Genomic DNA, 144,179 nt, shown 5'->3' with positions numbered 1-144,179 from the left:
GGAACATAACACGTGACTGCGCTCCCACCCGCAAAAGAAAGAAACGCCCTCAAATAAGCTTACTACAAGCAACCACTTTGCCTCTTGTCCATGGAGGACGGAATACTAAGGAGAAACCCTGACGTCACATTCGTGAAGCCTCCACATCGCAAACACCTGCATCGCCTCCTAGCCAAGGCGCAGCGAAACATTTCGCGATTTCCGTCGCGACGTTTGCAAGCGCATGCGCGCATCGCGAAACTTTGCAGCCTTTTTTTGTTTGTTTTTCGCCGTGCAAGCGGTGTAGTCGATTCACGCATGCTGCTCTTTCTGTGTGCTCTTTAGGAAAGCTACGCAATGCCCAGCTGTTGCGTACACCCGGTGCAAATCGCGTGCACTGCAGACAGTACCGGGTGTGACTTTTCATGTGTACGACCGAATCCGGATTTGTCGTGGACGCGGACGGCTAATCCGCGGATGATCCGCCTGCAGGCGCATCCACACGACAGACGGTGTCCTAGGAGTGAACAGCCGGATTACTCTCGACCGCAGACTCGGCGCTCACCTGCGTCCGCTGGCAGCAGACCGGTTTGAGAGTATTCGACAACATGGATGCCGACAAGAAGCGACGCCTGGCTAGAGTGACCTAGAATAGGGGGAGTGTCCAAAGCGCCGGCTCCCGCGTGGGCCCTTTGCCGTGAACTCCCGCGCCGCGCCGCTGCTGCGCCGGACCCGTGGGCTTTCCGCGCTCGGGAAGCGCGCGGAAAGCGAGGGGCGTCTGCTACGCGCCGTAGTTTTTCGCGCCGCGGTTCCACACAGGGCACTTGAAGTCTACTTAACTTTTATAATGCGGTGCGAAATGTAGCTTATCCATCTTTAAGCGTTGTGTTAGTGCTGGGGCAACAACAGAATCCAAAAAATCGTGTGTCAAGCGGCATCAGCGTGGCCTAGTTCCGGTCACAGAGTTCGAGAACGTTGGTGCGTGGTTAAAAACGCGCAAAACGGGCACGCACAAGCAAAGAACAAAAAAAAAACCTTATTCGCACGAGTAATCGGGCAATAGCATCACGCATGCTCTAATTAAGAGGAATAAAAGTAAATTGCACGCGCAGTCAGCTGAAATACTTGCGCGCAGCGACCGCTTCACACTACTAGGTTTTTACTCGTAGTCGCCATGGGCGTCCGGAGGGGGGTGCAAGGGGGGGCGTCTGCCCCCCCCCCCCCCCCCCCCTTGGAATTTCGGATAATATTTTTCTATGCAGTTGCGATAAGCTACACAGCTTGATTAGCACACTCAGGTCCTGGCCTTCAGGTTTGCCATTCAATTTCGCGCGTTACAAACTACTGACTAATCTTGCCTGTCATGTAACGGCAGTGAAAGAAAGGCTGCCAGTGCTGAATGCCCCCCCCCCCCTTGCGTATGCACCCCCCTGCAAAAAGTTCTGCGGATGCCCTTGGTAGTCGCCACTGGTTTTCTAGCCACATGCACACCGCTTTATTCGACAATTCATTAGCCTCCACTAGCTCTTTATTATGGACGGAGCACACCAGGAAGACGCAAGGGAAACAAAAAAAGAAAAAAAAAGAGTAGAGACGGCCATACGACCGCAATGCTGTTGGCTTATTTTCGCTTCTGAGGTAGCGTACAACAAGGCTCACCGTGCGCAAACATTTGAAAGAAAAGCAATGCCAGGTAACTAACCATATTCCACAGGTTTTTTGCATAAAAGGCGTAATATAGAAAATGCTTTACAAATATCCAGATATCATATAAACAAAGTTACAAATGCCCCCATTCTTGCTGTACAAGCTGCCTGAACGAAAATACACTAAGAAATTGACAAATAAAAGTGTAATATCTCAATCACTTCAGAAAATTGTTCAAATGCAGATATCCCTTATGTACCTAGCTTGAAAAAATGCAACATGCGCCTCGTTTGTCCCACAGACGCGCGCAATCAGCTGCTCTGAACTGACAATCACGTTTGTTTTCGGGCGATCGCTCGTAACATGAAGTGAGGCGTACAGGATGTTGCACTGTTATCTATTCATTTACTTTGACTTGTCTTGTTTTTTTTTAAGGTAGAGCCTTAGATGCCTCATCAAACACGAAAATTGACCGTCGGCGTCCCGCGTAGCCAACACGAGTGATGCACAAAATGATCACGCGATGACGTCAAAAGAACTTGTGACGTCACTATGACGTCATTCAACGTGACGCCATATGATGGCGCCATCACACGACATGGTTGCTTTGCATTGCCTCCGTGATCGGGGGCTGATCACAGAGGCAACGTAAAAGCAGGTGAGGTGCAGAAAGCTTGCAATGCCTTTGATCCTGTCGGCAGTCCGAAACCACGTTATGTGCAGAAAGCTTTCGGAGAGGGGCGAGGGAGGATCAATGCATCGACTGACGAAAAAGATGCCTTTCGTTTTCGAGTCATCTCAGGCGAATGCATAAGGGACCATGTTTTTTTTTTTCATGTAATTTTTTCGCATACATTTTACCTATGCGGTCAGTTATTCAAAATGTATGGGTAAGTCTAACATGTTTACATCGATATTGGTGACCACCACGTTTTTTATAACCTTACGGAAACAAATCGTCAGACCACACATCGTCATAATTATTTGTGGCTACAGAAAGCGGGTTTGCGCGCCACACACCATAATATTATTGTTAGTCGTTACGCAAATGGTAAGCATGTCAAGTTAGTGATGCCATGACCTATCGGTCGTGTTGGGCATACATACATTCTGCCCCTCCGTGCCAATTTTCGTGTATACCACGTGAACGAGACGCGAGTAATTTTTTACTTTTGGTAGCGCGGCCACGCCGACTGACACATTCGGCTTCGCATGAAATGCCTTGAAACAGCAGAGCTCCGGAGGCAGCCTTGTAAAACAAGTCAAATGCACGAAATAAAAGATAGGATATGAAGGGTGCAAACGCGTTAGCATGCATGAGCTAGTTACTACGTGCATTATGTGCGACGTTCTCCTGGTTATCTCCAGTTTATTCTCTCCTGCAGCAAGTTTACGTTCGTCATTCCACACGAAAGTAACTTAAGCACCTTTTCTCACGATGAAGTGCGCGCAGGATGCGTTCCTCAAACAGCCGCGGAAGTGTGGACCAATGCGGTGACAAACCAGCTGAAAGGATATATACAAAATCTCCGTTTCACGACACACAAATTAACAAACGCGTTATCTGTGTGATGAGTCGCTGCAGTATTATGTTGCAGTGACGCAGTATTAAATATTGCCCAAATTTCCGCAATTTTAGCTAATAGCGGCCAAAATATGACGCGCGTAGCAGACGCTCGCCGCTTGGACACGGCCTTCGCCGCGGAGAAAGCCCACGGGTCCGGCACGGCAGCGCCGCGGCGCGGAAGTTCACCGCAAAAGGCCCTCGCTCCTCCCATGTATTCGCGCGGCGCTTTGGACACTCCCCCTATTCTAGGTCACTCTAGCCTGGCTGCGATGGCTGTCGCGTTGTGCGAAATTGACGAGGAATGTTATTCCTTCAGGAGAAAACGGAGTTGCTGGCAGAAGGACTGGACGGGAAGGAAATAATTAGGCGTGCAAAATCTTTTGTACAAAGAGCTGTTGAAAACTGACCGCATGAAAACACACGATCGGTTCCTTTAAGGAACCGATCGTGTGTTTTCATGCACTACAGCCGCTACAGTTCGATATGGTTAACTTGCACCAACTCGTCCAATGTTCGGCTTTGCGTAATTGATAACTGCTACTATTATTATCTCACCAACTAATAGGAACAGTTTCTTCGCGCATAAAAGAAGCCTGATTGCCATGTGAAAGAACACATGGCTCTCACTTTGTGGCAATTTCGCAAGTGTTCAGGTTTGAATGTCGGATTTGCTTCCTTAGCAGAAAACTTTTTTCTGCTCGCGCAGCGATCGCGGATGAGCCTCTTGTGCCGCAGTTCGAAATGTTTATCACGCTCCGTATCCACAACGTAAGAACGGCAGCATAGCTATATGATCACGCTCTCTGATATGTAAATGTAACAGGTACGCCGACATTTCAGACTAGCGGAGCAGAACTCGAAATAACAGAGATCGCTACTTACTTGTCGTGGCAAGGCAGCGCATTGCAGCACCTTCGCTCTGTTTCGCCCTCGACGTCCGTCAATCAAGCAAAGGCAGTACTAGACGTTCTCTGAGGCAGTCAGACGAAGTCGCTACGGGACACCGGTTCACGGACTACGTTGTCCAGTGGTTGTCAAGACGAAAGCTGCATGTGCTGCATGACTAGCGGTCATCGTCGTTGGCGCAGAGACAAGTCGACAAGTGACGAACGCGCTCAGCCGACACCGACAAGCGGCGTGGCAGCGTTCGAGAAAGCTCCGCCAAGATGTGACGGCGCCACCATCGAAAATCCCTAGAGATTCTCTACCTAGGTACCTAGCCGTCGAACGCTCGCATGTTTATGTCTCCTGCGCCGCGCGGCGCAGCAGCCAGCCCCACACGGAAGTGGCTCCTGCGCCGCACGGAAGTGACGTCACTTCAAAAATTATTACTTAAAGTTATTTGAATGTGTAAACTATTATTGTATAATACGTTAAATTTACAAAAATATTACTAAACAGGTGTTTCACGAGTCAATTAGCCTATATTTGTTAATTAAGCACATATCACAAGCATTCTAAATACAGGGGGCGCCATGCGCGCTGCGGCTAGAGTGACCTAGAATAGGGGGAGTGTCCAAAGCGCCGGCTCCCGCGGGGCCCTTTTGCCGTGAACTCCCGCGCCGCGCCGCTGCTGCGCCGGACCCGTGGGCTTTCCGCGCTCGGGAAGCGCGCGGAAAGCGAGGGGCGTCTGCTACGCGCTGTAGTTTTTTGCGCCGTGTTTCCACACAGGGCACTTGAAGTGCACTTAACTTTTATGATGCGGTGCGGAATGGAGCTTATCCATATTTAAGCGTTGTGTTAATGGTGGGGCAACAACAGAATGCAAAAAAATCATGTGTCAAGCGGCATCAGCGTGGCCTAGTTGCGGTTACAGAGTTCGATAACGTTGGTGCGTGTGTAAAAACGCGCAAAACGGACCACGCACAAGCAAAGAACGAAAAAAAAAACCCTATTCGCACGATTAATCGGGCAATAGCATCACGCATGCACGAATTAAGAGTAATAAAAAAAGTAAATTGCACGCGCAGTCAGCTGAAATACTTGCGCGCAGTGACCGCTTCACACTACGAGCTGTCGCTCAGGTGTAGGTGTTGGTGACCCCGCGCACTTTTTTACCCCGAACGGCGGACAAGCCACGACAGGTTTGCCTTTCTTCGCTACCTGCTTCGCTGGTTAGACTGCGTTAGCCTTGGTGCTGCATCGCACTGCTCTGAGTCTTCGTCTGTTGCCACGTGTCTTATTTTATTGGTGTTGCATTTCTGAGTATGTGATTACACCTAGATCAGTGCGACATGGGACGTTGTTGTGTTCCCGGATGCCGCGGCAATTGACAGTGGTCCGAAAGTGCGTGTTTTCGCATTCCCCAAGGATGAAGCTCCGAAGAAGTCTTGGATAAAAGCCATTCCGCGAAAGGATTTCGCACCAAGCATACACTCCAAGGTGAGAAACTGCTGAAATTTGCTCTTTTACCGGCTCTATCGCATTACTGGTGTTCTTTCTCTGTTACTGTTGAACGGAGCGAGTATCGTGTGCGGTGATGGTAGTTTTGTCGCGCTTCAGGTAGGGCAGTGCGGTAAAATAGAGCAGAAATACTCAGGGTCGTGTCAAAGTTCCCATTAGCCCGTTTCGTAAGAAAGTAATTAAGTCTGTGTTATGCTTGGCGCAGGTCTGCGAACTCCACTTCCTCGAGGCTGTCTTCATCAGAAAGCTGTCACATTTCGACGCAGCGTCGGGGAGGACTTTGCAGCAGCGTACTCGTTCTGAAGAGCAGGAACATAGATGTGGAAGCTAACACAATGAATGACAGCTTGTCAAGAGGAAGCTTAAAGCTTCCGCAGCCATGTACTGTGCACATGATGCTGGTGACAACGCTTGTTTTCGAAAAGCTCACCAAGGCAGAAAATGCAAAGGCGTTCCTCGCGTCGAACAACCAACGAGGCATTGTCAGCTCCATTTCCACATCACTGCTAGGAGATGTTGAGCTAAAGACTTGCGAAAATGGCCATACCTCTGAGACTATCGTGCGGCATGTAGTGCGTGTTGCAACAAATTTCGCTTTGAACAACTTTCGTAGACTTCGAAACGACACCATCCAAAGTTGTAACAATTGATTCATGGCTGCGCTAAAAACACGGACAACAGAAAAGACGTACACAGGACGTCTCGCCCGTCCTGTGTACGTCTCTTCTGTTGTCCGTGTTTTTAGCGCAGCTATGAATCACGTTACAAGGAAGCACCAACTGGCCCAAATGAAAGCATTGCTGCACCATCCAAAGCACCGCACAAAAAAAAAATGCTGCTGACAGAAAAATCAAAACCTTGAACAAGGAATGAGGTAGGACGGTTTTAGCCTTTCGTCCTAATAAAACCACTTCTACAAATGCATTTCTGATTCTTGTTACAGTTTGATGCCTGTAAGGTGTAAAGGCAAGCGTAAACAAATGCAGACCGCGCAGGAACAAAAAAAGAAACACCGGCTTTCAGAAAGTGCCCATAGCAGATATAACGAGAACGAGTGGAGACGACGGACGGGGTGCGTGCAGGTGGACAACTAGCGTGACGTCACGCTCTCCCTGGAGGGGCCTTGTCAATAGTCTAGGTGGTGTTGCTCATGGTCGCCACTGGTTTGCTAGCCATATGCACGCCGCTTTATTCGACAATTAATTAGCCTCCACTGGCACTTTATTATGGACAGAGCACACCGGGAAGACGCAAGGGAAACAAAAAGAAAAAAAAAGGAGTAGAGACGGCCATACGACTGCAATGCTGTTATCTTATTTTTGCTTCTGAGGTATCGTACAACAAGGCTCACCGTGCGCAAACATTTGAAAGAAAAGCAATGCCAGGTAAGCTAACCTTATTCCACCAAGTTTTTGCATAAAAGGTGTAATATAGAAAATCCTTTACAAATATCCAGATATCATGAAACAAAGTTACAAATGTCCCCATTCTTGCTGTACAAGCTGCCGAAACGAAAATGCGGTAAGAAATCGACAAATAGAAGCGTAATATCTCAATCACTTCAGAAAATTGTTCAAATGCAGAGATACCTTTTGTACCTAGCCGCATGTTGCAATGGATCGCTGAACATCAGTATGAAGCCTTCGCGCGAGATGCGTGCATTGCTTCAAGCCTTCACGATACGAAATGAAAACAGTTTCAAACAACTCATTCTCAACTTCAGATGTTATCACGGTTCTTGGAGGTTAGCCTTTCGCCCGGTCCAGAGACTACAAAAAGATGTGGGCGAGTAGTTACATAAAATACAACTGTTTCAGCGGCAGTTGAGTGCGCGCCAAAAGGGCACCCGACCGCAATTTCCCGCTTTTTCCTGATGACCTCAATATATATATTGAGGCGTCCACCACTATTTCGTGCTGAAGCTCCGGAGTACTTAAATAGTGAGTCTGCTTATCTCTTGAATAAATATAAAGAGGTGACCAGACGAATAAAGCAAGCCTCTTTTGTCCCACAGACGCGTGCAATCAGCTGCTCTGAACTGAGAATCACGTTTGTTTTCAGGCGATCGCTCGTAACGTGAAGTGAGGCTCGTAACGTGAAGTGAGGATGTTGCAGTGTTATCGTTTCATTTTCTTTGGTTTGTCTTTTTTTAAGGCTAAAGCCTCAGATGTCTCATCAAACACGAAAATTGACCGTCGGCGTCCCGCGTAGTCAACACGAGTGATGCACAAAATCATCACGCAATGACGTCGATAGAACTTGTGACGTCACTATGACGTCATTCAACGTGACGTCATATGATGTCGCCATCACATGACATGGTCGCTTTGCATTGCCTCCGTGATCGTTCTGCACCTCACCTGCTTTTACATTGCCTCCGTGATCGGGGGCCGATCACGAAGGCAATGTAAAAGCAGGTGAGGTGCAGAAAGCTTGCAATGCCTTCGATCCTGTCGGCAGTCCGAAACCACGTTATGTGCAGAAAGCTTTCGGAGAGGAACGAGGGAGGATCAGTGCATCGACTGACGAAAAAGATGGCTTTCGTTTTCGAGTCATCTCAGGCGAATGCATAAGGGGGCCATGTTTTTTTTTTTCATGTATTTTTTTGGCATACATATTACCTATGCGGTCAGTTCTTCAAAATGTATGGGTAACTCTAACATGTTGATATCGATATTGGTGACCATCAAGTTTTTTATAACCTGACGGAAACAAATCGTCAGACCACACATCGTCAGAATTATTTCTGGCTACAGAAAGCGGGTTTGCGCGCCACACACCATATTATTATTATTGTTAGTCGTTACGCAGGCGGCAAGCATGTCAAGTTAGTGATCCCATGACATATCGGCCGTGTTGGGCATACGCACATTCGTGCCTCTCCGTGCCAATTTTCGTGTATACCAAGTCAACGAGACGCGAGTTACGCGAGTAATTTTTTACTTTTGGTACCGCGGCCAAGCCGACTGACACATCCGGCTTCGCATGAAATGGCTTGAAACAACAGAGCGCTGGAGGCAGCCTTGTAAAACAAATCGAATGCACGAAATAAAAGATAGGATATGAAGGGTGCAAACGCGTTAGCATGCATGAGCTAGTTAATACGTGAATATGTGCTACGTTCTCCTGGTTATCTCCAGTTTATTCTCTCCTGCAGCAAGTTTACGTTCGTCATTACACACGAAAGTAAGTTAAGCGCCTTTTCTCACGATAAAGTGCGCGCAGGATGCGTTCCTCAAACAGCCACGAAAGTGTGGACCAATGCGGTGACAAACCATCCTGTATACAAAATCCCCGTTTCACAACACACAAACTAACAAACGCGTTCTCTGTGTGATTAGTCGCTGCAGTATTATGTTGCAGTGACGCAGTATTAAATATTGCCAAAATTTCCGCAACTTTAGCTAATAGCGGCCAAAATATCACGCGCGTAGCAGACGCTCGCTGCTTTGACGCGGCTTGCGCCGCGGAGAAAGCCCACGGGTCCGGCACGGTAGCGCCGCGGCGCGGGAGTTCACCGCAAAAGGCCCTCGCTCCTCCCATGTATTCGCGCGGCGCTTTGGACACTCCCCCTATTCTAGGTCACTCTACTGCGGCTGCGAAAGGTAGTGGCAGAGATAATAGCCTAATAGCTGCGATGTGCGGTTGTGGTAACAACCTTATTGAAAACTCCGGCAAATTCGTGGCCTGGGCCTAGGCCGCCCCCAAGGAGGACCGAAGACCCTGTGTCGTCGTTGCCTAGCGCGGCCGTCCACCGCGCCGCAGCTTCATCCGAGTGTGTGCACCATAAAGTTTCTCAGTGTGATGTGTGGATTATTGTTGTTGGACGTACTGCATTTTCTAGATTGCAATGCCAAGCGTGTTGTTGTGGAAGGTGAAAGTGTCCTTGCCGCCGAGTTTGCTTGTCGCGAAGGGCAAGGTCGACGATGAAATAAATGCTTTCGCGTGTGAATGTCCGGACGCACATGCATGAAACCCCACTGCGTCTGCGAAGTGTACTTACGAAGCCTGTGATCTCCGAAGGCCAAAGCTACTGCATTGCAGGCTGTTTTGCAAAGTGAGTAAACGTACGGCCGTTCTCATCCGTTGCTAAGGAAATGCTCCCGTGCTGTCGCAGGCCGTGCGTGTTATTCAGCAAGGCAGACAAGCTGTTTTGTAGGTAGATGGGCTAATGCAGTTGGCACTTGCCCTTGGGTATCGTTTATCAAGTGCTAATCGCCTATAGTATTACTTTGGCACGTCAGTATTTTGAAGCGGCCTGCCGGTTACCTCGTCAGGTGGTGACGGTATGTCGAGCGACATAAAAAAAGTTTCCTGTTGTATATTCGGCGTGGCTACGTTGCAGTCCGCCTTTTTGTCATCAAAACTTTGATAAACCGTGGAAATCAACATTCCTGACTCGTGTGCCGGAGAAACTGATGCAGCCAGCTGCATTTGAACTTTTCGTGTCCTCCTGCGTCTCGCCGATTAAGAGCATTAATTCGCAAAACACTTTATCATAATAAATATAGCCAATTCTGCAAGGGTCATCATCAAAGGGCCTGTGGACAGGCCCACCAGCAGCAAGTCAGGCTGACGGGAGGCCGATGAGGAGGCGCAAATGTAAAAACAATAGTAGCGCGACCAAAAAAAATAAAACAAACTGCGAAGGGGCTCGAACCAACGACCTTACCCGTCCTTTATGTGCTGCGCTAGCTAACTACGCCACAGCTGCCGATCAGTTCGGAGGGTTTAACAAGCCGGTTTTGTATTGTAGTCACACTGGACGTAACTAACATTTTTCAATTTTATGTCTGGACGTAACTTTCACAGCTTCTATTGTTACGTCTAGACGTAACGCTAGACACTCCCGACTATTCAAACCATATACTATTATTCAAACGAAGCGCCGAACCGGAAAAGTGCATGACGTCACATCCGTGCGGCGCAGCAGCCGTTAATCGGCGACACGGTAAGAATGTCGCCTGCAAAAACGAAGTGCGACTTCACCACATAGCTGTGGTTGCTAGCCGGACCTATGCGCCGGACTACGCCGGACCTATGCGCGTCGGGCTCGGGCAGGCCTTCGACAAAGTCAGCGGGCCCGGGCCGGGCTCGGGCTCGGAAATACGGCCCGTGCATAGCTCTAGTCTCCTTAAGCATTTTGTTCGACAGGTGTAACGACGAAAACGAGCCCATTCGGCGATTTGTAGGCGCATTTCGGAGGCTATCAAACTACGTCGAAAAAGGCCGGGATAGTGCAGCCATCGCCGCTAAAAACACACACGAACTATCAAACACCTCTAAAAATGGAACACTAGGTCCATCTAGCGGAAAACATATCAAGCGAATGCCGCCTTTCCAGAGGAGGCGTTGATCAAGCAAACAGCAAACGCTAGATAATGTGCTACCATCTGTGAGGCATTGTGAGATTCTTCATGGCCTCCGAGATGGCAAGCGCGCGGCGTGTATCTTGGAGGCCATGCGACTCTTGCTTTAGATCGAAAACCTGTATGTAAGTACCATTCTCGCGCGCGCGTGTGTGTCTGTGTGCATGTGTGTGTAACAATACACATTAATAAGTATGCACTTAGTGGTTGAGTGCGCACTAGGGGCCGGATTTCGCTATTGCGTTCAACTCTTAAAGGCGAAGCTTAAGGGTCCCCCAATTTTTTCCCTCTCCATAGGTCGTGTTGCATAGTAATATCAGTAAGACTTCTTTTGGGCCTAGTTGGTTCATAATCCTAGAAGTACATTTACAGCGCAAACGCAAAGACGCACCACAGACGCGCTTGTGTGTGTCGTTCCTTTCTTTGTGGCGCGTCTTTGCGTTTGCGCTGTAAATGTACTTAGGTGCATAGTAATAAACAGCGCGAAAAAAAACACAACACGGGACAAGGGCTGTTAAACAAGTACAATACTTATTTGCTTCTGAGATCTACTGGGTAAACGCGAAGGTAAATGAGCACCCGACCACTTTACATATATGGCCCTATGGCTACTCATTGTCCAACTCGTCAAAGTCAATTTCCACTTGCAGAAAGTTCTGCAACTGTTGCACAAGCAGTTCGTGATGAAAATTGCCGATGTCTCCGAGGGACGTACTCATCTTTTGCCCATCTAGATGGACATTCTTTTGCATCTTTGTGACATACCACTCATGGTGGGCAAAGAAAGCTGCACACACCCTCACTCGTAGTTGTTGAGGAATATTCGGTGCGTTTCCGAGCCAGGCTTCCATGTTTCCGCACACGGCCACTCGCACAGTTTCGTGGCGGATGGTGTCGAAGAGGCGGCGTTGTTCACGCGTTCCATGCCGACTGCTTTCGGTCTTTGTCAATTCATACCTCAACGCGCACAACACATCCTTGGGGGTTTTGGGGGGACTCCATGCGCCATCTTGGCCACTTGTCTTCAGGATCTTCAGATCCACTCTTCCGCTGCCTGGTAGACGAGGGTGCAGGCACACGTTTCCTGCGTCTGTTGTCAAATTCAAAAGGCGGGGAGGACTGCTTGGATAGTCAGCCGGAAATTTCACCAATACATGCCAAAAACCCTTCTCAAAGGGCGTTTGCGCAGGCCCTAGTACAACACAGTGTACCCTCGTAAAGTTGGCTTCAACGGGTGTCACGAAAATACCTCTCGCTCCTGGTCGACAAACTCTGTCCGGACGCTGCAGGAAGGTGTCCTCCTGATCTTCGATAATATGCCACGGTACAGCAGCCATGATGTTGCTTTTCTTCGCTTGTGTTCTCGACACAATGATAATGATGGTGATTTCTGTTTAATAATGGCACGCACCCAGTGTAGAATGTAGGCCACGAATTAAAGGAGTACTGACACAAATTTTGAATATTTTCGGATTTTTGCCACAAATAAGAGCACTGGCGTCGTGAACCTTAAAGAGAGTACGGTGATGCATCGAAACGCATTGAATATATTTTTAACACCACTGAAAACCCACTTTCGATTTCGAAGAGGCGGTTATGAGTACAAGAATGGGGTAGTCTGCCGTCTTCGCGGGTCTCCCTTTTCGGAGGTGCACTGAGGTACGGGCTTTTTGTTGTTGTTCGTTTCCTGACGTCACTTCCGTTTCTTTTTTTTATTACTTCTTCTTTTTCGCGTAGAGCGGCCAGGATATCGTAGGAGGCGCGCTTTCCGCCGCCTTGCTGGCGCCGCCGACTTTGAAATCCGTTAGAAAGTTTCGTGGTTTCGTGTCTGGCGTTGGTAAGGCGTGCGTTAGCCGTCGTCGCTCGTCCGTTTCATGGTGCGCGCTCGCTGTGTGCTTGTGCGACTCGATGTTTTACGACTCGCGCTGTTCGTGCATTGTGCTTTGTTGCTCGAATACTTCCAGAACAAGTCCCGGGATATATGTGCCGGCCCCCAAAAGAACGACAGGTGATCGTGCCCTTTGAGTCGCGGTTTTCATTGTGTCAATTTGAATTCGCGTCCATACCGAGTAGCTGTTCTCTGCAGTGGGGCTTCAGTTAATGTTTTCAAAAATGACTCATTTGAAAAGTGCACGACGCTGCGTTTAAATCGTTATACGAACAAACAGCGGACATGAAGCCCATGCTACGTAACTATAGTTACAGGTTTACAACTCTCACAGAACGGCGTGCTTGAGTGTGCGCTTTGCATTTGTCTCCAGTTAATAACTCGCCATCGTCCATAACCACGTTTTTGAGACATTAGGTATATGTATGAAAACTTGTGCTGCTCTGAGACGAACAAACGAGTTCACTTTTGCACGAGTCGGCGCGGCGCTCTTTATCTGTTTGAAACTTGCCTTTTTCTTCAGGGTGTATTTCGGAACGCAACACAGCTGATCGGTGCGTCCAGAGAAAAGCTGAAGAATTGCAGAATCGGCGCACTTCAAGAAGAGATGCCATGAATCATCCGATATCAGCCGTTCATTTTCTCCGCGTTCATTATCACTAGTTATATGAAAATCAACGTTTTTGGAAATGTAGTCAATAAAGTGCGGCCTATATTAGTTGTGTTATATGTGGAGTTCATTTTGACATGTTTAAAATGATCTTTACATTACTATTCTTTTTTTAGGTACTTTCATTGTTTTTGCATTCCAGGAATGTTCAATTTTGTTAGTTATGACAATTTTGTGCAATATCGTGCGCATATATCAGAAGCTGTTCTGGCATATATCAGAAGCTGTTCTGTGCACTTTTCTCAGTATAAAAATTGTGTTTTTGAATATGTGCCCTAGTGTTATGTTCTGTTTCTTATTCCACTATTCTTTAAGTTCTTAACTTTGCCGAGAACTTTCGTGTTGTTTAGTGATCATGAACACGTGTATGTTAATCTCCTGTTGATAACTTCTGTTAATCTCCTAAGCCTGTATCGCACCACATTTGATGAAAATGTTGATTTTCGGAAACGAGGACAATAAAACGAGACCAAAGATATTTTGTGTTGTGAGTGCAAGTCATTCATTTGCGTTCTGGCACATGCTGCACGACTGCAGTGTTTGCAGAATGCCTGATTGCAAATTGCGCACGTTCAAACGCGCAACGAACGCGCGGCGCAGTACGCGCAGCGGATGCAGAAAAAAAAAAAAAAACGCGGACGAGGCACTGACCTCCATTAAAAAGGCTGGACGGCGCATCCCCGCTCTGCGAGGTGGGCGCTTGTGAAGCCACCGGAAGATCCCCTGTTTGTCCCGGAAGCTGGCGTCTTCTGTCCGTCTTAGTCCCGCAATTCAAATATTCTTGGGTGGCAGCTGTTGTTATGATCGTTTTTCTTTTTTATTTTTTCAAACTCTGTGCTTACGCCTCACTTTAGACGCCGACGAACGCTACACGAAAGATGACGAACGCCGTGCCGACGCCCTCCGAATACGGCGGAGCGCGGCAGCGTACAAAATGCGTAAAAAGTAATGCAACATTGAGGTACTTAGCGTGAAATGTCTTTCCTGGCGACTTTTCTGGTCTATTCGTACAGTTTACTGCGCTACAGGCAGGTATTTCTTTAAAAAGAAGAGAAAAACTCTCTTCCGGGACAAAAACAGTGGCTTCCGGTGGCTTCACGCCCGCGTGCTCGATGCGCCATCCAGCTCCTCCTAGTGGAGATCAGTGGGACGAGGGGGTCATAAAAGAAAGGGAGAAGGAGCCAGCGCACGCAAACAAATAAAAAAAAAACGGCGCGCCCGAGGGATCTAGGAGAGGAGGCGCGGCTGGTGTTAGTGTTGCCATGACGACGCATACCGTGTGCGCCGCCATTCTGCCGTTCGAGTCTCTGAATCCCAGCCGCCAGGATATTAACTGAAGGGACGTTTGGCGCTGCCAGCGCTGACGTCATGAATTAAGGCGTCCTATGGGAGGTATGGGTACTCGCGGACAACTTTTCTTGGCAATGAAGGAAAGGCTACGGGGGCGGAGCTACTGCACATGTACTGCTCCGCGAAGTAGTCCGGTTCGGCGCGCGTTTCGAATTTAGTTTTGGTTTGTGAACCTTCCATACCTCCTGTGACGTCCATTTGATTATTCGAGCGGTCATCACAGGCTTACACAGCCATTTGTTAGTGAAATTCGTCACAAGCTCCCTCGGCGAGTCGTCGGAAAAGCTGGAGGGTGACGAGCGCTCACCTGAAGACGAAGACGCCATTTTGACTGTGAGGTGCACGTAAAAGGTGCGACGTTTTCCCAGGTGCAAAAACGTGAAATGACACTTCATAAAGCAAAACAAATACAAATATCTCTTTGGTGCGCGCTGACCCCCTCTTCAAACAGCGCCCCGTAGAAAACAAAGTAGTGTTGTTTTTTTTTATTCTCACGCAGAAAACACGGACGCAATTGTGGGACTATAATCTTCAGCGGTAGCACACGCGTAGTTCGGCTCTCTAGCCTTCCCTTCATTGCCAAGAAAAGTTGTCCGCGAGTATATACGGAGTAACCTAACCTCTCCCATATGGTGGCTAGCCACCATAGCCAGGAGCAGTGGCCAGGAGCGGCTGCATGTTTTCAAAAGTCTTTTTTTCTTTTTGCGCGGGTAGGAACAACACTGTGCAGAGACCTAGCTTTAATCGCGATTTGGCTAACCTCAGAGCCAAACTCGATCCGTGTCGGCCCTGATCGCGATCAAAAGTGTTCGTACGACACGGCTGTTATGACGGTGGATACGCAGGTCGTTGAAGGCGCACGTAATATTTCCAAGGTTATTGTCGTGATCGACTTGAACATAAGCCTCCTGTGTTCCCGAAGAATCTGACCTGGAAACTGGACTCGCTTGAGCGCTGGCCAGACGTCGGCTGAGTTCAGTAACGAACTCTGGAATTGCTGAACGAGTTGGCTGGGTGAGTGGAGCATTAGTTAATGCGCGCTAAATATGTTAATACTTTAATGAGGACGCGTCCAATGTCGACCGCATCCTGGATTATTACGTTGGCCGTCGTTCCAGTACCAAACAGCTACTTGGTGGCCCGTGGGCTGGCCGTATGTCGTATCCAATCTTTACTCGCGCGTCGCAGGCGCACGAACAATAAATCGAGCAATGTTGCAGGAACAAAATCAACAAACCGTGTATCATTGTATCACCATAGAGAAAGGTATCACTGCCACCGTTATAACAGCCGACACCACGATGGCTCGAACTTCTGCGTCTCTGGATAGGTCCCACCCCCCCCCCAGGCCCGTAGCCTGGGGGGGGGGGGGGGGGGGGGGGGGCTGGCTGACGAATTTACGGTTGCTTGCGAGTAGGTGTGTGTGAAGTGTATGTTTGGATGTACAGCGTTGTAAGTGTCGATAAAGTTGAGAAGTTCATCTTCGCTGTGGGTCCAAATAAGAAAGATGTCGTCTATGTATCTTCTGTATAAGAGTGGTTTCAAAGAACTTTGTGCAAGAAATTCGGATTCTAGCTTTCCCATAAATATGTTGGCATAATTGGTTGCCATTTTGGTGCCCATAGCGGTCCCGCTAATTTGTCGAAAATACTCTTGGTTAAATTCAAATGAATTTAATTCTAGGACCATCCTCGTCAAAGTTGCGATGGCAGAGAAATCTGGGGTGTCAGGCTGTCTATGGTCTGTGTACATGTTTTGTAATGCAGCTATGCCGTCATCGTGAGGAATGTTTGTATACAATGAGGACACATCAAGAGTAACCAAGTACGAGTTTTTCGGCACACACAGACCTGCAATATCTCGAAGAAAATGTGTGGTGTCCTTTACGTACGACGCGAGAGTGCATGGAATGTGGCTTATTAATTTGTCCACGTACCCTGATATGGGTTCAGTTATTATACCTATGCCTGATATGATTGGTCGACCTGGGTTACCGGGCTTATGAATTTTTGGGAGGATGTAGAAGCGACCTGGACGAGGGTATGACGCTCGCATTAGTTTGTGGTCAGCGTTGGTTATCCTTTCTGCGTCCAACAGTTTCTTTAGTTCTGTTGATACGATACGTTTGTATTCGTCTGTCGGCTCCCGGATATATATATATATATATATATATATATATATATATATATATATATATATAATGTGTGTGTGTGTGTGTGTGTGTGTGTGTGTGTGTGTGTGTGTGTGTGTGTGTGTGTGTCTGTGTGTGTGTGTGTGTCGAGAATGCCTTGCGGGTAGCACTCACTAAAAAAAGAAAAGATGCCTTTACTAACGTTTCAGCCGTGACACCGCCTACGTAGGTCAGTGTCTTGCGAAGCCCATGCCACAGCACAAACGTTACGGAATGCATTTTTTCCGGTTTTTGATGTGTCCTACCTGGAAGTTCATTCAATGTAGAAAGCGCCGCGCGCATGCGCCGTTGCTCGACATGCGTTCAATAGTAGTCGCGGAGGCAACGCCACCTCTCAACGTCAACTCCTTTTGCTCTTTTATAAGCACAGAATAAATCGAGAATGCCTAATAACGTGCGGATTAATTTTAAACGCATTTTTTTCTTTAGTAAATAGCAGCGGACTGCGTACAGCATTCTGCACATCTCATTCGTGCACTATGAAGGCTTGCCCGTCAGGCAACGCGACATGCCGTTGTGACTTTCAAAGCGCAATTCAACAATACAAATCCTAATCATATGGTGAAAAAAAAGCTCGTTTATGTCACTGTAATTCACAGCCAGGGTCTTGTGACACATTTCGGTCGGTTGTCAGTCCCTTTAAGAAAGCACATCGCGAATACATATAGTGATAGAGTAAGTATTTACTCTAAAAAGGCGTGACCTCACTCATGCTCACCTCATGTTCCACGATCCCAAATATTTGTCCATAAGTAAATATTGAGAATGTTATTGTGTATACATATTTGAACTTTCTCACTATCAAGGAGGTAATTTCCGCGTCACGACAAAATCACGTCACGACTAAATGGTGGCTCTGCTCTATACAGCACACGTGTGCGCTGTACAGCGCAGAGCCACGATTTAGGGCAGATTTAGGGCCTAATCTAAGAAAAAAAATAACATGCTATCAGATTGACAGGAATTCAATTCTGTGACCTATTTCCACTCAGACAAAGCTGAGAGGGAATACCATGTCTAGAGGGTGTTTTCTAAAACGCGTGCGTCTATGATAGCACTGTGCTATCGATGCGCATTAACCAGACTTCACACCTGTGTACAGATATCCCTATTATTAAAGTCGAGGCTACATGCCAGTTATCGTGTCTTCTTAAATATAATTAATTTTTCTTAGTCGCTTTCGCGCATATTTCTATTGCAACTTTTATGTTGCAGTAAACTTTATATTGAATTATATATTTCTTACTATCTATTTTACTATGATTTCCTTATCTACAATAGAGACAAAACTACCCGATACAGTGCAAGGGACTTTCAAGGTGGGCCTGCACGTTTGAGCCAAAAAAGAATCCCAACCAGGAATGTCTTCGCAGCTTTGACATTCCTATCAAGCCAGAAGATTCCAGGATTCAATACGCGGCTGATATTTTGCATCATGAAGTACAAAAAAAGCTCCGGTTTTGAAGACCCTCAAGAGGAGCTGTAATCATTCTATTCGACATGGGTCATTTTCCGTTGGGCTTTCAGAGGAAGGAGACTACTGCTTGAAAAGCAGTAGATATTAAGGGAAAAAGCAGATTTCGCTAGGCTTTATCTGGCTGAAGACTGGTATTTTTCAGTCATTGCTACGCGCGAAAAACTACTAATCAAAATTCCTGTGCGCATAAACACCATTGTTCTTTTAAGGGAACCTCCTGGAAAGAAAGGCTTAAGATTTCCTTTGGAACGCCTGCACATCTTCGTGCCAACAGAAGGAGCTCCACTCACAACTGAAGAAATTTTCATATGCTGAGTGAACGAAAGAAGGGGGAATTAAAGGGTTCGCTTTTCCCTGATGTGTCTTGTGACCCGTTGTTGAGCAAGTCAAATGCATTTTGTATTCTACATCAGGAGTGATACAGAATAAAGAAGTGATTTCGAGAGAGTGTAGGAATAGTTACTATATTATGTTGCATTAACAATCGTTGTTGGCAGCGCAAAAACGCCAAATTTCGCTCTTCTGAATTTCTTTGTGCTGATCAAAGTGGACGATTGGGCCAGTAGGTGATTCATGATCGACTTTGTGCTTGCTGAAGTGCAAAGTTGAAAGAGACTGCGCCTACAGAACATGAAAGGAGAGCTTCAGGAGAGCTTCCAGCCCATTAGAGTAACCTAATGGTGTATCTGCGCCAATAGGATTCAAGACAATCACCTCCTCATACGAGTCAGTCGACCGTGAGAAAAAAAGGAAAAAAAAAAAGAAAGAAAAAGAAGAAATGCAATTACGATATATAAGTGCCTTTTTTAGCGGGATAGACGGCAGATCTAGAGATTATTACACAATACGTCAGTCGTATATGTTCTACATACGTTCATTCCTAACAAAAAAAACTAACGAAGTTCACATTTTCCGGTGTACAAGATCATCTTTCAACGACTGTATCATTTCTGCACACCCGCTTAGACGGCGCCAAGCTTGCCGTGGCAGCCACATTTCAATAAGAACTAAATGAAAACAAATAAAAACTATCTTCAACTTCCTTTTTTTTACTCTCATTCCTAGCGTTCTCAAACTTATCCAGTTCTAATTTGAGGTAACGCAAGGAGCAAACGAGCATCACCCAAGTGGTACACCAAAGGAAATTCGGTTTATTATATGCAACCACAATATCCTGTCCGTACCCAAACATAATGGTTCCCGCTAGCTGAAATGAAAAAAGAAACTCGGAAAGCAGCATGCTGCTCCAATATCCCACCGGTACGGCAGCGCAAGAAACTAAACAAAGAAAGAAAGAAACAAACAAACAAATAAAAACACGATTCTCTTCATGCATCGCGGGCGCGTCTATAACGGCCAGACATTTGGCATGGCACGTCTAGAAAAACTGCCAATTCATTGCCAGTCGTCGCCGTCGAGATAACGCCGACACACAGCGCTCTCTTTTCTGCGCACCGAGGTGAAGCGACAGTCTCGGGGCGTGTGTACTGTTTCTTTTGATTCTCTTTTATTTAGTGCCGCGTCACTGCATACGTCATGGCGGGACTTTTGAATTCTTTAAGGTCGATACGCCACGTGGTGTCGTTCACGCGAACTAGGCCGCCGGTGTCCAGAAAAGCTGCATATGGGCGAACATAAATAACAGGAGTTGTTATAAAAATCATGACACGCATGTCATGTACAGCACGACTTACGTGCCACGCTCATGGTGCGCTGGCGGACGTTTCGCTAGCTTGATATACACCAAAATTGGTATTGCGCGACATGACTGTGTGACGAACATATTATAACGGGAGTTAATACAAAAATCATGACACACGTGTCATGTATAAGATGACTTACGTGCCACGCTCATGGTGCGCTGGCGGCCGTTCCGCCAGATTGATATACACCAAAATTGGTATTGCGTGATGTGACTCTGTGACGAGCATATATATAACAGGTGTGATTTTTGGAACATATGTTACGTGAGAATCATTGCATACCACGCCGGAAAAGTCTGTGCACGTATTCTGGCAGCAAAGCAGAAGATAAAGAAGTGGACGGATTGCGTGCCGGTTCATGATGATGACAATTCGCCACTAACGGGGATTCTCCAAGCTTAAACAGCTCTGCTTTTAAAAGAAACAGAGATACCAGCGCACGTAATTGTATTAAGGCCACAAAAGCGCAAAAGCGGGCGCACACAAGCGGCTTGGGGATCTCGAGCCCTAAAATTCCCTCTTAGAGAATTTTAGTGCCGGGACCCCAAAGTGCCTTGTGTACGTAAGCCGCTTACGTTCCTTTGTATAGTCCATGGGTGCGGCTGAGAGTACAAGGGAACGTAAGAGGGTGAATAAGGAAGCGGCTTGGAGTCCCCGGCACTAAAACTTTCCAATAAGAGAGAAAAAAAAAACCCACAGGGTCCCTTATGCATTCGCCTAAGGCCACTCGAAGGCGAAAGCTGCCTTCCTTTTCTTCAGTTGATGTATTGTTCCCCCCCCCCCCCCCCGAAAGCTTTGTGACCTAACATTGTTTTGCACTGCCTCCAATATCTTTCTACACCACATCTGGTCATGTGCTGATGTCATCGCGTGAAGTCACGTTATTCGACGTCATGACGACGTCGCAATCTTTGGTCGTATAGTCACGTCATTACGTGATGATTTTTGACATCCCTCGTGTTGACGCCGCGGACGCCGGCGGTCAATTTTCGCGTTTGCTGAGGCATCTAAGGTTTTCGTCAGAGCAGGTGCAGGGCCCCCAGTAGGCGCGTGTTAAATGAAAACAATACCTCGTTCGGCTAGTCTGATAGCGGACGTCCTATTGGTTTACATTACAAAATCATTTTTCTGCTCAACTTCTTCGCGCTCTATACTTCATAATCACGAAATTTCATCGAGCACATAAGGGCCCCTTGCTATAGTGGAAGAGCTTCCTGCACTAGCACAGACATCGTGCACTATATACGTGCATGACTAAAGAGCGTAAGGCACATTCGCTTAGCACAGAGGCGCGGATTAATTTACATGCGCGAATTAAACGTGAAACTCGTAGCATGTACACAAGCGGCAACACAGCGGTAAATGACACCATAGGCTGACAGCCGCAGCTGACGCGCGGCGGCACTAACCTGCGATATCGAAATAAATCTTCCCCTCACAACATCACGGTAACATCCCAAGCTCGTGCTCAGAACGCACGTAAACGCAACACATCACGCTTGACACTTATAGCGTGATGGCTGCAAAATTTCAATCTGTCCAAGCGATCGAAACGCGAACCATAAAACTTCTTTTTTTCAGCGTGACAAAAGTATTTTTAAAGTTTGTGCGCCTGAAAGGGCCCCATTCAAATAATAAGTTTGTGTTAATGGTGCGCTGTTTATAATACCAGCAATATTCAAGCGAAATACTCAAGTACGTATTTCGCATAGCACGGAGCAGTCGGTCGGGGTCCATTTTCTGCGTCTGATGTTTCTGATCCAAAGGCGTCGTCGCTTCTTTTCCTTCGGAAGCCTAAAAAGGCGGAAACCCTGCGCGCTGCTGTTTGAACAGCCAACCGCGCAACAGCAGCCCATCGCACGAAACAAATTCACGCTTGAATGCGAGGAGCAGTCGCCATGAATACGCGCGGCTTCGCACAAGAACTTCGGAACCTACGCGTGCTCCTCAGCATATAGAGCGTTTTTGCCGGCGTTTCCTGGCGTTGCGTCCCTCGCCGTCGTCGCATCAGCGGCGCGCCGGCGTCTCTCCGTCGCGGCAGCGCCGGACTCCGCGCCGCGCTGTCGCCACTGCCGCCCGCCGCCGCCGCCGGCGAGGAGAGATGGTTTACGTCACGAGAAGAGGGCGGCGCTGGGGCGTTGCTCGGAGAGCGGCGAGATGAAACAATCGCCAAACTCTCCAGAAGGATATATATATATATATATATATATATATATATATATATATATATATATATATATATATATATATATATATATATATATATATATATATATGGCTCTGAAGCGTCGTAAAAGGTTCGGCCTCGCTCATAGCATCACGCTAATCCGAACCAAAAATAGCTCTGCGACGCGCGCCTCACCTGGCTGTAACACCGCGTTCCCGGCTCACGCGCTCTCCCCGAGAAAAATAGCGACCGGGCTACCGGGGCGGCACGACGCGCTTTGCGTTTCCCTCTTGTCCGGCCGTGGTGTTCAACCACATTTTAACATGCCGCGGAATGGCGACCAAGTTCTGCGTCCAATATGCGACGCTGTTCTGGCATCACACCTCGTTCTCTGATTACGCTTTCACCGTTAACTACTACAGCTACCACAAGGGTTTGTTTAATCATATAACATGCACGTTAGTCGTCTTGATGGAGATGTACCACCAATCATCAAAGTGGGTGCATACACGTTAAGCGTTAAGACATCAGTATACATTGTGCATACTCTCTTATATCAATGTACAGTAAACATTCAGTTACTTCTGTAAGGGCACGCTTTACTTTCGTGTTATTCCGATTCCTATGATGGAGGGTCAACCATGTTTTTTTTTTTTACCCTCCATAGGTCGTGTTGCATAGTAATCATAGGCGTGCGCAGGGTTCCCCACAAGGGGGGGGGGGGATGAGGTTCATCGCAGCGCCCCCCCCCTACTAAGTCAATGTATGAGGCAGATTTTGCGCCCCCCCCCCCCCCCTCTTAGGTGACTAGAAGGGTCGATGTACGGGCAGCTTTTGCGCCCCCCTCTTAGGTGATTAGGAGGGGCGGCCGCCCCCCCCCCCTGCCCACCCCCCTGTGCGCACGCCTATGATAGTAATATCAGTAAAACTTCTTTTGGGCCTAGTTGGTTCATAATCCTAGAAGTACATTTTACAGCGCAAACGCAAAGACGTACCACAGACGCGCTTGTGTGTGTCGTTTCTTTCTTTGTGGTGCGTCTTTGCGTTTGCGCTGTAAATGTGCTTCTAGGTGCATTCGTAATAAACAGCGCGAAAAAAACACAACACGGGACAAGGGCTGTTAAAAAAGTACAATTTATTTGCTTCCACTGGGTAGATGAAAAGTTAATCCTCCAAGTCCTCCTCGTCGACGATTTCCACGTGTTGTTGTATATCCTGCAACGTTTCGATGAGTTTCGCGTGTCTAAAACGGCCATTCTCTCCGAGGCTGGGCGACATCCTGAGGCCATCTAGGTTGACTTTCTCTTGCATTGTGGATATATACCATTGAAGGTGCGTAAAAAATGACAAGCACGTTCGCACTCGTAGTCGGCGTGGAAGATCAGGCGTAGCTCCAAGCCACCTTTCCACGTTTCCGCACACTGCCACCCGAATTGTCTCGTGCCGAATGGTGTTGAACAGCTGTCGTTGTTCTCAGGCTCCATTCGGGCTGCTTGCTGTTTTCGTCAGTTCAAACCGGAAGGCACAAAGCACGTCTTTGAGAGTCTTTTGGGTATCCCAAGTGCCACTCTCGAGAATCTTGAGGTTGACGCACCCATTAGCAGGTAGAGTAGGGTGTAGCATCAACCTTCCAGAGTCTGTTATCATGTTGAAAAGTCGAGGCGGACTTCTGGGATAGTCTCCAGGAAATTTTGCGAGGACATGCCACAGTCCACAGTCCTTTTTCATACGGCGTTTGGGCCGGTCCTTCCACGATGCAGTGAACTCTGGTAACATTGGCTTCGACGGCTTCGATGAAGATACCTCGTGGCCCGTGCCTACAAAGCGCCGCGGACTTCGTTCTCATGGTCCTCTACGAAATGCCACGGAACTGCCATTATGCTGCTTCTGTCGCTTTTGTTCTCGACACAATGATAATGATGGTGATTTCTGTTTAATAATGGCACGCACCCAGTGTAGAACATGGTGTAGAATGTAGGCCACTAATTAAAGGAGTACTGACACAAATTTTGAATATTTTCGGATTTTTGCCATAAATAAGAGCACTGGCGTCGTGAACCTTAAAGGTAGTATGGTGATGCATCGAAACGCATTGAATATATTTTTAACACCACTGAAAAGCCACTTTCGATTTCGAAGAGGCGGCTATGGTGTACTAGAATGGGGTAGTCTGCCGTCTTCGCGGACAACCAATGGGAGAACGGTGGTCACTTTTGCGATGATGCCATCAAGAGGGCGCCACACTCGATTAGTGTGCCGGCGCGCGAAATTTAAATCTACAGTGCGAAACTTTCTAGCTTGAGTAAAATGGTCACATAACACGATTGAAACTAAAGCTGTTTTGCAAGATTTAAATACTTCAACACATTTGGTTGCATTATTACAATAAATAAAGCTGCTTCTGCGTCCTCTGAGCTTGCAGAATCAGTATGCCGAACAGCGACCCGGATCGTCCGCATACTTACCATAGTCCATATGCTCAAAAAGTACTGAGGGACTATGATACTTACTGTTTTGATTGCAAAAGGCATAAAAAAGCACATCGCTGTTCATTTCATGCATATGTACGACTTCTTAGTCATCACACTAACTTGAGATTTTGCGACTAAACCAGTGTGTCGGAACGGAACTAAAAACGAAAAAAAAAGAACGATATTTTTGACCGGAACGAAAACGTAACCGAAACGCTATCTATAATTTCGTTCCGCAGGGAAACCGAAATTTTTGAAATCGTTTTTCGGTTCACGAGAAAACTTGGCGATCCGGAACTACGGTCCCTAGAGTATTCTAGGGACCGTACCGGAACTGCTGAGGTCATGCAACATAAGCATTTAGGCATATCTCATAATACAGTATTAGCGCGTACCTGAGGCAGGAATTCCAAAGCAAAGATATGTTATTATTGTGCGAAAAACGAAAACAGTGGCAACCAGAAATGTTTATATTAACGCAAGTGGACTTTTGCGCGCCTGTCAAGCAGGCCAACAGGGCATTGTCGGCGCCGAAGTTTGTTACAGCTATAGTGTACTAGATATAGTTACAGCGAAAGCTGTTATGAGATCACAACAGCCGATTTCGGCGCCATAGTCGTCCGCCGCCGGCGGCGGACGACTATGGCGCCGAAATCAAGAAAACAAGAAACAAATTAGGCAGATCCCACGCCTTGTGCGAATCGGTTTCATGCGAAGCAGTCAGCGAGTAGTTGTCTGTGCTGCATTTTTTGGCTTTGATCCAAGCGTTACGAGGTGGATCGACGTGTTTTTGTAAGCGTAGTAGTTGTGTGCATATCGCGGCCTTTCCTGGCACGTCAACTACACTGGTGTTTAAAGGGTAACTTAAGGAGCACGGTCGTGAGTATTATCAAAATGAAGGGCACTTTACAGTGTGATCACAGCACTACATATGTAGTCTTTATTGCTTTTCTATAATAGATAGCCAGCACTGCAATCAGAATTGACGCTGCTCCGACATTACGCCTGCATAGGGTCTTTTTCCAAAGCAGTCTCAAGACGTGGCGTGGCTCTGTGGTAAAATACCTGACTGCCACTCAGAATGCTTCGGTTAGATTCCTGCTGGGATCCCGATTTTTCTTTGTATTCATCGGGTCAAAGCTGCCGATGTCAGTTTTTAGATGTGAAGCATCTTATAGCGGAGTTCAATCCGGTTGTGCTTGGTGGTGGTGTGCGGCGTGACCACCCTTACTACGCATGCGCAAGCCCTCCCTAGCAAAAATGCCAATAGGATTTCCTATTGGTCCAATAGGAAATCACTATTGGTTCTATAGGACATCTATTGGAGCTGTATTGGTTGTATAAGACTTCTATGGGTACCAATAGACACCAACAGCCACCACCTATTGGTGTCTTATTAGACCAATAGAAGTTGTATTGGTCAAATAGGGGCTGCCTTTTGGTGTCTTATTGGACCAATAGGAGTTGTATTGGTCAAATCGGTGCTGCCTATCGGTGACTTATTGGGCCAATAGGAGTTGTATTGGTCAAATAAGTACTCCTATTGGTTTCTTAATGTACTAACAGAAGATGTATAAGGCAAACAGGAGTTTATTGTTCAAACAGCTACCGCCTATTGGTAGCTGTTTATAACATCTTATGACTGATTGAGCGCGTCGGACCCGATCCCGATCAAATTTCTTGATCATGATTGGCTATACGCAAGCTGCAGACGGGATCAATTCACTTTTGATAAGTCTGATCCCGATTGAGCTTAATCGTACACCGTGAGACACCGTGTGCAGTTAGCAACTCACGCGACTAAAAGAGTTATATAAAAAGGCTGCGTGTCGACCACGGCGGTACGGTGTCTCCGTACATGCCGTGCGGTAAACGGGCACTATAGTAAAACACGCTAAAGAAGAACTTGCGAAGGAATCGACAACAGAGACACCACAGAATAATATAAAGAAACCGCCATGAGATCACAGCCGGCATAGAACCAGCCAGTTGACGAACAAAAAAAAAAAAAGTGAGACGGTGCGCGGCGTGGCGACGCTGCATGTGTGAACATTTTTTTTACACGTTCCTTGGTTAAGCAGGCTAAGCAATGTGCTAAGCTTTAAGATAAGCTTTGGATTTATGCTAAGCAATATAAGTAGTGCTGTAAAGATACAGGAGAAAGAATTGTGGATCTGCAAACGCGACCGACCGTGCGTTTGGCGCGCCATCCGCGCTCGGCCGATACGAAGACAAGCCCAGCCTGCGGCCAAGCTAAGCCAAAACGTTGTGTCTGTCGCCATAGCGCGCGCTTTGTGTGATCTCGATGCTTCACGTAAGCCTGCTTACACGATGTTTGCTTTAGTGTGCTTCCGCGACGATAACGTGAAGGCTGTGTTCAGCGTGCACCAGATGGAGACGTTCTGAGCCATAAATGTCTTGGATTTCGACCGATTTCGACCGATTTCGACTCTACAAAGTGGCACCAAGAATAATGGCAAGACGAGCAACAAGGCCCATGTGCTCCGATTGTTTGGTGAGTTGAGTGGGCATGGTAGTTACTCCTATTTAGTATTTATTTGATATCACCTTTTTTTTGTATTCAAACTTGGGACGAAGCTGAAAGGTCGGGGAAAGAAGTCCCTCGTCCTTTGTCTCCGGTATTTGATGACAGCGAGACCAGCAACGCCTCGATTGCAAGTCCACACGCTCTCAGAAGTTGAATGATTGAGCGCATATATTATTGCAGTTGTTTTTGTGTTTGTCAGTATGCACAAAAAAACGTAGCATAGATTAGAGGTAAAGGACAGGCGCCCTGCTCGTGAGTGTAGTTGGAGTCTCGCAAGCCCTTTGTAAGTATTTACAACGTGCGTGTTAAGCCGAAAACGCGTTTATCGCCTCATAGTAAAACGCTCTAGTCGATGCTGTTTGTCTGTTGTAGTGCGCGCCAATCGGCTTATCATACTTGTTCGACATAATGTCACAAGAACCACAGAAGGCCACATGATAATTCATTATACAAAATGTGCATAGCATATGTACTGCACTGGTGCGATTTTTTATTTCATATTTTTTTATTTTTTACATACTGCAGCCCAATTAAGGCTATCGCAGGAGTGGGTTTATTAATGTTGTTGGCTTAATTGCATAAGCACGTAACATGCAGCACGTGTGTTATATCCAGCTCATTGCAGCCTGACTGCTGTGTTGGGCTTGCAACGATATGGAATCTAGGCTGCCTTTACTACTGTCTTACATATTACCGTTGCCTCATCGTGAATCTACCCTAGCTTAATTATTTCATGCCATCTTAAGTTGAGATTTAGTGGCATGCTCTAGTATGATAGTCGCACCACCATCGTGAAAAAGAGCACGTCACAGATAGTAAGTGATTATTGAGTTTGCTGTAATTTAAGGACGAGTTTGCAGTTCATTCTTGGGTACAGCTCAAAAAACACAGGACGCAAGCGTGTAAACGGGATAAGGTGCTGCTTAATTTTAAAAAAAATTTTGCCCCTTTCTTTTCCTTCCTTTTTTGCCGCAAAATTTTGCCGATATACTGTTTTCTTCCACGCAATAAGCCACAGTTGGGTGTGTAATATTTCACTCAGTTTTTTGCTATAGTTCAGCTCCCAACATTGTGAACATGTGCAGTGAATTAAGGTCTAGATAATTTCTCACTGTGCCGTCTACTTTCTATACATTGCTTTGAAGGTAAACTTTAATAAACATGTGTTACTGTTTTCTGATTTCATGGCTCTGTTTATTTACAGAATCTTTCAGGCACTTCCTCGAGTGCGGATGAGGCCCGCAAGATCGCCAACATCATCAAGGGCCAGAAGAAGCACTTGTAGTTTTGATTATGAGAATATATTTGAACATATGTCTCATTCATCCACTGTGATTATCATTGCAGGGGCGCTGCCACAGTGTGGGCCTTCTGCATGACGACAAGACACCCATAAAACACTTGCGCAAGACTAATTCTAATGGGGCTGAGAAGTGGGCAAATACAAAGCTAATACAATGCCAGCAGGCAAATACAGAACCAATAGGCAAATATAATTCCAATTGGCTAATAGAGAACCAATACACCAATATAGGTCCAGTAGGCTGATATAGAACCAATAGACCAATAGCCAAATACAGTTCCAATAGACCTATAGAACCAATAGACCAATAGGTGTCAATAACCCAATAGGCTATTGGTTTTTTATTGGGAATTTTTGCTAGGGCTCTCCACACACATCCTTTCCCCATCCTCTCCCTTTCCCCCTCTCCACTCCCCTCTGAAACGCGGGCTCTACATGCCGAAACGCTGCTTCGCATCGCCTCACGCTGCTTCGCATCGCCTTTCTTTACACTCTCACATTTAAATTACCAATTTCTGTTCTCAATGAAGGAAAGAAGATTGCTTTTAAGGGCTCGTTTTTTTTTTTCTTTGTTAGACACAATATTAATGAGAACTAACAGACGATAACGCCAAGGAAAGTGCAGGAGATGTTATTTGTAATAATTGGAATATCTTTTCGTCCACTTTACTTTCTTCACATTTATATTCCAATTATTACACATGTACATGTCACCCTCACTTACCCATACTCCGAGGTACTTTTGTTCGCTCACCTCGGTATTTCTTGGCCTTGTATTGACACCACCTGATCACAGGGATCATTGAATACCATCAATCCACATTTTATTACACTAAATCAGAGTCCTAGATCTCGAACTTCACCTTCCCTTCCGCATATATCCGCCAGCCGCTGTATATCATCTCGACTGTCAGCAAATAAGACAATATCGTCAGCCAGGCCCGTAGCCTGGGGGGGGGGGGGGGGGGGGGGGCGCCTAGGACCCCCCCCCCCCCACAATTTTGCTGAAGTAGGTGTTTTTACCAAAAATAAATCATGAAAATAGGTGTTTTTCTCAAATAGTCAAGGTTTTCAGAAAAGCAAGTGGGCCCCCCCTGAAAAATATTCCTGGCTATGGGCCTGTCGTCAGCATCTCGCCGCCCTGTTTGTGTGACAGATTAAAACCAATGTTGCTACCTTCTAGCGCTTTTTCCATACTCGCCACGTACAGCATGAATAACAGCAGGGACGAAGGACATCCCTGTCTCAGCCCCTTGCTAATCTCAACATTCTCTTTGCTACTCGATCATTCCTTCCCATTCTACGCAAACTGTATTTTCTCGGTATTTTCCCTCAAAAGCTGTATACAGTCGTCGCCTGTGCCCATTTCTTTCAATATATCCCACAAAATTTCCTGATTAACGTAGTCGTACGCCCCAGTGATCATGTCCAGAAAAGCCACGTACAAGGGCCCATTTTCCATTTTAGATATTTCTATACACTGAGTGAGAACAAACAGGTTATTGTCTAACCGCCTGTCCACTCAAAATCCATTCTGAAGTTCTCCCAAAATATCGCTATGTTCTGACCACCGTTTCCATTTTCATTTTTACTGCTTGTATCACCAACCTGTATAGTACCGATGTAATGGTTAGTGGTTAGCGATCAACGATTCTGCCGCCACCTACTTATACACTTCAAGCCAAGTCAAGCCGGTTTTAAGCGGCTATATGGGTGCACCGAATGCTTTACCCACCTTTTGTCTGCTGCCACCTGGCTGCAGCAACGGCAGCCCGCGGTCACACCTAAAGCAAGCCGCACATCCAAAGAAAAAAAAAAAGTGCTTAAGGTCATGACGCCAACCATCGAACGGACCCCCTTTTCATCCCCCTCCTTGCGCAACTTTCAGCGCGCTCGCTAGTACGAAAGGAGAAAGCGCTTTAAGCGTGCGACAAATTCCTGCAACTTCGTACTTGACGGTTCTAAAAATTTTTGTCGCAGTCGATTAGTGAGGCAATGAACTCTTAACTATTGTTACTGCGAAAAGTGTTGCAGGGCCCTGTGCATGTCTTGCCTTTGCATGTTTAGCGTCTATTTTGTCCTTTTGTGCTGTGTGCAAGAAAACGGCAATTTCCACCTTTTCTTTCACTGTGGTGGATGTGGTTCTTGTAGATAGGCTTCTTGCAGCGCACTTTGCTGCTTCTGCAGTTGCAGTACTGACATAGGCTTTGCTTCTCCCCTCCTCACCAGTACATATGGCTGAAGTGATTCCAGTTCTGCTATAAGCCATAAATAAGCTCGAGCACAGTCATGGCCTAAAAAACAAAGAAGCAAACACACTCACACGCAAACAATAAGCAGCCCTCTTGCGTACTTCAAATACATTGTGACAAAAATGTGATTGCAAGTGCTGTTTCAATCACACAAGAATTTTAGAAATGAGCCGCGTAACGCTGACAAGTCACCTAACATAGAATAAAAATGCAGTCTACTGACTACTCCAAGAGCAACAGTTGTGAAGTCCAACGAGCCTTTATTATTCTCAGAGGCACCGAGAAACATCAACAGATTTTCAACATAGAACGGCATGCAGAGAACTTTTGTATACAATGATATGTAAGCTGAATAAATAGAATGTGGCACTAAAAATATTTCACTCATAATGTTATCACAAAATGAGGGACTAACCACAGCAGTTGGCCTGCTGCGGTTTCTGTTGACAGCACTATAAAATGCGGATTAATACTGATGGAAAAGTATCACCGAATGTTTCACCGGTCTACGTATAAACTTTTTAGTTTCACTGGTCTACGTATAAACCTTTCAAACAAATGAAACTCAACTTGAGCAACAAAATATATAGGCTACTAAAAGTGCATATACCGGTGTAAAACGTAGGAACAAAATGAGGAATAAGAACGATGAGTCGCTTCCTTCACACGACCCACTGGTAATTGGTATATTTGCAATAGTTTGCAAAGTTTACACTACAGTTAAAAAACACCAGTCTAAGTAAGTCACGAAGGCACACACATACAAGGCTTGTTGTGTCTTAAAATCTTTGTATTCCCCACCCAACCGGTGCAGTGTGACACATAAAAATGACCTTTAAGTTTCGTGTGGCCGGGCAAAGTGACCTAATAAGGCACAATCTCGCAGGGCACGAATACTAAGTGTCAGTGGCCTCGCAAAAAGGAATAAGGCAAAATGCAAACAGCAGATCTCTCGCTCTCGTCGCGACGAAAAGGCATCGAGGTGTCGACGGCAGTTGTGCATTGTGCAAAACAATTGCATGCGCGAACACATTGTGAGCATGATTGCAGCTAATGCAAGCGTTGAATGATCGTCGAAGGAAACCATGCAGTGTGACATCACACACAAGTTCCTGCATAGCAGGCAAGTCTCAAAGTATGCATCTGCAACATAAGCTAACACCAAGGCTGGTATATAATGTACAGATCCTGTCCTTCAATTATATTCATTTCTTACCATCCAGCCATCACTGCGATTATGATGCAAGTGGTAACATATGCGTACGTCACTCGAACCACTGATGAAGTGCAAAACAAAAATAATTTGAAGAGAATTATTGCATTATCCCGACTCGGGGCTAACTTGTTCTAAGCGATCAATTGCAAAAGTCCTAGATTACATTCACTTAGATCTCAAATGAATATACTCAGTTGTAGGCGGCAATTACCTACGATGACTTTCACAAGGAATATGCCTGTAGCACAACAGTAGGCAGTCATTAAACGACAAAGAAATGTAGAAAATGTGGCCGCAGAATCACCCCAGGGCACCAGTGCGCTCTGAGAATACAAAAATTTTCGTTATATTATAAACCAACAATTCGCCCAGCAACCACGATTCTGCACCTAGAGAAAGTAAACCGTGCTTACCCTGAGGAAAAAGTCATTTCAAAACAGCGCCGTCACAAAAGCTTCCATGGCACAAATGCAAAAATTTCAAATGAAAGGAAAAGCTATGCAGATGTGGATTTATGGACGCCTTGCGCACAGCTAACAAAGGAGATTCGTAATAGTCTGCAAGTCCTAAAAAAATATTGGATGTATATCGCGAACAGGAAAAAAAAATGCACACAAGAAAGAAAAAGACGTAAAAATTAGATCCTACAATTAGAAGACTCGCGCGATGATGACGAGGTCCCGTCTACAACACACAGGAGCGCCGAAGTGTCCAGCAGCTAGGCTGCAGCACGGCTGTGCACATTCAGTGGCGCACTTCACTCGTCGGTGCCTGGATGCCAGACGCCTTCAGCATTGCCGAAAATACTGTGTTGGTGTCGTTCGAAAGGGTGAAAGGGCTGCCCATTTCAATAACCTAAAATTAAAGAAAGATATGGCAGATTATTCACAGATATCACAAACAGCCATCAAGCCAAACAACGATAAAGAAGCATTAAAGTGACATTTTACTCTACTGGCAATGCCGCAAGTGTTATGTAGTAACTCCTTTAATGGTTCCCTATTACAGAGGCCCTGCAGCGCTTTTTCAGTCATCAAAAAACACTGCCAATCAGTAGTCGAGGCTGCTAAGAACATGCGAGCAAAACATTATACCGCAGCCCGCGGCCTAGAATTTACAATTATGTCTCAAAGTCAGCTAGAAATTGCTCGCTCTTCTCTCGACAAATGGTGCCATAAATCAAAATGACCGCATCATAAACACAATGTCCACGGCCGTTGGCTGATTTGAGCATCGTGAGCTGCATGGTTACCGCGGCTGCCGTAACGTGCCCGTGCACTCACTTGCGATCACACTGAAAGTAAGCCGCGTGTTTGAAGGAAACAAAAAAAAGTGCTCGTGGTCATGACGTGCGCTGACAAACAGACGCAGCTTCTTGCCCCCTTGTCATCAGCCCCCCACCCCCCCACCCCCCCGCATAGCTTTCAGCGTGCTCGCTGGTACAAAAGGAGCGAGAAAGTGCTTAAAGGGCCCATAAACAGGCTGCGACTTTTTTTTACACCCCCCAAACAAGCTCGGTAATTCGTACAGTAGACCGCGGCAATCACGTTTTCCGAATATTACAGTGCTGCGCGCCGCGCAGGCCCTTCATTTCGAAAAACAATTCCCGCGCTTCTTTCCTACGCCTGACCAATCCTCCTCGTACGCGCAGTGACGCAAACTCGGCGATCGGCGAGTTGACGTAGCACTAAGCTCGTCGATTGGTCTAAACCAGGTCTCAACAAACAGTTGTCAAGTTAACGTCAGTTCCTGTTCCCACCCACCGCTATGAAACTGCGCCTTGTTTTTTGGCCCTGCGGTGATGCGGTTTCGGCCACGCAGTTGTCACGCGTATATTCCTCGCACTGCATAGCACCTGCATGCACTTCGCCTTCGACATGAGGTGAAGCGTTGTTCAGTTGCCGGCTGCGAATCGAGCGGGGAGAGGGGAATCTCCGGTAGCTCGGACGGGTCGTGCTTGCTCGCGCAGCAAGCGGGGTTTTCCAGGCTTTTCTCTCGCGCCCCTTCGACGTCTTGGAAAGCAAGCACGCATTCCTGCTGCATTGTGAACTGTCACAAAGGTTTAAAAATAGTGAACAGGCGAAAACTGCCCGTCAAGTTACGGAGCACGTGCGACAATATAAACAATAAACAACCAGGAGCCGCAGCAAGCGGAAGTGCATTGCGACTGATCGAGCTCGCCCATGACGTCAATTGTTGACGTCGTGTCACGTTGCCGAAGTGGGCGGAGTCACGACGACGGGCTACGCCGTTCCCTCCATGTGGCGGAGAATGGTGGTGAGGCCGCGCGAAAATGTGAAACCAGCTGAAACGGATGTTCCAACCCCTGTAACTTCCTTTTAGGGGCGAAGCTCCTTAAGGCGGCACCCGTTCGTCCCTCGTAGTCGTAGTCGTAGTGCGTAACCAGTCTTACGTTTTGACTTCCAAGGTGGTGCCGGTGGGAGATTTTTCCTGTGCGTTGTTGAACAATAAAAAATTCGCAGCGTTAGCTAAATGCCGACTTCTTCTGTCTCTCATTCCCATTAGCAGCCATTCTTTACCTCCAAGGTAGTGCCTGGTGAGATTTCTCCTGTGCGTGATTAAACAATAAAAATTTTGTTCAAAACGCCGTGATTGATGAAATAAACCAACGAAAGACGCCAGATGTTTTGTAAAAGCAAAACGGAAGAACGCCAGATGTTTCTAAAGCAAAACGAAAAGACGCCAGCTGCTTAACGAAAGACGCCAGATGCTTTCTAAAGCAATGGTTTTCTAAACAATGAAAAATTCACAGCGTACATGTAAAATTAAAGTGAGCAGCAAGGCGTCATAACTCATCGAACCTTTAGTATAAACGCACCCGATCTCACGTCGGTGATGATGTACTGGGCAGAATTCACGGAAGATTCACGGTTTACCGATGAACCTCCGCAGCTTCGCCCACTCATCGTCATTCACTCCGTGGATATGCTGTGATTTTTTTTATAGCACGTACTCGCAAAATTCTTGCGGCAGCATGTTCACATAGCAAAAGTGCGCATATTTCTCTTCATTACAATTTTTGGACATCGGGGTTGTTTACTGGCCCTTTAAAGCGCGAGAGAAATCCCTGTAACTCTGTTCATACTTGGCGGCTCCTACACATTTTTGCGCCACTCTATTCATAAGGCAATAAACTTCTGTAATGAAGCCATTCGATGATTACTTGGAAAAGTGTCGTAGGGCCCCTTTAAGCAGCTTAGTATAACTAGAGGCAGAGAAAAGAATGTTCCACACTTGCTGCCATGGCTGTGATTGGCGCCAACACTCCTAGGTTGCACATATGCACATATGTACCCTACAAAGTGGACAGGAGGATGACCGCCGTCGTAGCTCAGTGGTAGAGCATCGGCGCGTTATTTGAAGGTCGCAGGTTCGGTCCCTGCCGGCAGCAACTTATCTTTTCGTCCACTTTACTTCCTTCACATTTATATCCTAATTGTTACAAATAACGATCCCCATACTTTCCCTGGCATTATTGTCTGTTAGGTCTAATTATTATTGTGTCTAACAAAGAAAATAGTCAAGAGTTCAGAAGTAGTTTTGCCTGCTTGCCAGAAGTAGTTTTGCCTGCCCTTCATGCTTCTAAGCACTGTAGCAATTATCTTGAACAACAAGTTGAGCTACTTAGCAGGGATGCATCATAGAAAAAAGTTGGGAGACTCCTTTCTCTTGTGTCTGCATGCCTGTCCCAATGTTAAAGTATAAGCCAGCAGTAGTACGAGACACAAAATAAGTTCCAGTTGTGGATACCTAGTTAGCAAACAAACTATTACGTAATTAGGTTCCTACTCAAATACCATCTTACTGTTTCCTTTTTCGTGTGCAAGTGTACTCTCCATGGACAGAAACTAAACTGAACAGGTGGTTCCCATTTTCTTGCATGAGAAACTGTTTGGATATTATGGCAATATGCTTGCAGGATTGGAAGAGTAGCCATTCACTGAAATAAGGCACGACTGACAAAACTTCACGCCTACTTGGTTATATCAGACAATTCCTGTATGAATTGATTACATAGAGGATACACTTCTAGGCTGCACGTATTTTATGGGCTACACCGATCCTCGGACAATACATTTCTAAATGGGGACCGACACAAAATTTCCCGGCCGAGATAGCCTGCGGGATCAATTCGCGTGAACATGCATATATCATCTGCAAAATATCAACAGCGAATATAGCTTGGAAGGCATTTTAAATGAATTTTGAAGTTTGCATGAGCTATCGACACCCTCACGCTATGGACACCTCAAAGATGACCCTCGTTGACCCCCCTACTTTCCTCATGTGACCACGCTGCAACAAGTTATGACGACATCATAGCCGCCATTTTCTTTGCCGCATTCGCTCCAGCTGCCTACTTCTCGGCAGCTGTTGCAAACCGCACGGAAGTGCATCACAGTTCTGTGTGCTGACGTGATCGAGTGCAGCACCCGCTATGTGGTGAGAGTTGCACTCAAAGGCTTGCTTTTGAAACCGAAACTGACACTGACACTGGTCGATAATGAGGAGCCTGTTAATTATCTATCACGTGCTGCAGCAAACGATGTGCCATGTTATGACTAACAGGCCCCCAGCGACACAGTGCAGCAAAAAAATGCTAGGCCAAAATTTTTGTGTCAGTACCCCTTTAATAAGGATACCGAGGGTTGTTATCAAAGACGAGAGATTTGAGCATTCCATGCCAGCACTGCACACTAAACAGCATGCACCTACCTGTCCTGCGTCCAGCACAATCACCATATCACAACTGAGAACAGAGTGCAGCCGGTGTGCTATGGTCAAAACGGTGCAGTCTGCAAAGGTCTCCTGCACCGTTTGTTGGATCAGCCGGTCTGTCTCGGCATCCACTGATGCTGTGGCTTCGTCCAGGACTAAAAGCTGCGGGCAAAGAAAGAAAATGAACAGCTCCAGAGGTGCGTCCAGTTATGTACACTGCAATAAAAAAGACACCTATAAACAAAACACACGCTGGCTGCTGTCATGTTGACAAAATTTAGGTCTCTGAAATATGTACTGTTAATGCAAGGCACTCTGGCAACACTGCTTAAAGGGGCCCTGCAACACTTTTTGAACATGGTCAGAAAGCGTTGCCGATCGGTATCGAGGCTCCTGAGAACATGTGAGCCAAACATTATAGCGCAGCATGCAGCCTGGAATTTACAAGTAATTTTCAAAGCCAACTAGAATTCACTCGCTCTTCTCACAACAAATGATGCCATAATCCAAAATGACTGTTCACAAACAAACTGGCTGATTTGAGCACAGTGAGCTGCATATTTAGCGTGGCCGCCGCAGTGTGGCCCATGCTGCACTCTTAGAGCTAGAATTACGTACAGTATAGGATTACACCGGCACGCGCACGAACACACTGAAAGTAAGCTACACATTCAAAGAAAAAAGAAGAAAAAGTGCTTAAGGTCATGACGTGCACTGACGAATGGACGTAGCTTCTTGAACCTTGTCATCCTCCCTGCGCAGCTTTCAGCTTGCTCGCTGGTACGGAAGCAGAGAGAAAGCGCTTAAAGCGTGCGACAAATCCCTGTAACTCCGATCTTATTTGATGGATTCCAAAAATTGTAGTGGCAGTTGATTAGTGAGGCAATGAACTCCAATAATGAAGTCATTTGATTTTTACTTGGAAAACTGTTTCAGGCGCCCTTTAGAGTGAAAGGGCCGTCAGCATGAAATCGAGAAATGCACACGTAGTTAGAAACAGCGCAAAGTAGACACGGACAAGAATGCACACAGGACTAGCGCTAGTCCTGTGTGCATTCTTGTCCGTGTCTATTTCGCGCTGTTTTTTTAACTATAGATATGTACCAACTGGCTCGCATCCACGAGCTTTTAAGTTAAATGCACACACTTTCATGAGAAAACGCTCAGACTCCCACAAGTGTTCACATGGATAAAATACCGTGCCTCATCTGGTTTCAAGATCATGCGTGCATATTCTCTTGCTTTTACAATGTATGTAGTGAGCTTTAGGATCTGGTGAACATAACAAGCTGCTGCTGCAGCTGCCGTATTGACTGGCCTCTGCTTCGGAGAAACCGCCTCCCCTCCTCATCAGTACATATTGGTGAAGATTGAATATCAGAGCAAAGAAACAAACAACAGCTTTTGAGAAAAATGCACAGAACAAATACAATTCAAAAGATAAAGCCTCTGAAACAGCAAAATGAGAACACTTGGGCAGATTAAAGTCACACTCGACACAGTTTGGTGCAGCGCTCGCTTGCCCACCTTGTTGTGCCGCAACATTGCTCTCGCCAGGCACAGGAGCTGTCGCTCGCCAACGGAGAAGTTGTCTCCATTCTTCTCCACAACACTTTCAAGTTGCTTGTCTTCTTTTTCAATCTACACAACAAAAGAAAAACGATGCGTGTGTATCACATGAATAAAGTGTTTGTCCTTCACTATGAAAACAATCTTCACACTGGCTACACCATTTCAGGAGGTTTGAATGTTCCAGAGTAACATTAGAACGCCGTAACGGTGCACTTTGAAATAATTTCTACAGCTTGGCATAAAGTTCTGAGTGTTCCGTGAACTGCCAACAAATGAATATCTCAGTCAAAAACAGATATCGATCCTGAACGTTCTTTTGAAGCAAACGTCCTGAAACTAGATCTTTTTTATTTTGATCACTTCACGCAGGTTACAATCACCTATGTGCAAGTTGGTTAGGTTAGACAGTATTCTCCAGTCCACAGGGAATGGCTATAGAAGCTTAAATAGTTTGTACTAAACAGATCTCACTGGCATTCATATGGCATCACCATCACACATGATGTCACTCAAGAGTCGTCACTAGATTGGTGGTAACAACAACTCAAGTACAAAAGCATTTTGCAGCTTCCTCATATCAAAATGCAGGTCGTAGGTAATCGAACCCACAACCTCATGTATGTCAGAGTACCATAACAGCAAAGCCACCAGAACAGGTAGTATAGTTAAAATTGATATCACATGTCCCAGATTACTTCAACTCCTAAGCAAGGCCTTAGTGCACATTGTTTGATTAGTGTCATGTGACGGGGAGCCAGGACAAATGTACCTTTGCCTTTAAATGTGCTCTTTCCAGGGCTTCCCAGAGCTCTGCGTCACTTTTCCTGTTTGCAGGATCCAAGTTGTATCTGTGAGAGGTAGGCAGGCAATCGCAGCACAAAATTATTCACGTGCCAGCAACAACTTCTTGAAAAGCTTCACTTTTGAAGTGCTCAGTAAACACCTCTGAAATGTACATTTGGGGCCTTTCAGACAGTTCCATTTAGCTTAAGGGGGGTACACTGCGCCTGAAAATGTTTATTAATTCTGTACCGATTAAAATGAAACTCGGTGAGTTTATGTATATTTGTGCGCTGATTTCTAATATGCAATTTTTTTCCAAGTACAATATGCGGTTTTCAAATTCGAGGTGCCGTTTTGGGAGCCATAATTTGCCTAAATTGAGAGTTGCAAAGTAATTAAGCACATCAGAATGACCTGGAATGAGTACAGAGTGCAAGAAAACAAAAATGGATGTTCTAAACCCATTTGAACAAAAGTTGTGGTATGTTGAATATTTGTGGCTGAAATCCGAACTTGGCGCAGATTCACTTAGAATGTTCAACATCCCATAACTTTCGTTCAAATAGGTTTCGAACATCCATTCTTGTTTTCTTGCATTCTGCACTCATTCCAGGTCATTCTGATGTGCTTAATTACTTCAACTCTCTCAGTTTAGGTAAACTGGGGCTCCCAAAAAGCATATGAAATGTCTGATATTTTAAAAACTACATGTGTTGCTAGAAAAATAATTTCATATTTGAAACCTGCACACAGATATACATAAACTCAGCAAGTTTCATCTCAATCCCGATGAAGAATTAAAAAAAAAATTTCAGGACCCATTTCTCCCATTAAGCAAAGTTCAATGCTGCCTCGCCTCGAATGTACTTATGGGCAGTAGCAGACTAAGGTTTCCTTCCAAGAGTCTGACACTGAGATGGTGAGTGGTGATAATTATTACGACTACACAGACACGACTGATGGTAAACAAACTTACCTATAACCCACTGAGCATTCTAACGACAAATTTCCTGTTTAAGCAAGATGTACTGACATTCAGGCATGCTGCTCTAATTCTCTGTTGGCCCCTACACAACTGACTCCTGAACGGATATGGAGGTAGCAAAGATCCAGCTCTGTTAAGAGTGTACATGAAAGGATCGAAAATATTTTAAAGGTTAAGGAATGCTGGTCATCTGTGCGTGCTCCAATACTTGTAATATAAGTATGACATTTTAATATGGTTCTTTCCAACAATAATTACGCCTATCTTGTCTCTCCAGGGCAAACCTGAAAGTAACAGGTAGCAAAAATTGGTAAAAGTTAAAGCTGCACTCACGAGTCATGCAAAAAAAAATGTAAAAATTAGAGCTGTGCGAATGGCAAGATTTTGGGCGCGAAACGAATTCGAATATTGAAGTGTGAGTGCGAATCGAATCGAATATTTTTCGAATATTTCTCGAATATTTCTAAAATATTTTTCGAATACTTCGAAGCGAAATTGAAGGAAAAAAAGTTAGAGAGGATTGCTAAGCATATTCTTATGAGATAGCAACATGAAAGTGTTTCTTTTCGCTAGGTTGATGAAGCACTGGCGGGGTGGTGTTTCATAGTTGTCTTATCAAGAATGAGGCAATGTAGAGGCCGAATTCTATTTATGTACATGATTTGGTGCAACCAAAGTATTGCCGACAACACTTTACACGTGATAGGCAAAGATGCCATTTCCTCAGCCTCTCCCCCTCTTTCAACTTCTGCAGAAGCCCAACTGGTGTGGCGGACAAGGGTGTGCTCCCTTCAAGTCCAGAGTTCTAAATCTGCCGCGTAGACGTCAATATATAAAAACATCTGAAATTATGGAGGCTAAAAAGCTTCGGCGTCCGATTTTTCGGACTTCCTGCCCAAATTTCAGGTCCAAAACAGCATTAATTGAGCCGCCACCTCTGCCACATCTTTCATCTCCATGTTAGAACCAGCGTTTTCTTGAGTTAATACATTTGCGACCGTAGCGGAGCTTGAAAGCCAGCTTTGCCGCAATACCGGGGTGTGATGAGGTAAAGAATACTGAAAATCTAGGGACCACTTCCAATCGGACGTTGACAGTGTCTTGGCAAAGTTCGACCGTAACGGAGCTTGAAAGAAAGCTTTGCCGCAATACCTGGGTGTGATGAGGTGCAGCATATTGAAAATCTGAAGGGGTCACTTTCAATCAGACGTTGACTGTATTTGTTTTTGGGAAGTTCGAATAGTCCGAATAGTAAAATTCCAGTGCGAATCGAATCGAATAGCAAGCACTATTCGAAAAATATTCAAAATTTCGAATATTCGAACACCCCTAGTAAAAATATCACGAAGTACTCTACAGGGTGACAATGAAAGCCAGCTGAAAATCTGTTTCATCAGAACTTCACCTTGACAGAAGTGCTGCAATTAATTAGTGGCAGACCAAAGAAAGTTCCCCAAAATGCTCAGTTTAAAATAAGCATGTAAGCTTAGAATGAGTTCCTCTTTAACCCCTTCCCCGTTTCGGATGAGCATAGCTCTTCCTTGCCGTACTGTCACTAAGCCATTTCGGACGAGTGTAGATCATCCGCTTAATGGAAAAGCTTCTAGTTATTGTCAGAGTGACGAAACCACTCTCAGAATTCTGCAAACTTCTAACAGCGTTCTTGTTATTGTTTTGCTTTTTCTTGTTAATTATTGGCAGGTAGCCGGCCTTTTCCTCTACGAGTAACTCATACGTAATGAACAGTATACATGAAAAGCTGAATCTTAAAAAACTTCCGGGCGACACATTACACATGCATACCTGACTGTGCCCTGAAAGAGCACAGGCTCCTGCGGGATCACAGCTATCGAAGAACGCAGCTCGTGGAGCCCCAGAGAACTGATGTCGACACCATCCAGCATGATGCACCCAGATTCCAGCTCTTTCATTCGCATCAACGCAACCAGGATGGACGATTTGCCTGCATTGACACAAATGCGGTGCCTTTTCAGTGAAGTATGAAACTCCTGTGGCACTGTAACCTCATGTAAGGGTAATTTTGTAGAAAGAATAAAATTTTTTCGATAGGTATTTATTCACAACTCGTCCACAATTTGCAAAAAAAAATCATTATATTAAACTCCTGTATCACTGTAACCTTACATAAAATTGATTTTTTTAGAAAGAATGAAATTTTTTAGGTATGTATATAAAACTGGTCCACAATTCGCACAAAAAAAAAAAGATTTTATCTGGCAGGCAAATATTAATGTGTTCACAAATACATCCTGTGCCTCCATTTTGTCAAAGCTGCAAGACAGACTGGATAAAAAGATGTAAAATGCCTAATAAAAGAACTTGTTGTTGGACTAGTTGGTAGATCATTTTCAAAAACTTAATTAGAGCGCAAACACATGACACATTCACGCACACACCCACACACCCAGACAACGTGGTTGTACATGGTTGTTGCCTGGGTGTGTGGGTGTGTGTGTGAATGTGTCGTGTGTTTGTGCCTAATAAAGATTAATACAAGGGGGGGGGGGGAGTATGTATGTTCAATATCTGCACTGCTCACTATGACAGGCTTGTGACTGCAGTGCAAGGAGAATGAATTACCGGTTCACGAGGCAGCTTAAAGTGTAATCTTCATGCCACAAAAGAGTCTTGCAGTTCATTCAAGGATGCTCATTCTTAGGCAGTCAGCCTGAAGCAATGTTTTACTTTGACGAGATTTTGCATGACTAGCACCATACATGTAGCATTTTACAGGTCGACAATGTTCCTTGCACTGCGCTATAACGGCACATTTGACATGGTGCCAGGAATGCAGGAACTGCTAACGCTAGCCACGCAACTTTCTTTTTATTTATTTATTTAATGATTAGGCCTGAAGGCAATGAGTAAGTGGGGTTACAATGAAATCACAAGTTCACTTGTAAGGAACAGGATTACAATGCAAGTGAATAATAACAACCAAGAAAAATACAATGCAACATAATTAACAGTGCACTGCGTTAGTGAAATTCAACAGCAGATATAACAGCAGATTACAGCACGTATAGAAAAAAAATGCAACACTTCGCAAAAATAAAACAAAGCTTGAAAGTTAGATGATAAAACAATCTTACGAGGTTATTGTAAGAAAATGCACCTAAAATTTGTGCTGAAACATATTAGTGTTACTATCAGAGGCAATATCATCAGGAAGATCATTCCACATGCGGATGGTTTGTGGTAGTAATGCTGATGTGTTAAACAAGCTTGTGCTACCAAAGATGTGTGTGCAGGTGAGGCGATTATTAGGGGTGTATAAATAGCGAAATTTCATCTCGAATCAAATTCGAATCAAAGAGTGCCAAATAGTGCCCAAAAATATCGAATATCGAGTACAAAAAATTTTATTGAAAATTGAATGACAGAACGGCAATGCTGTGCCTCATCGTCATGACTGCTCCGGGCCCAAAAATCTTTGGCCGTCCGTTCACAGGGGCGTTTTAACAGCGCGCTGGAATGATGGGAGTTTCTGAATGAATGGTGCGGTGCGGCAGTGGCGACTGCACAGCGTGAACAAATTTTCACATGTGAAACCCATCATTGAGGGCTTTGCATGGCAAAGGCGGAACGTTTCACGGTGCTTGCGGCATGCGTGACCAAACTACGCAAGAAATCCGTGCCTTTGTTTCGGACGCCAAGTTGTGAAGGGCTTGACAGTTTTCTCATGTATTTTTTTAACGTGTGGAAATGACATAATGTCCTTTAGAATACACACGCGCTCACTTTTGAACTAGAATATCGGTGAAAGTTTTAACGAAAAGCCTACTGTAACGATGTTAGTGTTAGTTTTAGCCACCCCACCCTAACCAAGTTGTGCCATTGGCCTTTGTCGCGTTTTACGTATTCGTCTTGTCGAATTATTTGAAACTTCAAATACTAGCTATTCGAAAGTCGAATCGAATTATTCGATTAGGTATTATTTGATTCGAATTCGAAACTCGAATATTCACACACCCCTAGCGATTATGCAACCTACATGACATGTAAAGGGGGTGTTGAAGGTGTAATGACAATATTTTGTTACTGTAAACGTACTTGTGAAACAAGCATACCAAAGGCATTTAATTTCGCAAAAATGAAAGCGCTGCAACTCCGAAAGCGATCGTTTGAGACCACCACTTCAGGTCTCTGCAAGAGGCAGCCATCAATTCTGAAGCCAGCTCTGGGAAGTAATCGAAAGCAGCACGAGACCTTCGGCTCACCTGCGCCAGTGCGGCCGACGACGCCCACTTTGTGACCGCCGCGTGCGTGGAAGCTGATGTTTTGCAGCACCAGGGGTAGCCCGTCGCGGTAACGCAGGCACACCTTGTCGAAGCGCAGGTCCCCCTCGGTGGGCCAGCCTTTCATCTCTCCACAGCTCTGCACGTGCTGGGGCGCCTCCTCAGTCAGATCCTGCAACAAGGCAACACAGGCTGCTGGTTGGTCACACCCTCGCGAACAAGCGTTAAACTGAGACCAGTTTTGTAAAATCAGTGATGCTACCGAGGACCTCCGATTGGGAGAAATTTCTGAAGCAGCAAAATTTTCATTTGGGAGCACTTTGGAGAAGCTCTTTTTATCTTGTAGTACTTTGTAGCGGGTAATTTTGCGTCTGGGAGCACCCTGGAGCAGCTGGTTCCACTATCTGGAGTACACTGGAGAACCGAATTGCATATGCATTCAGACACCCAAATAATTATTGTGAACTCTCGGGAAGCGCTATATAATAGAGCTGCGCACGGGCCGTATTTCCGAGCCCGAGCCCGGCCCGGGCCCGCTGACTTTGTCGAAGGCCCGCCCGAGCCCGACGGCAAAGGGCTGCGAGCCCGCCCGGCCCGGCCAGGCTTTTTCAAGGTTCGCTGCGAAAACAAAACTTCGTTTTCCCGTAATTTGGCATTTTATTGAGCATATCAAATATGATCAAACGACACACGACGAACAGTCTCTAATAGAGACTGTTCGCGGCACTTTTGCTATACAAGTAGACGGCCTCATACCAGCAACAATGGAGTTCACTCGCCAAAGCCGTCACGTGTATGGGGTATGTCCATGTAAGCATCAGCTTGCACAACACCGTGGCTTGCACGAAGGCGATCTACGTCGGGTCGCTCGTCGCTGTCGCGTGCATTTTCACTCATATGGGATTTGGACTTAAATCTAACGCGAACAGTTGCGTGGCACCGTCACTAGCTCAGGTGGTGTTGCTTCTCTGTTTGTTGGAGTGCAACAGAGGCAGTGCTTTACCTGCTCCCCTTTTGTTTAAAGTAGCGAATGGAAAGAAAAAGCGGTAAAGGGCGGTCGCGGAAAAGGCGCTGTGTGCGTGCTGGAAAACAATTCCCGTTCCTTCTCTATATTTCGGGCTTGAGTCGGGCTTGAGTCGGGCTTTGCGCCAGGCCCGAGCCCGGCCCAATAAAACTCCAAGTAGTCCGTGCCCGGCCCGTGCCCGAGGTGAAAATACGTCGGCCCGCCCGAGCCCGGCCCGCGGGCCGGGTCGGGCTCGGGCTTTCGGGCTACCCGGAGCCCGTGCACACCTCTACTATATAAATATTAAATACATATCTTGATTTGTTGCAAATCTCAGAAAAATGCTCTCCAGAGTACTCACCATGTCACTCGATTATGCAAAAATAAGGGCGTCATGCAGTTGGATGTTGTGCGATAACCTCTTCAGGTATTTTTTTTTTCCACACAAGCATGATAAGCAGAATAGTGGATCTATAAAATTGCATATTATGAAATAAGACTCTAAATACAACTATGCAGTCATCAAATTGCAGAGCTCCTGTCATGAATCGACATGTTAATAAAATCTCGCACTTTAAAATCAGCAGAAGTGGCAGACAAGTGCCGCAACATACAACAGTGCCTCAATGCTTGGGTGTCGGCAGGATTTTGGGGTTGGGCACCTGTGTTCAGGTCAGCAAACTCACTCATGAGTCGACTCACTCAAGACTTGGACCAAGTTGGGAGTGAGTGAGTCCGCAGGAGTAATACTTTGGTGAGTGAGTCCACGTGAGTCCAGTTGAGAAAAATCTTAGCGAACCTATGTCCGAGTCAGTCCGATTGAGGAAGATTTTTGTGAGTCTGAGTTTGGGTGAGCGCTAAGTGCAAAAATATTTCTTCAGTGAGTCTGAGTGAGCTCCACCCTTTTGCCGACCTATGCCCGTGTTACACTGGGGCTCTTCGATTTTCGGACTTCTGGCAGTTCTCTGGCAGCCAGAGATAGCCAGAGGGTCAGCCAGCTAGTTCCGGTCGGGACAGGAAGTAGCGTCTTGGTCACGTGTGTGGGAAGCCCGAGACCATGGCCCGTGCCCGAGACAACCCGAAGCTGCCCCAAGATTACAAAATCGAACGCTGGGACAGCCAGCGTAAACGTAAACAAACGCTGCCGCCGTGGCAGCAAACGAAACTTTGTGCCGCGTGCGCGTTGGTTTTTCTACATTGCCCGCTTGAAAATATGTGGCTAGGTTCGCTGAAGAGCTGAAGCGATATTCTCGAGCATACGGATTTGGGATACGATCACGTACGTTCGCAAAATCGTGCGCAACTCGCACCGTCCGCGAACAAAACAGCCAGCTGGCGCACGGCGCCACGAAAGCGATGCAAGGCGCGCCGCTAACGGCTTAACCAGCTCACGTCTGCTTAGTACGTGTAACAGTCGCTGCACAACACGACGCGAAAATCTCGCGAAAGTGATCGTGTCCCCAAAAGAGCTCAAGGATCTATCGCGTACTACGTCGCACGTGCACACGCGTTGACCAGCTTGCGTTTTGTCATAACTTGAGACATGCGGCGGTATGGGTGCCACGAGTGCGCGTTATATCTAAAATAAACTTCTGTGTGACGCGTCTTCGACTCGTTTTGGCAGATGTTGCCTGAGCCTCTTTTCCAGTCCTAAGTGGCACTCCAAAAATCTCATGTACTAGCTCAGCTTTTATTTGAGCTACTGGGTGATAACCGCGTACATACTGCATGGAATTATTACTAAGAAGTGGAAAAAGACAAAGCCGACGATGAAATAAGCAACAAAAGCACATCGACGCGTCGTAGCATAACATAATACCATATACCTCATATACTGGCCCGTAGATCGAAGTACGCTCGCACGCCGTTCGCGACCAACGAGGATCACACAAAAAACAATGTCGCGATCGCATTTATTCGATCAGTGCATTTTATCAACATCGAAGACCTAGTTGAAATAGTTAAGTTCTCACGGGGTTCACGCACGCAAACATACGACGGAGCGAAATAGCTAGTTCGATCACAATCGTCTCAGCTAAATGCACATAAAGCACACACGTACGACACCACAATCGAATACTACTACGAAAAAATAAACTCGAAAGGGGTCTCCATGCGTTCGTACGAACGTGTACATAACTTTTGGGACATATGCACGACGCAGTTAGAATGGTTAGAACGGGACAGTTCGCCGCGTTGTTCACGGAACACGGGACACATAAGAAAAGCAATAAACATTAGCTCCAAATGCTCGACGCCACTCGTAATCGCGCCATCTCGCACGGCGGAACGGCGCCGAGCGGCCCGAGCGTAAGGACAAGCAAAGGTGTAGTCCGCAAGCGCCCGCATTGCAATCCGTCGAGTCCTCACAAAGATGGCGGCGAGCGCGTATCGTCTCTTTTCGGCGTCTGCTAGCCCGAAACCTTCCAGAGAGATTCCACGACTAAATTGTCCTGGAAGGTTCTGGCGACCCTCGGGCTCCCCGCGGGTCGCCAGAACCGTCCAACCCGAGAAAACGAACGCCAACCGGAAGTGCACCGCGGGGGGGTCGGAGCAACCCGAGAAAAACGAGCGCGCTCTGGCTGGCTCTGGCAGCCCGCGGGTAGCCAGAAGTGGAAAATCGAAGAGCCCCACTGGCGGGGTGGGGGGGGGGGGTGCTGGTCTTCGCATTTCCTTGCCGACGCCCATGCCTCAATGCTAAAGACAGTCAAACTGAGACTCTGACAGTTTCATGCAATTTACGTCAATTTTATCAGGATGGCGCAGTAAATACAATTTGGCACGCTTTGGTGCAGTTGGTGCAAGAGTGGAAGCACTGTAAATTGAGTTGCTGAGCCAGCTGGTGCATAGATATTTTCCAAGAAAGTGGGGCACCGAAAAAGACAAGGACAAGAGACAAGGCAACAAGGACGTGCGCGCACACTACCAACTGGTTTGTTGCTTGAAGAACAGCTCTGTATCCGCCTCGTGCGCTGCTGTTTCAAATCGGATATGCAGCGCCACTGCGGCGGCTGCTGGCAAAATGTCCCTGTTCCCTCCGTACCGCCGCGCTTGGCCGCAGCAGGTTGGCAATGACCCCTAGCAGCGCAAGCGTGTGTACGCGGCGAAAAAAGTCGACTTCTATCTGCTCTTGCGAGTTCGCATGTCATAAGAGCTACAAGAACATGGCCGGGAAACTGCCGAATGTGCAATTTTATCATTTTCCATGGAATTCGTACGAGGCTGATCGGCGAAAACGTTGGATCGCAGCCGTTCGGCGCGCCCGATAAGCAAACTGGTCCTGTCTTCGCACAGTTTCTTTCGATTTCTATCAAGTCACTGGCTATTGACACCCTTCCTCGCCCTTACTCCCGAATTTTTTTAAAAATTTTGCATGTGTATGTATCATAGGTCGGCAAACTCACTCATTGGGTCGTGAGTCTGTCTGGGTGAGTAATATTTTGGTGAGTTTGAGTCCGAGTGAGTACGGTTTGAAGAAAATTTTAGCGAGTCTGAGTCCGACTGAGTCCAGTTGAGGGAAATATTGGTGAGTCTGAGTTCGAGTGAGCCCTAAGCGCAATATATATTTCTTGAGTGAGCCCGGGTGAGCTCCACCTTTTGCTGCCGACTTGTGGTCCTATCTACTCATCTTCAGCATTACTATCAGCCTTATATCGGCTTAAGTTGATACTCAAGTCTATTCACACATATCTCAACACACCAGGATTCACGTGCCACGTTAATATTTATTGATCAGAGGTATGAGTTAGAGGAAGGGGTGCTATGACCTCCCCCAGCAAACTATTTAATGGGAAGCTCTTGATAAACATATCTCTTGTGAGTTGCATATTTCATAAAAATATCCTTACTGGATTGATATACGATAATGATGATATATGATAACTCGTATTTGAAGGTGCTAGATCGAAAGGCGTATCGTAGAGCACCGATCATGTGAGATATTGGCGTTAAAAAGGATTGACACTATGATCCAAAAAGCTAATTTTACGGCAACGGACCAATGAGTCAACTCACTCAGGCTCACTCAGAATAAGGTGAAGCCATGAGTGAGTCCGGCTGAGTAATGTATAGGTGAGTTTGAGTCTGAGTGAGCCCGGTTGAGAAAAAGTTGAGTGAGTCTGAGTCCGAGTGAGCCCTCAGAGCAAAATATATTTATGTATACACGCACACATTGAAACGCGCACGGACGAAGATACATAAAGTATGATTTAACCCCCACCGAAAAAAAAAGTTCTGGCTGCGCTACTGCCCCAGGTAATATTGACACATTGTTGGTTCCCTTGATCCTCTTATTTACTGTTCGCCCGAACGGAGATTTGTGGCAACGATTGCGGCGCAAGACTCTGCAGTGCCCAATTTGTCGGCTGTGCACGACAGTAGGACTGAGGGGCCTCAGGATCGGCTTCATGATCGCACGACCTAGACAAAAAAACACAGTTGCACATGTTCAAAAATATAATTTAGCAAAGTGTTTGACGTACCAACAACGCTAGAAAACTAAAAGGCGGGAACTTCATGCGGTCTCTATCTTTTTATCGTTGCTAATATGTCATTTCAACTATCCCCGCTTTCTGCTAATGCGCGCCGGTCACAGGACAAGCGACGCGCGAGGCTGCCGATAAAAAGTATTCTCTATCGTACGCCAAGAAAAAAGTTTACTCGCTTCTAAACGCTCGTCGTACTCCATGCTTTTTATTTGTGCGACGCATTTTCCGAATATTTTCGACGGACCGACGGCACTTGGAGTTCTTACCTCACGCAGTAAACGTGATTAGCGGCGTACAAGTCGCCACGCCGAAGCGAACTACTTCGTTTCAAGTATTCCTGAACGTTTGCTATCCATCCGTAGCCGCAAAAAAGCAAGCAGGGCTTGTTTTGCGTCCACATTTTCACGCATCGGCGTTCGCCACACACAACTTCGAGGTACGCGCCGGGAGGAGAACAGGGACAAAATGCGCGAAGTCGCCGCATTGGCGCTGTGCACTCGGGAGAGCGGTGGCGCCATCAACTGAGCGCACGAGGACTATACCCAGGTGTGCAGCACATGCGCAAAGGACAATCGAAGGCGATCTCCCAGAAAAACACCTTCAAGCTGTGCAGCATGATAGAGCGCTCACTTACGCACCTGTCAACATATACATTTATAAAGTATGCCTCAGCCAGCTCTCTTGCGATAGGTTCATGGCTTCGCTTCAGTATCTTAGTATAGCAGATAATTTGGGCTCACATGTGCACTGATTACAGTGAAGTGGCCGGTGCAAACTAGTTCCATTTTGTTATGGACAGTGCATGCTCACATAGGCGATCACCTCATCTTTTTTTGTCTTCTGGTGCACCGCTTTCCGAGAAAATGATCAGTTTTACTTTGTGAGCAAAGCATTGACAGGAAATGGCTAGCACAACCCTGTGGAACCACTACTTAAATATCCCGAGTTTTCCTTATTGCCCGGATTAGTGTTTGGAAAATTGAGCAGGGCCTTTGCTTCTGGAGGGTCCCAGTGAAAATTTTGCTCACAGGTACGTGACGTTGCAAAGTTCTGTCCATGAAGCACCTTATTGCAGGAATTCTAAAGGAAGGGCTGAGAGAGCAGAGGCTTTTCTCCCACTGTTTCGATCCACACCCAGAAGCAACATCTCTCCCACAACTTCATTTCATTTTCACACCCGAGCTGACTACCCACATGACGTTTTCACCATGACCGACGACTGTCTCCTTCATTTTCCGGGTCCTTTGTTTTTTTTTTTCTTACTTATTTTTTTCGTGCGCAGTATATTTCCAGAGGAGGTTCTGCATGTTCTACATTACACAGGGATCCACAAATTATTGGGGGATCCAAAAGAATACACCTTTAAGTTTAATCATTGACACAGCCCTTATTACCATTCAAAACGAACAATCCACAGCAAATTCCAGCCATGAACAATGCTACTGCGCCCCGAGAAGACCACAAAAGCTTTCTTTTATAGTGGTAATCACTCACCTGACAGTACTCGTGAATTCTTTCCATTGAAGTAAGCCTGGCTGACAGTTCAGACTTCAGCCTCATAATGAAAGGTATAAAAGTGCATACCTGCAAAGAAAAAAAGAAAAGCACAAACAGATATTTTAATAGCATGCAGCACTGCTCAAGTTACACACTCCATACGACTCGGCAAAGAGCACTGTTGGGTGAGCTGGTACTACATATTGTCACAACGGGGACGGTGATAATTGAGCTGTAGCCGAACTGTTACGTGAAGATTATTGCCCAGAGAAATAAAAAGACAACAGGTGCGAGCACAGTCGTCGATTGTCAAAAACCTTACCTATGGGTGAAATGCGCCAGCTCCTTATACATTTTATGCTGGAATCTACATTCTGCTGGAATTACATTCCATTATGCTGGAATCTACACTCCAGCATAACTGCTGGTGGTCACGTAAGTTGTAGAATGTATATTGCTATAAATTTAGCACACACAATATGATTAGAATTGGCGATAACATTCAAGAAGCGCGTGTCGATATGTGGAGGTGAACAAATTCATACATAATATTAATGAGCGAAAGGAGCACAACCACAGGAATTTTTTTGCGTCTACATTACTTTTCAGTTGTTTTATATGTGTTCACAAGATCACACATTGCATAGTTTTCATAGCTGTAGGTCATAATCTTCTGTTACTCCGACACAAACAGGAAATGGTTGATGCAGTTTGAACATTACCTATGTTACAACGGGCAGTGCAAAACCAAGGCAAAAGCTACCAAGCTTGCCTACACAACGTGGTGGAAAAGAAAAAGCCCCATGAAACAGACAGGCAGTGCAATGTACAGCAATGAAGCGCATTGCTGTCAACACCTTCAGGAGTCGCGCACACATTTGAGTACGTAATCAATTAGTTTTTTGTCAGTTTTGAGCAGTGACGGCAAATAAACATTTAAAAGAAAACAAGCCGAGTTTCGGGTGCATGCAACCTCCTTCCATACACAATTTGTAATCATTTAACTTGGAGACTGTATCATTAAAGATGTCCACTTCGGTAGACACACCATTACATTTGACAGGGTGATCGTCATGCCGCTAATGACAGCTTGGGTGAAGAAAAAAAAATTTTTTTTTTCACTTCTAGTAGTGCTTGCAGCCAATAATTAACCTGAGCATGTACTTCTGCGTCAGTCATTAAATATCTCTGATGCAAAACGACAATCATACCCTTGCTCAAAAAAAAAAGATGCTAGTTCTCCGCAATTAGTATGGCTCATTCAAGTATGTACAACACAACATCCTATCACCCAACTCGCTTGCAACAAAGTGCCCGGCTATGCGTTCATCAACAGAACACCAGAAATAGCACATGAATGACTTAAAAGTTCAACATTAGAATTGCAAAGGGTCAAGGTAACAATGAAAGTGAGCTGCGTACAGAAAAGACGGAGGCCAGCATGAGGCCTGCAAGCCCGGTGCTGACGCTCTGCCGCATGATGACCACAATGAAGGCTGCAGCCGCGACCATGCAGGTGCCGACAAACTCCATGCGCAACGTGAACCACCGAGAGGCCAAGTGGAACACCACGTGCGCTACAGAGTGCTTGTTCACCAACTCGTACATCCTATAATGCACAAGCGTGTAGGTGACGGTTAGTGTTCAGTCAAGCTACTAATAAGGTGTTGCTTTACAGTCACGGTCATCAAATTGAATTCTGAGGTTGTCGATGACAACCTCAGAATAAAAATACAAGCTCCGTCCCCAGAACAGCGGTGCACCTGCCATTCATCTGTGCACAAGTCGTGTTAGGTGGTTTCCGTACTAACAGTAAGTACTTTTTTGCTGATAATGTAAGTACTACACATAAAAAGTTTGTCGTCCCTACATAAAATATTACATTTGGCTGAGCAGTGGTGTCAGAATCATTGCTCAAATTTGCCAGGAAGTTCAAGTTTTTACCGAAAATCAGCGACATGTACATGCGTCTGTACGGGAAAATCACCTACCTGAAATACACGAAAGGTGTTTGATGTCCCGCTATTGAGCAAATGTGATTGGATTGGGCATCTATGCGAATTCTCTTTGGGTGGGACAGTGACGGCTGTGGCCGGAGCTTACATTTATTCTGAGGTTGTAAGCGAGTACAGGTACCGTACGCTGTTGGAATTTCAGTCACCATTTGACATGTTTCTGTGTAGTGTGGTCTCACGGAGAAGTCCACATGATTGAGGAGGTCTGAAAATTTGGTCGGCGCCTAACCTTTTTTCCTGCGTCCATTTGGACAGCCCTCGAATGTTAACCTTTAAACATTCAAGGATATAAACGGAATGACACATCCGCGATCGCATGCCTCTAGTCAGCCCATCAAGCCAGCACCTTTGAAATTTACGTAAGGCTACCTTCGATTCCCTCGGCCGGACTGCTGTCCAACATTCAACAAGGGGAAGGGACAAGGAGGGAGAAACATCGAAGTGGTGCCCAAGCATCTCACTTGTTGGTGAACCACTTGTGGCAGCCGAAGACTCGGATGACCGCGACACCCTGCAGGGTGGTGGAGAGGTGCACGATCACTGCTGAGCGGGCCACGTTGTCCAGCTTCTTGACCTCGCGCACGCCAACGTTGAGCCAGCGGTCCAGCAAGAGGTACACAACCACAGCTGCGCCCAGCACGATGCAGAACACCTGGTACACGTACACCGAGATGATCAGCTGCAGCGCTATTGAGAGCAGGCTCTGCACCACCATCTCCAGGAAGAACGGCACCCGGATGTCCACTGCGAGCAAGAGAGAAACAAACAAAAACATTAGGACTTTTCAAAAAAAAAAGATAAGCGAAGAAATTCTGCCGCATGAACAACGGGACGAAAGCTCGTCCCGTTTTCGTGCATCTCTTCTTGTCCTTGTTTGTATTACAGAATTTCTTTGCTATGAGCCAACTAGCCAATTTCAGGATTCTTCTGCAAGATAAGTACCTGTTTGCTCTTTAGAGTGCTTTAGACCTAAAGAATGTTGTCGGCTTTCAGAATATTGTGTGTCGATTGGATTAATGTTTCACATTATTAATCCTTTATAAACAAGTGTTGAAGACACTGCAGAATCTCTTTTCAAATTTTTTTACAGAGTTTGTTTCGGTTCTGAGCATAGATTCGGGTTAAATGCCTTTGGCCAACACAGAACGACAGGCAGCATGCATAACTTGCTGGGTTAAAGCAGAAACAGAGGATAGGAAGCACGAACTGAAGTCATGAAGGAGCGCTAAGTGAAGTCGGTTCATGACTTCAGGAGACATGTTGTGATGGCAGGATTGAAAATCAAGCTGTGCCCAACATTACGCCTTGAACCAGTTCTCAAAAATATGCACTCAAGGTCCATTAACATGCACCGATGTTCCAATAATACGCTTCTGCACTATGGAAAAATGAAATAGGAGCAAAACTGCTAACAGGAGTGACTATGCATCCTATAGCACATCCTTAGTCCATATGTATTTCTCAATATTTGGTGAGAGGCATAAAGCATTTAGAAAAAGTTATGCTTTGGGCACTGGCCGATTTCAATTCTGCAATCACAGTATGGCCTCCTCTATAGCACATAATTAAAAGTTATGCATTGATTTTTTATTGATAACTGATTTTTATCAAAAGAATTCTTATGCTAGGAAGCTTGGTCAGCAATCAAGCATACAGAATACAGTTTCCATAGAAACATATTTTCACATCCAAAGCTGTGTGACATCAGTGCCGAGCTAATTGAGCACTCACTCTCATCCATGTCCTTGGAAAATCGGTTGGTGATGCGACCCGATGGAGTCACATCAAAGAAGCTTGTTGGGCTTCGCAGTATACCATGGAGCATGTGGTTGTGAAGCTTGCTGGAGGCACGTAGCAAAATCTGAAAGCGCAGTACAATGTACATGAAGATCCAGATGCAGGGGGCACGTAAAAATGCCAATTGCCATTGCGGTATATATGCATGCATGCACGCACATAGAACATTCCCACAAGAATCTTTTAAACAATGCACAAAAGGATCGTTCGGTCTTTCATATTGCAACAAACGTGCTTGCAGTATCAGTGCACACACAGTAACTGCACGTAGGCAGGCATCGTGCAGTGTTGGAAACCTCTTGTAAAATAAGTTAGATGCAACAGAATGGCACCGAGTCCGTGAGAACAAAACAATGGAACAAAACAATGGAACCTGAATTGTTGAGCCCACCAGGACAGCAGAGGTACCCTATGGTTTTTTAAACACAAAACTGCCGTGTGAAGAGTGAGCAGCACAACTAAAGGTCTGCAACACATGGGTACATGTATGTCAAAACCTACACTCTAAAATTTAATTTTCCTAAAGCATAAGTAAGATCTTACCACAGTGCACGCAATTCCTTTTACAATGCCGCAAAACAGCATCACGGGCACAGCAACACCGTAGGCAATGTAGTAGATGCTGTCTGAGTGGCCGGGCGCATCCGTAGAGTTTTTGTGAAACGACTGGTTGTGAGCAGTCGAGACACCTGCGTCAGATTGATGGGAAAGACAAAGTGCGCAATGATAAAAACTATTCTCAGAATGCCACTAAACACACCCAGCAGAATTCCGTACCTGTGAGTGGTGACTGCATGGACGTCTCATTGGCAAAGGCAGGTTTACGGGCCTGCATCTGAAGTGATAAAGAATTAAGTTTAAGACTTTGCTCATAGTTCAGACGTTATTGATGAATATAAATTACAAGAATGCATGGTTGTGCAGCTGATAACTAAGAGCTAGTTAAGTGCATTTGCATAAAAGTGCAAGAGAAATCACATTTTGGTGAACAGATTAAACAGCTAAAACAACGCAAAATGAAGGGAAGCTAAAGGAAATTTAAGAACTTTGTAGATTTGCTACTGAAAAATGTGTATACAAATTCTCTACATCGTACTTCACAGTCTCTGCAGTGATTTCAATGCATATTTCTTGAGAATGCAGCTTACAAAATGTAGGCCACTTGTAAGCAAGCCAATCTAAGAGACAGTATCATTTATTTGTTCAGTAGGTGCATGAGGTGACTTTGCAAAACCTGATGCATGTATCAGAACATGTTCATTGCCGAAACTCAACCTGTTCCAGCTATTCAAGATGCACGTGTTTTCGTACACTTCCCTCGCTGAATGCAAACTATGCACATGCAGTCTTGCCTATAAAACTGCTGCAGCCGCGATCATTAGCTTCTCTGTTCTCTACGAAATTACACCATGAAACAGCAAACCTAAATATATCCTCGCTATAAAAAATGTACAGCGTCATAACACAATTTTAAGTTGATATATAGCCAATAGCTTTGTTAAAGCGTATGGTCATTCACATGCAACGATAGTAATCGCCAACACTTTCTGCATGTAGTTTTTGTGCTCTGGTGCTATGTGCAAGCCATAAGAAGTAGGGGTGTGCGAATATTCGAAATTTCGAATATTTTTCAAATAGTGTTTGCTATTCGATTCGATTCGCACTGGAATTTTACTATTCGAACTATTCGAACTTCCCAAAAACAAATACAGTCAACGTCCGATTGAAAGTGTCCCCTTCAGATTTTCAACATGCTTCACCTCATTACACTCTCGTATTGCGGCAAAGCTGCCTTTCAAGCTCCGTTACGGTCGAACTTTGCCAAGACACATTCAACGTCCGATTGAAAGTGGTCCCTAGATTTTCAATATGCTTCACCTCATTACACCCCGGTATTGTGGCAAAACTGCCTTTCAAGCTCTGCTACGGTTGCAAATGTACTAACTCAAGAAGACGCTGGTTCCAACATGGAGATGAAAGATGTGGCAGAGGTGGCGGCTCAATTAATGCTGTTTTGGACCTGAAATTTGGGCAGGAAGTCCGAAAAATCGGAAGCCGAAGCTTTTTAGCATCCAAAATTTCAGATGTTCTTGTATATCAACGTCTATGGGGCAGATTTGGAACTCCGGACTTGAAGGGAGCACACCCTTGTCCGCCACATCAGTTGGGCTTCCACAGAAGTTGAAAGAGGAGGAGAGGCTGAGGAAATGGCATCTTTGCCTATCTCGTGTAAAGTGTTGTCGGCAACACTTTGGTTGCACCAAATCATGTACATAAATAGAATTCGGCCTCTACATTGCCTCATTCTTGATAAGACAACTATGAAACACCACTCCGCCAGTGCTTCATCAACCTAGAGAAAAGAAACACTTTCATGTTGCTATCTCATAAGAATATGCTTAGGAATCCTCTCAACTTTTTTTCTGCAATTTCACTTCGAAGTATTCGAAAAATATTCTAGAAATATTCGAGAAATATCCGAAAAATATTCGATTCGATTCGCACTCACACTTCAATATTCGAATTCGTTTCGCACCCAAAATTTTGCTATTCGCACAGCTCTAATAAGAAGCCAACTGGCCTCATCATCATCATCATTGGCCTGACTATGCCCACTGCAGAGAAAAGGCCTCTTCCATGTTCCACCAATCAACCTGATCGTGTGCTCCCCACAACCTTCTTAATCTCATCTGCCCACCTATAACTTCCTGCCTTCCCTTTGCGCACTTGCCGTATCTTGGAATTGCTACTCTTAATTAATGACCAGTGGTTATCTTGCCTTCACGCTACATGCCCTGCCTATGCCCATTATTTCTTCTTGATCCCAACTAAGATGTTTTACTGAGCAACCCTACGAGAATGCCTACCGAGTCGACCCAGTACTGCAGCCAGATGTTGGCGAACATCTGTGCGCAGACGAACACCAGGAAGGCCAGGGCCAGTAGGATGACCACACAGGGGCCGCCCGCAGCCCTAACGTACAGCCAGATGGCACGCTTCGACAGGCCCCCGACTGCCTTCTCTTCGTCCTTCACCAGTCGGCTGCTGCCTTCCATGCTGCCGTCCACTGCTCCGCAAGTTCGAAGCATCACAACTCACGCTGACAACCGCTGACAACCAAACGGTTCCTCAGAAGCAAGAAAGTGTGTGATAAGTGACCAAGATTTATGAAGAGATGAAAAATTCATGAACACGGGGGTGTCGCTGGAGCCAATGTTTTTCAACAAGTGGACTTTTCTTCAAGGCTGCAACTGCCTACCTTAGTGCATGCATGTGCATGTTTCGTACCCTTCTCCTCCAACCCAAACAAAAGAGGAGGAAAAGGCAGGTGCCCAAACGGGTGGGGGAGAAGGAGGGGTAGCCGTGCCGAATTGGGCGAGTGAAAAGACAATACGAAACAGATAGTAAAAAAAAAGAAAAAAAAAGCGTGAGGGGAGGGGGGATATGCATCAAAAGCATGGAAGGGAAGGTACATGCTTCACTGAATTAAATTTGTCAAAAGTGAGTACCACCTGACAATGACAATATTGCAGTGATAAAAATGGTTAGAAATTCCTAGAAGAAAGGCTTAACCACTACTTTTCGTTGTGTATCTACCATGTTAGATAGATTCAAGGGCCTCCTATTGGCTGGAGTGTACTAAACTTGTGAGTGAGGTATGACTACATTTTCAGTCTCTCGGGGACCGGGAGTTCGACTGAAGCGACACCCCGTCCGTGTTCATGAATTTTTCCATCTCTTCGAGCTTCCATCTTACCCTGAACTTCTGCCTTTTTTCGAGCTTTATGAAGCGGTACTAAAGCTTTTCACTACAGTGAAGACAACGCAATGATGGTTTCCATTAAACTTTGATATCACTTTTATACTAGTTATTACGAATTTCAAGTAAGCGATTATACTATAACCTAAACATTTTAAGACTTCCCACGTTCTAATTTTTTGCCATTCATTAAAATATCTTATACACACTTTCTAGTAAGTTTCCAGCAATCTACAGTTGGTGTGGAGAAATCTGAGCCATTACTGGCTCATAAATACCGAAGTTCAGTGGCAGAAAAAGAGAGTCCACAATTCAGTGGTAGTTCAATGGCAGTTCAGTGGCAGAAAAGTGAGTGCACATTGTCATGACAGAGAAAGAAAACTATGCAACTCACTATAAAACTGATTAGATATTTGAAATCAGCATTTCATCATCAGCAAACACCAAAAATTTCATTGCCCTAAGCAATATATCTAAAAGAAAAAATTTGAGTAGCATTTCCCCTATAGAAAAATGGACATTAACAGCAGAAGAAATTAGTGGGAAAATAGAAAGACCAAGCTTTTACTTTTTTTGCATACACTTGCAACGAAACATTCACATAAGCAATATGATGCCGTGAATTTCTATGTACATATATTCAGTCACATTCCTAACTGCTGGCACAGAAAAGGTTATAAATAGGTTGAGTATCTTAACGAAACAAGAAGGATGGATTGAAGGGCCAATTTTTCTTTTCTTTTGTTACGACACTTCATCTGTGATGATTTGCTCAGCTGATAAGTAGGCATGATTCACGAGAATAAAATTTAATTTGAAGTAGCGCCCATTCTGCCTGGTTTTCCTTCTAGTGTTGTCATTTTTTTACCCTTTAAGTTCAAGATGGCTAGACGTTATCATATGTAGCCAACAGATAATGAAGCCAATGGGCATTATTAATTGATATGTAGTAGCAATGAGATTAACCCTTTAATGCCTGAATTATGAAAGCACCGAAGAAAAAAAATTGTTTTTCATTTTTCAGCTTTAAATAGCAACCTTAACTTAAATAAGCAGTTGTATTATCTCAAATGCAACTTTAATGCATCCTTTTAGGTATATCGCGAATTCGCGACAACCGGCACTTAAGCCAATAGTAGCTCAATATGTTCAATGCAACGCAAGTATGGCATCGCCGCACCAATGAAGCGGATCCCTTCAGGGCGACGTAACTTGGCGTCGTCATTGTTGTTAAATGCAAGTTTGATTTTATTGCCTCCTACCAATCACGTGACATCGTGTTGGCCACCGTGTGTGCCATAGACTCCGCCGCCCATCATAGCCATCTTCTTGGGAGCCGACAGAATGACACGAAGGTGACGGCACTGAGAAATAGATCTAGCTCGCAACGAGATAGAGCCAGTTCTTTGTTCGGATTTTTCTGCGTTGCAAACAGATTGCTCTGCTGAACGATGTGTTCCGTGAAGGTGTCATAAAAAATTCCTTGAAATATTAAATGGGAGGTCGAACAGTGTCACATTGAGGATGAGTGGTTTTCCAGTGTGGCATTTCCCGCTGTTCTTCATGGTCTTTTTTTTTCACCGTACTGCATGTTTTAGAGAGGCACTAGCTTGACTGGTCTACCACATCTTCGTCTTCATCCTCACTGCTCGATGAAGACACTCGTGCTTGTGCGTGAGGATCGGGATCGACTTCGTCATCTTCGCTGCCATTGTGACAGCTGTCGTCACTTTTATCTTCAGGTGGCAAGCACATGCGAAGCCTTTTTTCCCATAAAATGAGTGGAAGTTCATCATGAACTTGTCATACCGGCAGTCATCATTGACTGACTCAAATGCCGGATGTCGCGAATTCGCGACATACCACAGAAGCGAGGATCGCGCAGGAAATAACGTACTTCAAAACAACGTGACATGTCGTGTGCAACCTCTTGTATGCGTGCACATCGAAAAAATTTTATAGGAGATGAAACTTACGTCCTTCGGGCAGAAAACGACGAAGAAGTGATAGCTGTTGCACGTGCTTCGCGCTCTCCGGCAACTGATACACAACACTGGGTTCCAGCTTGCAATACCTTAATGCAATGGCGCTAGATGTCTCGTGCTGTTAGCTACGTTCGCCGCAAATACGTGACAGCCGCCGGTGAAGGTATCAACGCGTTTCGTGTGTTACTTAATCGGCGTCTTTCGGTATGTCGCGAATTCGCGACAACCGGCAGTAAAGGGTTAAGGAAAAGTAAAAGGAATGAAAAAAACTTGCAACCAGTGCAGACTGGACTCAGAATAGTATTTGCATTTAACTTTTCAATTAGTCTTGACTTCAAGACACCACTGCATCTGTGCAACTGGCAGGTAAACTTGCAGAGCTGGTCTTATCTAAGCTTTCAGCAATATTGAAGAAGACTACCAGCCAGGCCCGTAGCCAGGGGGGGGGGGGGCGCCTCCCCCCCCCCCCCCCCGTAATTTTTATGATACATGGTATTTTACTGAAAATAAATAATGAAAATAGGCGTTTTTCTCAAATAGTCACGGCTTTCAGCAAGTGCCCCCCCCCCCCCCCCCCCGAAAAAAATGCTGCACATCTGTAGCTGCAGGAAATTTTCAGGCAAGCCATCTTTACTTGCCTGTTTCCTTGTCACTAGCCAACGCTTCCTTTGAGTCGACTGAATCCACCATTGGCACATCTGAAGAAAAAGAAAAACAAAAGCAAAATGTCAAACCTGATCAGTTTGGAACTCTCGCTGAAGTTTTAGTTTCTAACGCGTGATTGGAAGTGAAGTTACGTTCCTTTTTTCTTCTGTCTTTGCAATGGATTTTGAAGCCTCTCCTATGCATTATATCCCTTCAGAATGTTCGACCCCACAGAACTTTACTTGCAAAAGCGGCATTTGCATCTATTCCGGTTCATGTACTAATCACTTCCGAAGTCTTTCAGTGTCCTATGTATTATGCAAAATATTCCTGCTGAAAACTGCAGGAAGAGATGTAAAGGTGAGCACTAACTCTTTGGAATGGAGACTTTCTTTTAGTGCCTGCCATATTGTGCCACAGCATAGCAAAAAACATGAGTTTAACTTTAACCTACAGATTGATGGGACAAGTTGGTCAACGTGTATATGAAGTTGCAAACAGTTAGCAATAGCATGTATGTCAGCAGCACCGCGTGTGAGAGAAACATTGACTTCTACTTAACTTATCTTGGAAATTTTGTTGCAAAAGTCATCGATACTTCTTTTGAAAGCAACAACACTGACGGTGTATTCTTGTGAGTGCGTTGCATAATGTCATTTTGAATTACAGTAGACTCTCGTTAAACGCAACCTGAAGAGGCGAGGAAAATATGTTCCGACTAATACGAGATCTATTTACTTAGAGAGGAACAGGGCTGCGGACAAAGCCAATCATATTAGAAGCAGTTGTTCCACTCAAGCAGCAGTTCCGTTTAAGAGATTTTTCATGTACTGAGAGTCAACTGTACAATGTTTATAAGCAGAACTCACGAAAACGCATTTTCAGGTAAGCAGTATATATATATATACAAACCGCCAGAAGACCAACCTCCGGCTCCGGTCTCGACGGGAAGCTTGGCGGCCGCCGCATCCATGTGGAACATCTTGCGGTACTCGCCGGGGAACGAGACGAGGGCAGCGTGCGTGCCGCGCTCGATGATGCGGCCGCCGCGCATGTACAGGATCTGCTGGCACTTCTCCAGGGCGGACATCGAGTGGGTGACGAGGAAGACCGTCTTTTCCCGCAGTGCACCCAGGATACAGTGCTCCAACAAGTGGCGTGCCACGCGCGAATCCACAGCCGACAGCGGGTCGTCCAGCAGAAAGATGTCCCGGTCGCTGTACAGTGCCCGTGCCAGGTTGATGCGCTGCCGCTGGCCCCCGCTCAGAGTTGCCCCTTTCTCACCAATCTGCGGTGCTCCCGGGAAAGTCAACGTTTCACTCAAACGAGGAGGACGACACTGTCTATAAATGTGGTCAAACGATACATGATCAGACTCTGGATGAGTTGTTTATGGTCTATCTGACAATATTAGAGATGCGAGTTGGGCTAGTAGGTGCGGATTGACTTAAGACATTAATTAGCGCAAAAAAGAACAAAGGACAAGCTGTAAGCAACAGACATAAGACTGGGCATGGGTGAATATTCAAGCGCTTCAAACATTCGAACGAATATTACAGGATTTGAATTCGCTTAAACACAAAATTGAATTATTCAAAATATCGAAGTATTCGAAATGAACAAATAGACGTATATTTGACCACATGTAAACCCTCTGTGAAGGTGGTTTCACTGCAGCGTGAAGTGCTATACCGTGAAACCACCTATCCAAAGAAAATCCGCATGGCCACGGAGCCACACTTCAAGGTTAAATTTACACATTACCTTCACCTCGATTAATAATTTTTCAAGTTTAAAAGCACTTTAACGGGCTTATATGTGCTAAGTAAAATAAATTTTAAAACATAATTTATCGCTTATCACTTGCATCCCACTCCTATTAAAATCTTGCTACTATTCAAAATTGCTTCCACTTTGCTTCTAACCAAAAAGGTGACATTCACACATGCCTAGTTCCAATTCTTAAAAATATGGCGCAGGTTAGTTGGGTAATGACAAAAACACCCATTTTTCTTTATATGTAATATATACTATTTGAATTATTCAATTCGAAATTATTCGTCCAAACTGCTTTTTTTTTTAATTTGCTTCGAATATCAAATTTACTGACCGCCCATCCCTAGATTAACACTGAGATATATTTGTGCACCCTTGCCTTGCCACAAACCCTATGTTTCCTGTTTAATACACTTGACAGGGTTGATTGACAAATGGTTTCATAGCCCTAATCTCTGCAGAAAATTAACAGGTCAACAGCTAGCCCTAAGTAATACAACTCAAGGAGTACTCTAAAGAAAGCAGTGACATCTTTCAGCAGTCGTGCCAGCTTCATCTCTGTATAATGTAAGCATCCATGACATACTTAATACACGAATAGTTAATTGGGCGCGGTTCTTTCTGCACCCATTTTGATACAAGTCACAGGATATTTTGGCACATTCTAAAAGGCAGTCAATTCCCATATCCCTCAAGACCAAAGTATGTAACTTGATTACCGTCAAAAAGATGGCATTATAACTCACCTCTGTGAGGTCTGCACAACTAAACATTGCCAGGTCGGGCAAGAGGCAGCAAGCTTCAAGAACTGCATCGTATCTACAAAAACGAAAACATGGCCCTGTTGTTCTTTATATAATCTTAAAAGTTTACCTTACACAGAATGAGATTAGTAGTTCACCTTGACTTCAAGTACGGCAACCCGAAGAGAATGTTGTCCCTAATAGTTGCATTGAAAATCCAGGCCTGCTGGGTCACAATCGCAATGCTTCCATTGACATCCATTTCTCCCTTCAGTAAGTTCATCTGCAAGCAAATTGAACAAGCTCTATCAGCAAACTGCAATTTTCTTTGTTCTTTAAACTTCAAGCATAAAGCTTCGATCGAATTTATTCCTTGATTACTTTTTTTTTCATAACACATGAAAAGTGTTAAAAGTTATTGGGTCAGTAGCCAAATGCTGTAAAGGTTGATAACTAACAATACAGAAAACTCTAAAACTGCGACAAGTGAATTTCATTCAAATGCAGTTAATATCACGATACCCAGATTAGCTTCCAATACCATCATAAGGCTAACAAAAAAAATTTCTGAAGATTAGCATAAAATAGACAATGAATAAAGAGTAAAACATATAAAATTTTGAAGGAGAGGGGTGTTTTACCAAAAATAAATAACGAAAATAGGTGTTTGTTTTTTTCAAATAGTCAAGGCTTTCAGCAAGGCAAGTCGGCCCCCCTCTGAAATAAATTCCTGGCTATGGGCCTGACTACGTATTACAATCAACTGCGTCCGTGCAAAGAAACGCACACGTGCCTAAATATTCACTTCTCTGTCTGTCATCTAGTCCATGCTAATGCACAGAACAGCATGCATAACCATTCAAATAGTACTCAAGCTTCCACCATTCGTTAAAAAAGAAATCTGAAAAAGACTAAAAAATGCAGCCAATAGGCAGGAATACAAGGTTTTACTAAATTATAAAATGGCCTCACTATTATAAGTATGCTATGTTACAACTGGTTAAGCACAGTAAAGGTTAATGAATACTTCACATATATAGTAGTCAGCTTGTTCTTCTACTAATGGCTGATAGCAACTTTCATCAGTTTCCAGCAGGAACTATAATATATTAGAATTTTTTTAAGTTAGTGTGATCAAAATTAGCAGTGCAAACTTACCTCACCACACAACGCATTCAGCAGTGAAGTCTTGCCACCGCCCACACGACCGCAAATGCCAATCAGTGACCCCTGCAAGCAAAAGGGGCAAGAGCATTATGACATCTGCCACTTACTCTTGGCACTTCAGGAGTTCACACTATTCTTACAGTTTAAACAGAGATAACGGAAAGCACCAAAAATCTTATGCTCTGATAATATATGGTACATACGCTTTTCTGAATAGCACATTCTTCTTAAAGGGGCACTGATACCTTTTTTCGAAGGCGAGTTTACTTTGCCATACAAATCTCCTGTATGCAGAGACGGCTCTGAGCAAGTGTGAACCTCAGCAAACGCTGATAAGATATTTTATTTCGATAATAAAGTCAATTTTTTCATGGCGCACCTACCGACATCGACACTAGCTTGATGTCAGGCTACAGTACTAATTCTGGTGACTTCATGCAGCAGTCAGGTATCAAAACTTCCAAGATGGTCACTTGTGCATCACAAACGGTACACTGTACCAACGGAGCCACAGTGCGGAGCGGCCGTGGAAACGTCACCATATATTTTGCGAGCAACTGTACACTGTACCAACGGAGCCACGGTGCGGAGCGGCCGCGGAAACGTCACCATATATTTTGCGAGCACGTGATGAGAAGCTCATACCGTGTTGTGACGTCAGGGTACAGTAGAAAATGAAACTAGGTTTTAAAAACATACTGTAATTACTTTTTCAGGGTGCACTCGCGCTTATCACTACCTTTTCTAGGCTCTTGAGGGCTTGGCCTTTCATTTGACGCTAAAAAATGACAACTGAAAATTTTCGTGTCAGTACCCCTTTAATTGTCTGTAGAGGCATGTGCACATACTGAGTCACACAATGAAAGGTTGTCTAAAGGTCAGCTGGTTTATAAATGCACATGTAATCCAGTGCACATGGTCATTTTTCATACAATTCGTACCCTATTAAAACAAACCAATGCAATTTGCCTTTCCATGTACTATAAGGGCACTACTACACTCCGACTCTTGACAGCTCTTCACTGAAGTAAAAAATTAAAGTATATCAAGGTTAAAAACAGAGGATGTTTCCAAGTACGGTGATACAGCCTTTTCTTACCTTCTTGATGTGCAAGGTCACATCTCTCAACGCCTCCTCGGGTTCGGCAATCGCTTCAGTCATTGGCACCCTCTCGTTCGCATCCCCATTGCACGCCTCTTGTGCTCCTCCTCTGTGCCTCGCCCGCTTGGCATTTGGTACACCCTTTCGTGAAAAAAAAAATTTTTTTTTTAATAAAGAAAGGGATATGCACGCAGTAAAGTTCCTGAACATGCTAAAAGGACATGAAGACACTGTATGATGTAGGATGATCACACATCAAAACAACACCAGGGTCCAAATTTTGCAACAATCCTTTTCATTTTCGATTCGTTTCACCCTTTGCTATATACTCCACGCAAGGATGTGCTGCCAATATTACGCACATTGGCCACTTGGAACAGTGGCAACATATAGCATGGGCATTGGATTCCAGGGTTTAACTGCATGATTGGTAGCTTTCCATGTTCCACTTTTCATCATCTCAAGATAAGTGAAGTATTACAATCCTAATTTAATGACTTCTTGGGTCCCATTTGGCTTTATGGCTCCCGATACAATCATACTGTACCAGTCTTTGGCTAGTGCTTCTTTTTAGGCACTTTAGGGCGTAAGGTGTTCATTATGCAACCAACCATCAGGACAAGCTCACTCACCTTAAACCTGTCCTTTACGATGTCAACACTCTTGATATTGTTGGACTGCACACTGTTCCACGTGAACGAGGCGTCCGAAACCGTCACGGCAAATCGCTTGTCTTTCTCCTCGATCTTCCTCACCCACACTTTGGCATCGTCCAGTTCTAGAAGCGCCTGCGTAAAATCGATGGGTGCGCTTGGTCCGACGTTCCAAGGAGCGATATTCCGGAAGACAGCCATCAATTAACAACAACACATACAGTGCTGTTTATGATGGACATAAGAAGCAGATCAATACGTTTCCACCACCAAATGTGGGTGCACTCAAACAAGGATAAGTAGCAGAAGCTATTCTAGGACATGGCCTCCCAACAAATTCATCTGTCAAAATTGAGAGACAACATTAACCATGAAATTTTTTTCTAAATCTGTGGAGGTTTGCAGATTTGAAAAAAGCTCTCGTGTTTTATCAGAACAGCTGTCATGGGTTCTTTCCTGGCTGAAAACAATTCATAGTACTTAGCGCAACCGCCATAAAAAGCAAGCTGAAAAAAAAATTCCAACAGTTTCCAATAGTGAATTCCTAGTATACTGCATACCACCCAAACATACCGACCATCTCCTTCAGCTTTCCAATACCTTGAAAGTAGTTCAAAGACGCAGCATAAGCTTGCATTATAACAATGCCATTGATTTCAATTCCATTTGGGCACAGCACCACAATGAAAGAAGGTGTAACAGTTTACTTTATTTAGCTAGAACTCAAGAAGGGGAGCTAAAATTGGGTTGATCCACATGTCCAAATTACATTAGGCGACGAGCATTGATGGGCTCTTTTCAAGGCCTCAAAATGTGATCAAGTTAACGAATGAATTAATGGCAGTAAACGATGTTGAGAAACAAAAGCAAACTGGGAGTGCATGTACCTGTATTCTCTGCAGAGCTACTTTGGCTTCCGTAACTGCTCTGATGGCATAGGGCAAGGTTCCTATAGAGAAGCCCATGCCATTGAAAAGCGCAAACAGAGTGAAGGCCTTGGAGGCCAGCAGTTGGTGGCCAGTCGCCCCATATCCCAGCAACGTGGTCACCGTTGCCATTATCAGGATCACAGGCGTCACAGTCGTCGACAGCGACTGCAGAAAGTTGCCCTTCATGAGCACTTTGCGCTCCTCATTCCGTACATCTGCAACAGGAATGAACACAGACAGAGGAGAATGATTAGCCACTGTTACATCACTCTGCAACATGCACCAGTAAAGCAAGAGAAATTCACTAGCAAGGCAGTAGTAAGGCAGTGAGGTTCCTCCAAAAGCAGACTTTCCAGTAATAAGCAAACACAGGGGTAGTAGTAAGCATCACCCAAGCTCTACAGTGGTGGTGCTTCTATACTAGTTATTCTGCATTCTTTTAAGTGCAGGAAAATTATACCTTTGTGCACCGAAGTGCAGCAAAATGATGCCATTACCTGGGTCACTACGATGAAATCGAGGCGAACAAAATAGAATGCACCCAATGTGTTGTTTGAGTCATAGCTCTGCAAGTTGTGTGCTTCCCACTTTTCACTTTGCCTCCTTCCCCTACCTGTTTGATATCTGACAGTCATCAAAAAAGGTTGATGCCTAATGGTTAAAATCTGACAATGCCAAGACAAAAAATGGCTTATCTTGCAACAATCTTCTGAAAATCCTCTATCACATCTTACACGAACAATCTCTGCCGTTGCATGAAGTCATCTGCATTCTTGTAGAGTACTATATACTGAACTTCAGTGTGCATGTAAGCAATAAAACATTAATACCCATTTACACTGCTATGGCTTTCTCTAGTGAAATGCAAAAGCCTTTACTGCTTTGTTAGGATGGAAATAATGGGCAGCTGTGCCACTTTAAGAAAAAGAAAGCTAACCAAAAATAAAATTAAATAATAGAAATTATTATATTTAAAGCTACAGCTGGAGTGTGTCGTGATCAGAGGCATCGTAAATGGCAAGGTACTAAAATAGCTGTAGACAAAGCGCACGGGGCAAAAACGATGGTGGCACCCACCATGAACCTTGCTGGCGAAGGGCTGCTCCCAAGCGTACATCTTGATGAGGCGGATATTGTTCACCACCTCGGCCATCAGCTCTACCCGCTCGTCGGCCCTCTTCACAGCCAGTCGCCGCAACTTGGCTATCACAGCTGCGATTCCACCCTGCAGACAGTGCACAAGTGGACAGACTAACCACCACAGAACCTACTGCCCACATTTGAAATGTGTAAGGTTAGTGGCGTGAAGTCACTTTTGAGGAAGAATTGAGGATCACTGGTTTTGCACAGCCAACCATTACCATTTGTGCAGTAGTAGTAATTTATTGGATTTACAGAGACATACAAGAGGAGCAGAGGAACGTACCGGATGATTATAGTAACTGCTTCAGTTATAGGGACTCTAAAGAGAAAAATGATTTTTCGCCGTATCAGTAAGTTAACTCTTTCACAATTCCAAGATCACCATGCTTGTCGCGAGAAGACACTTGGTAAACGGGAAAACATGCAAAAAAATATGTGGGTGTCGGTGCCACCTTGAAAGTCCCGCACCAAACACCGTGACGTCATAAATTTTGAAGGCGTCTACTAGATCCTAAGTAGTTCCTAATTGGTAAAAATAAAGTACATTGTCCACTGAGGGAGCCATAGACTTCACATACCAAGTTTCAGAAAATTTTGTTGAGCCAATGTTGCCAAAATACGAAAAATTTACATTAAAATCCGTGACATCACGTGCAGGATTTCGGCGCGAAATTTACACTTTGACCTTGATTTCCTCCATCAATAAACCTATGGTGGTAAAATTAACGACATTAGATTTCTTAAGAGTGCAATTTATCAATCTAAACCGATTCACTGTTTCACTGAAGTGTTTCTTTAACAGTTAACAAGGACAAACAGAGTGGCCCGATTTTGACTAGTCACAACATGATAAAGCCAACGAATAATTTTCAAGTCAGTTGAGCCGTTTCAGGAAGATGTCTCCTTAATATGTATCTAGTAGACGCCCAAACAGTCCCTTGGCCATAGAAAATGCAGGGCGACCGAGTAAATGGGAGAGGACAGTTACAAGAGGGATATAGGAGGACCCAACAAACATAACTACATTTATCAACGAGTCAGTCAGCACAACACAATACTTCATAATGTCACGGTAGTAATTTAACATTTTCCTTGCCTTGCGAATCTCTGTACAATGTTGCAAAGTCACGTGCACAAAGCAATTTCATACAGAAGTGATAAAGTGGATGATGTGGATATCTTGCCATTGCTTCTAATCCACGAAAGATGTGCTCACCATGATTGGGTAGAACAGCAAAATCACAATGTTGCCCATGAAAGCCCAGGGCCCTATAAGGTAGCAGCTGTAGACTAGCGTCAAAAGGAACATCACCGGGGTCCCCAACATCAACGTCCCATTCATGGCAGCATCGAATATCCGCTCCATGTCATTCGTGACGTGGTTGATCACCTGAAAAGAAAGAAAACAACGACGTGGTTTCTTTCCTTCTAATTTACGATATATTCGAGTACGTAAACATAAACAGCGTCTACAAACCTGCCCCGAATGTTTTTCTTCTACCCTAACCTTCAGCATTCTTCGGTACAACAGCAATTGCAGGGCTCCCTGAAGTCTGATAGCTGCAAAGTGCGGGAATTCAGTAAAATGAGAACAGTGCACAACAAATACAAAAATTTTTCTGTATGTAATAAACAAATACACAAGAGGAAGTTTCTTAGCACAAATAGCACAGTTTAGAACCAAAAGACCATCAATGATACTTGTCATAATACAGTCAAAGCCCTTTATAAGAGGCATGCTCCGGGGAGCAGCTCTTGTCCCTTATATGAGGTGTCTCTTATAAGCAGGGTACAAGGTTCTAATTTTCTGATTAACCCCTGTTTTGATGTAGGAACACCGGTGTGTCTTACACCCAATTGTCTGTTACATCAGTGCCTCTCATAAAGGGGTTAAACAGTAGTACTATGCAGTAGGTAGAGACTGTAGTCCGTGAACTGTCAAAAATATGTCTACTACTATTTAGCAGTAGAACTATTACAACAAAAGTCAACACATCTTACATGATTTTGTTATCACAGTTACCAAGCCACAGAACACTCTAGGAAACAAGAAAAAAAACATCAGTGAAAGCTTAATGCAAGCTAACTGCAACTGTGCAATGCAGCTTTTAGCACACAATATGCATACACAGAGACAAGCATTTAACATGCTTTTTTTTTTTAGATGCAAAAGCACAGCAATGCAACATATGCGAAGTGCACAGTGGCTCTAACATACCTCAGCATCAACTTGCGATTCTCACCTTTCTCAGTCTTTGATATGAAGAAAAAAACATAGCATGCAAGGGGCAGTACCCAAGTGCCGCAATCACAGCACGATTGCCAAGCCATAATTCCCATGACACAAAATGCGTCTAGTGTAGTAACACAACCCAATCACATAAACAACAACAAAAAAAAAAGAGATACTTACATATACACTACCCACGTCAACACATATATTTCCAAAGCGACACGCACATGCACTTGCGCAGTGGAGAGAGATACAAGAAAAGCAATTGGCAACAACACAACACAAAATAGGCAAGAAAAACAAAAACAAGCAGAAGGAAAAAAGGCTACCTTCCATTCCAGATTCTTTTAGGCTGCAGTTAAATCTTGGAGTACTATCAGTTAAATAACCTGTTACCTTTTCAATATGCTGCTACACGATAAAAGAACTTCAGTGAATATGGAGAACTCGTATACTCGTACTACTTCAGCCAACGTGCATACGCATCACTGGCAAGAACTTGTAGGGAGCTGCTTGATAAATTTGCCATTGAGCCCATTCATTAGAGATCGCATTGGGCAAACTTGCGTCATTCAGTGTGAATGTTTAGCTTCAGTGAATAGGTGTTTCTAATGAACATTTTTAAACAATGTGAAGGGTGCAAGCATTGTGCGACTATGTACGGTCATGATGTGATGATCTGGACAGACTCCGTGATTCGCTAGGCAGTACTCGAACAAAAGGAGCACTATAAAAATGATTCAACTCTCCTGCTTTAAGTCCAGTCTAAAAGAATGCGAAGCAGTGCACAAAAAAAAAAGAAAGGGCAACAGCACGAGTCCATCGCTTATAAGCAGAGTCTTGTCCAGGAGGCAGCCTCACCAGTGTGTGCACCAATCACCCATGACATGCTCAGGCATCCCGAACGCATCAGCTGAGTCCCCACAAGGCCGAAGGCAAGCAGCAGGCCTGTGCTCAAGCTGGCGTGAGCATCCTCAAGGTACAAGAGAATCGCACGCAGCAGCACAGCCTGAAACACGAGACGGCTGTGTCAGAGGACGCGCTGATGGACGACGGTTAGGGCAGAGTTTTAAATAGCAAGCATGCTGCATGTGTCAGTCAAACGCCTTTATGTATAACCAAGTGCTCAGGAACTTCAAAATATGTTGCTATAAAGGCCACTTCATTGAGAAGGCCACGCTCCACAACGCTCAGAATACAGCCAAGTCTTGAGGAATTCTTTATACAGGTCATTTCGTTGCAGAGAAGTTCTACTGTAGCTGATAACAAGCTAACAATTCACTGGCTCACGAAGGGAAGCTGTTAGGGGAGTCAAATTTCTTTGCAGCAGTTCATGCTCTTGTTCAATGGAGGCTCCCAAGAAGCAATGTAACGACAACTCTGGTCCCTTTTAGTAGACATTTTACCCCTTTCAGCCCTGGATTTTTTATTTTGGCCGCAGACATTTTTTTGCGCGTTTTCCTAATAGTAAGGACCTCAGAAGACCAAAAACGAAAAATTGAGCCAGTGGTGCAAGCATTTATGGTTTAATTAGCATGCAATCAAATTAGGTCATCAGGGCTCAGTGGTTGTGAAATTAGAAAAATGGCTTCTTTATTTCTGCTACTCACTAGAGTACACAAGATGTGAACCACGTCTTAATTTTCAGCGTGATACTCCTTGAAACAGCTTCTGTACGACGTCCCGAAAACGGCGCTTAGCCGCCTCACCTGACCCGCCTCGTCGTCACCCATGACTTCGGTCAAGCTTTTTCTTCTTTGTGGCTCCCAGCTCCGCAAATATGCCACAACTTTGACGTCAATCGCAGTGGGGATCATTGAAGAAGTCTTTCCCCAAGAATGGGCAGTGTTGGTTTAATTTCCGAGGTGCTAGTAGAACTTTTGTGCGGTGTCGTCAATTGACGACGCCAGGGCCGAAAGGGTTAAGCTGAGCATTAACTGCTCTCTCCCCTCAGATGCATGTACTACTGCAATCTGCACGCAGCTGCTCGTTACGAATGTTGGTGTTCGTGTGTAGAATGCTCATGCTGTCCCCAAAAAAGAAGAATGCTGCACCAGCTCCACTGCATTGCCGATAAACAGAAAGTGACCATGAATCTACTTGCCTTTAATGTAATTTTGCAGTCAGGTTTACTGTGCGTCAGGCATGCCTCTGCTTATCAAAAACAAAATCAGTACAGTTCTCTGCAGCATGTGTGTGAAATGAGAGTAGGGTAGGCAATAAGCAGCGCTCAGCTCTACTGGAGGTCTTTCGCCTGGTTTTTCGTCTCTCGCGCTGCTTCCCTCGAATATGTCGTACCAACACGCCCAAGCAACCACTTTAGCTCAGCTCTACACTATGAGGGTCCCAGCATAAAAAGCACTCAACCTAGTGTCTTATGTCCCTTTTTAACTATCTAGCTAACAGATTAGCTAGCTCACTAGTTAGTTACATAACTAGCAAAGCAACAAGCCAGCCAGCAATCTCTTTTTAAGTAAATGAGCTGTTAGTGACGTATTTGCACTGTTAATTACATAATGGCTGATCAGCAGGCTGGTCATTGTTTGGTTGGTTAACAAAAGAGGTTTGGTTAGTTAACAAAAGTTGTATGGTTAGTTAAGGTATGGTTAATGACCAAATAATTAAGTGGCTAAGCTAGACACCACTAATCCAACTTCCTTTTTTTGCACACTGATGTTCTAAGTTAATTCCCTTACTGCATGGCAATGTTCTCAATTACACAAGCACAATTAGTATTACGAATGACAGAGACTGGCACCTGTGAATGAAGCAAATAAAAGGGTGCATCACCTTGCAAGACCTCTTACAGGCACGGCGCCAGCAGGGGGCTTGGGGGGCAATCACCCCCCCCAGGATTTCCTCCTGCCCCCCCCCCCCCCCCCCATTGCCTTTCCAAGAGCAAATCTATATTTAAAACACAGCACATAAGTTCCCCACCTCCCTGCCCCCCATGAAGAAACTCACTAGTTGTGTGTGCCCGCCCCCCAGTAAAGAAATCCTGGCACCAACCCTGGTTTCTTTACGCAACAAAGCCACCAAGGCAAGGGGGATGTGTGCATTAATGTGCTTTTGGGCTTTTAGTGTTCACCCCTGTTGCCAGTAATGTGTGAATGGTAAACTATGGCACTGGCTCCCACCACTTCGTCGTTACGACTATAGGTGCACCCAGGTTTAGCAGATTTGGCCGAGGCCCAACATGGCAAGCTGAGACAAACGTGCAATCACTTACGGGGCCGAGGAACTGAAAAGTCATGCCGAGACAGATGAAGAGGCCCGCAACAATGGCACGCGTCTTGCAGAACCTGGCGGCTGCTCTCCAAAACTGAGCATTCTCTCCCTGCAGTAGCTGCTCGTCTTTCCAGAGCCGCTCGAGCCTGCCAAGTACAATAGAGAAAATGTTCAAAACAGATTTAAAAAGCTAAAAGTGTTGCTAGTGACACAAATAACAGAATAAATAATGAGGTGGAACCTCCCTGAATTTTATACAGTGCTAAGGGAGCACCGCATTTTTGTTTTTGTAGTAGTGTGATAAAGGACTACACAGAGTAGACTTAGTAAATGGAATCGCTGCTAAATTGGAACAACTACCTCAAAGTTGAATGGTTTCGTACTCGAATTCTGCACCTCTGTTCACCTCTCAGTAAATGGCACTCCTGTAAAACAAAGTATATTTTCCCGTCTACTTCAGCGTTAGTTTAATGAGAGGCTACTGTACCCAAATTTACACCTACTGCCTCATGAACATTCTATACATGAGTGTGTTTTCTTCCCTTACATGTACCCTTTGTGCATGCATTCCTAGAACAATGACAAGAAAGCATTGATGGATGCATGCTTCAAAGAAAATGACCATAAACGAACCCAACACTACATCTTTTCTATTTCACGGCAGTGCCAGTGTCGGAAATTTTAAATCCTAGTTTGCACATGATACGCCATAATAACCTCAATATAATTACAAATCAGCCTTAAACTTTTTTAACCCTTTGTGGTCCGATGTCAGGCGCTGCTGGACAAGCTCGTCTGTAGTTGATTGACGCGCGTGTTTTCTCAGTGCATTATGCGCAATCTCTAAAAGAGTAAGTAAACTTCATTTACTTTCGTTTTTTTTTTAGTTTCAGACCGGAAAGAATGGAAGTTTCGAACCACAAAGGATTAAGAGTCACCGGGAGCTAAACATTCACAATATTCGAAGGAGTCCTCACAGCAATGACAATTCGCATGGGTTTAAAGAGCTGGACTTCCAGCAGAAATTGAGAAAATGACGAGAGAATAAGGAACTTGGAAGTGAAGGTTAACCTCTTGACGTTGACCTCGGATGATTCACTGGGAGCCATCTGCCAGAGGTCCTCTTGGTGGATGCCCTGACGATAGGCCTTCCACATCAACTTGGTCATCCAGACAAGCGAGATGAACGAGAACAGACCCGCCTTGCTGGTGGGCATCTCATGCTTGTCTCTGAGGCAACAAAGAAAGAAATAAAGTGATACTTCTTTCTTCTTGAGGGAGAGGGGTGTTCGCACTACAACAGACAGCTAATTAATCCAGTGTGTCATTCACCTCGCTCCCTCCCTGGCTCACTCATCTTTCATCCAGGAAATAGAACATAAACAATATAATAAACAGCAATAAAAAAATTAAATAAAAGAAGGAAAAGTGAGAGACACAATTTTGGTTAGTCACAATCGCAAAATACCAACAGATAATGCGTATCAAAGGCATATCCTTGAAAGTTCTTAAGATTGGGAACACAGCTTTGAAGCACTGCATTTGTATGCCTGCACATTATCCGCACTGGTCACCAGTCCTCTATTTTCTATGACACGTACTCTTTTATATAATACATTACTTTTAATGACGCCAGGGAACCTCTGCACGCACTATCATGAAACATGATCTTACATCGGCTCCCTTTAAACTAAATTAAATTTTATCATTGCCAAAAGAAGAGTAAGCACAAGACAGTGGGTGCACAGTAACAAGGTTCATCTCACAGTTGCCAAGGCTTTCCAAGTATTATTCAAGCTATCATGCTTTGCAAGATGAGGCATGCAAATAAGAAATTTGTGGAAGTGGTAAGAAAGGAACTTTTCAATAGGTGCACAATCAGGCAGTGCTGCAGTCATATTCTACCCAGTGAGAAGGAAAACTGACTGCTGCCTCATGTTAAAGGTGAATGCACATTTCAAATATAACTTCCCTTAAAGGAGTACTTACAGAACTTTGAAGGAGAGATAACTTGTGGGACAGATTTGTGTGGACACACGCACATGATCCACAAAATAATTACGGCTAATATAGCATAGAACATATTTAAAATCAATTTTAAAGTGCGTGTCGTGCAACTGCACGCGAAACGCCCCACTTCACGACATCGACACTTGTTTTGAATGTAAACAACCAGGGGCGTAGCCAGGGAGGGGGGGGGGAATTCAACCCCCTCCCCCCCGAAATTTTTCAGTTTTGCTTGCGAAATATATACACGCACACATACAAACGCACGCAAAAAGTATGGTTGAACCCCCCCACCCAAAAAAAAAATTTCTGGCTACGCTCCTGTAAACAACCAACAGTTACCTGCATCATGAGTTTGTGTTGGCTGCAGGGGCGTAGCCAGGGGGGGGGGTTGAAATCCCCCCCAAAATTTTTCGATTTTGCATGTGCATTTATACACACACACATACAAACGCACACACGAACACGCAAAAAGGATGGTTGAACCCCCTCCAAAAAAAATTTCTGGCTACGCTTCTGGTTGGCTGCCGTAATCCTTGCGAGTGCTCTCTCCTAGCAGACCTATCAATGGGAAGAGGGGGCACCTACTTCATAAACTTGCACTGGAGTACAAAGGCTGACGTCCTTTCCTTGCCCAAGAAGTACATTTTGGGGGTTCACGCATATTTACAACATGCCGGCGGGGATTATAGCATATTGCTTTTTTAGCGCAAAAAACGACACCACAAGAAAGAAGACGGAACACAGCGCTGTGTTCCGTCTTCTTTCTTGTGGTGTCGTTTTTTGCGCTAAAAAAGCAATATGGATTCTCACCAACTAGCCCGCCAACGCATTTTGTTGATTATAGCATCACCCAGGGACCCTTCGTTGAAAATGGTTGTCAACGCTTTGCTCATGTGAATACGGTTTTGTGTGCTCACATAGTCAGCCATGTTTACCATTCTGGGTCCCACCTCACTAGGCGCTTTTTGAAACCGAAACTGCAACTGGGCGCTTTAAAGCCATCTCAAAGGCACTTTTTGAAACCGAAACTGCAACTGGCCACTATAAAACCATCTCCAAGGCGCTTTTGGAAACCGAAACTGCAACTGGGTGCTATAAAACCATCTTCAAATAATTAACCATCGCGCGCTCAAGCAAACAAGGTTTCTAGACGTGATAAGTGGGTCGTTAGCTACTTATTGCAGCAAAAAAAAAAAAAAAACGCCCTTCGAACATGAATGTTCAGTGAAGCTGTATCAAATACCACACATGCTGATGGTGGGGTGTTTTATTACTACTTTAGAGTAATGGTAGTGTTAATTGCTTTGTGGTTGCTGTGGTAGACCATGATTGGTTCTGCGACCATTTTCAGCAAAACAAATTTGTTCCTTTCGTCGAGCATTGTATTCATTAAACACGTGAAAGATGCACAAAAAAAATATAAAAAATGCAGTTGAAATCGGCTCGTGCGAGGCAGGATGAATTGGAGATCACTGGAAGAGGCCTTCATCTCGCTGTGGACATAAAATGGGCTACTGCTGCTGATGACGATGATCGTATAAAAACAGAAGAATATTCAGCATTCACCAGTGCACGTTGCAACTACCACATTATCAATCAGCAAAGCAGTGATCTGAACATTATCACTCCTCTTGTGTGCAGACATCGCAGCCGCACGTGTGCAAATGCCTTCAGTTACTACGCAGTGCTATTGCTTTTTCACTGCTATTCTTAGAATATAAAGTAGGAATGATAATAGAAATGCTGTCCGCAAACAGACAATAGCACTCTATTTAATTTCCACATGATGGATGTACCCAATACAATGTACTGACAATGCCAGCTGTATATTATAATTATACAGGAAGTATTTGTTCTTTTTTTACCCTCTCTTATATCTCCCTTTCCCTTCCCCTAGTGTAGGAAAGCACACATAAGTATATATACATATATATATTTGTGTGTGTGTACGTGCATGCATCGCAGGTGCATTTACAGATTTTTTGTTTGAGAGAATCGTACAATGTCATTAAAGGTCTTTTTTTACCACAATACTGAAGGTGAATATATATATATATATATATATATATATTTGGACACACACACGCAAACCTTCTGCTGCTTTACAGCAGAGCTTTTTTGTTATGACATTACATGTTCGCAAAAACTATCATCATCATGAATGGGCTCCACCTTTCTAGCGCGTGCAACGCAATAACTAAGCCGGCGCGCACTCTCCCGCTACGCTGATTTGTCCGGTGTGGGATGCAATAACTCGGATGGGTGAGAGAATGAGTACAGAGAGAGAAACAGAAAGGCAGAGAGAGAGAGACATTGAGAGAAAGAAAGGGATAAAAGAAAGACAGAGAAATAAATACGCACAGAGAGAAAGATAGAAAGAAAGAGACACAAAAAAAGAGGTAGAGAAAACAGAGAGCAAGATAAAAAGAGAAAGAAATAGAGAGAGAGAAATAATGAGGAAGCAAGAACTATATATATATAGAGAGAGAGAGAAAGAAAGGGAAGAAAGTGAAAAAAAAAAGGTAGAAAAAGCGAGAAAGAAATAAAGAGAGAAATAAAGAAATAGAAAGAAACAAGAGACACTAAAGAGACAGAAAAAAACTGAAAGAAAGAGAGGAAGAAAGAAAAAAATAAAGAGAAACAAGGAAGGCCACCCAGCTCCGCTGTTCCTTCAGGCTTGGCACCACTATAGTCGGATACAACTTTAGAAGTCAGCGGCATTTCCTCCTCAAAGGTGGATGAACACAAGCCTGCACCAATGGGCGCGCACTCGGGACTGACGTCATGAGCGGGGACGGCCAGTGGCTCCGCCTTCGGAGAACATCGGCGCGTGCATGAGCGGGACTATTTCTTTAGTTCGCGGAGGCGATCGGCTGCCGTGCTTCGATCGTCTGGGAGGAGCCTCTCCCGACTTCTTAAGTTGTATCAGACTATAGTGTGAAAGCGCCTTATTTTTTTTTTTTACTATAACAGCTTTTTCACCTTCAGTAATACGTTGAAAAATACCACATCTCATTCACTTCAGACATGTGTCATTCCACACCGGTCGTGGCTAACAGCTGAACATGCAACCTTTAAAAGAACAATGGTTTAAACAGCCGTCAAAACATTACTGACTTATCCAGACACCATGAATGCAGAGCATTCCTCTCGTGCACCATAGCAAATGTACACAAGTCAATGAAACAACCTTCCAAACATCCCAGCATTACCGTGTAACACGGCAGAAGCGCATGCATTTGTTGTGCTTGCTCTGTACCTTTTGTGCTCTGTATTCTCAATGTGCACTCATAGTGAGTGCATATTTTCCCAGGCAAAAGGAATGTGTTGCAGGCTAATTCGTACTGCCTTGAGATATGCGAGGGAGGACCCAGAAGCTGTAAAAATTATTGTTACAAAGGCCGAAGGGCAACTAACACCGGTACATGCAACTAGGCATGCATGCTGCACTGTCATCTCTCTCAGTCCTTGTGTGATGTTTCATCGGCACATTGCACTGCTTTGTTTTCTCTTTGAGCCTCTGTTTGCATTGTTTGTGCAATGTTAAACAGCAGATAACTGCGCATATGCATTGGGTTCTTTTTTTACAAAAAAAGTTCTTTTATATCAGAGCTCGTCAATTTGAAATTCATACCACAATGTCAGACAGTCAGCCAGCACATTTATGCTAAAGTGCCCTAAAGGTAACACGATGCAGTTTGAAGAATAGCACTGGTCTGCACAACTCAGGCAAATGGCTATGACATCATGATGCTCCTATTCACGCAGCCCTGAAGCATGTACCAACTTCTCTTCAAACACGGGCTGAAAACACTGCCTCTCAAGCACTGCCCCTCTGAGACTTCCTATCTCCAAGACTGACAAAAGAGCTTAAAGCTAAACGTTTTCAAGGCATACAGGGCATAAAAGAAGGTCATCCATTGACAAAAACTGGCAAGCAGTGCCGAACGATGAAAAAAGCAGCGGGAAAACGTCACATACCAGACATTAAAACGTCAGGACGGATTTCTCGGTGAGTTGTCTTTCGTGTTGTCGCCATCTTTTGTCTTGTGTCGGTCCCATTTAGCTACTTTATTTTCTCTAAAGTGTCTAAAAGGTTACCTAAGTCTGAGTGTTCAAATCAGTATGTGAATGTGAAAAGAAGACATTCTTGTTACTTTTGGGCTCTCCCTCGAGCCTGTGCAGGTGCATTTTTTACCCCCTCCAAAATGAACAACTCACTTGGATTTAGGTCGGACGGGTATGAGGACCTTCAGGGCATCCTTGTACTTGGACAGGCCTTCGTTTACCTTGAATGTGTCCAAGTCCAGCGAATCGCTACGGAAAGAGAAAGCATGGGCCTACTCAAAATCTGTCCACCGCTCTAATTAGCAGCACTCTACTGCTCAAGTCAAACTATAAGAACGCAATGCTTTGCATGAACAGTCTTGAAAGCTATAATGAAGTTATCCTACTTTTCTCCTGCAAAGAATAGTGCTTTACAATCTACTGAGTGACCTGCCACAGTGGCTCAGGGATTATGACGTACAGCAGGTTTCTCAGCATGAGGTCACAGGTTCGATACCTGGCTCTGGCAAGTTCATTCTGACCAAAGCAAAATGCAAATATTATATATATATATATATATATATATATATATATATATATATATATATATATATATATATATATATATATGGTAATGCACTTTAAAGAACCCTAGGTGGTCAAAAATTAATACAGAACCCCATTACTGCAACATGTATAACAGCCCACAGTCAGTTTCAATGTTTAATCCCCCCCCCCCAACTAATTGAAGCATTGTCCCACAGCCTGTTGAAACATTCTTTTCCCATCTTTATTTCTATATATTGTATTGTTTTATTATTATTTATATTATTCTGTGTGCATCTGGATACGCAGGCCTCTCAGCAAAAGTTTTGTGATGTACAGTTCTAAGTCACAAAAACAAGAAGTCAGCGACACCCGGAAACACTTATCACTGTTCATCAAATGACCTTTCCAGGCGTAAAACAACAATGAGCCATTTGCAGTCTCCAACATCAAACTCAGTTTCTTGTTGTTTCTTTCGAAGAAAAAAAAGCAAAAAAAAAAACAAGACAAAAGTACTTGCAAATGCAAAGGGCTGTCTTTAACCCCCCCCAATAAGGGTCCATATGCGATTCCAAACTTCGATTAAAGCTCTTGCATGCATAGTTGGTTCGTATTTGGTAAGATCATAACACGGCATAAGAAATAAGTTATGCATTTCTTCGCGCCATCTTTTATTAATTTTTCTTAAACGAAACTGACCTTTGGTACTAGTGAGATATAAATGGTTTTCTTAACCTTTTCGAAATGAAAATAATCTCGTTGCTCGAGGATAATGACATCTTAGTCACTGCCGCCTCAGTACAGTCATAGACAAAGTCTTTGACATAGGAATGGAGCAGAAAAATGAAAATTTTTAATGTACTCTTTTGGAAAACAGGTGCCAAGTCAAACATATGCTGAACGTGTCTCTAAAAATTTTAATGAAAAGAATTGGCATTGTGTGCAGCTTTCGGTGAGCAGCAGTGTGAAGTTCTTGTGATGTGTGAATTCCGAGAAGAAAAATCTGCATTTAAATGGTGCTGAATTCATATTTTCAAACGTGCTATCAACACTGCAAGCCTATTGTGTGGGAAGGTGCGTCTGTCACGCATTCCCTAAAGCTGGCTTTCCTGCGTCGCTATCGTGTCTAAAAAAAATTTGGCTTCTCCTCATGCGCAAGCCACACTTCGGCCGGTGTAGTTAGGCAGTATTGCTAAAGATGGCGCAGTGTTTTCGTGGTGGCACCATCTGAATCTGTAATCACGCAGGCGCGTGAATCATACAGGCGCGGGCCCTTGTTTCCTTATGTCAGCTGTTTTCTGGTGTTGTTTTCCTTGGCTTAGGATTGGCTTCGCAAGTGGTCGACTTTGCGTGCTCGATGAGGAGCTTTGCAGTCTCCTTCACGCTTCATCGAATGTACATTCGTACGCAAAAAATCGCCCATGACCAACATAGGCCTGCCTTTCTGGCAGGAAGAAGCATTACTCACCCACTATCCTGGTGTGGTGAAAACTTCCTTGATTTTACAACGCGTTACTACAGCATGCAACATTAATTGTAAAATTTGGCCAGCTGGTGAACTGTATAGAGGGTTCCACTGATGCTTTGTCGGTTCGCGCTAGTGTGCCCACTGTTCAAGATCCCACAAATGGCATCCAATGGCCTCAAAAACCACACATATTCACGATCTCAAAAGCCAAACTAAGCTATTAAAGCCATCCTCCAAACTCATGGTGTATGACGCATGCTTTTCATTAGCTATTCTGAGGAGACAAAAGTGAGATGGGAGAGATCAGAGATGGTATGGATCTGAGATGGCACAGATAATTAGTTTAAAAACAGATAAATTAATAAGCTGCTTCCTTGCTTTAAAATCTGAAATACCGCTATAAGACCCTGCTCAACTGAAGCTATTAGAAATAGTCCTGCCGTCCCGTATCACATTCTGAAGAAAATATATAATATGAACAAATTTTTTAGTATATGTTGTCTTCGCAGATATGAAAATTTCATCTATTTAGGCAGCTTTACTTGGATGCAACAGACATCTTTTTGAAAATGAACTGCTATGTTAAAATGAGATTTTAGTTATTGACTTTTAAGCGGCCTCTTTCAGTTGTAAAACTGAAGTCAGGTAGTTAAGGAAATCGTCTTCATGCAGCGAACAAAAATTTCAATGCTAGCACAATGGTTTTGCGGGAGACTAGTTCAGAAATATGTCAGAGCATTAGTTAAGTGTCCTGAAATGTTCAATCGTGCCCTGTGAGGCCTAACTAATTACAGTAAAATAATGATGAGCTCCATATCACATCTCAGAAACCAATATTTAGGAATTGGTGCAAATTTTACGATCTCCACTGGATAAATAATTACTTTCCAATTTAAATTATGTAATATGAACGTGTGCTGTAAAGTAAATAATAAGAAACGAATTAGTTGATAGATACTGCAATTTGCAATGAAGGTTCATTAACGTCTGCATCCTCGACTGTCTGACACACTGAAGTCCTTCAGAAGTTCTGACAATTTTGGGGGAAAAGAAAGATAAACAGACAGAAGAATGGGGAAAATTGGCAAAGTAGCATTGACATGTTAAGTAACATACAGGTGCAAAATTCCGAATGTGCGATCGTGTTTCGAAACAACCCTACACTGAGTATAACCCATGAATATTGCCGCACAATATCTAAAAATATGCTAGCAAGTACTCATTTGAAAATACTGAGATACGAATATCTCCTTCTCTGAAACTTTAGCTTGGTGCCTTGCATTTGCATTGCTGCCTATTTTTACATCGCAACACGTGCAGGAAGAGGATGGGTACAAGTAAGGTGGACACGTGGAGCATTGTGTGCATAGTCCATTTATTCGTGACTGCAAAAGAGTGGACCGCCGGACTGCCCTAGTTGTATCTCGCACGTCATTGTCGCATGTGTTTCCTCAGGTGTGTTTCTTAGTGTGATTTCTCTTGTGAATCGCATTCTACAGGTCCCTCATACATGTGATATGAAAGGAACTGGGCATTCGCATAAGTGAAAGTACCAAATTATGAAAAGCTAACCAAATATGAAGTAGTTAATGGGACAGCCAAGCACAAAAGCGGAGTGCTTCAAGTGTCCAGGAACATTTGAGCCTTTGGATAATTGTAAAATAAATTAGTGGTTTCAAGCAAGCTGGATTCTTCTTTCTTCTTTTTCAGTTTTAAAGCGAACAGTAGAGTAGATTCCATCAACACGATTCATGTTGGTAGCATTCCAGTCTGCCCAAGCATGGGACAAGTTGTTAACTTGAACTACACTGATTAGGACAGGACTAAGCAATGCTTTGGGATTCATTAGAGCAAGGGTTAAACCAATGAAAGCTACAGTAGTGGCAAGTGAAGAAAATTCCATAATATATTTTTTTCTGCAGTGCTGCTATCAAAATCATCAGTACTTATAGCTATAAATCTCAACGCAATTGCAACTTATAAGCTCCAACATACTTAACGCAAATGAACACACCATCAACTAGTGGGAATTGTCAGTACAGAATTCATTTGCATAGTTTCCTCGGTGCCTAGGTCTCTCCGGTACATCAATGAAACAGATGAGATTGCAGATCCTTATCAGTGCCAGAGAAAAACATGCATCACTGCAGCATTTAATTTCGGTGTATTGTATCGTAAGAATCGGAGAACTTATTTGAAAACCTTCCAGGTACTTCAACTTCACGTGTGCTAGCTGACACTCTCTCTCTCTCTCTCTCTCTCTCTATATATATATATATATATATATATATATATATATAAAAAACCTTTTTATTTAACATTTCTACCAGTCTTTTTCAAAAGTGGAGTTCATAGGTACAGTTGCTGGATTTATACACGTTCGCTCCGAGACGTATATAAATCCAGCGACTGTACCTGTAAACTCCACTCTTGAAAAAGACCGATCCCCCGTCAAAACGTCAAGTAAATGTAATTTATTGTTTTATATATATATATATATATTTCCTGTTGTTTATCACTACGTCTTCGTAGGTGAAAAAACGAACCAGAAAATTATAGCTTCAACTGTAACACAATGCTACAAAAGAAGCCCACTGGCATTTCTTGGAGAAAGCCAAGGACATTCGACGATAATGCAAGGATCTCAAATTTGTGCTGCCTCCACTGTACTGAAATTCGCGGCTAACACATGACAACACAAAAATAGATTACCGCCAGAGCCTGTCTGAAATTAACCACACTTTGAGCCCCATAATTTGTTTTTGGCATGAAGTTGGCTGGTGAACATTTTTTAAATAAATAGTCATTCACCCTCTCGCTGCATTCGCTTTCAACAAAAGATGCGAAATCATATTCTGAGGTTTTACGTGCAAGAACCACGACATAAATATAAGATACACCATAGTGGAGACCTCCAGATTAATTTTGACCACCTGGGCCTCTTTAACAAGGACCTAAGTAGATGGGTGTTTTTATTTCCCTACTATTGAAATGCGGCTGGGATCAAGCACACATCTGTCAAGCTAACCGATTCAACACCTTAGCCGATATGCTACCCTGGTGGCTCTACTGCAAAATATAAAGCATAGAATACGCTTTATGCACGTCTTCAAAGGCAACATCAAAGACCATTCATATGCGAGTAACATATGCAGTTGTATTCAGGATAACCATATAGTTGCCATTCATTCTGAATACTGAATTGACGTACAATTCGTTTACTATTCAAACTATCAACCATCATACACACTTGCCAAATAAAATTTATTTACTCTTCAGACTCTACGAGCATTACATATCTCATACCTGCCAAGACGAATCCGATTCAGCTTTGAGGAGCAGGCTCTTCATTCAAACCCAAATATATGCCTCGCACGAAATGCAAAGATCATATCCATCTGCATCATATTCCAGCTAGGCTGGAATGTGATCTATAACATGTCCTAAACCTACTAAAATACATGGTGAACCACAGCGTGTCACTACTAAAGTAGACGTCAGAACCTTTTTTGTCTTCCTTACTTAATAAGCTGGAGGCATGGTATTATGTCTGCGTTGTCTGCTAGTTTTTTTTCTTTAATGCATTTAGCTGGACTAGTTGGTACTGATTGAATGCCTCCATAACAGAAGGGAAGATGCAGAAAGACTACACAAAGACTAAGGTTGTCCTGTGTCTTTCTGTGTAGTCTTTGTGCATGTTGGGAAGCATTTAGTTCTTCCTTCCTTTTGTGACAACCACGACAGTGACGAAAGACCCATTGTGAAAAAAAAAAAAGGAGGAAAACACAAACGCGAGCGAAAAGACCTCCTGCGCGGAAGTCGATGCACGGGAAAGGCGGTTTCCTTCAACGCGACACGATCTAGCAACAGCTCTCCGCGGCTCGATATGGTACGTGTCGTCAAGGAAATGACGCGCGCACGCGGCCTCGCATACGCAGATCGGCGACACAATGCGCTGCAGACTTGTTGCATTGTGTGTCCGTATCGACGAGCTAGACTATGGTTACGTGTTGGCTTCACCGGCAAGCGCGCAGAAAACGAGACGGGTCCGGTGTCGACAGCTGCCGCGCTAGAGCAACACGAGCCGCCCGGCGCGCGCAGTTACCCGACTAAAATGTGCAGACAGTTCGCGCGCCGAATCTCTAAATTCAATCACCGCGCGAGCTGGCACTAAAAGCCACAGAGACCCGGAACGTTTTCTATATTTTTTTCTTCCCCCTCAAGGATGTGGTGAAAGTCTCCACGGCCTCGGTCCGAAGTTACGGGTGAAAGCCGACCCAAAGGAGACCTCGTGATCGAGAAAAAAACCGATAAACGATCGAAGTTGCGAAAAATAAAAATATCTACTCGGCGTGTTGGAACATGAATGCCCGCGAGGTTCACACGAGAGACAGAGTGAACGAGAGTCGTGCCAAAGCTAGCAGCCGCTACCGCGCAGAACGAAACAAGATACGCGCAGGGACGTTTGCATCGTTCGACGATCTCTCGCGTCGTTTTATTGATTCGACGGTTAGGCAAGCGATATCTGAGTGAACGGAGGCTTTTCACGCGCACGAGTTGTGAAAGCGGCGCTGGGAATCGCAGGTGTATGTACTTACGCGTTAACCATGTTGCACGCTCTGCCGTCAGCTGCATCGTCGTCGGCTTGCGCGTAGTCCTCCGCTGTGCCGTACGGGAGGAACAGAGAGCCCGTAGACATCCATTTGTGCATGTCCGTGAGTGGTCTGTTGGGCTTCGGTGCCGCCATGCCGTGTGCAGGGTTCCTTTACGCGAAAGGAATAACGCAGTTCCTCTTCTGCCAGGTGACTCAGACGCGTCTCCTACAGCTGCTGGACGCGACAGGTCGAAGTACAGTTTCGGACGTCATCATTCAATGAGACGAGACGGGTTGAGAAACGCCGCTGCGGCCTTTAGAGGTGGTTGGATTTGTACCCGCTCGCCTTAGATTTTAAGCGAGAAAAGAGGCATCGTACCGTCAAGGTCGAACAGCCGGCTAGTCGTTAACGCGGAAGAGAAGTGAAGCTCGTGCCGACCTCGAGCGCATCGAGAACGAGCGACGAGCCGACGAGCGCGCGAGTTGGATTGGCTCGCCTCGACTATCGGATTGCGACTTCGTATTGCAACACCTTCGCTGCGAAACCTTAATGTGTATTTGGGCGTATTTACAGGTTCACAGGGGGGAAAACGTGTCCTTGAATATTTGAATTTTCTGTGCAAAGTTCATATGACATATTTGGCATTTGTAATAAAGGTCTCTTCGTAGTTTACTTGTCTTGACTCAAATGTCCTAGCTAAGTCAAGTACGACCTGTAGTTAAAATGGCGGCGCCCGTATGATGAATGCATGGATGAATGGCCAGCTCAACTTTCAGTACCGGAGCGCCTCAGTTGTAAGTGTTCAGCGCAGATAACCGTTTAAAGAAAGTATCAGAACCCCGTGCGTTGATAAATCATGTAGTACCGATTACAGACGCCACACCGCTCTGTGACAACTGTGAAACACGATGTCGGACAGCAGCTCTGATGAGAACGATGAACGACTGCGAGAAGCGGCGGTTACTGTCAACGATATTTTTGCGAAAAAGCAGGGACAGAAGTCGCAAGAAAGGTATGTTCATTACGTTTTGAATGCGGCCATCCCGATCAACCTCCGTGCTGCCTGGTGAACAAACCACTTTGTTTTTTTCGTCGTCTTTTCAGCGTGCAAGAAAGTAACGACGCATGCGGGGATACCGGCACAACAATAACAGATTTGTCGACGGAATGCAGACAGTTTCTCGCCAAGAGCTTGTCAAATACCTTGGACAAGTAAGTGCGAGTTAGCCGGTGGTGCGTGTCAAGGCAGATGACTCCTAAGCGTTGTTTAAACAACCACTACACAGCAAATAATTCTACTCCGATGACGAATGCCTACTAAAGCATACCTTGTTTCATCTTCGACGGGTAGAGTTAATCAGTACCGAATAAAAATGAAAGCGAAACTTTCCGCCCTTGAATTTGGCGCCCAGAGCCCCCCGCCCCTCCCGTAATTTTTTACTCATACACATACAAACATACGTACGAACATACTGAACAAAAAAGGTGGTTGACACCCCCCCTCCCCTCCCCGAAAAAAAACGGTTATCTCCTCCAGATACTTGCAGAAGAGTATGAATGTTTACACACTACTTTGTACTGCCTCTCTCTACAGGAAAATCAAAATAGTTGATAAGCATCTTGAAGTACAAGACAATGACGACAGTACAGGCAAGTGGCATTTAATTTTTTCTCTAAGTTCTTTCTTTTTCTTTTTTTGTTTTCCTCAAAGGCGTCTGACAACTATTGTTTTTCCTCGTGCAGGTATTAAACTCTTTACTGACTCTACCGTGCAATTGGTCGAGATCGAAGAACCCGAAGTGCAGCGACCTCGCAAGAAGCACAAGAAGTCGAAAGTAAAGTAAGCAACAGTCCTGCAACTGCAGTTCTTGTTCGTTTGTTTTTAAGGTTGTAATGCTATATAGATACAGCATCTCTGAAGAGCATGCTTGAAGCAAAGACTTGCAGCCACTTCCGCAGCTTGCATGTCAGAAACTGCACGAGAAACAACAACAAAATGAAGAGTACTGTATCTGTAAAACTACAAGACAAAAATGTTTTTTTCTTTGAATTATGAACCTCAAGCTGCGGCAAACTCGTACACGAACGTTAGTCTTGCGAGAATGCCAACATCCCTATGTGTAAGGGAGATTACAGTACACACATGTGCCTGTTTGAAGAGAACACAATGAAAGCTAAAGATAGTGACAGTACACTTCAGTGGCCAAATAGTGGTCCTGTCCATTACTGCAATGCACTTCCACAAAAGCTCCACCTGTGCAAATTTCCCTCCAAATGCCTGCATATGGCTCCTCGTGGCAGTTGTCGGACAAGTTGTGTAATTCTATATCTATAAACAGGGGGATAGAGTAAGTTGGAAAAGAGAAACAGCACCGATGAAACTTCTGTTTGCCAAGTAACATCTAAGAACCTGGCCAGATCTACCACGTCTACTTACTCGCTTTTAGAGAAAGATAAATCAGTTATCAAGCATGCAAATGTGTGTGTGCCTGCATGCCCGCAAGGAGTTCGATGCCATGCCCTGCAGTTTTACAGAAAAGGGTATGCACCGGTGTTGTTCTGACCGATCACCGTGATCCATTCATCTCCTGTTCACTGTGGACCAGCTTGTATACAGTGGAACGTTTTATTATTACTCGTTTATGACTGTTACCTCTATCTACTGGCACGGTCCCAGCACATACGAAAGCTGGCCGGCAGCTGAAACAGTATCAGGTAATGCTATGCTCAGGCTGCATACATTTGCATGGTGTGACACCTCGTGCGGCAACAGAGGGCACTGTAATCCCGTGTACTTTCCAGAGGCACAGGTTCTTGCAGCCTGAAATGTGGATATGGCATGGCACTTAAACCAGTAACAGCCTTTGAAATGCCTTCTATTTGTGCAGGATCACCGACGACATGCTCGCATCGATTGCCGTGACACCCGAATGGGTGCTACAACAGTCTGGCATCCAGAGTACAAACAAATAGCTATACGCCACTTGCATGACGCTCTAGAGCTTTGGGTTTACGGCATCTGAGCTCTGTAAGTGACTGTAAATATGTCATTCAAACACTTGAATCTGTTACATTTGTAAATAAACGAATGCCTCGATTATGCTATTTTTTTCTCGTTTTTATTGCATCAATTCTCACGAAAGGATAATTCGTGCACTGATGCCTCTTTAGTGACTGGTAAAGCTTTAGAGAGGCCGGCATAACTTTTTGAGCATGGTCAGAAAACACCGCCCAATGGGAGTTGAGACTCCCGAGAATGTGTGCGCCAAATATTATAGCACTGCATGCAACAGGGAATTTACAATTATATTTCAGAGACAGCTACAAATCGATCACTCTTCTCTCAGCAAATTATGCTGTTGGAGGGACAACCTAAGGCCAGAGGAGGGAAGGACACTGCCATTGGCTGATTTGAACATTCTTGGGCTGCCTAGTTCTGGGTGGCACCACGCGCCCACAGTAGCAGCGCTAATGCACTTGTGACCACAGTGAAGGTGAGAAAATGTATTTAAAGAGAAGGGAAAGTGCCGACGTATCTTCTTGTTCCCAAGTCATTCCCAAGGCTCGAAAAATTTCTGCAGCAATCGATTTGCGATGCAATAAACTACGGTAGTGAGGTCTTTCAATTACATGAAAAAGTGTTGCACATCCCCTTTAACCCAGTTTTACCGCTTACCTCTGGGAACTTACAGAAAGTTGCTTGCTCCAAGTACCAAGAGTGCGCTGGCACAGCAAATAAAAGTATTACAATCTTTTACATGCTCTAGCAATTTCGTAATTGCGCTGGTTTCTCCACTTGTCTGAAGCCTCTTCATTGTTCTGTGTGCCTTCTAGATATTTTACCTGCGATAACAAACAGCATTTGCACCAGTTTGGATCACCTCATGTGATGCGGAGTTTGTATTCGCTGTACGTGAAGCGCACCATCACAAATCTTCAGATTTTTTAAGTGCTCTCTATGTCGACAGAGTTGTTGGCTATGAAATGATGCCGGTGCCACAATCTCACTCTCCCCTTGTGGTCATCTGAAGGGTTTAATTAAACTGAACTCAGTTATGTCGACAAGAAACAATCCCCTTCATGCTACATGATCACACCTGGCTTTTGTATAGGAATAAACTCAAAATCATGTGGCTCATGTGGCACAAGGGAGTGCCCTCCATCGTAGCTCATTTGGTTGAGCATCAGGCACGGCTTGAAGGTTGTGGGTTTGCATCCCACCGACGGAAAGGATGCTTCTTCATCTGCTTTAATTCCGTTCTATTTATGTTATAATCACTACACTACAGTTAAACACAACAATGTCCTCTATGCTTTCCTTGGCTTGTGTGTTCGTTTCATTAGTTGTGTCTAGCAAAGAAACGAGCCCCTCAAACAGTTCCCCTTATTTCGTACTGTAACAGCCCACTGACAGTCCCTCCAATCCATGCATCACTAAACAACAGGTAGCCTATTTTGAAATAAACTGCAAAAGAGTGCCAACTTGGACTGGTTGGTACACATTATAGCTAAAGAGTGTAGCTATGCACGGGGCAGATTGGATGAAAGAATTGAACAATTCAAAGCATGAGTCCGTTTTTATTGCCGTTACTGTTCGGTAAAAAATAATGAAGAGTCAGTCATTTGTTATGGCATTATTGCCTAGGTAAATCGCACTCAGGGATGTATAACACCATCAATAAAGTTTCTTTTCCCAACTATCCTACTAACTTCAATCAACAATGAGCTGTCTAAAGCTGTCGGTTTGGCTTGGGGTAAGGCGAGTGCATGTTGTTTCAACATGCACCGGTTATGGGCTCCGTAAAATCTCACAGGAGCAGTTCAGATCTATTCACAGCTCATTCATTGATCAGTTACCATGAGATGTGCAACCAAAATATACAACCCCACTTCTAAAATGGCACCACCACTACTGCCACACTACCATCTCAGCTCTTCCAAAACAAATACATATTTAGTAGAGCTGTGCGAATAGCAAAATTTTGGGTGCGAAGCGAATTCGAATAATAAAGATTGAGTGCGAATTGAATCGAATAATTTTCAAATATTTCTCAAACATTTTTCGAATACTTCGAAGTGAAATTACAGAAAAAGTTGCGGAGAATCCCTAAGTATGTTCTTGTGAGATAGCAACATGAGTGTTTCTTTTCGCTAGGTTGATGAAGCGCTGGTGGGGTCATATTTCATAGTTGTCTTTCTTATCAAGAGTGAGGCAATGTAGAGGCCGAATTGTATTTATGTACATGATTTGGTGCAACCAAAGTGTTGCTGACAACACTTTACAAATGATAGGCAGAGATGCCATTTCCTCAGCCTCTCCTCCTCTTTCAACTTCTGTGGAAGCCCAACTGATGTGGCAGAGAAGGGTGTGCTCCCTTCAAGTCCGGAGTTCCAAATCTGCTTTGTAGACGTCGATACATAAGAACATCCGAAATTTTGGATGCAAAAAGCTTCGGCGTCCGATTTTTCGAACTTCCTGCCCAAATTTCAGGTCCAAAACAGCATTAATTGAGCCCCCAACTCTGCCACATCTTTCATCTCCAAATTGGAACCAGCGTTTTCTTGAGTTAATACATTTGCGACCGTAGCGGAGCTTGAAAGGCAGCTTTGCCGCAATATGGGGTTGTGATGAGGTGAAGCGTATTGAAAATCTAGGGACCACTTCCAAACGGACGTTGACTGTCTCTCGGCTAAGTTCGACCGTAACGGAAGCTTGAAAGGCAGCTTTGCCGCAATACAGGGGTGTGAGGAGGTGAAGCATATTGAAAATCTAGGGACCACTTCCAATCGGACGTTGTCTCTTGGCCAAATTCGACCGTAACGGAGCTTGAAAGGCAGCTTTGCCGCAATACGAGAGTGTAATGAGGTGAAGCATATTGAAAATCCGAAGGGGTCACTTTCAATCGGACGTTGACTGCATTTGTCATTGGGAAGTTCGAATAGTTCGAATAGTAAAATTTCAGTGCGAATCAAATAGCAAAAACTATTCGAACAATATTCAAAATTTCGAATATTTGCGCACGCCTAATATTTAGTGTTCAAAAATAGTACCATCAATTCAGTTTAGCTTGATCAGGTATTCTTACAAAACTCTCATTTATATTGCAATGATAGGTTGATTAGACGCGAACAGTAGTTTACTCTGGAACTAACCCGGCCACCAACGACAACGCTGGAATTTTTGATGCCACAGGTATAAAACGCCAACATTCTTTACTGCTGATCACATTTACTCGACAGCTAACAACTGTCCTCGCCGCGGCGCTATCAGAGTACAGCGCAAATTGCTTTTCAGGAGAACTTCCGTTTGACCTAGTTGGTGCTTACCGTTTTACATTTTGACCGCACAAAAAAGATGAGGACAGAGAGAGGTACGACAGCACGGGCGGTAAACTTTCAACTAATTTTATTCACTGAAAGACTTAATATGTAAAGGAAAGATGACTTTTAAGGGCTCGTTTTTTTGTTTGTTAGACACAATATTAATGAGAACTAACAAGCAATAATGCCAAGGAAAGTAGGGGTTATTTGTAATAATTAGAATATAAATGTGAAGAAAGTGGACGAAAAGATAACTTGCCGCCGGGTAGGGACCGAACCTGCAACCTTTGAATAATGCGTCCGATGCTCTACCACTGAGCTACGGCGGCGGTCATCCTCCCGTCCACTTTATGGGGTATATATGTGGATTTAAACCTAGGAGTGTTAGTCGGTGCCAATCGCAGCCATGGCGGCGAGTGTGTAAAACTTTTTCTGCCTGTTGGAGTCACGCAGCACGTGATCTTTTATGAGCAGGCAGCTGGCTTGTTAGTTCTCATTAATATTTTAGCAATACATAGAGATTTATGATATGCGCAGACACATTTAAGTCCTCCCTACTGTCCTCGTTACGTACCTCCTCTGTCCTCGTCTTTTTTGTGTGGCCAAAATGTCAAACAAATTGCTTTTACCTTGACTTTTCATTTTCCAGGCACTAAACTCAAACCTCGATATAACGAACACGGGTATAACGAAGTAAATGAAGACTAGTCTTGTCATAGCTACAGTGTTACAAATAAACGTTTATAATGAATTTTCAGATATAACGAAGTTATTTTTGTGGCAGATGGGACTGTTATAATGAGGTCTGAGTGTACACCCAAATAAAGAGTTCCGTATTTCCCAGCAATGCTGCAGCCTTTTCCATGCTTAGCACAGGTACCAACTGGCTACCATTCGGGTGCTATGAAATCGCACGTCCAGTCGCAGTGCCCACAAATGGAGAGAGAAAATCAGGGAAACGAAGCAGTCTTGTAGGTTGTCTGAAATTTTTAGTTTTTTTATTACCCAATTTACACGATGCCATAGTATGCAGAGATATAAAGTCGTAGTACATGCATCCTAGCACACAAAAGGGGGGGGGGGGAGAACTGTGGAAAAGTGGTCAAAGGGGGCAGGAAGAGAAGAGGCGTGGCAGACGGGCGCAAAAATGACTACGTCAGGGGTAAACCACACTCTTCGGACACAATCGTACGAGCCCCCTCTCTTGAAAAAAACGCTGCGGCCGCATTGTTCCAGCTGCACCGAGATAGCGAGGCGCCAAAGAACAACTGGAGGAGTGGGTGGGGAAGGTGTGTGAGGGGCTGAGACATGGGCATGTGTGTGTGTCCACAGCAAAGACGTAAGTGCTTCCACAAATGCTGCACGAACACTGAGACAAGAAACATATTTAAAAAAGAAAGAAATCATCTGCACAGCACGAAAAAGCAGCTGAACAAAGCTGTTCTTACACAACAAACATCACATGTCAAAAAATTGTTCTCTGGAGAAATATTTTCGCCATCTTTGGGTGTGCATTATATAAAATGAGCGTAACTAATCTCGCGCAAGTCCCAAGACATGTCGGCGGTGTCTTTTCATCACCGCCTTCGAGTCGAAAGGCGCAGTTTCGCGAAGGCAGTGCCTAGGGCTGCCGCAACAAATGCAATACATCTGCCGTGATTTTAAAAAAAGGAGGACTTTGAACAGAGGAAAGAAAAATGTGAACTGTATAAAAAGCTCGGTTGGTAGCGACTGTCTCAAAGGAATTAAAAGAAAAAAAGAAAAAAAAAAACATCCGGAATGCTTTATGCAGGAGGCCTGAAAAACGGCGACTTGTGCACCACAAGAGACTTGCTCACCCAAAAGGCAGGTGAAAGCAACGAGAAAGACCGCAATGGAAAAAGAAAAAAAAAAATGAAAAGAAACTGACACCCATTAACAAGCGCTGCAAGGCATTCAACATATTGGGGGGAACCTTTTTTTTTTTCACTGCGAAGGTATACATTCTTGGCGCCCAAAATGGCACTACAACTACAGTTTTTCAGAAGTAAATGGTCTTTAAAAAAAAGAAGAAAGACACTCGCACATACACAAGACACTCACACACAGCGTCTGACTGTTCTCCCAAACGTTCTCAATCAATATGGGAGAGTATGGGGAACATGAATGTGCAACGCTAATGACGTTTAAAAAAAAAGAAAAATTGGATGGCGCAAATCTTCTAGTAGATCCTGGTTTCTGGCACATGCAACACATGAAGTGTGAATGAAAGGCACCACCTAAACGGAAAAGTCGAGAGAACAGAAGAATAAAGTGCTCGGCCCAACGCACTGTGCATGGTGAGCCATTGGCAAAAGTACTGGCGAGAGAGGGTGAGCGACACGCATGGAACGCTAGGCGGCCGTAACCACGGCGACACCTAGGCAAGCCAAGCGCCGAGCAGTCAACGACTATGCTCCTCACACTCCTCCCCGGACGTCATGGGGATCGCCCTCCCAATTGCCTCGGCTACGCCAAATGCCAGCACGCGGAAAGAGGGTCAAACGCTGCATATACTATTGCTTGCTCGTTTTTTTTTACTCTGTTTCGCAGAAGGACCGCCCTTTTTGAAGTACAAGGCATCTCGAGTACATTGTGGAATGTCTGCTTGTCAAAACACAAGACAAAAAAAAAACTTGAGTACTGCAAGGAAGTTGCACAGCTGACCAACAGACACTGTAACAAACACACACTGCAGACACTAAAAGAGGCTTTCTTTCACCCGGCTTCTCTCCCTATTTAGCCAAAACTAGTTTGGAAAGCAGCACTGTCGAAACACAAAAGGGCACGCTTTACTAACGTGTCTCGGCAAAACCATTCCGGACTAAGGAACTCAACAGAGATTCTCGTTCACATCACCCAGACAAAAAAAAAAAAAAAAAATGACGGCGGCAAAGAGTCCCAAAAACGGCTGTGCCAGATGCGTGCCCAAGCTCCTAAAGCCAGAATAGAGGGGGGTGGAACCTCAAAAACAACCGAGACTTGCCCCATGGGACTAAAAAAAAAAAAAACATATACCCCATCTATCCCCTCAACAAGCTGAACACCAAACAATACCTCACTAAACGTGTGAACCTTGCAAATGTTGCAGTGGAGAAGACTTTAAACAGAAAAAGGTGGCTCGCGGACCACATCCCGAAAAGCAAGGAGGCACCTCCCGACCGCGGCGCGACTATGCAACTTGGGCAAAGCCCACTACGATGCCGAGGCCAAACGCCGTGCACGCACCGTCTTTCGGGCTGCTCTGCCGTCACACCATCCAAAGCGTTTTTTTTTTTTTATTGGTCAAGGCCCGGTTACAAGAATGCTACGCTAAGTAAAATGCCCGGCGGCCAAGCCAGGTCCGACGCGGCGGCAGCCAAAATGGGGACACTGCGTGCAATGGGGCCAAAAAAGGACCGAAAGATTCCTCTACTGTAACGTGAAGGAAAAAAAAAAAAAAAAAAGACCGGCTAAAATGCAAACTTTTTTTTTTCGATTTCGGAAGAAGCTTATTTATGCGCGTCGTCAAGAACTTTTTTTTTTTAGAAAACACGGAGAAAAAATAAAATTAAAAGGGGGGACAGACTCCTGCAGCATTTTAGGTCACTAACAAGCACATACTAGTCGCAAAGACAGATCACTTGATCCACCACTGGTTTCCCCCCCCCTTTCTTCTTCATCTGCGGCTGCTGCTGTTGCTGCTCACATTCCTTGTAGAGAGAAAGCCTAGTGCCACTCTTACGAAACGTCTTGGTCTTCAACCTCTGGTGCCTGCTCCTTCTGTTCACCTTCACCTGCGGAAGAAAAAAAAAAGACCAGTTGCAAGGCAGAACACGCTACCGCCCTCCATCTTTGGAAGAGGGGGTGCAGTAGACCACAACCAATACAATCACATCCCAGCATTCCCATGCACATACCTGCCAACCTGTAAGCTACCACATAAAATCCTTACAAAATTCTGAAAATTCAACGAAATAGTGCCACCTCATGGCGCGCTCGCGATGTCATGTCCTCTCTTGCGCTGTGCATGTTCCTTCGCGCTGGGACGGCTCATGTACACGTAAACCAACTCGCCCAAGAATAATTTTTAACGCGTTACCTCTCCAGTACAGTGGGCCCTTTTCGTGCTTTTAAAGTGGAAATGTTGCTGCCTTCTGAAGTTGTACCCAACTAATGTCATTCGCCAAGCTCAAGCCCCATTATCTGGACACCAGGGCTTCCAGCAGCCTTCCCCGACATCTAGTGCCCGACACTTCTGCCAAGTTTGGGAATCTTAAGAAAGCTGTTGTCAACAATGGTATTGCGTTTTTGTCCACAAGATGAAGGAATTTTTACCCAGGAAATTGCACGCATTCAGCAACCATGTTTCCCACGTTTTCTGAAACAGAGGCAACCCCGCATGGCAAATGAATGTGTATCTTGCCGCAAGATAGATTCGCTTGCAACCAACATCTTTCGGTGCCCAGTGCCACTCGGTTTCAAACGGGCAAGCGGAGTCAAGGTTTATAAGCCAAAACAAGCCCCGTCATGCAAACGATGTTATGCAACTCCAAATGGCACCTGCCATTTGATGCCACTTTTACAAGGAACATCAAGATTGCCTTCATGTCTTACAAGTACTTAGCCATAATTGCCAACCATACTGCCCTGTTACATTCCCTTCCATGGAGCTTTTCGAATTAGACATAAGACGATATACCTTATCCCGGATCATATGCCCTTTCTGTAATGCCCTAAGAAGCGTAACGTTGGGGTCTTGTCTTTTTCAAGGCTTCATTCAAATTGCAGCCTTGAAGAAGACGAGACCGCTTGTCGAAACGTTGGCTCTAGTGGCACCTCGTGTTCGAGAATTTTTCATCTCTTCAAACTTCCATCTTCTCCTGAGCTTCTGCCTCATCTGGGGTTCTACTGTAACTACAAGGAACACGATAAGGTGGGACCAGTTGATAAGCGGAAAACTCAAATAAATGCACCCACCGTCGTGCTGCATGTCGGAGGTCCAGAGGGTGAGGTTATCCCTGAGCAGCTGCATAATGAGCGTGGAGTCCTTGTAGCTCTCCTCGCTAAGGGTGTCCAGCTCGGCGATGGCATCGTCGAAAGCTGCCTTGGCCAGCCGGCAGGCCCGGTCGGGCGAGTTGAGGATCTCGTAGTAGAAGACCGAGAAGTTGAGCGCCAGGCCCAGCCGGATCGGGTGTGTGGGCGGCAGCTCCGTCATGGCGATGTCGCTGGCCGCTTTGTACGCCACCAGGCTGTTCTCGGCTGCCTCCTTGCGGTCGTTGCCCGTTGCAAACTCGGCCAGGTAGCGGTGGTAGTCCCCCTTCCTGTGGGGACAACCGTTTCACTTGCGAGGGTGCTTTTTGAAGGACTGAACTTCTTTCCAATACAGCAAACTCAGTAAATGAAATCTCTTAAAGGGGCCCTGCAACACTTTTCTTAGCTATAATGGAATAGTCTCACTATTAACACATGATGCTTCACGAATCACATGCAGCAAAAATTTTTAGAATCCGTCAAGTACGAGCAAAGTTGCAGAAATTTCTCCCATGCTCCAAGCGCTTTCTCTCTCCTCTTACTAGCAAGCATGCTGAAAGCTACGCAGGGAGGGGGATGACAAGGGGGCAAGAAGATGCGGCCCTTCGTCACCGTGTATCATGACCTTGAGCATTTTTTTTTTCTTCAAATGTGCAGCTTACTTTCAGTGTGATTGCGAGTGCGGGCACGGGGCAGCATACCGCGATGCTCAAATTAGCCAATGGCTGCAGACTTGGGTATATGGCGAAGAAGTTTGGGTATATGGCATCATTTGTAGAGAGAAAAGGGAGCGATTTCTAACTAACCGAGAATTAATTGCAAATTCCAGGCCGCATGCAGTGCTATAATATTTGGCTCGCATGTTTTCGAGAGCCTTGACTACCGATTGGCAGCGTTTTCCGACCATGCTCAAGAAGTGTTGCAGGGCCCCTTCAAACGGAACTGCTGCTTAAGCTGTATTCACACGATGGACGAAATCGCGATTCGAGCCTGCGGATTGCGAACTACGTCACCATACATCAGACATTCCTGCGTTCCCGCTTCGGTCCGCGCGGAGCGATTCGTGAAATGACAGGTCCAAACCAAAGTTGGGATCCTTGGAGAGCAATGCCGAAATCCTTGCTTGTCGCACGAATGCTCCACTGTCGTGTGAATGCTGGCTGCGGAGAGATCCGAATCACGTCACATGTCACGTGACTGATTCGTCCGCGATCACATCCGTTGTGGGAATAAAGCTTTAATTAAGCGGAACGACTGCTTCTGATATGATTGGTTTCGTGCCTCTGTTCCTCACTCACAGTGATGCTACCGAGGACTTCTGATTTGGAGCAATTTTTGGAGCAGCAAAATTTCCGTTTTGGAGCACTTTGGAGCAGCAAAATTTTCATCTTGGAGCACTTTGGAGCAGATCATTTTGCATGTGGGAGCACTCTGGAGCAGCGAATTTTACATCCTGGAGCGCACTACAGAAGCATATTGCAATAACATTCAAGCACCGGAATATTACTATGGGGCTCTTATGAAGGCTAGAAATATTTCGATTCATTGCAAATCTCATGGAAAAAATCATCTCCGGAGAACTCCATACTTCACTCGCTAATGAAAAAATAAGGGCTCATGCAGTTGAGTGTTCTGAATTAACCTCTTCGGCGATTATTTTCGACACTAGCAAATAAACAGAATACCAGATCAATAAAATTGCACTTTATGAAATAACACTCTAAATACATCTATGTGGTTATCGGCAGACATTGTAGACAAACGCCGTGATGTACAGCAGTGCCTCAATGCCAAAGAGCCACACTGTCCCTAATGAATTCCCCTAAGAAAACTCCTAGGCGAAAGCCAGGTTCTTTTTCTTCTCGATCGACGGGTTGATTCTCCCCCTCCTCCTCTGCAAGCTTTCTGCACCTCACCTGGTTTTGCGCTAGCTCCATGATCGGCGCACCGATTACGGAAGCAGTGTAAAGCGACGATGACGTGATGGCGTCATCACGTGACATCACGATATATGACGCCATGATGACGTCACAAGTTTTGACGATCTATGACATGATGATGACGCCATCACATGATTATTTTTTGCATCAATCGATTGACGCCGCCCACGGTCAATTTTCGTGTTTGATAAAGCATATTGCGAATTGAACGTTAACAACCTGGCCTTACATACCAAACTGTCCTCCATCATACAATTTGTTGGTATCGCGCATTCATTGCTTCGCCCTTAAAGGGGTACTGACACGAATATTTTCAGTTGTCGTTTTTTTGCGTCAAATGAAGGGTCAAGCCCTCAAGAGCCTAGAAAAGGTAGTGCTAAGCGCAAGTGCGCCTGGAAAAGTAATTACAGTATGTTTTTAAAAGCTAGTTTCGGTTCGTACTGTACCCTGACGTCACAACACGGGTATGAGCTTCTCGTCGCGCGCTCGCACAATATATAGTGACGTTTCCACTGCCACTCCGCACCGTGGCTCCGTTGGTGACGCACAAGCGGCCATCTTGGAAGTTTTGGTACCTAACGTCATCACAAGTAGCGAGACTGCTGCGTGATGTCACCAGAATTTGTACTGTAGCCTGACGTCAAGCTAGTATCGATGTCAGTAGGTGCGCCATGTAAAAATTGACTTTAATATCGAATTAAAATATCTTAGCATTTGCTGAGCTTCTCACTTGCTCAGAGCCGTCTGTGTATAGAGGAGATTTGTATGGCAGAGTAAACTCGCCTTCGAAAAAAGGTGTCAGTACCCCTTTGCGCGAAACTGAGTTTTTTTACCCGTCAGCTATTGACCCCCGAAAGCGAGGGGCGGCCGTGCAACATGGGGTAGCCGCTTCACTGTGGGCCGTCAGCGACGGGCCCGCTACTGACAGCTGCGTATTTGCGGCTGCTCCGACCAGGATATATACTTTTATTAATGAGATGACATTTTCACAAAGCAAGCAATAAATTCGAATTGGAACCCTCACGTGAGCTCGAAAGGGCAGGGCCATTTAGGGGGTATTTACCGCAGAGCGATTAAACTCGGACGTGCTGGTATAAGCAATTACGAAAAAGCTCTTCCGAATGAAGATCCATGGATAAAGTATATCTGAGGAAAAGTGTGAACGCGTTTCCACCGTTCGCGTGCCCTTCCACAAACGCGAAGCAAGGAAAATTCGATATTGTTCCATATATATACTGCTAGCGATCCCAGATTTCATTCTGCGATGTCCGGAAACAGAAGTGACAGACATTTTAGCAGCACACATGTAGTTATTACTGAACATTGCTTCCCTTACGTGCCGTGCGACGCTTGAAACGAGCTATCAGCAGCGTTTCTAGAACAGACGACGTCCGCCGATGAATCGCCGTCGCACCTTTTCGCTACCGAGAGGCCTAGACGTCACGAGCCTCTGCGGAGAGCGCGTTTTGCTGTCGAGCCGACTTGCAGAACAGAAGCTGCGTCGGCACCGTGCATGGCATCGTGGCTTATTCGGGACGCACGCGCGAGCGCTGTTTATTCAGCGGAATAATTCTTGCTCCATGGTTGCGACTTTGGCAGCCCCGAGATCAAGCTGCACATGTTCTGACGCGCCGGCCGTGCGACTGCCGGTGATAGACGACCCCAAACCCGAGGCTTTGGCGCAGTTTGGTGCAATTTTCGTCGATATTATCAGGATGGCGCAGTAAATACAATTTGGCGCACTTTGGCGCAGTTGGCGCAGGAGTGGAATCACTGCACTCAGTAATGGAACACATTTTCCAGGTCAATTCAAGTTCACTCAGGAGTTTACTGTAAATATAACAATAGTTTTGCAGCTGAAGCTGTGGGAAGAACACTTTGGCAGTGTATTTAGGAGTGCTAAGCTGTCTCCAACGTTGCGAACACAACACTCCAAACTATGGTGACTGGATGATTGACACCTCGTATTCTACGCAACACACAAATCGCTATCAACAATGTGAGCTGCATCCTTTTGCTGCTGGGTACCATCCTGCAACACTACCTAACCCGAGTCACTTGGCAGTATACCCGTGACTACCCCAAGAAAATTACTCCCACACATATAAGCAGGCAAGCGATGATCCTACTTGTCATATCCTTGATCATAATCCCCACCGAATCACATGGGTATTGTTATGCCCCAACACAACAACTATTGGTTGAACAAGAGAAAAATGGGAGCGCTGAGGCAGTGGAAACCTTAGGAGGCACTAAATACAGCATCAAATTTGTGACAGATCAGGCTACACAACGGGTAAGGTTTGGAGGCCATGCCTATAAGAAAGCTTGGGGTTATGATGTGCGAAACGGTGCGAACGGTGCTCTGTGATGGCACGCAGAGCTATAAGTGGTCTACGAGCTTCTATAAATGTTTCAAAGAAGGGCAACACAAGGCTAAATTCCTGTAACGACTGCTTTCCACAGCTGCCGGCAGGTGTATACACGGGTTTATGCGAGTGCCATTTTGGAATAAGCATTTTTTTTTCTAAATGAAGGCAATGTTGAACTTTCTTTTTTTTTTTTTACAATGCCAGGCAAGTGGCTGCAGACTGCACCAAGCATTACACCGAGCCATCAGCAGCATAATATACCATAATTCCACAAAATTTAAGCAATAACAAGCAGTGGCAAGCTAAAATATTTCGTTGAGAGCTCAACGCACGTGTCGCAGTGCATACCTCCCAATCCGTGTGCTCTAAAATTTTTACAGACAGCACAAACCAGAAAAGAGGAGGAAGAAGGATGGAGTGCATTCAAAAGGGCTTTGGCCTGAGTGCACACCTCTTCTGGGATATATACACCCTTTATCAGTGATGATTTAACTCAAGGCAGAGCACACAGCCAGCAATCCAGAAACCGGTGAGATTGACAAGCAAAACATTGCACCAACCTTTCAGCAACTTAGCCAAATTAGCCTGCTCAAGGACTATTCTGAATGAACTTACTCAAACCAAGTGCAACGCCCACTGGTATCTCCAGTATCAACTGATTTTGCAATGACACAAAGCGGCGGGGGCATTTTGTGCAGTCGTGAACCACCATAGCTTTTAAGACGCCTGAAACTTTGTTCCCATACAGAATGATCCAGAGAGTTGGTTTACTCCACCTCCATATTGCTCGCTTTGCTGTGTGGCATATTTCCTGCAGCTGTGCTTAGGCAGTATGCTGCATTTCGCACAAATCCTCACAATCGCGCAGCTGCTGGCTATTTATGTGCTGTGTTGAGTCCTGGGACAATATAGTGAATGGATTCCTTTCACTTCATTCTGTTCTCCTATCACTCATGAGTGGATGATTCCAGTGATAATGCAGGGTGGTCACTGCGTACAACTACTGAGGAAGCATAAGAATTACCGCAGAAATGAAATTGTTATGTTGTTCTAGTTTTGGTAAACAGAACAATTCTTTTCCAATGACATTCCTTCTTGCACTTTGTCAGGAAGGCCAGCCATGAATGGCAGGTAAGAGTAATGGCGCGTTCACACTTGGCCTCGATGGGGGCGAAAGCGGCAAAACTCACCGGAAATTCACTCGCTTCGCCGCCTAAGCGGCCGGAAAACCACGCCGCGAGGCGGACGCGAAAAAATCGGTCCGAGACCGATTTTTCCGCCACGCGAAAGCGGATCGCCTTTCCGCTTCACGGGAAGCCGTACTTTGGCTGCGCTAGCTCAAATCACGTGACGTAAACAACAGACCGCAAATTCAACATGGCGGCCAAGGCGTCGGCGGTGGCTCACATCGGCGCATTTGCAAACTACCCGTCCAGCACGACAAGACTCACAGCCTCGACAAGGACGCGTTCCTCGAGAACCTGGTTTGGATTACGATTGACAAGAACACTGGAAGTAGAAAAAGGTGTAGCAGTAGCGAGTCGGCGTGCCCCAACGTCTCTCGCTTCTTGCAAAGCCGGGTGAATCCGCCGCCGCAGCCACTGCTGCCGTGTCCGCTTATGTAGTTTCTGCTGGTGTATCTCCCGAAACGGCGGTTTGAAAAGGTGAAAGCTATTTATTTTCCGTGTTTTGCATGCTCAATTTGAATTCGGTACGAAATTAAATGCTCAGGAAACGGGGAAAAGAGAATGAATTCTCGAAGTGGCGAAGGCGGCGGCGGCGGCGGCGGCGACAGCATGCTGGAGAGGCAGAACAAATGTGAACATTTCCGACGCGCGCGAAAACGGTTTTCCGGCCGCTCTGGCGCTTTCGCTTTCTCTTCGCTTCTCAAGTGTGAATGCGCCTTAACAGAACCAAACGAAGAAAATCGATACACGGCGCTGCTGCTGATCTGAGACACTTCACGCAGGACTTGTAGCATGTCTGCTGGCAGTGCGACTGGCTCCGTCAAGAATGCGGGGCAACCCAACCGTTTAATGTTCAACTGTTCTTGCAATGTGCACATGTAAAATTCTGCACATTGAATCATCGCCATGCAACCTATACACGGGGGATGTCTGCAGTGGCCAAGGCTCGTAAGGGCAGAGAGGAAATGTACACCACCAGGATAGGAAACACTGTAGTCGCACGCGTGCCCTTTCTTGTATGTACAGCTGGAATGCACTGTCATGCACAGTCGACATGCACTTTAACAAAAAGCTAAGAACAGTTTTAATGGGGGGAAAATGAAACAGTGGTGGGCTGTACTCACATCTTGTAGTAGAACACCTTGGATTCACCAGTAGAGGCAGTGGGGATAAGGTGCTTGTCCAAGACATCCAAAATGTCCTGGCAGATTTCTTTCAACTCCGTCTCAACCTGGTCACAAGACAAAGGAAGTAATATTCGTCACACACGCAAAGAGTAAATTGCAACACTGTAAAGTACAGGTTTGGAAACTTGAAAAGAAAGTGCAGTACATACACCGCAGCACTGTGCCTGGCTTTACTTTACATTTCAACTATGCAATGCTCCTGACTAAACTCTCCACTCACTACACCACAGCCCATAAATTTAAAGATCAGAATACAGGTGCAACCGTCACCAAAGGCTCACAAGATCACACACTTTTGATACGGAAACCTGAGAGGCAAACAAAAAAAAAAGGAAGACACCAGCTGCCATTATCGATTGCATGTTACTGAGAATGTGTAGCTCTGGGGCTCCAACTAAATTAGACACAGCGGAGAAATGTCAGAGGTGACTTCATGTCAACTAAACACTATAGACAGATGCAATTTAAGAAGGCAGTAGAGGCCCCGCTACCTATTCGGCGGCTTGACGACAGTCGGTCCCAGAAAACAGACAACCCACACAGTGCCAGGAAGACAAAACTCAATTTATTCATTCAGCGATGCGTTTTTAAGTGCTTCGTAGCCAATAGGAGGGCGACAGCAAATAAAAAGAAATGAAGATAACGCAGCAGGCGGGGCAACCTTATCTGAATGCCTCAACATAGATAGAGACAAGCACCACGAATGTTACACCGCCCAGATGACTTAAGTTTGGCTGCTGATTGCCTCCATGATCAAAGAAATAGACCTGCTCATGTTCTCGGTCACCAGCTGCTTGGCTCATGACAGCAGTCTAGAGTGCACGTCCACTGGTGCAGACTCATGTTCACCTGCCTTTGAGGAGGAAATGCCACCACCTTCTAAACTTGCACCTGACTACAGGTGCATACGTCTGCCTCTTTGACACAAGGATGCTAAAATTATTTTTATCTTATTTTGTAACCTACCCTTTCACAACACCCGAGGGCACCGTTTTTGCCATGAATGACACCTGGCAAGTGAGATAACGAGCAAACAAAAAATAAAGATGGCAGAACCGCCTTCGAGCTACCCACCACACCGACTCTCCATGATGTCATAGATTTCAGCAACACCTCTGCTGAGGGACTATGTATTGTTTATGGATAAAAATGAATTGCATTGCGTTCTGAGGGAGTAAAATACTTGACATATCTCGGGAAAGTTTACTAAGCTAATACGGCCAAAACAGAAAAAAAAAGGCAAATCTGTGACATCACAGCGACATTCAGGTGCCCAAATGTTTGCACTGAATAGTACAAAAATGAAACTCTCGACCTTCATTTTCCATTATAGCTACAAAATTAACGATGATAAAGTCCTCATTCGGTAATCTATCAGTTTCAACTGACTTGGTGTTTCACATCAGTGTCTCTTTAAGAAGGGTCATGTACAAAAGTCAAGGGGGTCACAACATGCTTTACGCAAAACTGTGTAAACTTGTCACAATGTGGAAGTAACAGTGTATCAACTTTTCAGCTGCACTGCAAAGCAGATTTCAACGCATTGCAGAAAGATTCACAAAATGATGCCGATTTCACAAGGAAGAAAAGAGAAGGCAACACTGAGGCATCTCTCGAAGCAAGTTCAGACAACCACCTACTTTAACATGCCAAGAAATTGCAATAAAATGGATTTTCTTTACACAGTCAAATGCGTTTTTTTTTCTCAGCTGAATACCAAGAAATTTTTTTTTCTCATGACTTTCCCAAGTTTTGGGTTAGACAGAAATCATGCCAGCCTAAATCTCAGCATAACTACAGCACTTATTAGAAATATGGCATTTTGCCTAGCTAGAAGACAGTGGTACGTCATGCATCACTGCAATTATTTGCATGCACATTACGTTATTTCACTGCCCAATTGAAGGTACCTAAAACGTTTTCAAAGGTAACTTATTTCTGTGCAACTTACAACATAAATAAAATAATAGAACCAGGCCACATTCAGGAACTTACAGAAAATCTGGAAGTCAGAAGCATGCACCATCAGCAATGATACCGAATCAAAATACTGCCGATTCCACCAGCGCAAGATTGGCGAGACATACAAAAACTTTACCAGCCGAAAGATTACAAATCATGAAATTGGTGTGGTCCAGTGGCATAGAGAGGATTTGAAATTCCAACGGTAGTTTTAGCTTGTAGGCAAGCTTGGCAATGTGACGTGGCTCCTGCATTCTGCCAGGTGTGGGCCTTCACAATGCAATCAACGTGTGCTCCAAAGAGATACGAGACTGTGAAAAGTGCTCACTATGAAAGATGCCAGCACGATGACCATAAATACCTCTGTCATAGCTGATTTTCAACAACAATGGCGATGTAGCCTTGGCTCTCTTGAGGGTGCAAAGTGCAGTAATCGCATGCTGCTCCTGAATGACGCTCGAGGTCACTGTGATATAGTTCTGCGACTATATTCCCAGTTAATTACCAAAGTCTATCCCTACCAACCTTTTGTAATTGAAGTGACGCATCATCATCGACCGCGAGCCATATTGTGGAGACAATGGCAACACCACTGGCTTTGGTGGAGGGCTTCTGCGCCACTACTGCCAATGTTATTTTCTGGGGCATTCAAAGCTAGTACTGTTGGGCACCTGCATCTCATTCAGTAGTCATTTGCTTAGTCTCACAATGCACTACAGTAGCTTTCAGTATTACATTTTCTCCTTCCAGAGCTGGCATCATCCAAGGCTTGCTTCGTGAAACTTAAAGAAAAAAATGCACCCGCCACAGCCTGTTTGCAGCAGTAATGTTTATGCATAAAATCCTATGGGACACTGATGGAGAAAGCTTTGTTATGCGCAGGAAATTTCTGTTCGTATTCGTTATGCAGAACTATGAATGCAGCTTTCTTTTGTAATTTGCAACGCAAATTGATAGCCCTTTGTCTTCATCTTTTTTCCAGCTAGGTTTCCCCCAGTTTCACATACACGTAACATCTGATTAAAACGACAGATACTGCCAGCTTCATTCTCAGTGCCTCTGCCAAACTGGATTACCAGAACTGCTGCACCAAGTTCCATCTGACACAAAAACATGCTGTCTCCTTAACTCTAAACTCAAAACGCGACTGAACGAAAAGTGCACCTGAAACCGGGCGGGGCGATAGCCAGCATATCTCGCAAGGCTAGATTCACCTGCAACCTACAACATTGTCCTTCTCCAAGGTTTGGCAACATGACGCACCTGTATCCGGTACTGGCGGATCATGTCGAGGCGGCTCTCCGATCCCTTGTTCTCTTCCTTCTGCTCGATGGAACTGATAATGCGCCAGGAGGCACGGCGCGCACCGATCACATTCTTGTACGCCACTGACAGGAGGTTGCGCTCTTCAACGGTTAGCTCCACGTCCAGGGACGCCACCCGCTTCATAGCCTCAACCATCTCTGCAAAGACAAGAAATGTGCATGCTCGCGGTGAGAATAGGAACTGGCAAAGAAAAGAAATGCCACACACAAATACAGATGGATCTCACCGAGCAAGACCTGAATGCAGCAACGTGCCCATATATCGAACCAACATGTGCTAGCTTTCACGTTGTAACCACCTGTGTACCGCCTAGGAAAGAGTAACAAAAGCTACATCGCAATTTTTTTTTTTTTTTTTTGCAGTTTCACATGTGTCAGCTCAAGTCACCAAAGGCAACACTTTTTTCTGATTGAACCAAAGTGAAACTTTCTTTAGAAAAATGATAAGCAGAATGAAGAATCCAAAACCCCCATCACTGCCTCGTCACTTCTTCAGGGGCAGGGCATCGGTGTGAATGTTGTGTAGCGCAACATTCAGGTTACTGCGACCGTGGTGCAGAGGCTGTTGCAACCCGACATTGTTCTTTTTTCATATTCTGTAAGCATTAAGATACACATAGACTAAAAAATAAACTGACTGCATAATGACTAGGAATTACTGCCAAAGTGGGTGTTTATTCAAGGGCACCTTAACAATTAGCTCACTGAAAATGTTTCTCCAAATCTAAAACTTGTGGAGCTGATTATAGCAATACTGACCTATTATCCAACCAAAATGGCAGAAAATATGGCTTTGCTACATGAATTAGCAAACAATACGTTCCTTGACACATTCTAAGTTTTTAAAGATTGGCTAAATTTCACTGGGTACTACTATTCTTGGTGCATGCACACGACCCACAACATGCTTTTTCCTCAACTTATGTCAGTGTCTCACTTCCAACAGAATAACGATTATTGGCAATGACACCTCATCATGACTGCTAAGGTACAAACTTTTGCTTCCATAATCAAAAATACAAAGATCAAGACAGAAAAATATAGTAACTAAATTTTACAATATTTCCCACGCCTTTTCTAAATTGGCGACACAAGGTCTGCAAAAAAGCATTTTTAGAATGAGGAGGAAGAACCTGAAACTTAATGAACAACAGAAGAACGCCCACATTGCTTAAGGAAAACAAAAGGGCATGTTATAGCTTTCCATATTTCCTCATGTACAAGGAAACAGTTGACGGCCACTGGGCAGGGAAATGTTTCATTCCAATCGCTCGCACAAAACATTGAGCGGGAGAGAGACCGTAACCTGCTGAACGTTCCTGACACCTTGGGAAGGAGTCTGCATCCGACTGTGGCGTCAAAGAGTGGCTACCTACTAAGCGCACGCGAAAAGCTCCACAGCATAGACCTCATGATGTGAGGTGCCACGTTTTTGCCAAAGGACTGAATAAAGAGTACAACATCATCCCATAGCAGATGCAACAAACAAGGTGAACAGTGGACAACCAGAGTGCATCAGCAGCCATATGGGTACCAAAAGCGATCTTCAAGTGCTCTCCCAGACACAGTTTCAAAGTCCCTCCACCAATAATGACAAAATTTTCGTGACTTGGCAAACTCGAAGCTGCAACAGACACCGTTTGTTGCAATGCAGAACTTACCGATTAGTATCAAACAGGGAGGGGAGAAATGATTAAGACTACTCAGTCTCGCTCAATCAATACCTTCGTTACTGCAAAGCAAGCCAACTCTCAAAATTCTGCAAACTGTCCGTTTCACTGAATTATTTTCTCCAACACATATTCCTGACCTTTCTGTCGATGACCACGCAAGTGCTCCAAGGTACTCAAAAATCCCCTCTTGACAATTCCAGATAATCGCCCAGTGTTGTCACCCTCCCTTTCTCAAGGTTGGCCGAAAGCCCTAAGAATTAGTCCCGGCCTACACTGTTAGGGCTCCTAATGGTCCTGAACTGGGCATGACATCGAAACAGAGCCAGCAGCACGAAGTTATGAATGGAGACTACAGCAAAAGTGTTACTCTGATAAAACTTTAAAGAGAGAGAGAGCGCTTTCAATTGATTTTACTAAAATTCTGCATATCAAAGTGTTCATCTTTAACAAACAACTTCAGATCATCTACCTGCAATCAACATCAGGAGTTCGACTACCACAAAAGAGCTTCTTGCTGGAATGTCGACTGGTCCTACTGCCTTCCAGCAACTACAACTACAAAGACGCCGATACGAAGTGGTTCTTTTCTAATGAACAAAAACACAAGGCACAATCATATTGTGAAATTTGGATGAAGAGAAATATTTGAAAGTAAAATAAAAGGGCAGGTTATAACGAACTGTGCACATGGATGGACACATTCAACATTTCAGTCGTTTTCAGGGACCTAGGAGCAAATTAAATATGTCAGGTTGAGCAATGATGGGAATAATACAGTCCATAAAGTTTTGCATAGCATATCAGTTCTGCGGTATCCCACAATGGTGGAAGGATTAAAGGGACAATAAAGGCAAATGTTAAGTAGACGTTGATTGCTGAAATAACATTCCAGATACCTCGTAGTGCTTGTTTCGTGCCAAGGAAATGCTTATTTTGAAAGAAAATCACGCTTTAGTGGTTTGCAGAGCGTTAGTGCACTACAAATCGCCCGCCTCAAAAGGCCTCCTCTTGTAGCGTTTGCCTTATCCAACGTTGGCCGCCTTTATTGCCCGGCAGCCGACAGTACGGTTTCTGCTCTGAAGGGCACATTACAAGCCTTGCCCAAGTTGCGGTTGATCTCATAATCCTCGGTAAGAAAGTGCAGAGAGCACACACACAGATTTCTTGGTTGTTTAGCACACTGTAGCAGAGGCACAGCACTCAGCCACTTCGGCGTGGGCTTAGTTGCAGCACCCATCCATTGGAAAGTCACGTCTGTTTCTTTGCTGCTGTTGCTCAAGCGGCGCACACCATTCAGGCATCCGGCAACATAACAAGAAAGAGGCATTTTGTCGAATTTTTTGTTAGAGCGACTTTCATGAGCGTGCAACGCACCCGCAAAAGTATGCAATAACGAAACTACCACGGAGACGCAACCGCGCGAGCGGAGAGGTGCCCGGTGAAAACGGAATTTTTAAACCACCGGCGATTATCTCCTAGGTAGCACCAAGTTCTTCTTTCCACAAATGAAACAAAAACGCACAAGCAGCACTTTATTACGTCTTGTAATGTACGAAATGTTATTTTTTTATTAGAAGTAGTATGAGTACTACTGATTAATTGTACTCTGGACTCTTGACGTCATCGGGCTCATTCCAAAATCTCCCACTGGTGGCACATGTGTCCTACATTGATCTTAATTTCTCGATTAGTAAAGCACTGCCTGTTGATAATATTGATGTTTTAGGCGTTCTCGAACATTCACCTTTCACTCTGACATAAACTGTTATTTGCCTTTAGTGCCGTTTTAAGAAAGGGAAATTGACAACCACCCATTTGTAGCACGAAGCCAAAGGAAATCCATACAGATTTCGGAGAAAGATACTTAGTTGCGGGAAAATTCGTCTTGGTCCGGGGATCGAACCCGGGAGCAACACCTTTCTCAGGCGGTCGCTCTACCAAATGAACTAACCAGGGAGCTAGCAACTGGCATCGTGCTACAAAGGGGTGGTTGTCAATTTCTCATTCTTAAAGGAGTACTGACACGATTTTGAGACCTCGCAAAAGGGACATTTTTCGCTTCCTTGGTATGCAGTGTCAACGCTGTCCACACACCAGAGTCTGAGAACATGTACAAAATATTTCAATTTGACTGAAGTTTTCGTTGCTCTGCAAGCCAGCCTCACTGCAATGGACATTATCCCGATGAGTCAAGACAGTTTCCCTGAGTTTGCGAGTTCTGCGTCCTGCATGCAGCCTAAATCGTAGAAATCACTGTCAGGGTCACTGGACGACAATTCACTCATCGTTGTTTATGTGCAGCACGAGCAGATGGCGGATTTGCCGCTAGTACGTCGCGAGTTTCTGTATCCCCGTGAAGTCGCACTGCTATGAAATGACACTGAGAACCCGCCCCCTCGAAATCTAAACCGAAAGTCTCTCTTTAAGGTAGCAGTAATTAAAATATATACGATGCATACTCAGGCACCCCAATACTCGTTTTAGGTTTCTGGACACCATTATTTTCATTTATAGCAACAATCCAAAAATTTTTTTAATCCGTGTCAGTACTCCTTTAAAGCTTTGCATACTTCATTTACAAGCAGCCTTTCTTTTTTCTAAAAATACAATTGTACTATCGTTTCATGTGCTGAGACAATCAGATAATGAGGTACACCGTAGTGGGGAATTCAAGATTAACTATGACTGTGCAGAGTTTTTGACGTTGCAGCTAAATCTACATACACCAGCATCATTACATCAAAATAAGATTGTTGCTGCTGGACTCGAACCCACAACTTTGAGTGTGGCCGCTACGTTACTGCAATGGGTGGCATTTCTTTTTTTATTGTCTGCAAAATATAATTTTTGGGGTTTTTAACGTTCCCAAACCACGATATGATTATGAGGGACAATGTAGTGGAGGGCTCCAGAAATTTCAACCACCTGGGGTTCTTTAACATGCACCTGAATGTAAGTGTATGGGCCTCAAGCAATTTCGCTTCCACCGAAAACGCTGCCGCCCCTGCCAGGATTCGATCCCGCGAACTTCAGGTCAGCAGTCAAGCACCATAAATACTAGACCACCATGGCGGGTTGTCTGCAAAATAGCTGCAGACCACTCCATTAGCCAGACTGGGGCTCCGCCTTTGAGGGCATGCAAAGTAACTACCTAAGCAATGTCATCTTGAATAACAAGGTCATGTGGTCATAATATTAAAATTTTTCACCAGTTACATTCACGCAGCATATTCATCTAGTGTTTTTGAGGTTACGATCACAGACCAACCAAGATGAATCGTTCAGACAATGTTTGCAACAGATATCCATTTGTATTCAGCATCGCTGCACAGATATCCATTTGTATTCAGCATCGCTGCGAAGAATTGACAGCGTTCTGTTAAACTTCAGCATTCCTTCTTACATCTGTAATGTTTACTTGTGCTTCCTGTTAAGTTGCAGCTTGGTTCGTTCAATAAGTCTTACAAGAAAAAAAAAAGTGAGTTTGCAAGTCAACAAACTCAACTAAACTTCTGTAAATTTTTATACATAAACTTAAAGGAAATTTTGGAAAGTTGGCAGATATGTCAACAAGCCTTTCGTAAGCCCTAAATAATTATCCCTGTAATGACCAATGTATCACTTATGCAATGCTGTTTTGATACCTCTAAGTTCAGATGTATACATTAAAAACGTGAGCATAGCCGATAATGTGGCACTTTTGATAAGCTGGAAAGTTTTCATTTGTACAGTTCAAGCCAATGAATGAATGTAATATTGAAGTTGCTCCCCAAATATTTCAATATTTTTGTTATTATGCAAATATACTCTACGCTGCCGGAAATAGTGAACAAGATTTTTCAACTGTTCTTGATGTGGAACTCTGTGCATTACAGGATCAAATTTGGAACACTTTTTAGATTCACACAGCGCACTGATGATTCAGAGACCCAATACAACCATGAAACAAGTCACAAATGTTATTTAGAAAACAATGCTATGCAATGTCAATTAAACGCAAGGGACAGCAAGGGCGACAATAGCTGCTGCTATACTACATACCACCAGCTTGATAAGGCGGGCTGCATCAAATGACAATGGCATTGTCTGTTCTAGGTTATGCCCTCGACATTCAGCCTTACTAGCGTTTCTCGAATGCGCTCGTGAAATATATCAACGCTCCCCACGTCAGTAATCAGAACTCGACATGTGAAGGCTACACCGTAGGCTTCCGGAGTTTTTTAACCTGCCGCTGAATCGAAGCTGGCGCGCGCGTTTTCGCAATGCAGCAGCCGGGGTTCGATCTTACGACCTTGCTGAAGCTCGTCAGCCGCGCATATATGCATCTCATTAAAGGCGCATTGGCATTCGCGATGCACATGCGCTGTTTCAGGGCGTTTCACACGCCGCTACTGTCACTTCTCGAGAAGGGTACCACACCTCACACTACAGTACATGCAAAAGAATGATAACTTTCTAACGGAAGCATCCGATGAACACTGGTTATGACGTTTAAACTGACGACCGCACCAGCGTTCAAGCCCTTTTTCGGAAATATTTACACGCACAAATTTCCGGCTACTGAATAAACAGCTCGCCGCGTTCGGACGTACTCCCTAGGCGCTTTTCAATTGTTTATGACCACAGCTAACACCCACGTTATCCGCGCCATACGCGAAAGTATAAAGATTGAGCCTCGCAGCGCGCGTATACTGTGAAACAACGGACACGGCGTGCCTACACACTCCGCCTCGCAGTGAAAGGGGAAAAAAATGGAACCGCTGCCAAGCACTGATGACAGGCGCACTTCCCCCCACGGTGCTTGATGGGTAGGGCGCGTGCACTGGCAGCACGCACGGCCGTAGTACGGACTTTTGATCGGCGAAATGCGGCCGCAAAAGGCGATCGACGAAGTCTGGAACTCGCGTAAGGGCGCTTTCCGTGCAAGCAGGCGCTCTCGCGGTCAGCGAAATGTCAAAAACGGGCATATCGCCAGCGCCGGACAAAGCAGCCAGTGACCTCATCGCAGCCGCCCGGCGGATAGTTCCGCACGCATAACACGGCGCATATATCGCGATAAATTCATAAATTGAGACTGTTCTAGACTCGAAGCGCACGGCACGAAACAAAACCCCCCTTCCGAAGGCGCTCCTGGCGTGGGCAGGGCACCACACGAGACTCTCCCCGTCTCCGGCATTAGTCAACCGACGCGTACACTGAAAAATGAGCTACGCGCAACACCATCCGGTGTTGCGGAGAACCGCAAAAAAACATGCACCGTCCGGCTCCAACATTGCACGAGGGTCTAGCGATTCGTCGTCGAATGAGAAACGAACAACTGCGACCGGGCCGAAGAGGCAAGGTGGCATATAGGCCTAACGTCCAAAAAGGGGACTCGACCACTTTTTGGGAGGGCACCACAAAACGTCGTCGTAGCTCACCGTCATATCGTTCGGCTTGTTCCGCTAGCTTGGCCTTGTACACGTTGTCTTCTCTCTCGGCCATGGCGAACTAGGAAGAAAAGGAGCTGACCGAGTTGTGTGCGGGCTTGGAATAACTTGGAACGCTCTTCAAATGCACCCACACGGAGCAAAAAAAAAAGGTCTGCTCCACCTCCCGGTATCACCAGGCCTAACAACACTTTGCCGCCACGAACGACAAGTTACTCCGCGTCGCCGCACGCACGCACGCACCAGAGTTCCTCAATCGTACAAGTTGCGAAACTCCCCATAAGCCTCATGTATCAAAATCTGAACTTGCCAGTGGCCAAAGTTGCGTAGCTTGCTGATTGTCGCGTCATCTAGTTACCAAAAAAAAAACTAATAAACGCTAAATTTTGTGTTTTAATTTTCCGCAAAGTTGTGCGCGTGGTCGCATTTAGCTAAACAGCAAGCCAGCGCAGAGAGCAACGGTGTGTTTGTTTTTTATTGCTGCTCCCAGATGGCGCGACAATCTGCAGGTTTCTCACAGAATTTGTTATGGGTATGTTCGGGTTTTGGAACGCAGTTTCCCAACTAATGGGATTGCAGGACTCTGCGCACGCACTGCGCCGCAAAGCAAGCCGGTCGTGTCTCAGGCAGCGGCAATGCATGCGCGCGCGCCCGCTCGCCGTGAAAAATAGTCCTCGAACTGGACCCAACCCCCCTTTGCGCGCGGCTTGTCAGGAACCAAATCAAGACATATGTGGCCCGGAGATGCGAAAAAAGACCGTCAATACGGGATCACCAAGTTCAGGGACGCGAGGAATTTCTCGCCGAAGCTGTCACTTCGTCCCTCTTTTATTTTTTATCCTTTAACGTTCCTTCTCTCCTTCCTAGCGCCGGCCGGCGTTGGCCAAACGCAACGCTTCTCTCGGAAGGGTCGATCGGTAGCTAGCGCGCTTATTCCGTGCTTCTTCGAATTGGTTTTTCAGCGGCACTCCCGTTATTCCCGACGCCAGGAAACGTGCCCCTTTTTCTCTTTTTATTTCTCGCGCGCGGGGCTTACACGTTTTGACTGCTAAAATGCACGGCGCATTAACGCCGCGCATGCGAATGGAGCCCGTTTTGCAACGATCGGTTCGATAAGTTCAGTGTTGTTATCGACATGGTACCCCCAGGGGTTGCAAATACATGCTGTTAGCTCTGTGGGGGCTGCACACTGTGATAAAGACATACAAACACACGCATTTTTCGTTTTCCTTGCCGCTTTCCAGCGAGAACTTGCTCCTCGAGAGTTTTTCCTATGCGAGAACATCGTCACAGAAATAACGGGTATCATCCTTTATCAGCCAGCAGAAGCCTTATCCTCTGGAAGGAGAGTGCTGGTCCAAAAACTTCGCGCCTGGAGAAAGTTCACAGATATCTCTGCGATTATTCCATTGGCATGCAGAGGAATCCAATATGCCATCTACAGTTCCAGCAGTCAAGTTAGCAATTTCGTTACAACCAGCTACCAACACCAATGTCACATTGTTTAGAAAACACGCACTAAACTGCACACACTGCAATGTATTTAACAAAGCTTCAGGATTTTTTTTAAGTGCACAACTGCAACTGAAAGCGTGCAGACCATAGGTGGCAGCAAGGAGCTTCGGTTATGCAACTCTAGCTTGAATGCACATGCACAACAGCACACATATACTGTTCGTTCCAAGTACGATGCCTAGGCTGCAGATAAACACCAAGCTTAATCAAGCCAGCACAAAAAGAACAAAGCACACACCCCAATACATGCCCCCCCCCCCCCCCCCCCACTATATTATACAATTTGGGTCTATTCAAAAGGCGCAACCACTTTCAAGGCACTGCTCGTCGTCACACTTTGTCTACATAACCCAGAAAGCACGGACACCATCCATTGTCTGGCCAGGCCAAATCCATCACAAAGTGAAGACAAAACTGGCAAAGAAATGCTCGAGACCTGTCGCATCAAGCACAATTGAAGCAGCTGGTATTGTTTGTCCCTTTGTCAATGGGAACTGTTATTTTCAAGACTTCATCTTTGGACACGCATTCTTCAAATAGCACGCAGCGCCTGGTGACAGCAATGAGGCGTGTACTGTCCTCCATCCGCATTTACAGACAATAGCCTTCAGCAATTCATTACACTATGTACGAGTTCTCCACAAATATTTGAGAGATATCAACACCTCTAGTATTTGACCACCAGTGAATTTCCTCGTGCGAGTGAAAAGGACGGAGATAAGCTGACGGAAGCTAATTTCTTTGTACCACGATGTTCACGCTTTTAGCTGCATGCATTTATCGAAAAAATCCAAAACGTATTCACAGTACTAAAATGATACAAACACTGAGAAGGAACGGTACTTCGACAGCATAGCACATTATTGCACAGAATTATGTCAATGTGAGACTGTACACAGAGCTGCTTACTAAAACAGCCATTTGCTCTATGCCTCTTACAAACACTGGAGTATGGCTTTTCTTTTGGTTATTTGCAGCACTACCTTGTGTGTCCCTTGATATCTTCCTGAAGAATTCATCCTCACCCTTAATTGATCTCTTTTCCGAAACTGAAATGGCACATTTACCTGCATTGAAGATTTGCCCAATGAATCGCTGTACCAGTTCGAGTGAAGATGAAGTGTTAACTGCACATGCTGGGAGCTTCTCTTTTGCACATGGTTTCAACGGGAGAATTGCTTCTACATTTTTGGCGCCATAATCTAAGTGAGCTGTGCTTTAATACATGCACCACATGAATGACTACACCAATGCTATTTGGATAACCACCTAGCAGTAGACCTACTTTTACAATCATTAAAAAAGGTCAAATTTTCAATGGTGCATGTAATTCAGAGGGAACTGTTGCCAACAAGCTCAAGCAAACTTCAGCAAAGGTCCATTCAACTTCGCATTTTTCACAGCACCTATGGCTCATCTTTGATCAAAGTGCACTTCAGCTAGGACGGAACAGAAAGAAAAAAGTGAGACAGAGTTTCTTTGTGTCTCGTCCTAACTGCCACACAGTATGATGAAAAATGAACTCCTACCAACTCGCCCAGGTTTGTAAGCCGCTGGTTCATGTACGCTTGCTGGCTGTTGTGCACACCCGCCAGCACACGGGTTGTGTGCCACGCCCCCCGGTGAATGAAAAACCACACAAAGTTCGCCGCCGCTGAGAGGCTCCTAAATCAGCACTTTTATTCGCTCGCTTATTCAAATTAAAACTTATTTACACGTACGGCCGTGCAAAGTGGCGACGCGGCTGTAGCTCTTGTCTAGACTAAGTTCTTGACTGTAGTCACCTCAGGCACAACCACCTCCTTCCTCTACTGAGGTTGACTTTTCAGACGCCGCACAGTCCACAATACAAGAACGATGCGAAGCGGGAAGGGTGGCGCGGGAACAGGTTATCCGTGGTCGAGAGATGTGTTGCGCGCTACGTTTGTCTTCAGCGTCTCCCTGCTGTGGCCTTGCTTGGAAGTCACAGATGCTAGCAAAATCGTTATGTCATCCGGTTTTCCCCCTGCAAAAGTAAAATGGAAGATTCGTGCAGTTAAAAAACATGACAGCGCCACACCTGAGCAAATGTCATTTCGCATCAATGAATACAAGTTCCACATTCCACGCAAATATGTACAGTGCTCATGGATTGAAACAGAATTCAGAGCACATACTTTCGTTTCCACCATCTTCATTTCATGGTGTATTGTCGTAATTTCGCCTCAAACACTTACATCTGAGCCAACATTAACTTTAGCGGTCAGATTTCTAGCAACACGACATGGCTATCTCTAGCAATTGAGCATTGAACTAAAGGTTTTATGATGTAGTGTTTCAATCCGTGAGCACAGTCCATCGGGCTTGCAGTGTAAGCCTTGTACTCAACAGTGTGCGCAGATTCGTGGTGAAATGGACAGGCAAGTTGAGACATTGGTGTTGTTGTACATTATGCAGCCCCAGTAGGAAGACTTAGCTACTAAGAGTGCATGATAAACCATGTGGATTGGTCTAAGCATTGCCGAAAAGCCACCTTACCATTCTTAAAAGGAGGCCTACTAAGGACAACACGGAGATAAGCACTTTGGCATAGAGGTGCGCATAGATTTGGCTAGACCCAGAAGCCAGCACCCTGACACAACCGGGCATTTGACTACACTGCGCAACATACATGCATCAGCAAGAGAGGAGGTTGGCAGGGTTGTTTTAAAAAACACGCAAGTTCACTTGGTGAATGTCACACGCAAAATGTACACGAAATCCCACAAGCGTGCAATTCTTTACTGCATTGGCGAAATGCTCACATAGGTGAACATGCGGCTTCAGTCATCTTGCTGCCTATTGTCAGACCCTGAATTGTGTAGTGATTACAAGATATTATTACAAGATTACAAGTGTTGCACCTAAATTCTGAACTGTGTAATGATTACAATATATTACGAACAGTGCACATGAGAAGTTCTCGTAACCTGTAACGTCATCTAACAGTTCTGCAAGGAAATGGACTCTCAGTCCTACTGAAGCTTTTTTTTTTCTTTCTGTGTAGCATCCGTAATGCCTATAAAGTCAAGCCCAAACACATTGAATCTAAACGTAATCGCAAAGTATCGAGATATACTGGCAGTCTGATACAAAAGATTTAACCTCCAGGTAGTACGCTTCGCTGCAAGTTAATTCTGCTGTTAGTTTCCCTCACCGCAATGCACGGCTGTACTGCACCAAAGCTTCCTAAGGAAATCAGTTATTAAGCGCAAAAATAAGGCCATTCCCACATGGGCCATCCATATTTTGAGGCATGTACCTTGCTTTATATTGTTGTCCATGGCATGTAGCAATTCCCTTCAGACTCAATGCCTTCTTTGATGGCATCAGCCAAAAAATATGCCGCTCTGTCGGCACAAATATTTCTTATGACACCAGAGATAATTGCGGTACAGTTCCTGTGGAAGTGCGATGCATAATAATCCTCAAGTTTAGTCCAGAAGCCTCTTATTTCCAGGCCAGCCACTAGTGAGCCTATGTTTCCACGCGAGAATCACTGTGTAGTATTCCAATTCAAATGAAGTTATGACTAGAGCTGTGCACGGGCCGTATTTCCGAGCCCGAGCATGGCCCGGGCCCGCGAACTTTGTCGAAGGCCCGCCCGAGCCCGACGGCAAAGGGCTGCGAGCCCACCCGGCCAGGCCAGACGTACGAAAACAAAATCCCGGGCCCACCCTGGCCCGGCCCGGCCCTGGCCCGGCCCGGCTTTTTGAAGGTTCGCTGCGAAAATAAAACATCGTGTTCCGGTAATTTGGCATTTTATTGAACATATCAAATATGATCAAACGACACACGACGAACAGTCTCTATTACACAGGTTACAAATTGTCGTGCAAAAGCAGCAAGCAGTCTAACGATTCCGGCTTCAACGAAGTGCGGCGCTTTTGCTATACAAGTAGACGGCCTCATGCCAGCAACAATGGAATTCGCTCGCCGAAGCCATCACGTGTACGGGGTATGCCCATGCACGGCCGCTAGCCCATGTAGGCGTCAGCTTGCACGAAGGCGATCTACATCGGGTCGCTCGTCGCTGTCGCGTGCATTTTCACTCATATGGGATTTGACCTTAAATTTAACGCAAACAGTCGCGTGGCACCGTCACTAGCTCTGGTGGTGTTACTTCTCTGTTTGTCGGAGTGCAGCAGAGGCAGTGCTTTACCTGCTCCCCTTTTGTTTAAAGTAGCGAATGTAAAGGAAATGCAGTAAAGGGCGCTCGTGGAAAAGGCGCTGTATGCGTGCTGGAAAACAATTCCCGCTTATCCTCTATATTTCGGGTTTGAGTCAGGCTTTGCGCCGGGCCCGAGCCCGGCCCGATAAAACTCCAGGTAGCCCGAGCCCGGCCCAGACCCGAGGTGAAAATACATCGGCCCGCCTGAGCCCAGCCCGCGGGCCGGGTCGGTCTCGGGCCTTCGAGCTACCCGGAGCCCGTGAACACCTCTAGTTATGACCCCCCACACCTGCACACCTCTACTCTCTACCTAGCACAGGGAAGACACGTAATGGCATCAAACGAGCACACACAGTAACAGAGAAAGGAAGCATGAAATCTCACCGATGGTGTCGATGCCATTGTCACGTGCCCGAAGGGAAAACGGTGACAAGTGAGCTTCGTCAAACGCGAGCCTCCTCGCCTGTAGTGCCAGAGAGTTCACCGTCTGCTGAATGCTGTCAAAGCTTGTGTCCTGGAAACAAAGCAAGAAAACACAAAACAAATAATGATGCATGAGTACAGTGGAACCTCGTTAATGCGTACCTGCCGGGAACGACGCATAACTACGCACTAAACGGTAGTACGCATTAACCACCAAGTAAAAATTTGCATCTCCTCGCGTACGCCATCGCCGCCAGTAAAGGAATATATACAGTGCCACAGCAAATATTGCCTAAACTACCCACTGCAAAGCCTTTTATTTGTTTTTGCCAAAGTGGAGAAAAGATTCTGGCACTCTCGCACGACCGTCCGGTAGTGCCGATAGCGTGTGGTGGCGACGCCAAGGAGCATTTCAGAACTATTACAGGGTCCGGCATATGCAGTGACCGACATAGCGACGGAACGGACAGTGTCGGCTATATGTGCACATGTGTGCGTCTGTACCGCAACCTGCTACTAAACGAAAACTGACACAGTTTCAGTGAAATGCGGTACGGCTGCGTGGAGCCGATTGTCTCCTGGCTAGTTGCGTGCAGCGCGTGGCCTTCTCGGCTCACGTCGTCACTGCCGGGCCGCTTGCTGCACTGCACGGGCGCATTTGTTGTGGGAGTGTTCTTCGTACACACTTCGCTCCAGACTGTGCGCAGATGCGGCGAGTAGCTTGTTCAGTTAACGCGGCGATGACGAACTTCCTGCAAGCGATGCCCACTGTGCGAGGCTCTAGCGGTGCTGGCAGCGAGAGGGAGTGCGTTTGGGTGGTCGCCCAATAAAAGCATGCAGTATGGTTACAACAGCGCTACGCTTGCTGTACGGTACACGTACGCTTAGCGTGATAGCGTCAGTGCAAAGAGGTTTTTGTCACCCGCGACCAGCAACGCTGAACTCCGCAACAGCGAGCTGCTTTCGTTTCTACAAAGCGGCGCGCGCTTGAACACGGCCCTGCACAACGAGGCGGCAGCGCATTCAGGGTGTCGCCTATTAAAAGTGTGCAGTAGGCTTAAAGCAGTGCTGTGCCGCGCGCGTGCCCGAGCAGATACCTGAAGAAACTTATTGTGATAGGGTTGTCGGCAATAAGTCATGCTAGTGCGTTCGTCGTCGGCCGCCGCCTCACCTTCGTTCTTTCCCGGTGCTTACTCGCAAAAGCGTCGTCGCAATCGCGCAGAAGTCGGAATTAGCGATCGACCGATCTACGCACTTCTCGAAGGTGGAAAACCTTTGGCGGCACATTGGGGGGTCGGGAAGTTCAGTGGTGCAGTAAAATTTTATGGCACAAAAAAATTATCGCGGCACGCAGGGTACGCACTAACCGGTAGGCGCAGGACGAAGCACTACGGCTTAAGCGGTCAGCGAATGCATTAGGCTCTATGAGACTCGGTCGGGGATTCATCGCAACTACGTTTTAACCATTAGCACGCTTAAAGCGGGTACGTATTAACGGGGTTTGACTGTAATGTGATAAACAGAAAAAGGAGAACACCTACCACAAAAGATTCAGAAAAAAGTTCAGGAACCCTTCCCCTATCGAGAAAATAGAGGCAAACAAAGTTTGGCGTATGTGCGCCTGACCGAATACTTTTCTATCATTATTTTTCTTTCTGTCCTCGGCAGAAGTGAAACGGCTCTGATTGGTTGTTGGCATGCCGGGAGGGCGCACCTAATGACTCACGTGCCGGCACTGTAACGTGAGGTCATGCGTTCATATCCAGGCAACAGTGAAATGTGGCAACTTGAAATGACAAGTGAATTCGATAAAAGATCAGACTGCAATATCAAAAACAGCTGATTGGCAACAAGCCCACGATCAAGAGAGATTAAAGCACCTTCGAGGCCCACATTTCGCATCGGGTTTTTCGTGTACGACAACGGCGCCACAAAAACCTAACTTCTAACAAGTTTCACCTGAAAAGCTGTTACAGCTCCCATGACGGCAGACCTTGGTTACATTGACAACAAGGCTCGGGTCAGAAGAGCTGAGACGTCATTTTTAAAAATTACTTTGTGGTCGGTGTTCTTCTTTTTGTTTTTCTCATGATTCCTCCCAACTAGAGGGGTTTCCATAAAAACCTCAACTTCCCGCATGATCAACATAACGTTAACATAACATTAACATGCACCATAAACATGTCATGGAAAGAGTCATAATTGTCACTGCAAGAAGAGCAAGATACTAACAGCGTATGAAATGAGTTGATGACAGCACTTCAGTGCACGTGTTTGTAGCATTCCTAGCACTTATTGCGTCCACATTTCCTCTTACGAAACGCTTGCAAACTAAAAGCGTGTTGGGGGGCCTATAAAATGCACTTATCCTTTCAAAAAAAATTATTTTCCCCACACATCTCACACAAGTATCCACACTAATATCGTAGGCATCGCTGTCACTTTTAAACCGAAATGTGGGGCAAGAAACGCGGTGACAACGGAATGTAGGAGCCGAAGGAGGTATGTGGTGTGATATCCCTGTGTAGGAAGGAGACCGCAGCATGCCAATTCAAAATTTCCTCATCAATGTAAAAGTGAACCTGCCACTACGAAGGGTGCTCTCTGCAGCTCAGTCACTCCTACACTGCTGTGCACCATCATTAGATGTAAAAAAAATATCTTTGAAGTACCCTAAGTTGTGCAAGCTCGTTCACTATCATGTTCTCCGGCAAGTTGTCGAAGAGGCCGTCGGTAGCCATCAAGATCAGGTCCCCTTCTTGGACGGGAAAGGAAGAAGTATCTGCCGACTCAGGGCTGCAAAAAAGGAAAAAAGAAAGCGACACTCATTTATCTGGCCACATAATCATACAGTGTATCATATAAAGGGCACTAGAAATCTTTCATTTGCTGGAGCTGTCACCGCACCTCGTACTGAAATCCCTGCGGAAGTTGTAGCACATTAGGATCCCTAATATCCCACGTTTGGCAGCACTAATTAAGATGTGGAATATCTGCCACGGCACTCAAGGAATGCTTCACAAACCACACTGGCTTCTTAACTCCCAATTAAGGCTGTGCACATGTTGCTTGCACAAAAAAAAACAGAGCCATGCTTTACTAAGGAAGGAAATGATATCTGGAGTTATAGTGTTTATTTTTTTACCAAATTATAATAAGAAGCACCGTTACAGTATATGTATTTTCTGTGCAGATTTTAAAAGTGCAATAATATTTTCTGTGGCTCAAATAATTATAGACATAATTAAATGTTGATTTTATTGTGAAAGGTACTTCACAGCATAAAACATTCAAGATGCACAAAATTCTGAAATAGAAAATCAGCACAGAATACTTCAGTCTCAAATCAAAGCATTCAATCTTGTAGTACATTTGGCTTACAATAATATATCGCAAGTGAACAAACAGTCTTACAGGCATGGCATTGTAAACCACAAAAGTGCTGTTCGTGTTTTTTTTTGGTCATTACAATAGAAACGGAATCTGTGACCATGCCTGAATTTCATGCCTTTTTGATTCTACTTCAAGACTCGTATTCAATTAGAAGAATTTTACTACTGAGGCAATCCTGCAAAATACGTGGTTCCGTTCTCACCGATGATCAGAGGAGAAACTATCAACTTAATCCACAGCTGCGTTTTGACGACACAGACTAGCAGGGTTCCCCAAAAATGGAGCCCTAAAGAAAGGCCTATACGTATTTTGTTGCACATAACCCGCACAAAGAAAATACAGAAAATTCGGTGCTAAAGTAGAGACGAAAAACGCAAATTCTGGTGTGCAACGTGGCTTCACAGCCGTGCTTTACAGCTAAGCGGAAAAGCTAGCGTTACGACAATATGCGGGGATCGTTTTTTAGAAAATTATCTGCAATTAGTTGTTGAGGGTGTAAGTTATACGTGAGAAAATATGGCAAAGCGGCATTGCCCAAAGGCCACCTCGCCCAACAGTTCCCGCAATCGCTTCTCACATTGTTGGAAATAATTCATGGCGACGAAACGGCACTTTCTCAGCAGAAGCTGTCTATCAAAACCATTGAATCTGTAGGCAATTACATGCCATGAATGGAATAATTAGCAGTGTGCGTGCCTCAAAATATGGATGGCTCACGCAACAAGAGTCTCCGTAATCACAGATTTGCTTCGCTGCGTCAAAGCCGTGTAATGCAGTGAAGCTTATTACCAGCTGAAATAACCATCATGCAGTGAAGCCTAGCACCTGCTGCTTGTGTCCCTTATAGAGAATTATTCTGTTATCCTTTCAATGTACTTGCATTCAATTGTACCAAGGAGCAATAAATGTACCTTTCAGTATGTTCGTACTTGTGCGCATGATGTCCTATGCTCCTAAAATCTCCACAAACTTAAGTTAGGAAGCCTCCCCCCAACCCAATATTCATGCTCCTGGCATCAATAGAGAGTTTTAGCTTAGCGCGCACAAACCTGTACGTACGCAACGGCCTGCGCGCTGCGTACGTTAGAGTTGAGGCTCTCTCCTACATTTTTAGTTTACCGTACGCAACAACCGAAACGTGGACAGCGTCTAAGCGTCAGCACCTTCGTCTCGGCGTGTTTTTCTGCGCCATCTAGCGGCTAAGAAATAAACTACAATAGCCGATCATAGCTGACACAAGTCAATGCACCAGACAAGGCAAGATTTTACGATGGCGCAAATTTTGTTGAAGTGATCTGTGGTGAACGGTGACGGTTGGTACGACTTCTACGAGACGAGCAGCAGCAAGGGAGGAAAAATGCCTTCCAGCATCCTTTCGAATCAGCGCCTTTTGGCCACTCTTTCATTGGAAGAGATAGACGATTTGATGCTCACAAACCGAGAGCGGTGGCTTTAGAAGGGCGACTGCAGTCTCGACGACATCGAAGATCACTGTCCACTGCACTGGGTCCGCGAACGGATTCAAGCTACTCACGTAGACAAAGAGCTCCAAATCGAGGGCAATTCCGAAATGGACGCGGGATTTATTCGCTGCCATGACCGCCGTGCCGCTTGTGCTGCTGTCGGACGCAGCCATTTTGCTTGTCTCGACCGGTCGAGATCTCGCGAGAGAACCCGTAAGGTATGCAACAGCCGTAGCGGGCGCAACGTAAGCGCCGAGATCTAGCGTGCGCATCTCTTGCGCGCGCAAACGCACACATCTCTCTTAGGTTCAGCGCATGCGCAGTCTTGCTCTCTCTCACCCGTTCCGTGCGCAAGGCCGTTGCGCGCGCTACACTAAAACTCTCTAATATTGCCAGGAGCAAGAATACCACACACACACGCACAAATACCACACGTCAGGAAATGTGCAATACTTTGCAGTCGTGATAATCATAGCCCGAAGATGCCAAACACAATCCAGTGTGACCCAGCAACGATGGGGTCAGTCACAAGGGAGAAAATTTTCTCTTGTGAAGTCTTTGGAAGCAAGTGTGCAGAGACAACGAAACTTGCACATCTTTATTTAAAGGGACACTAAAGGCAAGTATTAAGTCGATGTTCCAGAAATGTCGCAGTGCTTGTTTCGAGCCAAGGAGATGCTTATTTTGAAAGAAAATCACGTTTTAGTGGTTTGCAGAGCGTTAGTGCACTACAAATCGCCCGCCTGAACGGGCCTTATGACGTAGCAGTCGTCGTACCCAACGTTGCCTGCCTTTACTGCCCGGCTGCCGACTCTACAGTTTCTTGTGCAACAGCGACCATTGACTTTGCCAAGACGCAGCCACGAGCCACTCCTAGACACTATAATTCACTGTAACGGAGCTTAGCTTGACCAGCAGCAGAAGTAGAGTATCAACAGTGCGAAAATATCGAGAGCCAAGCACACGCAGCAGTATGCGATACGGAAACTACCACCGAGATGCGCAGCTCGGCCACCGAGACGCGCAGCTCGGTGAAAACGGAACTTTTGAGCCCCTCGCACCGTTCCCCATGTCAACGCCAAGAGGTTCTTTTTTTCTATGAATCAAACAGAAACGAACAAGCGGCATTTTATTGCGTCTTGTGATGCACGGAAGGTTCTTTTTTTTATCGCAAATAGTTCGATTAGTAGTGCAGTGATGTGATTGACTGAAGCTGTTTTGGAGCAGGTTTTTGGAGCAGCAAAAAGTGCGTTTTGGAGCAGGTAAAAGGGCTTTTGGAGCAGCCAAAAACGCGTTTGGGAGCAGGGAAAACAGCTTTTGGGTCAGCTAAAAGCTCACTGCCAAGGGGAAAAATGAACCGTGTCAAGCAAAACAGTCAAATAAGGGAACTGTTTTGAAATAAAAAGTTTTGTCCAATGATGGCTGTTTGCATAACACCATTGGATCACCTAACAGCCCCGTAAGCGTAAACATTAGACAAGGGTGTCAATGCAGGCTGCCATTGGCGTTGCGGTCTTATAATGGCTTAGAGTGGCCAAACTAACAATGCAGGTAGGGTGTAGAATCTCGGTGATACGAATCTGAAGGGGGAACGACAATATTCGTATCGCCCAAAATTTGGTATCATCAAAAGACTAGCAATACCTGTTTTCAAACCACGATATACGCACAAAATATTAATTTCTGTCAAAAGAACTCGCGTATGCCTTTCTGGGACACACGTGAACGGACAAATAGGGGACGGCGCAGCTGGCTGCCGCGAAAGCGCGCGTCAAATCTTCGCATGAGGCCAACTGAAAACTAAGTGAAGTCCGCTCCACCATAGTGACAAGCGAAGATCGACACGGAAGCCGAAAGGCTTCGTGCCAGGAGCGTAGGCAGAAATTTTTGTCTTGGGGGGGGAGGGAGGGGGGGGGGGGGGCGAGGGGACGGCACCTCCTTGATTTGAGGTGGGGGCCGGGCAGGCAGATGTGGTCAAGTGTCATTTTGGGCTCTGTATGCCATAGCAAAAAAAATAAATAAATAAATAATTTCGGCGGGGGCGGGGCGCCCCTCCTGGCTACACCACTGCTTCGTGCCTTTTTCTACGACTATATAGCCTTTAATCTACCGCTGCGTTAGCCGCGTACCTTCGGAGCTCGTAGTCGCTATCGATGATCGCGTTGATAGCAACCGTGGTTTCGTGCGCGGCGGTTGCGGCAAACGGTAGTTCCGTTTTCAATCCGCCTGTGCTGGCTGCGCACGTGCCTTAAAAGCTACGTTCTGCGTCGCCTGTATTGCTATCTATAATCGCATCTGCCGCTGTTTTGTCCGCGGCGTTTGCGGGAAGCAGCGCCACTTGGACTGGGTGGGCGTTCGACGCACGCGCACTTTCGGAGTCCCGTCAGTTTCGTCGTCGCCATACATGATAGTGTAAAGAGCGACTGCGGTTTCGCCCACAGCGGTTATGGCAAACGATAACCACAGTTCTGACAGTGTGCGCACTGGCCGCGCGCGTACTTCCGAAGCTAACAGCATTCTGCTCTTGGCCGTCGCTCGACGGATTCAGTACCAAAGTTCGTATCACGCGCCGCGACGCGGAAAAGTGTTCGGAACATCCAAATTTCGGCCCATTCGACACAGTGGAATTCGGCTGGGAAATTTCACGAATTCGTATCAGCCGGTTACGTTTACATCAACGCCTCCTAAATTGGTTTACTTGGGTTCGCAAAGAGCCTGGATCGGATTGGGTTGCAATTTTTGTCATGTCCAAATATGTCTGATATGCAGGTCTTTGGAGTTTTCAGTACACTTGCTGAATTCCGATGCGTCTTCGTGGCCTCAATGTGCCTCTTGTGTAGAATGTCGCTTTATCGCTGCAAAACCATGTTATTTCTGCTGCGTAGCTACCCCTAACCGTGGTCAGCCGCAACCGTAGTCAGCTTAACCACGGTTAAGGTTGTCCGTGTGACAGGGGTATAACACTCGTTCGAGTAGCGGAACTTAAAAATGGGTGCAAAAATAAGACAGGCGTGGACGTTCGCTGTACTAACTGAAATTTTACTTCTATGTTGCTGCGGCGGTGCGGTCACACCAGCTCGCGGCGAGCCGCTCCTTCCAAGATGCATTTTTGGGGGGTCACGCCAATTTGCAGCAGTCTGGAGAGGGTTATGTCGGTTATGATTATGTCCCCAGAAAGCGCCGGGCAGCGTGCCGAAAAAAATGATGCACAAACACATTCCTCTCGCGGCACGAAAATTTTGCCGTGCGGCAGCTTTGGAGTGTCGCGTTTTGCCGCCGGCGGCGCGCTGCGCACATTTTTCCGCTAGTGTGCTTATAGTTTGGCGCAGTTTTGGCGCAAAACAGCGGAGATGTAGCAGGATGTAGCAGTTTTCACGTCTTGGCGCAGTTTGGCGCAATTGGCGCAGCTATCACATCACTGGTAGTGGTTAATTGTAATCGGGACTCTTGACGCCATCGGGATCATTTCCAAAATTTCCCACTCGTGGCGCACGTCATGTTCTACATTTACCTTAATTTCTCAATTACTAGAGCACTGCTGTTGATACTATTGACGTTTTAGACATACTCACACATTGACCTTTCACTCTGACATAAAATTGTTATTTGCCTTTAGTGTCCCTTTAAGTGGAAGTTAAGGACGGCTTCGAGAGGAGGATATTTTCATGACAGCATGGGCTATTAAGCCTACATGATCAGGCTTAGCAGTTATCCCTTTGTGTGTAAAACCAAATTTATTTTTTTTTAAGAAAGAAAAGAATATTGTAGAGAGACATCTTCTCAGCTGCTTACTCGTGCATAGCTAGAATAATCGTAATAAAATTGTGCCATCTACACTATGCAACACCTGCGGCTGAACTGAGTGTTTTGCAGCCACCCCTAAGGAGCTGCGAACGATATCTGTTGGCAACCCCAAGTCTAGACAAAGTACACATTGACTAATTCCTGACACACGACACACTTCATACAGTAGACTCGTGACAACTCAAACTTTTGGTTTGCCCAGTATGTTTTCAAGGTATTTTAAAGCTACTTACCATAAATCCCAAGCAAGCGCCCCCCCTTACTGTGAAAGATAATCCGACAGGATTTGGAGGGAGGGCCCTTGCTCGGTCGCGCATCAAAATTCAAGATAGTGGCGAAAGAGCCCCTAAGGATAAAAAATGCACACCCGTGCATCTAATGAAATGCTTTATTGAGTACGCATGCATTCACTGTTTCCAAAACAGTGAATGAAACAGTGAAAATGGCAGAAGGGAAGGGTGGGGGGTGCTTGCTCTGTCATTGGCGCATATTTCAAATCTCTCGAAAAAAAGGAGGGGAGCGCTTGCTCAGGATTTTATGGTAATTTAAACTGCTCCATCGCGTTAATTTGGTTAATTCATACTTTTTTCCTTGTCTGTACCAGAAAATATGCACACTAACAATCCTGTCTTGATCGAGGAAGAAAGATTTTTAAAAAGTGCAGGACGGTCTGGATTTGACTTATCGCGTGCAGAACGCTTAAGTCACTTTCACCGTACTACAGTGGTGTCACGCGAAAAAGTGTACTAAGATTGGGAAGGGGCTACTAGACATCACGTGACAAAACACACTCTGTCCTTTACACAAGCGTGCATGCATTGCATAGCGAGTACCAGTACAATCGTGCTTACTGTAAAAACATTACTGGCACTCATTGAGAGCTGTCTATGATGTTGCAAATAAAAATGCACGCCAGTTTTCTCTTGGTGCGTACCCCCACCCCTCTTTTAGCCCCCGCTTTACAAAGCTTTTGAATTTCGAGGCCCCCAGGTTGGCACGTGCCGGATTTTCTTACATATAACACAAAATATGCAGAAAATCTGGAGTTAAAGTCAGGGTGCGGGTTATATGGGAATTTCGGTGTGCAAGTTGGCTTCACGGCACAGCTTCACGGCTTCACAGAAGGCGGCCTGGCGGCAATACGTGGAGATTTTATTTTCTTAATTGTATTTTTCCAGTTTGTAGTTGGGGGTGCTGCTTATATGGAGGGCAGGTTATATGCGAGAAGATACGGTATGTAGGGGGGGAGGGGGGGTGAAACGCTTTGAGGCCGCTATGACATGTAATCCTATGGCCCTGTGGCCTGCATACTTTTGACCACCTGTGTACGTATTTGCGAATGTTTTACTAAAACAAGTCTGCGAATGTTTTATTAAAACAAGTTGGCATGTGGCCCCGGGTTATATTTATGAGAACTTCTGATAATACAAACGAAATCTTGGGGTCCCTTCGAGTTTGAATTATCGAGAGCCTACTGTGCTTCTACATGCCTCTGACAAGCTGTCATTTCTTGCATATTGTTTCTATACCCCAACAAAAACACAATTCTCTACATTTATTTTGACATCATACAGTTGTCGCTAGAAGCTCTCAAACAACAAGCTTCTCTGTTCCCTCCTGATCCTTCCCGCACATTGAGAACATAAAGAATGAGCGCAGCACCTGTCGCTGAGAACAAACTGGCTGACGCCTGGTGGCGGCAAGCACAGCTGGAAGGGCGTGTTGAAGTAGTGCTGCTGCTCCTGCGACCGGTGCACCACCTGGCCCCGCCGCACAACCAGGAACCCGCTGTCGCCGAGGTTGGCAGAGTAGAGGATGCGCTCGACACAGTTCAGCACGAGCACGCATGCCGTGCTGCTCCCTGCGTTGGCAAGCCACTCACGTTTCCCACAACATCCAAGCGCAAAATCCTGCCATCATTTATCATAATCTTTAACCTGACACAACCGTGCAAGCCAACTGAAATAATGTGAAGACATCTAACAAATGGTTGCAGGGGCCGATGGCCTGTCAAGCTCAATGTAAATTTTACCATACAGTTTCCCACAGTATTTACTAGAGGGAGCTGTGGTGCTACAATCGTTCAGCCACCATGGGAATGATGGATAGTACATGGATTTGCATAACCTTCAAGCTTGTGGCTTCAAACCAGCACATCAGAACAGAACGAAAATGAAAAAAAAAATTGTGTTGACCGGAGCAAAGCTGTAAATGAAACATCATTTATTATATTGTTTCAGAGTGAAAATATTTTTTATTGATTTTTGGTTCAAGCGAAAATTTGGCAGTCAGGAACAACCGAGGTCATGCAATGTGAGCATTAATGCATATCTCAGGCAGGGATTTTAAATTAAAGATGTGTTGAAATTTTGGGAAGAACAAAAAGAGCAGCACTCGTAGATGTATATAACAGAAGTGGTCCCTGGTGTGCCAGCCACACAGGCCAGCATGGAGAGGGAATTCTCGATGGTGAAGTTTGTTTGATCAGAACAGCAGTCTCGCATATCACACGATGACGTGCTGCTTCTGAGTTCATGCTCACTCCCTTGACTCAAAGCATTCAGCCTGCTCAGAGAATTCTTAACTCACTTAAGAGGAAAAATACACACTATGTTTTTATTGTTACTTTAACTTAAATTTATTGTATGTAAATAAAAACTATTACAAACAGTTACGGATCATTTCTTTTTTTTTTTTTTTCGTTATGGAGCAGAAATGGAATGGAACTTTTTTTGGTGGAACAAAACTAAAACCAAAAACATTTCGTTACCACACCCTGCTTCGTACACACTTGTGGCTTTGTTTATTGTTGTGTTATGGCATTTGTTTCAGATAATATAATGGCTCGTTCTGAACATTGTGAGCTGATATGAAATGGCGAGCCTAAACGGGTCAAGGTGCTGAAGTTGGACTGCGGAACTTTTGCAGAACTTCGTGAAGTTGCGACAAAGAGGCTGCAGACCACACGGAGTTGAAGGAATGAATCTTAAGCAAATCCATGTATTACCCATCATTCCCATGCTGGTTGAAGCGCCATGCGTTGCAGCTCGTACATGCACTAGCGCCAGTTTTCCCTTTAGTGTACTATTATGAAACTCTGTGGTTTTTAAAAGACACTACACACTGTCAGCACCACGTCAAAAAATTATTGATTTTTATGATTATCATTTAAAGATCAAATTAATTTATTCACAAAGCCATTTGCAACAAAACTTCATATGAGTTAAATTTTTTATAAATGAAAAGTATGCACTGTTACAAAGGTATGGGTTTATTTGCAGTATGAAAAGACGTGCAGGAAGCTGTACTCATTAAGGCACAATGCCCAGCAAGCGAGATGGGTGAGGATCCCAATAAGCCCAACAAGTGAACCACGGTCAGACGCTATCATGAATACTTGAGGAGAACTTCTTCTTGGCCTAGCTGGTATTGCTTACTGTTTGACATTTCACCACTAGTAAAGACAACACACACAAGAAAGACATAAACATGACGACATGGGCGTCGTGTTCAACACAATCATGAACTTTGCTGCCGTGAAGATATGAACGGAAATTGTGAACGACGAAGATGACTGCTAGGCACTCCAGGTTGGTAGCACCACGATTTTCTCGGCTCAGACCTGAGCAAGCACAGCTCCACAACCCAAGCCACTTCAATATGCAGCTCAGTCAAAGCCTTTGCATTAATACTATAGAAGCAATGTTGCCAAAGCTTCATGGCTGGTACTTAAGTTTTCTATTAACAGCCTTGAAATGTCAGCTCAGCTGATAATGTGCGCAGCTGGTGGTTAATGGGCATGACATATAACACACACCACAGCCTGCGAGATTATCAAAATTTTTTGACGTGATTCAGAGGTGCCACACAGGTCCTCAACATTCTACCTATTTTCCAACAACTATTTTAGCTTCAGTACAGAAAAAAAAATGCATCTTTATGCAATCTTTTTCGGACACATTCATTCTTATTTCGAGTGCAGACTTTGCACAGATGTTGCAGTCATTTTGGCTAACCGACGTTAGGCTTTTATGCATCTCTTTGTTGCAGTAAGAGTCACCAATAGATGATCAACATGTAATCATGTGTTGAAAATGCGCACATTCATGTGAGGTGTTACGATTGTACTCCAATTAAGTTTGATTAATTATTGGTTATGTGCCATGTCTTATTTAGTGCCATTTAAAACTGCAAAACGTCCAGCCCAACCAGCGGTTGATTTAGGCAGCCAAAATTTGTCACCATCTACAGTGACAGCCTAATCCCTTCTCCAAGAGTTCTCAAAACCTCCATCTATGTGCTCCGTCACCATCTGCTATGTCTCCCTTCCCTTAGCATCCATTTGCATCGTTACAACATATTTACTAAAAGCATAACAACTGTTGATAACCTCTCATAGCACCTTCCGGATGCATTTGAGCATATTCCAGATAAGGCATTATATGAGACCGAACAGCAACAGTCAGTCAATGCTCATACCCAATGTCCGGAAAGAGGTTCCTGATTTCTTTCCCTTTGTGGTTAAGCTGGGATTTCCAGCCTTTCGCTATTGTTGCAAGTGACAAGAGGTGATAACAGGCCCCCACTCCAGGCATATGTACAGTGTGGTTAACTGTTAAAAAGGACACCAGACCAGCTTTGCAGGACTGACTAAAGTTCATTTTTGACGATGACATCACAGCAAATATTACTGGTCAACGGAAAGCACCATATCAAGCATGTTTTTGCTATGAAGCTAATGACACTGCTGCGAGGCAGAGACGGGCCACAGATGCTCTTGATGCAACATTTCATCGTAAAATATGCAATATTTCGCGTACAACATGTTCAAATTACACTGGTTTTAAATATTCCCTAGTAGCATGAATTGTTGACACAATTTTGCGAATATTGCGCAACATTCAGCAATGTTGTGTCATTGTTTACGAGTGATGTTAAGGTAATGTTGCATTTTCACGTTGAAGCAACATTTCAAAATGGAGACCACTGTTGGTCGTGATCACAAAAGCTCTATTTAGGATCTCCTTTCAGGGCAAGTGGCCCACCGTAGAGAAGAAAATAACTAAACTCCACTACAACTTCAAAGCCGCACTGCAAAACCACTGCATCAATGCTGGCTTTGTTGCGGGAATGCTTGCGAAAGCAGACATTAGCCATGTTTATAGTAGCATTGCCTCAGCATTATGGCAACAATGCACGCTACTAAGTTAATTAGGAGTTTCCTTTAAGAGTAAATTGTTCTTACTTCCACATTGCACTTAGAACCATACTAGATAAAAAAAATAAAGGAATTAATTAAACAAACATGTGCTTATAGTCATGGTCACAAACATGTTACCATCACATCAAAAAATAACAGAACACACTGTAATGATTAGCATCACACATGCACAAAACATTGGTCTGTAAAAGCCTCCCAACTGCGCTTGTGTAGGAGTGCAATGACCGCAGGGTGTTATTAATAACTACTCTCTAAGTATGCACTGCTTCTTTTTTGTGGGTATTTCGATTTGTTTGTTCGCGACAATTCTTACAGTGGGTAGAGGGAAATCAAAAGCGGCCGTCCGTCATTCAGGCCGGAAGAGATTTCAACCGAGACGGCGAGAAAATGGATTTCACATGAGCAAACAAAATATAAAGCGAGCGTCGTATTCATTCATTACGTTTTCGAGAATGCGATCGGACCGGCACTAGAAACAACGCATACTGCGCGACATCTGTCGTGCAAGGCCTCGCAGGGCTCACCAATAATGTGCCTCTTGTTCTCCAAGAGCTCGTAGTAGCTGGACGCGATGATACTGGCCGGCGAGTTGGGCTTGAACCTACCGGAGTGAACGACGCGCTCGCAGTTGCGCATCAACGCCGTCGAGAACAGTGAAGGGTCTACGCCGTACGTCCTCCAGCCACCGACACCGTCCGCTACGCCTGCGTCGAGAAGGCCAGAAAAAAGAAAGGAAAGAAAAAGAGAACTTTCAAAAGCTGGACGGGAACTTCGTTGAACTTCGCACTCGCAGCGCGCAAAGTCCAACCGAGATTGCTGACAGGAATGAATGACTTTCAGTTCATCCCGCGACACTGCAGTGACAGATCTTTCGAAAGTCGTAAAGGAGGCAATCCTCCAACGCTTTCGACAGGTAAGGGTACAATCAGCCACACTCGGAGTGCAGCGGGAACGTTCGAAGGAGTTGACGATTGCGAGCCCGTAGCGAAAGTACACTTTTAGGCTTAAAAGGCACTCACCTAGGACATCGAAGGACTTGTACTTCGCCGCGAAACACGCGTCGTCTCCAAACTGACCCCTTCCGAGACCTATGGAGAAGCGATTCCTCTCCTTGGGGAAGCCGCAGGTGACCGTCTGGAGTCCGAGATCGCCCTTGGCCCAGGCGTACTTTGCGTCGGAGCTGGTCGCGCATGTCGAGTAGCTAAAAACACTGTTCGCTAGGGCCCGCGTGAGGATACGTCCATACATCAACACCGACTGCATGGCAGTGTGTGCGTGTTTACGGCGGGCGCTTTGTGGCTTACATGTTCCGGAGACGTTGCTGACACTCTCAGTGATGAGGGATTTTTTTTTCTTTGGCTAAGCGGTGGACGAAGTACGGAGAAGAAACTTTTGAGACGATCAAACCATGCTGCTGGATGAAGAGGGTACAGCGCCTCTGGCGACCTTCACTTTGGCTACAGTGTACTAGAAGGGGGCAGTGGGCTCACTGCCGTATCCCTGCGCCGCGCCGCCATGTCCCTCTCCGCGTCGACAGCCTGGGCGCCCGCCAGGGGCGCTGCCGCCAGTTTCTCCTGAAAACTTCTCTTGCGGGGAGCGAAGCGCGTCCCCTGGTCGGGGTTACGCTGGTTACGATGTAGTTCCGGGGGGTTCAACAAACGCGGAGTTGAAGGCGGTAAGAGGGCCACCACAATGACACTTAAAAGAGACCACAAAAAAAAAAATGGAGGGAGGAGGGGGTCGAGCCTTTTATTCTTTTAAGCTGATTCCCCCAGCTGCAGCGCATGTTCACGCCATTCATTCGTTTGAAGGACCTTTGTCGATCGGCACCACGCGTACCGCTTTGCTGCACTTACGTATGCTTGTTTTTCTGAAGGATCGGCATTTGTGTCCGTCCGCAAACTGCAACTGTCTCAAAGACGGTCCACCGCTGCATCTGAACGGGAGGGACGCGCTACAGCCTCCGGCGGTCGTGCACATGGGGCATGCAGCGTACGTGCAGAGAAATTGCTGGGGCAGCGTTTGACAACAAAAACAGCTGGACCCAACGAAGCTAGGAGTCAGCGCGTAGTCAAGTGCGGTAACAATAAAAGAAAAAAAAACAAAAAACAGGAGGGTGGTGACAGCAAAACCATACTCGTGTACAGAAAAAGGAGATGTAGGGGAGACTGAAGTAGCTGTCATTAGGAAGCGGGGAGACCCGTAGGGATTGGGCTCCTTTTGGGATGCTCCAGTGCCTGTTAGATCAACGTCGTCGTCGGCTGTTTATTGGTCGTGACCATTTCTGCATTGTTAATCATGGCAAGCATTTGCGCATACATAGGCCGGGGTTTGTGTAAATAAAATCAGATCAGACGTCTATAGATCAGGTCAGGAGGAGGAGCAAATCTGCCTGCTCATTGCCGGGTGTGCGGCTGTTCTCCTGATCTGAAAGGCACGCAAATTATTGGTAAGGGAACCACGCAATTAATACGAACGTTAAGTGATTGAAGCGCAAATCTGGAAACATATGGTTCGAACAAATGCATTAGTGTATCTGTCACTATCAAAGAAAGAGATTGCTTATTTTTAAAAAAAATGTGGTTGTCATTCTCTCTTATTGTGAATCACACGTGTTTTATGTACGACGCATGCGCGCTTGGCTTATCAGGGAACGTTATGTGGTTTCATTAAACCTGTTGCTAGTTCCAGCGAGTGTCTTCTCTTCTTGTGTAGGCGTCCGTAAGCTGGTTTTTTCGTTTCTTCAAGTATGTATACCATCAAGTCCAGCAACAGATTCTCCTATTACACAGACCAGCTCATATATGCGAATAAAAAAAAGGAAAAAAAAGTGAAGCGTTGTTGCGGGGCTTGAAAGGCGAGAGTGAAGTCGCTATGATCGTTACGGTGGCGAAAGGGCATTAAAAATCGTATCGATCAGCAGGACAAAAAAAAAAAAAAAAACTTCAACCCCCAACTACACGTCCTATCTGTTACTGCAGCGGCTATGTGGAGGAGCATTAATCTACGCAATAGCCGCTTTAAACATCGCCCACCCTTCGTAAATCAGTCGCAACGACAGTAATTTAGTCCACAACTCACAGAAAAGTTGCATCAAAAAGCTCCGTGTGTTGCGCACCGTAACTTTTCCTTTTCTTGCGCGCAAAACAGCAACGCGCGCTAGCCGCGCCCAGCAATCCGCCGGAAAGTTTCAGGTGACGCTGCGAGCCGCGCCGCCTGTCGGCGGCGACATGAAGTGCGTCACGCTCCGCCGCTCAGTGAGCGCACTACAAACTTCTAGAACACTGTAACTTTGGCGATCACACGCACACGGTCAGCAGACGCGAACGCGAAATACGTCAAATCCGGCCGATCGCGATAACAGAGAGATGACCCTAAGAGAACGCGCGAAGCGTAAAACTCAATAAAAAATTGTACATTTTGACGTTTTAAAGCTAAAATGAAGCAAAAAATGTGAGTATAAGTAACACTTTTGTTTTTAGTTGGAGTTTTATTTGCCAATTCGCGTACGAATCTAACAACGAGGATGCGTGGCTTTTCGCGACCGGCGGCGCGGCGAGCGGCGTTTCGCGTGGATTTTCTGTTCCGCCGGGGGGGTTTGCCCGTGGACGCTATGTGTTCGTCGCTAAACTCGAATCGCGTGTAGGATGCACCGACTAGCTCATGCGTGAAAGGTGTAGAAAGTCGTCCCTGGACGAACGCTGTCTCCTAATTTCCTCAACTTTCGCGCGCTAGGCTTTATACCGCAAAAAAACTCCGGCCGGCATCTGTCGTCTTAGGTTGAGCCAGCATCGCTACGCTTCGTCGTCTTCAGAAGATATGCGGCACTTCGTAGTATCCCTTTTTTTCCCCATCTTCGTTCTGCTCCGTCTGTGCGATCCCGCACTCGGTCTCGGCGAAGTCATCTACGCGATCAACGCCGGCGGCGAGGAACATGTGGACGTTCACGGCATCCGCTACAAGCGCGACCCGCTGTTCGGAAAAGTCGGCACTGCCTCCGATTACGGCAAGCTTCTAGTCATCGGTCGGGCCCCCAGGCCGGACCACATCCTGTACCAGACCGAGCGTTATCACACGGCCACTTTCGGTTACGACATCCCGGTCAACAAGGACGGCGACTACGTTCTGGTGCTGAAGTTCTGCGAAGTGTACTTCGATTCGCCAGGCCGAAAGGTGAGCGTGCGCCAGGCCGGCTTGCGTGGCGTTCCATTTGCCGGTCTCGCATTGATTCCACGGCATTTAGCTGCATGCCATCAGCTCTCATTGTACTGCATTAGCTTGACCGAGCTTTAATTCTACTCCTTTTTTTATTGATTCCAGCGCTCGCGCCGCGGTTTATTTCGCGGTTCGATTCGATCCGACTTCGTACTACGGTATGTGCTCGCGGCACGCGATACCGTGATACGTCGAGCCATCTGCTGCTTTTCGGGCCGCATATGCGATATGACTTTCTACTTTTATTTTCGTGAATTGGCGCCTGCTTTGTTGTTACAGTAACCCGGAAAAGCTAGGTCGATTGTTCTTTCTCCCCGATCGCCTTATTTTTTTTTCTTATTTTAGCCACGCAGCTATAGCTTGTGCAGGTGTAGCTGCGACAGGATGGAACACTTCCGTATTTCTTTTCGGTTTCGCGCTCAGAACACCGTGCCAACGAGGCAACCCGACAATGTTTCTTTACACGTTTGCAGTCTTTTGTTCATATGCATGCCGCGGCAAACGCGTCATCGTGTTGCTTTTTTTTTTTTTCTTTAGAGATCTTCTATTGTAGTAGGTGTGCACTGCTGTCGGGCGTGCGTCTTTGCTGACATTTTCTACTCTCCGATCGTGGCATTTATTTATCCTTTACGCTCTTCGGGGAATTTCGTTTATCGCCGTTTTATGTGCCCATCTGTTTTTCAATGTCATTTTCTCCTAAGTAATCCGTTCAAAGGCACCCTTGCCTTTACAGGAATAATTAACACCTTGCCGTGATTAGGTTTTTTCTTGTTTTTATTAGCAAATGAAACAAGTCGTTAACTTATCTTTTTTTTATTTTGAGCTGATTTTACAGTGACTTTAACTTTCACTGCAAGATTGTGATAGGCTATAAAAGAAAAACATGAGTAATCAAAAACATTTATGATAAAAAGGTTGTTGCTGCTTTGATACTTCTATTATCATACACGTAATGATGGGCAGTAAAATTATTCAGCCAAGATAACTCTGTACAAGACATGGTGCATTGTTCCGTCATACTATGAAGCTCATTTGCTGAGGAACCATGACATTTAACTGTTTAGCATAATTGTGACATAACTGTAGTCCAAGTTCTGTGCATAAGTTCTGAGTAAATGCAGACCAAAGGTCTGTGTTTGTTGCCAATGTGCACACAAACCTCTTGGGTATGCATGCTATGTCTCGGCAATAGTGCGCGTACCAAAGCAATGCAAACGCACCGCATCCTATTCTAAAACACCCTGTTGCCTTCGCAGGTCTTTGACGTAGTCTTAAACGGCCAGCACACGGTGGTTGCCGACTTGGACATCCATGCCAGGGTAGGACGAGGTGTTGCTCACGACGAGTACATTGCATTCAGCATCAAAGGCAACAAGCTGCGAATCAACGACGAAGAGTCCACCCATGACGGAAAGATCAAGGTTGAATTTATCAAGGTGCGGAAACGGCTAATATTTATTTACTCTGTGGCCGGGAGATGCGATTTTCTCAATTGCATTCCTAGCTTATACAGTCTGTGAGAGTACTGCGAATGAGGCTGTTGAGAAAAAAAAACTCCTACCTAAATGTGTGAGAACGGGAAGATTTTTTATTTATTTATTTATTTATTTATTTATTTATTTATTTATTTATTTATTTATTTATTTATTTATAATACCTCAGGGCCAAATGGCATTGAAGAGGGGAGCGGATACAATACATGAAAAATACAGAATAAAACGGTGCAATGAATACAGGTAACAGAACATTTCTCCAGGTTATACAAAGAATAGTAGTTATTTCAAAGAAAAAAAATAATAAAATAAACAAACAGGAGCAGTGAGTACAGGTAACAGATTCTACTGGTTATACAATGTTATCCAATGTTTCGTGGAAAAGTTTGCAGTCAGTGACTGCAAGATTGTTTTGCCTGTTGTCCGCATCACCAGATTTTTTTTAAGTTTCTTACATTTATAGTGTTAAAGTGTAGCGTCTGGCAGGGAGCAAGCTTTTTATTTAGGCCATCGATCTTTGCTTTCTTTTTTTTTTTAGTGTGTGTTAAAAATTGAAAGAAAAAAAAAGGGAAGGCATCAGGTCTATAATATCAACTTGTTGATAAACACAAGATCATAGTTCAGCAATCTCCACGTACAGCAATCTGCACAGTTCAACCTGGTTCCACTAGTTGCTGCAAAGGCACCACCGTTTCTAAGCGTTAACTCTTTAGTTCATAATACGCACAGAATAAAGTGCGGAAGCCTAATAATATGCACGCTGCGATTTTAAAGGGACACTAAAGAGAAAACCGATTTTTCTCGTATTAGCAAATTACTCTTTCACAATTCCAAAATTACCACAACTACCAGAAGAAAGTGCTTGGTAAGCGCGAAAACGCGCAAGAAGGAAATGCAGGTGGCGACGCCACATTGAAGTCCCCGCACCAATCGCCACGACGTCATAGATTTTGACGGTGTGTACAAGGACCTGCGTCGGTCCTAATCAGTAAAAATGAAGTATATTGTCCTCTGAAGGGGCCAGAGACTTAACATACTAAGTTTCAGGGAATTTCATTGGGGCAATATCGCCAAAATATGAAAAATGCAGTTTGAAACCGTGACGTCACGTGTGGAGATTTCAGTGCGAAATTTATAAAGGAGACTTTTACCTTGATTTTCTCCGTTATTATTAAAGCTGTGGTGGTGAAATTAACAACATTAGAGTTATCAGAGTAAAATTGATCGATCTAAGCCAATTCTCACTTTAGTGTCCCTTTAAGCATGAATTGTGGTGTGCATAAACGACAGCAGACCTTATACAGCAATCCGAACAACTCATTCGTGCAGTATCAAGTCTTGTCCATTGGGCGGCGTGACATGCTGGTTTTTCTGACATTGAAACGCAATTAAAAATACAAATCCGATTCAAATCACGAAAATAACACTCGATTCTGTCACTGTAATTCACAGACTTTTCGTCTTCCACAAGCGTCGTGTGACACATTTTGGTTGGTTCTCAGTCTCTTTAAACTGTATCCATAGTGTCATGTAGCTGATGGTATCATGTATCTTACTGCAAGCCCCAGTGTTGCTTTGAGGACTGAAACTGTTCTGTTGTGGTGACGTATAGAATTTCTGTAGAAAGTGAAGAAGGCAGTCCCTGATAACTCTGACTCTTGCACAGCGTCAAGCGCAGATACCAGATGTCTTGAGCTCTCTTCATGCTCTCCTTTCTGATTGTTATCACTCTGGTATTGTCAGCTGTTATCTGTCCGGCTTACTGGGGCACGTTCAGTCACAGATATTATTCACGTTATGAACCAGCTTTCTGCGTAGTGGCCGACCTAAACAATTGGAATACAGTGTGCTTACACAATTAGAGCACAAACTCTTTTATGTTTCACATTATTTATTGTATTTAGGCTCAACGTGCAGGATACTTGGAACCGTGTTACGCATTTCATGTTTTTTCACGCGCTCGGTCCACTGCAAAACACCTTGGCTATGCCAAGAAGCCAGGCATAGGTATCAGCTTGCATCTGTATGTTGACTTCACCAAGCCCTTATGATGTATTGCATTGCAGTGGAAAATGCACAGTGACATTGTCAAGTATTTAATGTCTTTGTTATGTAGCACAGCGTTTGGCAGTTCATAGGGGCCGAGCACAATGAGTGAATAGAAGGATGTTACGGGCAGCATTTTTTTATGAGCAGGTCTGGAGCTTTTGTTCTTTTATTTAATGGCTGCTCGTACTGAGGTCATGCAATGGGATTTTAATAAAATAGTGCGATTAAATGTCTCAAAACTGAAGAAGGCTAGCCCTCATGTTGCATATGTGACTTAGTTACAGACCCAAGCAGAATGAGTGGATGGATTAGTGCACAGGAATTTTTTTTTTTTTTTTTTTTTGTATGAGCACATGCGGAGTGATTTGTTCTTTCGATTATTGGCTGTTTTTGGGTTTGCAATGGGATTGTAATTGAGTATTGCTTAATATCGGAAGACATCAGAAGCTTTGCCTTCACGTTGTATCTGTTGCTTGAACATGAGCAGCCAGAAAGGGCACCTATATAGTAGGCTCTTGGGACTGTTGAGTATGGCATATGAGTAAAAAAAATGTAAATATTTGGACTAGATAGCAGTTCTGACTTGCCGTTGGATTATCGTGACATCGTAATAGGAGC

General features: G+C 45.1%; 5 protein-coding genes across 6 annotated transcripts in view; 2 read left to right on the top strand and 3 right to left on the bottom strand.

Annotated features, from left to right (window-relative positions):
• Positions 1-31,220: 31,220 nt before the first annotated feature.
• LOC119389866 (ATP-binding cassette sub-family C member 5) lies at positions 31,221-87,817 on the bottom strand. 2 transcript variants are annotated; one of them, XM_037657273.2, is made up of 29 exons: positions 87,373-87,817; positions 80,935-81,030; positions 75,775-75,933; positions 74,705-74,849; positions 72,337-72,484; positions 70,720-70,802; positions 70,459-70,632; positions 69,177-69,324; positions 68,058-68,314; positions 67,150-67,305; positions 66,515-66,658; positions 65,407-65,478; positions 64,407-64,531; positions 64,252-64,324; positions 62,642-63,017; positions 61,723-61,782; positions 58,207-58,406; positions 56,117-56,174; positions 55,883-56,028; positions 55,274-55,403; positions 54,004-54,286; positions 52,950-53,136; positions 51,525-51,614; positions 44,523-44,712; positions 42,085-42,244; positions 39,283-39,361; positions 38,469-38,582; positions 36,939-37,103; positions 31,221-33,056 (listed from the first exon to the last, which is right to left on the bottom strand). In XM_037657273.2, the coding sequence occupies exons 1-29, from the start codon at positions 87,519-87,521 to the stop codon at positions 32,946-32,948; spliced, it is 4,278 nt and encodes a 1,425-aa protein (XP_037513201.1). In that variant the 5' UTR covers positions 87,522-87,817; the 3' UTR covers positions 31,221-32,945. The 2 variants fall into 2 exon arrangements, with proteins under 2 accessions (XP_037513201.1, XP_037513202.1); XM_037657274.2 differs by having other exon boundaries at positions 62,657-63,017; positions 87,373-87,816.
• A 270-nt stretch (positions 87,818-88,087) lies between these two features.
• Positions 88,088-90,470, top strand: LOC119389867 (uncharacterized). Its single transcript, XM_049414561.1, has 5 exons — positions 88,088-88,372; positions 88,474-88,581; positions 88,964-89,019; positions 89,113-89,209; positions 90,258-90,470. Exons 1-5 carry the CDS (start codon positions 88,278-88,280, stop codon positions 90,340-90,342), a joined length of 441 nt encoding a protein of 146 aa, XP_049270518.1. The 5' UTR covers positions 88,088-88,277; the 3' UTR covers positions 90,343-90,470.
• Positions 90,471-94,659: 4,189 nt separating this feature from the next.
• LOC119389865 (14-3-3 protein epsilon) lies at positions 94,660-116,027 on the bottom strand. Its single transcript, XM_037657272.2, has 5 exons — positions 115,788-116,027; positions 108,633-108,832; positions 105,345-105,451; positions 98,668-99,011; positions 94,660-97,484 (listed from the first exon to the last, which is right to left on the bottom strand). The coding sequence occupies exons 1-5, from the start codon at positions 115,849-115,851 to the stop codon at positions 97,429-97,431; spliced, it is 771 nt and encodes a 256-aa protein (XP_037513200.1). The 5' UTR covers positions 115,852-116,027; the 3' UTR covers positions 94,660-97,428.
• A 2,928-nt stretch (positions 116,028-118,955) lies between these two features.
• Positions 118,956-137,241, bottom strand: LOC119389864 (protein phosphatase PTC7 homolog). Its single transcript, XM_037657271.2, has 6 exons — positions 136,824-137,241; positions 136,329-136,508; positions 132,246-132,444; positions 124,596-124,719; positions 121,885-122,014; positions 118,956-119,316 (listed from the first exon to the last, which is right to left on the bottom strand). The coding sequence occupies exons 1-6, from the start codon at positions 137,065-137,067 to the stop codon at positions 119,201-119,203; spliced, it is 993 nt and encodes a 330-aa protein (XP_037513199.1). The 5' UTR covers positions 137,068-137,241; the 3' UTR covers positions 118,956-119,200.
• A 2,117-nt stretch (positions 137,242-139,358) lies between these two features.
• Positions 139,359-144,179, top strand: part of LOC119389863 (malectin-B) — a 12,887-nt gene continuing 8,066 nt past the window's right edge. The window contains exons 1-2 of the mRNA XM_037657270.2: positions 139,359-139,977; positions 141,276-141,455. Coding sequence (XP_037513198.1) covers positions 139,624-139,977; positions 141,276-141,455 — 534 coding nt within the window. The 5' untranslated portion in view covers positions 139,359-139,623. The remainder of the gene's footprint in view (positions 139,978-141,275; positions 141,456-144,179) is intronic.

This window comes from Rhipicephalus sanguineus, chromosome 4, assembly GCF_013339695.2.
Source record: "Rhipicephalus sanguineus isolate Rsan-2018 chromosome 4, BIME_Rsan_1.4, whole genome shotgun sequence".
NCBI lineage: Eukaryota > Metazoa > Arthropoda > Arachnida > Ixodida > Ixodidae > Rhipicephalus > Rhipicephalus sanguineus.
This window is presented reverse-complemented; position numbering and strand designations above follow the sequence as displayed.

Excerpts from the sequence above, each read along its gene's own strand:
- LOC119389866 (XM_037657273.2), bottom strand. The coding sequence starts at position 87,521 with ATGGCGGCACCGAAGCCCAACAGACCACTCACGGACATGCACAAATGG. Across the intron at positions 64,532-65,406 it reads TGAATGCGTTGTGTGGTGAG|ATGAACTTACTGAAGGGAGA; the intron begins GTAAGTTTGCAC and ends ATTTGCTTGCAG. Across the intron at positions 61,783-62,641 it reads CGGAGGTTGGTCTTCTGGCG|ATGTGCCAATGGTGGATTCA; the intron begins GTTTGTATATAT and ends CTTTTTCTTCAG.
- LOC119389867 (XM_049414561.1), top strand. The coding sequence starts at position 88,278 with ATGTCGGACAGCAGCTCTGATGAGAACGATGAACGACTGCGAGAAGCG. Across the intron at positions 88,373-88,473 it reads AAAAAGCAGGGACAGAAGTC|CGTGCAAGAAAGTAACGACG; the intron begins GCAAGAAAGGTA and ends TCGTCTTTTCAG. Across the intron at positions 89,210-90,257 it reads CACAAGAAGTCGAAAGTAAA|GATCACCGACGACATGCTCG; the intron begins GTAAGCAACAGT and ends CTATTTGTGCAG.
- LOC119389865 (XM_037657272.2), bottom strand. The coding sequence starts at position 115,851 with ATGGCCGAGAGAGAAGACAACGTGTACAAGGCCAAGCTAGCGGAACAA. Across the intron at positions 105,452-108,632 it reads TCCGCCAGTACCGGATACAG|GTTGAGACGGAGTTGAAAGA; the intron begins GTGCGTCATGTT and ends TCTTGTGACCAG. Across the intron at positions 97,485-98,667 it reads CTCCGACATGCAGCACGACG|GTGAAGGTGAACAGAAGGAG; the intron begins GTGGGTGCATTT and ends TTTCTTCCGCAG.
- LOC119389864 (XM_037657271.2), bottom strand. The coding sequence starts at position 137,067 with ATGCAGTCGGTGTTGATGTATGGACGTATCCTCACGCGGGCCCTAGCG. Across the intron at positions 136,509-136,823 it reads CAAGTCCTTCGATGTCCTAG|GCGTAGCGGACGGTGTCGGT; the intron begins GTGAGTGCCTTT and ends TTCTCGACGCAG. Across the intron at positions 132,445-136,328 it reads GAACAAGAGGCACATTATTG|GGAGCAGCACGGCATGCGTG; the intron begins GTGAGCCCTGCG and ends TTGCCAACGCAG.